General features: G+C 49.3%; 3 protein-coding genes, 1 long non-coding RNA gene and 1 pseudogene across 6 annotated transcripts; 4 read left to right on the plus strand and 1 right to left on the minus strand.

The window, feature by feature from the left end:
* Positions 1-1,240: 1,240 nt before the first annotated feature.
* LOC115645384 (gastrula zinc finger protein XlCGF26.1-like) lies at positions 1,241-8,012 on the plus strand. Its single transcript, XM_030549974.1, has 2 exons — positions 1,241-1,567; positions 4,601-8,012. The coding sequence occupies exon 2, from the start codon at positions 5,017-5,019 to the stop codon at positions 6,973-6,975; it is 1,959 nt and encodes a 652-aa protein (XP_030405834.1). The 5' UTR covers positions 1,241-1,567; positions 4,601-5,016; the 3' UTR covers positions 6,976-8,012.
* A 31-nt stretch (positions 8,013-8,043) lies between these two features.
* LOC115645385 lies at positions 8,044-20,130 on the plus strand. Of its 2 annotated transcripts, none has more exons than XR_003998728.1 (3): positions 8,044-9,776; positions 12,775-12,967; positions 18,043-20,130. It is a non-coding gene; the product is annotated as an uncharacterized LOC115645385 (long non-coding RNA). The 2 variants fall into 2 exon arrangements; XR_003998729.1 differs by lacking the exon at positions 8,044-9,776 and adding an exon at positions 10,372-10,486.
* A 5,810-nt stretch (positions 20,131-25,940) lies between these two features.
* On the plus strand, positions 25,941-32,366 carry LOC115645387 (zinc finger protein 501-like). 2 transcript variants are annotated; one of them, XM_030549976.1, is made up of 2 exons: positions 25,941-26,112; positions 29,442-32,366. In XM_030549976.1, exon 2 carries the CDS (start codon positions 29,706-29,708, stop codon positions 30,921-30,923), a length of 1,218 nt encoding a protein of 405 aa, XP_030405836.1. In that variant the 5' UTR covers positions 25,941-26,112; positions 29,442-29,705; the 3' UTR covers positions 30,924-32,366. The 2 variants fall into 2 exon arrangements, with proteins under 2 accessions (XP_030405836.1, XP_030405837.1); XM_030549977.1 differs by having other exon boundaries at positions 29,445-32,366.
* Positions 32,367-37,881: 5,515 nt separating this feature from the next.
* LOC115645386 lies at positions 37,882-51,080 on the plus strand (annotated as a pseudogene).
* Positions 51,081-74,783: 23,703 nt separating this feature from the next.
* GARS1 (glycyl-tRNA synthetase 1) lies at positions 74,784-116,673 on the minus strand. The gene is given in 21 exon segments (XM_030549978.1): positions 74,784-75,112; positions 77,904-78,094; positions 79,336-79,429; positions 80,603-80,712; positions 83,213-83,298; positions 86,166-86,211; positions 86,214-86,282; positions 86,285-86,309; positions 87,260-87,367; positions 90,640-90,801; positions 92,688-92,749; positions 92,752-92,805; positions 92,808-92,854; positions 95,637-95,786; positions 96,931-97,076; positions 99,124-99,200; positions 100,714-100,802; positions 102,042-102,183; positions 104,902-105,004; positions 112,081-112,182; positions 116,606-116,673. Coding segments are annotated over 21 exon segments (2,064 nt in total). The 5' UTR covers positions 116,666-116,673; the 3' UTR covers positions 74,784-74,971.
* Positions 116,674-143,629: the final 26,956 nt, after the last annotated feature.

Here is a 143,629-nt window from a genome sequence, read left to right on the forward strand (position 1 = left end):
GCCCCTCCCCTGTAGAGCTCACAATTTAAAGAGGGGAGACAGACAAAAGACAGGAGGAGAAACAGAGGCACAAAGGGGAGGAAGAGACCCCAGGTTTCCTGACTCGCAGGCTAATGATCTACCCAGTAGACCACACTGCCTCCTTTGTCCTGTGGATACAGTTGTACTGCTATAAAGGTGCTTATCAAGAAAGAGAATAAGCTATACAGGTATAAGGCACCTTTATACTAGTACAACTGCGTCCACACTAGGGATTGTACTGTTCTAATTGTAACAATCGCATCCCTAATCAAAACACTTCATAGATACAGAGTCTAAGGCCAGAAGGGACCACTGTGATCATCTAGTCTGACCTCCTGGATTGCACGGGCCCTAGGACTTCCCTGAATTAATTCCTCTTCAAATTAGAGTAGATCTTTCAGGGGGAAAAAAAAAAGCAATCTTCATTTAAACATTGCCAGTGATGGAGAATCCACCAGGGCCCTTGGTAAATTGTTCCAACAGTTAATTGACTGTTAATTACCCTCACTGGTAAGGGTTAGTCTGTATCCACAAAAACATTAAAGACAGATTTATTTGGGCATAAGCTTTCATGGGTAAAAAAACCTCACTTCTTCAGAAGTGCTACTGGACTCGTTGTTGTTTTTGAGGTCCTAAGTGTTATTCTGACCAAAAGTGACGAGTGTTTATCTCCACATGTGTGTCCATATCCAGAATGTACTTACATATCGGGTGTCAATAATACATACTTCTTTTTGTTTGTTTGTTTACTTGGTTATCTGCCTTCCCAAATGATTGTTAATCCAAGTGGAAAAGCCATGTTTAAAAGATTCAATTGTTAAAGGCCAGTGAGATTTTAGCAAGCTCCAATTACCTCCACCGATTTTCTTCCAATTAGGGATGCAGTGAGCTGCTGTTGGGGTGCAAAGCTCGCATGCTATGGATCAGAAGCTATTGAATCTATTAGGACATGGCCCCTTCAGGTGGGGGGGCGGGGGGGAAACACTGAGCACTAGATGACAGCAGCATTTTTGCAGCCTGGTGCTAGAGTCTGCAGGTTTGGAACCCCCCGATTTAGAGGCAAACACGCTGGGACAGACGAGCTCCAGGGGCCTGCTCCTCCTCTCCCATTGCAATCCAGGGGCTTTTGCCAGGGCCAGCAGGATTTCTGGGAGAAACTACAATTCCCAGAAGGCTCTGCGAGCTGGGGACCATCCCAAGCGAGCCCGACTCCCCGCAAAGCTAACGGTGCAGAAGAAAGGACGCGGGGTGGGATTTTCCCCCCCTGCCTCGCGCCGCCAGCGCACGGGATCGCAGCCGCGCTGAACTCCGGCCCGGCACTGTCCGATTGCAGCCTCCAGCCTCTCCCCGCGCGCTCTGCGCCCACCCTTTGCTGCTGGTCTTTGTTTCGCTTCACCCTTCCTCCGGTAGCTCTCACTGCACTGGGCACAGACTTCCTCTAGGTCAGCAGCTGCTGCGATTGCAACACAAGTTGCAGCCAAGTCACAAACCATGTTGCCACTCTGGTTCCAGGGGAGGAAAATGCCTGCAGGGATGGACTGCTCAGGTAAGACCTTTTCAGCAAACAGCTCGTGCGTGTATTTCACATCCTAGCCCAAACGAGGACGCCCCCCCACCCGGGAAAGGGATCATATTCTGCCTTCAATTCAACCCCAAATCAATGGGGTGGCAGAGTTGTAACTGAGGGCAGAATCTGGCCCTCTGTGATCTGGATACTAGAACATCAGTGGGGGTTTGTTATTTTGATCTAGTTCAAATTTAGTAAGAAGCCAGCTGTCTGGCATTTGCCAAAACTAAAAGGAAGCTAAAATGTTTTCCTAGAAAGGGACCATCATGATCCTCTTGTCTGGCCTCCTGCATAACACAGGCCAGAGAATTTCACCTACTGATTCCTGTATCCAGTCCAATAATGGGTTGGGTGATTGTGCATATCTCTTAACAAGACATCCAGTCTTCATTTAAAGATTCCAGAGATGGAGAGATTACTGCTGCTAATCCCTTCCAATGTTAATTACCCTCACTGGTAAAAATATGCTGGTGAACTTTACTGACACATTTTCCAGCCACGGGATCTTGTTATGCCTTTGTCTGCTAGACTGAAATACCCTGTGAAGGGAATTCTGGGCTATGATCAATCAGCTCCATTGCTGGCCAAGACAGAAACGGCTCTTTATATACACGCACCAGAATCAAGCCAGGGTTCTGCTTGGAAGAGGATATTTTTTATTTGTTTTTTCAATTAAAGCACTCCAGGTCATTTTCTCTATTACTGTTTTATGTAACCTCATATTCAATTCAGTTCATACAGCAGTGCTACTAATGCAGGGGACAAATGATGTTCTGTTCAATATCTTCGTCAATGAGTTAGCCATAGACAGAACACTTATAAAGTTTACGGAGGATACCAAGCTGGGTGGGGTTGCAAGTGCTTTGGAGGGTAGGATTAAAATTCAAAATGATCTGGACAAACTAGAGAAATGGTGTGAAGTAAACAGGATGAAATTCAATAAGGACAAATGCAAAGTACTCCGTTTAGGAAAGAACAATATCAGTTGCACACATACAGAATGGGAAATGACTGCCTAGGAAGGAGTACTGCGGAAAAGGATCTGGGGCTCATAGCGGATCACAAGCTAAATATGAGTCAACAGTGTAACACTGTTGCAAAAAAAAAAAAGCAAACATCCTTCTGGGATGTATTATCAGGAATATTGTAAACAAAACATGAGAAGTAATTCTTCTACTCTTACTCCGCGCTGATCAGGCCTCAACTGGAGCATTGTGTCCAGTTCTGGGCACCACATTTCAGGAAGGATGTGGAGAAATTGGAGGGAGTCCAGAGAAGAGCAACAAAAATGATTAATGATCTAGAAAACATGACCCATGAGGGAAGATTGAAAAAATGGGGTTTGTTTTGTCTGGAACAGAGAAGACTGAGAGTGGACATAATAACAGTTTTCAAATATGTAAAAGGTTGTTATACGGAGGAGGAAGAAAAATTGTTTTTCTTAACCTTTGAGGCTGGGACAAGAAGCAATGGGCTTAAATTGCAGCAAGGGAGACTTAGAGGTTGGACATTCGGAAAAACAGGGTGGTTAAGCAGTGGAATAAATTGCCTAGGGTGGTTGTGGAATCTCTATCACTGGAGATTTTTAAGAGCAGGTTAGACCAACATCTGTCAGGGATGGTCTAGATAATACTTAGTCCTGCCACGAGTGCAGGGGACTGGACTAGATGACCTCTCAAGGTCCCTTCCAGTTCTATGGTTCTATGAATTTCATTAATTTTCAGCAGGAGCTGAGCTGGTTTATCCAAAGGCAGAATTGCAGTCCACGCAACTGAATGAAAAATCAGCAAAGAGTCCTGTGGCACCTTATAGACTAACAGACGTTTTGGAGCATGAGCTTTTGTGGGTGCATGCATCTGACGAAGTGGGTATTCACCTACGAAAGCTCATGCTCCAAAACGTCTGTTAGTCTATAAGGTGCCACAGGACTCATTGCTGCTTTTACAGATCCAGACTAACACAGCTACCCCTCTGATACTTGAATGAAAAATAGTTCTCATCTGCAGTTTTCTGTCTGTTTATCTGGCCAGTTACCCATATGACCCATAGTATCTGAGCACTGTACAGTGGTGACAGCTCCACCCAATCAGTAGCATAATATGTGTACCTCATCTGCACTTTCACTGCTGTATCCAGATGTTTAGAAATCTCCCATTTCCACGCTTCCCTGCCTTTAAAGCAGTAGTTACTTTCCTACTTCCTGCTCTCTTAGCCTCCTCCACAAGGCATCCCCCCAACATCCCGTTCCCTCAGCGACAGCGTCCCCAATGTCCTATCCCTGCGGCAACAGCATCCTCCAGTAACCCATACCTTCTTCACTTCTGCCTTCAGGCCTCCTTCCCTGTTGGAATTCTAGGAAATGATTTCCTATGTATATGTGGCCCTGTGGTTCAACGATCCGAACTTGTCCAATGGACAGGGCAGAGCACCTAGATTCCACCACTGCCAAGGTCACACAGTCTAACCTTTCTGTGCCTCAGTTTCCCCATCTGTAATGTGGAGGTAATGATACTGCCCTGCCTTTACAAAGTGTTTTGAGATCTGCCAGTGAAAAGTGCCAAGTGTTAATATTGCAAATGCTGCCAACTTTGATTTTATCCTAACTTTTGAAAAAGTTAAGTCTCTCTGTGCCTCTATTTTCCTAGCTGAATAATGAGGCAAGTCATAATTGTTATTGTGAGGCTTATTTAATTAACATTTGTAAATTGTCTTGCGCTCCTCAGATTAAAAAAAGACATAATTAAAGGGATTATTCTTACTGTAACCCACTGGTGAGTGTGTGTTACACATCCCTCTTGGTGCCTGATCCACAGAGGTGAGGAATCTGTTTCAGCCGCACCTCCAGAGCCTTTGCTCTTTAATGTAAGCAGTAGTAGCTCAGGCTTTTAGCTCTGGAGGTTCCTGGTTCAATCCCTGGTGTGTCAGCCAAGATGGCAGCCATCACATTAGCACAAGCAGTGTTATCAGTAACACATGGAATAATATCTGGACTTTCTTTTTGCTTTAATCCAGCATGTTAAACCTCCAGGACTGACTGAGGTGTACAACGAGAACAGGAGTCCCACCGCAATGACCAGGGAAAGGAAGTTCTGAATGTTAAGAGAATAGCCCTGCTGTTGGGTTGAACGAAAAACTCCATGAGAAAAATGCAACCCAAGGAAGAACCAGAGCCATCCAGTTAGCTGCACGACCCTTGGCACCTCAGTATCTGTGCTGCATGTTGTCAACCTCTCCTCCTGGTCAGCAGAGCGACCAGGGCCCATCAGCTGCACTTCGACTATTGCATCATTGACTTTTTTATAACCGCCCCTTGCCAACCTTCCAACCATCCCTTCCCATCCCCTCCACTGGCTCCCTAGCAGCTGCCTGGCCTACCAGAGAGAAGCCAGACACAGAAAAATCACATTCACGTGCTGTCTGGCGCCACCATGAAAGACCCTGCAAAGCGCGCGGCCCAGAAGACGCATATGTGCCTGGAGTGTGGGAAATCCTTCAGCAAGAAGGGAAATCTGAAGAGACACCAGAGGATCCACACAGCAGAGGAGCTCTACCCGTGCGGTGAGTGCGGGAGGCGCTTCACCACGAGGGGACACCTTACCACCCACCAGAGCATCCACACCGGAGAGAGGCCTTTCCAGTGTGACGAGTGCGGACGGTGCTTCCGGCTGGAGATATGCCTGGCTGCCCATCAGAAGACACACACCAAAGGCGGGCCGTATATCTGTGTCCACTGTGGGAAGAGCCTGAGCACACGCATCTACTTCAGCATCCACATGAGAACCCACAAGGAAAAGCGGCCATATGCCTGCACCGAGTGCGGGAAGAGCTTTGTGAAGAAGGGGACACTAACGGCACACAAGGAGATACACAAACGGGATAAGCCTTTCAAGTGCTCTGACTGCAGCCGGTGCTTTGGCCAGAGCGCAACACTGGTGGCTCACCAGAAAATCCACCTCCGCGGGGGGCCATTCATTTGCACCGAGTGCGGGAAAAGCTTGAGCACCAAGAGGTATTTTAACGTCCACCAGAGGAACCACGCAAAGCAGAGGCTACAGGAAGCCACTGGACAAGTAAATGGCATGCCTCTCCGGGTCATCCAGATTAAAGAGGAACCGGACGTGGCCTTCAAACAGGAGGATAGTTTTAGCCTGGGGAAGAATGTTACAATACTAGGAGCTCACTCAGAGGACGGACCCCAGGAAGGTACTGATTGTGGAACCCAGTCCAACCCAAAGATCCTTGTTAGCACTCCGTGGGGAATCCAGACTAAGGATGAACCAGACACATACCCCGAACATGAGAGAAACATTACAGTAGCCCACCAGAACTTTTACATCAAGGAAGAACCACAGGCCAGCCCCGACTATGACAACCAATTCAATCCAAAGATGCCTCTGTTTCCTCCATGGGGAATCCAGGCTACAAAAGAAGCTGGGGTGGACAACGAACACCAGAGGGGTGTCACTATGATCAGCGATCTTGCAGCATGCCAGAAACCCCACATCAAGGAAGAACCACAGGAGAGCACCGACCATGGAAGCAACTTCAGTCAAAAGACATCTCTTGGCACCATCCAGAGGATCCAAATTAAAGAGGGAGCCGGGGCAGAGGGTGAACATGGGGAAAGCTGCAGCCCAAAGAAAAAACATAGAAAATGCCAGAGAACCAGCGAAGAGGAGACTCCTGGTGCTTGTACCGAGAGCCGAGCAAACACAAAATGCAAGAAAAATCCCTTGATGAAGGACAGTCCCAAAGCAGAGAGGATATTTCCATGTCCCGAGTGTGGGAAAAGCTTCAACCAGAAGTCGAATCTTACTAGGCACCGGAAGATCCACACCAGTGAGGGGCCTTATAAGTGCAACGAGTGTGGGGAGAGTTTCCGGATGAACAGGAAGCTCATCAGGCATCAGAGGATCCACATGAGCGAGCCCTTTAAATGCACCGAGTGTGGGAAAAGTTTCACCCAGAGGTCAAACCTTGTGAGGCACCAGCGGATCCACACCAGGGAGGAACCGTACAAATGTCCCGAATGTGAGAAGACCTTCAATCAGAAGGCCAACCTCTTCAGGCACCAGACGATCCACATCAGGATGGGACCGTGCAAATGCACCAAGTGTGGGAAATGCTTCACTCAGAAGAAAAACCTTATTAGACACCAGACGCTGCACTCCAGGGGCGGGGCTTATAAATGCATGGTGTGTGGGAAACGGTACAGGCTGAAGAAATATCTGAGGAGGCACCAGAAAATCCATATGAGGGAGGGACCCACCGGGCGTGCAAAACGGGGGGAAAAGCTGGGGGCACCAATGAACATTAGCAACCACCCCCAGACCCACCCAGAACAAAGAGCGCTCCCAGCTGTGAAAAGTGAGGAGAGCAACCTCTAGCCACCAAGCAAAGCCCACAAAGGAAAGTGATAAGCATGGACCAAATTCTGCAGTCTTTAGTGGAGCAAACTCCTACTGTAAACAGAAGGAGGCTGTGTGGCTGGGATTCAGGAGACCTGCGTTCAGTTCCTGGGTCTGTCACTTGGGCAAGTCAGTTTCCCTCCCCATGCCTCAGTTTCCTCATCTGTAAAATGGAGTTAAGGATACTGACCTTGGTAAAGAGCAAGGTAGTATTATTATTAACCAGAGATTTGCTCCATTGAAGAATGCAGAGTTTGGCCCAATCAGCCTCAACTCTTAAATAGGCTGAATGTATTCAGGTGCAAAGTATTGATTTTGATTGTACCATTTTGCTTCTGGAAGAGAAGTGGGGAATGTATCTGCTGAGCCTGGCTCTGAGAAATGTGCATCGCCCACATAGTTCTAACACGGACATCGCTCCCATCGATATCAGAGGTCAGCTCTGGGACTGAAACTCGGGATGAAATGCAACAGACGTAAAGGCCAGCATTTTCAAACTGGGGCAGGGGTGGGGGTGAGATTAGGCTGCAGAAAGAAAGATGTCTCAGGCTGGGCACCTAACGTGGAGATACTCAAACTCTGTGGCCACTTTTGAAAATTTGGCTGGCAGTGAGCAAATGCTTCTCTCCCAGTACATCTACACTGAAGTTAGATGTGTACTTTCCAGCTTGGGTAGACGTACACACACTAGCTTTGAGAGAATAGGAGTCCCCTGCCATCTAGGAGACCAGCCAGAGACTCCATGAAACACACAGTTCTCTTAATCCCAGAATAAACACTACTGGACAATCCCTGCACTTGTTCAGTACCAACCAGGCCCTTCCTAGTTCAAAGACAAGGCCTGGCTGAAAGTTCATACATGAGCAGGGACAGGTGGTCACAATGAGGTGGGGAAGAGTCACAGGAGTTAGTGACACACTAGCCACATAATGCAATGAGACTAAAAGGCTTGTCTACACTTGAAACGCTACAGTTCTCCCATCGGCATAAGTGATCCATCTCCCCGAGAGGTGCTAGCTAGGTCAACGGAAAGTAGTGCTGTCTACACCAGGGGTTAGGGCAGCATAACTATGTTGCTCAGGAAGGGGGGGGTTTCACACCCCTGAATGATGTAGCTGGGTCGACCTTATTTTTTGGGGTAGATCAGGGCTGAGCTAGCATGCTAACCACAGCAGTGTAGCCACAACAACATGGATCTCAGAGAGGGCTGTGCTCTGGCGGTTAGCTCGTGCTGCCGGCCACTTCCTAAAAATATTGCTCTAGCTCAATCAGAGCTAGCACATGTACACACCTCCCCGAGCTGGAGCTGACACCTTCGCTGCAGGGTAGACATCCCCTCGGCCATATCCATGAGAAGCTGGTACCTGGGTGTAAGCGAGAGCGGCCATCTCGGTCTAGCATCTTACTATATCTGTGACTAGAGGAAATAAAAGATGCTCCAGAAGCATCAATAGCTTCAGCAGCCCAGGATAGGTGCTCTTTCGTACTGTTTATTTTTTTTTCCCCAGAAAGTGACTGTGAAGGTCACTACAGGATTTTGAATTTATTGGGCATTATTTAGGGATTAAAGAAAGAAGCAATCAAAATCCCTGGGACAGGCTGCACCCCTTGTGACTGGGGCTTCCATGGACTAGAAGAACAGAAGCCCTTTATCCTTTAGATAGGTCCGGTTTCATTGTGTTGTGTGGTGAGAGCTGCGAAGTGGCTTGGGGGCAAGTAACAGAGTTCACTACTCTTTCTTGCTCTCTGCTACTTCGTTGTAATGGCATGTATTCCTCAGACTATGGGATCTTTAATGTGGCTGGCAGGGATCACCGCTGGATCTTGAAGAACATTGGCAGACCAGAGATCTGGAGGGAGCCCGAGACCACCACAGCCAGACACTCTGCCCAACCAACCCAGAGTGCTCTCAGCAATGTTGCTTATGTGACTGAAGTGAACACAGCAGCTGAGGGACGTGCACTAAGGATCACTGCATAGCTGGAATTCTTCTAGGAGTAGAGTCAAGTCAAGTATTGGTCAGTTATTAGGCATTAGTTCTACAGCTTGATTTTGTATATGAAAAGGAAGCTTCTCCTTCATCTCATCACCCCAAGAGAGGTTGCACACAATGGGCTTTGATTTACCCCCATGGCATAGATGTTGCAGTGATCATTGAACCCAAGGGGTGGGGGACTCATGTCTGGGCAGGAAGGAGGGTGGCTGCGGAGGGAAGGACAATTTTAATCTCTGTCTGGGGTCTCCATAGGAACCACACTGGAGGAGGTGGCCTAGGAAAAAAGCTGAATCTGTCCATCTCCTGGATGGTAGTGTCCAGTCCCTTGAGACTCGATCCACTCCAGGTAGACTGTCAACCTCCGGGGGCATGGAGATTGCGTTGCACTAGAAGAACACGGTGGAACATAGGCAATGAATCTAGGACAATATACTAGGCCTCTCACCGTGAGGAATATACCAGAGCTCCTCACTTGAGGGCCCAAGTGTGTAACCAAGAGAAGAATTATTTATCCCCCCATTCTTTGGATGTAATCGTTTTCTTCTCCTTAGACTAGTTTTGTGGCCTAGAGATTTACCCCGGAGGAAACAGCTATGTTTGAGGATTTTGTTTTGTGTGTCGATACTTCTTTTATCAAGATACATAGAACAATAAGCTGCCCTCAATCCATCTACTCCGCTTTCCCAGGCATCACTGGGCATTGCACCATGGACCGAGGGCAGCAGCTGGACCTCAGCTCGTGTGGGAAACCAGTACTGACAGATTATACAGTCTCCTCAATAAAGTAAGTATTTTAAAAAACCAAACAAAAATCAAGCCTCCATTCTGCTTTGTACCACTGGTCCCTAATTGCAGAATTGGACTGCCCCATAGCCCAGCACATGAATATTTGAGTTAAATGAATTTCTGATGTCAATGATACGTTGCCCTGTATTGTTCTTGCATACTGCAATGCTTTGTGATAGCCTATGTTATATAAGACTTGTCCATTGCAGAGCTAAAGATCTGGGGGAATTCTATGCTATAAAAAAGTATTACACAGCTTGGAAAATGCCATCATTTGGTTGTGCTGACATTTCCATAGCCTGACTCAGCAGCCAGTGGACAGGACAAAATTTGACAGAGAACATGGTGGACTTATGGAAGTGCTGCTACTGTGGCCTGGCTAAAGCATTGGGCTGGGACTCAGCTGACATAGGTTCTGTTCCTAGCTCTGCTATTGCTCTGCTTGGAGAACTTGGGCAAGTCACATCGCTGCTCTGTGCCTCAGTTTTCCTCCTCTGTAAAATGGGGATAAATGTATAAAGCACTTAGAGATCTAGTAGTGAAAAGTGCTATATAAGAGCAGAGCTAAGTATTAGTATTGGTACTTCCCCAGGACTTCATGGCAGCCTCTCTGTGGATATATCATGGAGACTGAGCTTCCCCCAGGAGGGAGTAGAATCACGGACCAGTGCTCATTGTGGCATTGCACTCATCTGGCACCCCGGAGAGGTAGGCCAAGGGGACATCCCATGAGTAGCAGGCACTCTGCCAGTGGGAGTATGGGTCTGGGGGAGTCAGGTCAGGAGCCAGCACTGTACTACCTGGCAGTTCCATTCCCTGGGCATCTCCAGGATCTGCAGAAATGAGCGATCCCACTCTCTAGTCACTCTGTGCCATCTCCAAGGATTTCTTCCTGGGTCCTGCAGCCAGTCAGCCTCAGAGCCCCTCTCACAGCAGAGACACACATGGCAGCTGCTGCTGGCACTGGGTGCTTGCCCCATTGTATTCTGACCTCCTGCCCTTGAGCTTAATGGGTTGCAGGCCCTCAGTGAGGCCTGGCTGGTTTGTCAGTGGAAAAGTCACAACACTGCAGGGAACACAAGTGCAAAAAGTCACACCGCTTCTTAATAAAATTGCCTTCATTCCGCAACAAAACCACTTTACTAAAATCCCGCCCACACTCCCCTCCCCACCAGCACTGAAGACAGACAAAGGCAAATGCACAGCGCAGCGAGTGAGAAGAGGCTGTGGGTGTGACTGTGCTCTCCAGGGTCAAAGGTGGGGCTGACGCTGCTGGAGTTCGCGGTGTTACAGCAGAGTAAAACGAGGGGTAAGGAGGAGGAGAAGAATCAAGCCAGCTGACTTCTAAAAAGAAACCTCTGAGTAGGGTGACCAGAGGTCCCGATTTTATAGGGACAGTCCTGATTTTGGGGTATTTTTCTTATATATAGGCTCCTATTACCCCCTATCCCCTTTTTCACATTTGCTGCTTGGTCACCCTACTCTGGGAGTCCCATGTTTGGCCATGTTACCTCATGGCTGCACTGCCTTATCGTCAGCCATGCGGCACATTCATAGCTCCCCTCGGTTTCAGTTGGCTGCTCGGCCCTTGAATCGGACCCATTGGTACCAATGGGCCTAAGGGATAGGATACAAGCATCTGGGAAGGAAGCAGACCATGGCAGCAGCATTTGGGGGGGGGTCTGTATGGAGGAGAGAGGTCTGGTACCTTTCATCTCCGGCTAGGGTGACCAGACAGCAAGTGTGAAAAATCAGGACGGGGTGTGTGTGGGGGGGGTAATAGGTTCCTACATAAGACAAAGCCCCAAATATCGGGACTGTCCCTATAAAATCAGGACATCTGGTCACGAGGGCCTGCTCTAGGTATTTTACCGCCCCAAGCAAAGAAGAAGAAAAAAAACCTCCAGGAGAGCAAGTGCTGAAGCAAAAAAAAAAAAAAAAAAAGTGGAATGCCGCCCCTGAAATCGCGCCACCCCAAGCACATGCTTGGTTTACTGGTGCCTAGAGCTGGCCCTGCTGGTCATCCTATCTCTGGGGGAACCCTACGTGTTTCACATGCTCTGAACACCAAGCAGCACTATCATAGGCTCAGCTCACTGCCAGAAGTTCTGGCAACTGGCTGGCACACAGGATGTGACATAAGGAAGGAGGGAAAATTTAGGCCAAGGACACCAGGGCAAACATCTGCTCTTACAAAAAGTCCCCTAGGATGCTTACCACCCACATGGAACACTGGTGGTTCCATAAGGTCTGATCCAAAAGAGCCAAGCCCAGTAGACTGCATGGAACTCAACTCCTGAAGGATGGAATTGGTCCTACCACGACTAGTGGCTCAGGAGTCATTCCAGTGAAGTCAGTGGTCTGGACCAGTGCTTAATTTGTGCTAGGACTGAGCCCCGGCCCCTCTGGCCTTGGCAGTTCAGAGCCCTGGCTCCCTCGGGGCTTGCTGTGTCAGTTATGAAAGTAAAAAATTTGCTTGATCCCCGGTACCTAATTGCTTGAGTCCTGGCACCTCTTCCATTACGAATTAAACACTGGTCTGCAGCACCAGCACAAAAGCTGAGTCAGCCGAGAATCAGGCACTACAGTTGCAGCATCAGCTGGTTCGGCTACTAAAATGTCTCCTCCAGTTTACTGCAGGTGAAGGGAATGTGCCACCGGTTTACTAGTCCACATAGGGTCATGTTAATCCCATTGAATATTTTACTGAACAGGATCGCAAGAAAAAAAATCCTCCTTTCCCAATTGTAGGAGCCATTCAATGAACAAAGGACAAGGCTAAGGGCACACTGATCTCCCCTCGTGCAGCAGGCTAGGTGGCATTCATTGCTTTGTTTCTGAACAGCAGTTATCGCAGGCCATGCAATCCTTTGGAGGAAGGACTACATCTCCCAGCAGGACATTGCACAAAGCAGTTTCTTACTTCCCATCCCCTCCTCCCTCTTCCCAGCCAGCTTTTGTCTCTCCGATTTCTATTTTGCTCCCTCCTTCTCTAGCTTCGACTACAGCAGTGAAGCAGCCTTTCCCTGAGTCCACAGAGCAGGCCATAGGAGACGACCAGACGGAAGAAGAATAGTAAGACCCAGAGATCTGGATTTCATTATCTGTCAAGTGACAGCTGAGTAGCCACGCTTTCCTCTGGTTAATGCTAAAGGGAAGAGAAATATGCTTGCAGCGGTGTTTGCTCGAGTAAGACATTTTCCATTCAGCTTCCTGTGTGTTCGCTGCCTCTGGCTAAGAGACCCTGGCGGGTGAACACAGAAAGCATCTTCTGTCAGGAAAATAACTGCTGTGTTTTAAGTTAAGGAATGATCTCGTTCCACGTCTACTGGGATTTTCTTTCACGTTGACATCTCCATAAGAAAGGTACCAGTGCAGGTGGTTAGGCTAGGAAGAGCATCTCTAGAAATTCCTTCATGATCTGTGCTCAGCTTGGGGAGAATTTGGCAACTAAAAATTGTGCTGACCCTGACCTGACCGGATCTGACCTGACGCGGCACGTTCATTTTGCTGCTTTGCAAACAGCGGAGGACACAAACAACACCAAAGACTGTTTATTCCAAATGAACCCTTACAGAGCTGACTTGTGCTCATGCAAGCTGCTTCTGTACCTTAAAACTACAGCTGTGTTGCACAGCTAGATACTCCTGACAGTGTGTCATTGGACATGTATGCACAGTCCAGGCTCTTAATCCCGGTTGTGGCAAATGATTCAATAGTTTCTGTTACCTCAGTGGATATTATGCAGTTGAATCTTTCTGATTTGAGCATGCTCCTGCATGTTGGGTTCCCAGAAGAACATGGGATGTGTGTAAGCATAGATCCAAGCATATCTAACTCTAGAGTTGTACTTTGGATGTGCTGTGCCACTAGTTTCCAGCTCATGTCTCCTTTATTGATTCATAAATTACAAAGCCATGATGATCCCCTGGTCTGCCTTCCTGCATAACCTGCGTGTGACAGGGGAGTGCTCTTCTACCATTCTGGCACCTCCTAATGGCCCATCTGAGGATTAGCTACTACAGGGTCTGATGTCCTGTCCTGGTGATCCTCAGCCCATCATCCCACTCACTCACTCCAGGCTTCTCTCATGCTCACGGAGCTGCAGCATTTTCCTCTTCATGGCTTATCCCTTCTGCCAAGTCACATTGAAGTTCCCCCACTTCTGGGGTGTTATCAAAGTCTCCTTCCAAACTGTCCCCAGCAGTCCCCAAACAGGCTGCCCCTAGTGTGCTGTTCCCACAATGGGTGGTAGGGGAACCCAGGCCTGCCCTTTGCACTGGGTTCCAAACCGGGAACCCTCGACCCAGCAGCTCAGGGCTTTATTCCCTCAGCCCTCACTGCTCCTTCCCTGGACTGCTTCCTGTACTGCCTATTCTCGGCTCCTACTCTCCCTCCTCATAACAGGAAGTGCAGCTACAGGCCTGCTCTCTGTTGCCAACTCCCTGGCTTTCTTGATAGAGCCCTGCATGGATGTAAAAATGTGTATCCGCATCTGACCTGCGAGCCGCAAAAATTGTCTGCGGACAGCTGCAGATTTGCAGGGCTGTACTTACCATGGCTGGGCTGAGGCACCCCCACCAGAACCCAGTCAGGGAGAGCTGCGGGGGTAGCTGTGGGGAGTCCGCACAGAGTCATGGACCCTCCACTTGCCCTCGGCCAGGCAGGGAGTCTTGGGGGGAGAGGGACATGACCAGGGGCTGCGTTCAGTCCTCTGCACCACCGGCAGATGGAGGGTCCACTGCGGCTCCCCACGCCTCCCCGACTGGGCTCCACACTAGCCTAGCCAGGGTGTGGGGGTGGACCCGTGGAGCTTCCTGGGGGGCTGCTCGGGCCCCCAACGCAGGGCAGGTGGAGGGGCCCAGGCTCCCCACAGCTGCCAGCGGGGCTCTCCAGCTCCGGCCAGGCATGTGGGGGGGTGGAGGATGTCAGCTCGGAGCCACAGCCCGGCCACAGTAAGGGCCGGGTGGGCAACTCTGGGGAGCCACAGCTGACCCTCCACCTGCCCTGGGTGGGGGTTCCGAGCACCTCCTGGCCCATGTCCCTGCCCCCCAGACCTCCCACCCAGGACAGGTGGAAGGTCCGCGCCGCAGTTCCTCACAGCTGCCTGCCTGGCTCTTACCCACAAAGATGGTCCCTGGATATAAAACAGATACCCTTGGATTTGCAGGGCTCTGTTTTTAGATGCCCTTCCTGATTCTGCCCAGGTGAGCTTCATCCCCAATTAAGCCTCATTGTGTCTTAGCTCCTCACGGGCACAGCCTCTGGCTAATTAGCCTCTTTTGCCTATAGTAACCCCCACCCCAGGGCCAGTGTGGGGCACGTGCCCCATCACAGCACGCCATAGAATTTCACCCGGTGGTCCCTTCATCTAGCCCAACTCTCTGTGATTGAACTAGAGTATATCTTTTAGAAAGACCTCCCTCCATCCAATCTTGATTGATAAGACTCCAAGTGAGGGTGAAATTACTGCAGCCCTTGGGCCAATGGTTAATTACCCGCCCTGAGAAAAATGTTCATCTTATTTCCAGTTGGTTAAAGCACTGGAGTAAAACGTATTACAAATTGTTGATGGAATGGAGTCCATGTGCAATCAGACTTTAGAATTTTGGAGGCTATAAAAAAGGAAGGAGATTGGAGAGGCGATCCTACCCATAGCACCCAGGAGCCCCAGTCATGGGTCAGGACCCCACTGTGCTAAGTGTTGAACAAACACAGACCCAAAAGATAGTTCCTGCCCCACAGAGCTCGCAAGCTACATGCAACAACACTTTGCACTTTCTCACCCCCTTTCTGAGAGGGCCTTTAACAGTAATGCATTAAACTCGCCAACACACAGGGAATTATTATGCCCGTTTCCCATATGGATAATAAATTGAGCCACAGAGAGAGGGGACGAAACATGTCCATACTCAGACAACTAGTCAGCATGGTAGAATTGGAACTGCAGCCTTGGTTCACCTCTCTTAGGCCTTGGCTACACTGGCACTTTACAGTGCTGCAACTTTCTCACTCAGGGGTGTGAAAAAACACACCCCTGAGCGCTGCAAGATACAGTGCTGTAAAGCGCCAGTGTAAACAGTGCCCCAGCGCTGGGAGCGCGGCTCCCAGCGCTGCAAGCTAATCCCCATGGGGAGGTGGAGTACGTGCAGCGCTGGGAGAGCTCTCCCCCAGCGCTGGCGCTGCGACAACACTCACACTTCAAAGCGCTGCCACGGTAGCGATTTGAAGTTTCGAGTGTAGCCAAGCCCTTAGTTCCTTTCTCTAGCCATCAGCCAAACAAACGTGCTCTGCCTTGAGCAGTATTTATACACAGCATCTGAAGACGTGATGGCTGCATAATTCACCTCCCAGGGATTTATCTGCACTCAGCTTTTGTCCTTTCCTTTACTTTTTTGATATTTATTTTTTGGAGAAGGTATTTAGATGCCTGCATTTTTCTAAGAGGACAATACCTGATTTCCTTGGAAAATCCCAAACTAAATATAAAACCCCAGCTCTCCAGGGGAGGAATAGATTAATGGCATGGCCCACCACCACTGCTTCCAGAGCGTAATATTCCCCATGCTGATATTCACACACCATCAATATGAACACTCCAATGTCATTCTAGTTGGTGCAATGGCACCAGCACTACCGTTGCCTGAATGGTGTATTACGTACCTGGCCAGACATTACATTTAGAAAGGGTCTCACTCTCCCCCATGCAGACTTTCATTTGTAAATATTTCAAAAGTATTTTTCCCCTCTTACATTTGTAATGTGTTTTGCATGGGGTGGGAAAGTAGCTGCTCGATAGCCCTGATGGGGGATGGGAGAGAAGGTGGATTCCTGTCCACTGAGAACTTGATTCAGATCACCCAGGCCCTGATCAGGCCTCAGAATAGACATTAGGTGGTGACTGTTCTTAATCCTTGTCAACCGAGACTGACACAGACACAGAGGCCCACTGGTGCCAACTGCCACAGGTTCCACTGTTCTTTATATGCGACTCCTGTCCCAGACCTGACAAACTCACTATACCCAATACTCCATTTTCACGGTATTTACCCATAAAGGGTAGCATGTGAGGTCTCTACAAAAAGCTTGTAATTTATCGATGCTCGTAATTACCACGAGATATGCGGCTGGGTAATATTTAAGGACCAACGTAACTACATTGAAAATGATGCCCTTATGGTCTTGGGGTGAAAGTGAGTCACAAGAGAATTGTAGGCTTTGGTGATGGCCCATACAAGCTAGAGGGAGTTTTCACCTTTCCCTGGCTAGCCAGTTATGTCAGGTATTGCTCCATTGTCCACCACTGCACCAACCCAAAAGAGCCAGCAAATAAACATCAAAGACAAACTATAAACATGGAAACCACTTGGCAGTGAAATGGAAGGACAGGGCACTGAGGGGATCTCTGGTCAATAAAGACAAGAGGCAGATTCAATATATCGGCAGGGTGGAGGAAGACCCTCTGGACCCATTCACTGAGGAGGTACCTTGATGTGTGGTGGTGCATGGTCATGCAAGACTGGTCTCTAGCTCCTTGGGGGCAGCTAACGCTGCAAGAGGCTTTGTGGTGGGAAGCTACTTTATTAGACAGAAAAGGTGACAAGTCATAAACGCAGGCCCTAATTCGTGTTTGATGCTTTTGTTTCATATGTAACCATTTGTTTCCATTGTTTCTGTTTGAATCTCTGTTCTTTCTTCAGTAAATTCCCTCATGTTTTACTATCACTTGAGTGCTGTGTGTGATGCACACATGGTAGTCTAGGGTAAAACTGATTAAGTGAGGTACACTCTGGGAATGGAGGATCTGGGATTTCTGTGGGTGTCCAGTGGCTGGACACCATGAGGGGACAGTTTGAAGGGATTCAGGGACAGGGGTACATCTCCAGGAGTCCAAAGCAGTGCTAGAGATGAGTGCCTGAGTGGTTGACAGGCCGGTTGTTTTAGGAAGCTAACGGCCAGCTAACATAGGCAAGACTCCCTCACGCTGCAGGCCGATGGCAACAAGGTGACTCACAAACCCTTGGCGGCCCAAAAAGCATCAGAACCTCCCCTACTAAAATCTGACGGGCGAGGATTTAGGGTGGGATTTTCAACAGCCTTCAGCGCTGGCCTCACTCTGCTCCCAGGGGAGTCAGCGGGAGTTCTCCCATCAACTGCAAGGGGCACAGAGTAAGGCCAATGCTCAGTGCTTTTGAAAATCCCTGTGTATCAGTCATGCCAGGCACCAGCCTTTGAACTAACACAGGATTTCCTTTTCTGTGCAGCATGTGACTGTGGCATGAACAAAGAGGAACAAAACAGGAACCGCCCAAGAAAAGACCAGGCCATAAATTAAAAAGAGAGCAAAGACAATGCTTCCAAGGGTTTTAACAAACCAACAGCAACTTCCCCTTGGCTCAGGGAAAACCACGAAGGAAGGAAACACACCAGACTGGGGAAGGAGTGATGCCAAACTCAGCAGCAAGGATTGGAATAAACCTGGGCCTGATGTGAGAAGAGTCGTTACCATGGAGAGCTCTCTAGCACCCACCTCGCAGAGACAGTACAAATGTCCTGAGTGCAGGAAAAGGTTCAGGAAGACTCCCCTGGAAAGCCACGAGGGAGAGAGGCCGTTGGTGTGTAGTGACTGCAGGAAAGGATTCATCGAGAAGATGCCCATCTGGGGCCTTGGCTGGACAGTGAAGGTTAAGAGACCTTACACCTCCTTGCAGTGAGGGAGGTGCTTCAGCCAGAAGATCATTCTGGTCACCTACCAGAAGATCCACTCCTGGGCAGGGCCCTATATCTGCACTGACTGTGGGAAGAGCGTCATCACCAACAGGAGCGTGCCACACACAGGAGGAGGTACACGGGCAAGCAGCTGTTAGTCCGCGCCCAGTATGGGAAGAGCTTCACCTGGAATGAGAACTTCACGATACACCAGAGGAGCCACACAGGCCAGAGGCCCTACGGCTGCAGGAAGCACTTTGTGCACAAAAAGACCCTTCAGACACATCAGCTGATCCAGCTTCAGGATACTCCTCCATAGATGCAGCAGCCAGTGTGGGAAGTGGTTTGTTAAGGTCTCCCTAGCCATGCCCCAGAGGATAGATCAGGACGAACAGCCCTACATGTGCCCCAGATAAAGCGAAAGCTTCCTGCGTAAAAAAAACCCTCAAGGTGCACCAGGGACTGCCATGGGAGACAAGCCACACCAGCACCCCAGCCGGCTCTTACGCCACTGCCGAGAATCCACATAAAAGAGCTGGATGCACATGACGGACAGGAAGTAAGCCTCGGTGTGGTGAGGGGTACAGTGCTCGAGAGCGCTCAGCTTAGTGAGGGTGAGTCCCACAGCACTGAGAACAACTTCAGTCCCATCATAGCGAGAATCCACCCAGCAGGAGGCTCCTACATATGCACTGAGCATGGGGAACGGTTCCAGACTGCTGAAAACCTCGCAGCCCACCAGACAGCTCACCCAGCCAGGAGGCCACATGAGAACAGGGACTGTGGAGCCACTCGGGTCAACGGGTAGCTCAGCCAATAAGTGGTGCACTGGGGAAAATCACTGGCCGAGAACGGGGAAGGGCTGGCTCTCAGAGGAAGTCGTTAGACCTGGAAGAAAGCCCAGATGGGGAAGAGGGTGTACATATGCACCAGCATGGGGAGAAGTTCACCTCACCAGACATGCACTGACCCACAGGCAGGACAGGCCCCACGAAGGCAGCGCCTGCAGCGAAGGCTTCGTTGAGAGGTCGCGGCTCGTGATACACCAGCAGAGCCACACTGCCGAGACACCCAATTGGTGCAACGTGTGAGAGAAGAGCTTCAACCAGAAAATGAACATCACCCCAGCGCAGCGGTGCCCAGGAGAGGCCTTTTGCCTGTCTTCAGTGTGGGAGGGGCTCACAGAAGGGCTGCATGGGCGAACTGCCACCCCCGGCTGCCGAGTAAAGGAAGAGCTTCAGTTAGGAGATGACTGGAGGCTCCATACTAGGGCAGAGGCTGTTCATACGCACAGACCCCTTGGGGAGTCTAAAGACACCCAGCAGCCCAACAGAGGGGCAAGGCCTCACATAGGTCTGGCGTGTGGGAGAAGAGTCACTCAGAAATCGAGCTTCAACAGGCACCTAGAGTGCAATATCAAGTGGTGATGACAAAGATCATTGCCGTTCTTTCTGATGTCCTGCAGAGCCTGGTTGCTCTGGTGAGATCCCTCCCAGGGGGTTAGGATGCGTTGTAGCAGAGATCTCTGCAACGGACATCCCCCCTTTGGGCTCTCATCAAAGCAGCAAGTTACTCAGTGTAAAATTGCACTGTGTCGTGATTTCCATTGCATATGAACCAGATAACCCAGACCCAGCACAGAACTAGGGACCTCCACAGGGCATTGGTATTTTGTATCTGTGAGGTTTTCCTGAACTTCTATAATAAAATGTAACATGTTTCTCTCAGCATCTGCTGCTTAAATATGGTGTAAATACAATGTAAAATTAACATGGCACACATTCAGCGGATTAAAGACTGGCTAACTGATAGGTCTCAAAATAAAATTGTAAATGGGGAATCATCATCAAGTGGGCCTGTTTCCAGTGGGGTCCCGCAGTGATCGGTTTTTGGCCCTACGCTACTTAACATTTTTATCAATGAGCTGGAATTAAACAAATTCATCACTGGTGAAGTTTGCAGAGGATATAAAAATTGGGGGAGTGGTAAATAATGAAAAGCAATCTTGATTGCTTGGTAAACTGGGCACAAGCAAATAGTATGTATTTTAATATGACTAAATAGAAATGTCTCTAGCTAGGAACAACAAATGTAGGCCATCCTTACAGGATGGAGCAACTCTCTCCTGGGAAGCAGTGACGATGAAAAAAATTTGAGGGTCATGGTGGATAATTATAGAATCATAGAAGATTAGGGTTGGAAGAGACCTCAGGAGGTCATCTCGTCCAATCCCCTGCTCAAAGCAGGACCAACACCAACTAAATCATCCCAGCCAAGGCTTTGTCAAGCTTGACCTTAAAAACCTCTAAGGATGGAGATTCCACCACCTCTCTAGGTAACCCATTCCAGTGCTTCACCACCCTCCTAATGAAATAGTTTTTTCGTAATATCCAACCTAGACTTCTCGCACTGCAACTTGAGACCATTACTCCTTTTTCTGTCATCTGCCACCACTGAGAACAGCTGAGCTCCATCCTCTTTTGAACCCCCCTCCAGGTAGTTGATGGCTGCTATCAAATCCCCCCTCACTCTTCTCTTTTGCAGACTAAATAACCCCAGTTCCCTTAGCCTCTCCTCGCAAGTCATGTGCCCCAGCCCCTAATCATTTTCCTTGCCCTCCGCTGGACTCTCTCCAATTTGTTCACATCCCTTCTGTAGTGGGGGGCGGGCAGAACTGGACACAATACTCCAGATGTGGCCTCACTAGTGCTGAATAGAGGGGAATGATCATGTCCCTTGATCTGCTGGCAATGCTCCTACTAATACAGCCCAATATGCTATTAGCCTTCTTGGCAACAAGAGCACACTGCTGACTCATATCCAGCTTCTGGTCCACTGTAATCCCCAGGTCCTTTTCAGCTGAACATGAGCTCCCAATGCAACATGATGACCAAAGAAGCTAATATGATCCCGGGATGCATAAACAGGGGAAACTCGAGTAGGAGTCAAGAGGTTAATTCACTTCTGTATTTGGCTCAGGTGCTGGAATAGTGTCCAGTTCTGGTGCCCACAATTCAAGAAGGAAGTTGACAAATTTGAGAGGGTTCAGAGAAGAGCCACAAACACGTTTAAAGGATTAGAAAACATGCCCTATTGTGATTGAGTTAATTGAGTCTATCCAAGAGAAGGTTAAGAGATGAATTGATCACAGTCTATAAGTATCTATATGGCAACAAATATTTAATAATGGACTCTTCAGTATAGCAGAAAATGATCTAACACAATCCAATGGTTGGTAGTTGACACTAGACAAATTCAGACTAGAGATAAGACATACATTTTTTACAGTGAGAGTAATTAACCTTTGGAACAATTTATCAAAGGTTGCGATGGAGTCTCCATCACCGACCACTTTTAAGTCAAGATTGGGTGTTTTCCTAAAAGATCTGCCGTAGGAATTATTTGGGGGATGTTCTCTGGCCTCTGTTATACAGGAGATCAGACTAGATGATCACAATGGTCCCTTCTGGCCTTGGAATATATAACTCCAGGGATGCAGGTACAACACATAGGCCTCAACCCAGTGAAATCAGAGGGACTATCCAGGAGCATAATGTTAGAGCTGTTCAAAAAATTAAATTTCTATCCCATGGAAAATGCTGCTCTTTCAACATTTATTTTCATCCTGAATTGGGATGAAGAGCCAAAACATCATGTTTTCACAGAATGAAAAGTTCCAAAAAAAATTCAGCTTGGAAGCCTCAAAATGCAACATTTCAGCATTGTCAACTGAAACAAAGTATCAACTCAGAATATTTCGTTGTAAATGGGCATTTTGAAAGGAAACACTACCATTCATTTTGAAATGCCATCTCAGAAACATCAAAAAGTTTCATTGAAAAACATTCATATTTTCCTACAGAAGAGTTTGATTTCAACTAAGTCACATTTTGCAAAATATACACATGTTCACACAAACCAAAACCTTTGAAAATGTTTGACCAGCTCCATTTCCAGTGTAACCCGTGCCTAAGTGTTTTTCTGGATTGGGTCTGCATAGGCAAAGAACTACAAGGAGGAGAAATAGACCAGACTGAAACAGAAGGAGCCACATGGACAAGCAGCCGTTCTATGCACTAAGGGCTTCTTGAATTCCACCACCTCTACCTTGGCCATTTCTTCTGCCTCTCTCTTTACCTGTCCCTTTCTGCATATAACAGTCCTAAGTAGTACCAATCCTTCAGGGATCCATCCAAAACAATTGACATTTTAGCTTCTGAGCCATCCATTTAACATGGTGATGGGCCTTCCACATTTTGTCCTGTGGGATTTTGTCTAATCACACTCCTCAGTAGACTCCGACTGTCCTGGAATCACTTTGGGACAGGAGAATATCCCTGAGTCCCTTTAAAAGAATTGTTTTTTAATTGATTCCCCCATTCTCACCCCCACCCTCACTCCCTTCACATCAGGTTCTCCATCTGAGCACCAACAAGAAGAGAGTGGAATTGGGTCAGGGAATATTTACATGGATAAGATGGGTGACTTGGCAAGAGTTTGAGGGCAGGACTTAGGAAAAAAGTGTTCAGTGGCAAGCTAGTCAGTGGTCAAACTCCCCTTGGCTGCAGAGCTTAGCCAGCACCGAGTGCTTTTGAAAATCCAACTGTAAGTATTAAGTAGAAGATCAGTTTGAAGGTTACATTAGTTCTGTGCTAGGAATCAGACTAGAATGAAACAAACCAGAGAGAGGCTGAAGACTAAAATACCAGAATGAGATAAGTGCATACACTGAATGAACATGAATTAATGTGTGGAGAGCCCCCAAGCCCCCAGCATGCCTGGTTAAGTCAATGACAGCTGTTGTGCAGGTAGGTGTCAGTATCTGAAAGCTCTCAGTAAGGACACAGCTGTCAATGGCACTGAGTAGGAGAAGATTTTGTGGGTACAGATTGAAAATGAGTGCAGGAGATATTAGGGCCGATCAACATTCTTACCACTGAACTTTCCTGTGGTTTTCGTGTTTTAGTTTTTTCAATGAAAAGTCAAAATTATACTGAAGGGGGGAGAAAGAGAGAAGCCATTTTCTAACCAGCTCAATATACATATACACACACAGAGGCAATTTTCATTCCATCTCTCCAAAAAGATACGTAATATGCCTTATGTGTTGTGACAAAGTTCCTCCTCTACCTTGGTGGGTCCTGCTCTTATTGGCGGATTTGCTCGCCTCAGAGATCTTCCCCTCTGGTGGAACTCAGTGTGGGTCAGCTCCTCCTGCATCTGATCAGGAGTTGGGAGGTTTGGGGGGAACCCAGGCCCGTCCTCTACTCCGGGTTCCAGCCCAGGGCCCTATGGATTGCAGCTGTCTATAGTGCCTCCTGTAACAGCTGCATGACAGCTACAACTCCCTGGGCTACTTCCCCAAGGCCTCCTCCAAACACCTTCTTTATCCTCACGACAGGACCTTCCTCCTGGTGTCTGATAACGCTTGTCCTCCTTAGTCCTCCAGCAGCACACCCTCACTCTCAGCTCCTTGTGCCTCTTGCTCCCAGCTCCTCACATACGCACCACAAACTGAAGTGAGCTTCTTTTTAAACCCATGTACCCTGATTAGCCTGCCTTAATTGATTCTAGCAGCTTCTTCGTTGGCTGCAGGTGTTCTAATCAGCCTGTCTGCCTTAATTGTTTCCAGAAAACTCCCGATTGTTCTGGAACCTTCCGTTACCTTAACCAGGGAAAGGGGACCTACTTAACCTAGGGCTAATATATCTGCCTTCTATCACTCTCCTGTAGGGGAGGTCCTTTAGAAGTGGGTGGGCTTCGCCCGCCCACCTCCTGGATACCAATAGGATCACTTTCCTGTAGCCATTTGGCCTGACCCTGTCACAGTGTAAAATACATGCACTAAACCCACTAAATTTATTATTAATATAATGAATAGTTCCTCCCATACAGGATTACCTGGTGTGAGAGTTAGGGAAGTTGGTGGAATATTTTCCAGTGTTTTAATTGTTGCCCATAAGGGGGTTCCCTCTCTCATCTCCTCCGCTTCCTGACCCCTGTCTCTCAAACACACTCTCTCACTCTTTCAAACCCGGCATTTAAATATTATCATGAACTGTGCAGCAATTTATTATGTGCAGCCCAGTACTTCCATTCTATTTCCATTGTGTACCTGTACTATGTACTGCTGAGATTTGCAGAGGGGCAGTTGTTTTCCTGTTTCGCTGGGACTCCCTGCCTGGCTACACCGCTGTGCCTCAGTTTCCCTTCTTTGAGGAAAGCAGCTCCATCAAGTGGCTGCATGTCAAATGAGCAACTCCCCTCCCAGAGTCATGCCCCCATACAAGCATTCACCCTCACATCCGGGCTCTCCCTGAGATTTCGCAGCCTCCAGAATTCACCAGCTTGTCCCACCAGAGCCTCTAACTGATCTCGCTTCTGTAGCTCATCACAACTCCCTTGGCTTTCCCTGTCCTCACACCAAAGCCTTGTCTACTATGGCTTTCCCTGCCAGTTCAGCTTTCTGCTGCCCTGCAGTGTCACACCTCCCTCCCTTGCTTTAGCTAGTCCCCCCAGGCAGGCCCCTGGCCCCTCCTAAATGCCCTTGCACTGATTGCAGCCAGCTGCCGCTCTTCCAAGGCCAAAAATATTAACTCCTTCCTGTCAGGCTAGGGATGGCGTCTGCACACTCCGGCAGGCACAAAGGGCCTGTAAATTGTGGCCCTGCGTTTGCAGATCACACTAACTTGCAAGCTGGCTGACCAGCTCTGCCCTCCAAGCTGACAAGAAGAAGAACAAAGATTCTGTCCCAAGCTAAAGTGTTAGTCCCAATCAGGAGCTACATTTTGTTTCTGATGAACCTCCCAGCAGGTAGCCCTAACCGCAGCAGCATAAGAACTAAGGAGAAGATGGAAAACAAAGTTTGTTGGCTTGATTAAGTAGCTGGACCAGGACTTTGTTTATTACACAGCATGGTGCATCTTCAATATATAGGTCAATCACATGCAGCCTGACCAACTCCTCCACCTTGCTGCCTTGCCAAATGCCCCCAGAATAAAGGAAAAATGTTCCTGGAAAAAATTCTCCCTAAGGTTGTGCAGCAGCTGCTCTTTATTCTCCTTAATTACAGCCCCAGGGACACTGCTTCCCTTGAGGTCATGCTAAATGTTCCGCCCAAGGGAGTAAATAGCTGTATTCAAAGCAGGCGACTCGTTTTATAAAGAAACATTAGTCATTGTTTGCTGCTCACTCAGGAGGACTACAACTCCCAGCAAGGCACTGGAAATCCCCTAGAATAGGAGCTGTGCAGCTAATGCCCAGGGTGATCTAATGTTGATTGCATCCTCAGGAGAACTGATGGGGCTGGCCATGCCAGGGTGCGTAGGCTCTGCCCGTATGCCAGCTGTCTTCCAAATCCACCAGCATTTCCTGGCCTCTTTCTCTCCCCCTTCTCTGCTGGCTTTGTTTCTCTGCCTTGTGTTTTACCCTTTCCCCGGTAGCTTTTAGAGCCCTGACACAGACTTCCTGTGAGTCAGCACAGCAGACATTTGGAGGAGAATAACTGATGGGCAGAGCCACAGTGTGTTTGGGTGACAAAAAGCGAGAGGTCTGAACTCTGCCTTAGTTGCCAAGTTACCTCTGACTGAAAAATTCTCATCTGGCTAATTCTTAGAGAACAAAAGGTAAATGCCGGAAGTGAATGCTTTCCCACAGCTAAGATAGCATCAGTGAACATCTTTTGTGTCTGTATATGGGCCAAGTTTCATCACTGGAGACTGACTAAACTAGGAAGATACATGGAAATATTTCTTGAAAATTTCTGATCAACTTAATATTATATTTCTCGCAGTTATTGATGTTAAATCTCCCTTTGATCAGAATCAAATATGTATTCTTTTGGGTGCCACCTGCTTGTTTCTTTAAACCCAAGCACCAAGGACAATATGATCACAGCTGATGAATTTACAAGGTATACAGGGATATTTGCTGATGAGCAGAATGGGACCAAAATCTTTTATGTTTGAAGGTTCTTTTATTTAACAGCTGACACGTCAAAGTTGCTCCATGTCAAAGAAACTAATCGTCTGTGTTTAATTTTAAAAACTGTACGAAAATAATGGGCCCAAACTGACTTGATGAGGCCATGTGTTGCGGCTCATATCCTGGTTGTGTGTGCGCGAGTAGGTGTGTAAATGTATTTATCTTAGAGCATCGACTACTTATCTGATGCTGGGGCACAGAGCAGTTTCTCTCTGATGGCAGCACTCAGCCCGGTTACATTCTTTTACACTATTTATTTAACTTGCCATCTTAAGTTTATTGCCACTGCACTAGATCATCAGTGCATTGAATATGCAAAGTCTTATTGTTAATGATGGGTATTTGTTGGATAATTCATAAGGTTCCTGATCGAGAAAAGCACTTAAGCATATGCTTAACATTAAGCACAGGAGTCCCATTGACTTCAATAGAGCTGCTCACATGCTTAGGGTGTATCTACATGGGAAACTGACCAGAAGAACTACAGCTGTATAATTATGTCTATTATACCAGCATAATGTCACTTTTATTCCGGAATAGGAGTGTCCACAAAAGGAGTTATGCTGACCTAGCTATAAGGGTATAAATATACTGCTACCATTCTGCTAATTTCCCCAAGTAAACAAGTCTTTAAAGTTTAGCATGTGCTTTGCTGAATCAGAGCCACATAGACTATGAACAATGGTTATGTCTGTGAAAATGTCAGTGAGGCAAAGTGTTCGTAGGTGTTTGGATTTTAAAGCAAGACTAATTTTTTATGCCGGCATCACAATACATTGTTGTGCTTTAAGTCATCTTCATTCTTCATTAATTATTACCGATTGTCATTATCATCAGCTCTCTTCCACAGCTGTCACCGAGTTGTCCCTTCAGGCCTGGATCCTGAAATCACTGGGGCTACTCATGGGAATAAAGTTAAGACCGGCCATGTGTGTTTGCAGGACTGGGTCCTAACTCTTCACCCAGAAACCTCACTATGGCCCAGGAGTGCTGCAGCATGTAAAAGCAGGGGAGCATCCTTTTAAGCTGCATGTGAACCTTCCAGTGGCGCTGACTGTGTTCTCGGTGTTAGAAGGTGCCTGAAACCAGCCAGAGCAGCAATGCCTATGTAGCCATGCCTGGCATATTTAGTAAAAATAGTTATTTGGGTCCCACCTGTGCCCTTATGGTGTCTTCATATTATTGTTGTGCAAAGAGCAAAGGACAGAGCAAGTATTCAGTTAAGTGCAAATCTATGTTATACCAGCTGCCACTGGTTCCTAAGGGCCAGATGCAGCCAGGAATCAGCAAGGAACAGGGCACCCAGACCGCTCCCTTTTTCCTCTGGCCATGCCTCCATACTCATCCTCCCTTGTCTGGCTACACTGGTTTGAAGGCCAGAATGCATCAGAGGTGCAGTGCAAAGTGGCCTCACCACAGCTTGGGGCAGGGGTCGGCAATCTTTCAGAAGTGGTGTGCCGAGTCTTCATTTATTCACTCTGATTTAAGGTTTCGTGTGCCAGTAATACTTTTTAATGTTTTTAGAAAGTCTCTTTTTAAGTCTATAATATATAACTAAACTATTGTTGTCTGTAAAGTAAATAAGGTTTTTAAAATGTTTAAGAAGCTTCATTTAAAATTAAATTAAAATGCAGAGCCCCTCGGACCGGTGACCAGGACCCAGGCAGTGTGAGTGCCACTGAAAATCAGCTTGCGTACCGCCTTCGGCACGAGTGCCATAGGTTGCCTACCCCTGCCGTAGGGGCTGGCCATGCTCCGTCCCGTTTAAGTGCCCATCTGCACTGCACTGCATTCTAGCATGTGCATTTCTTGGTTCTCCAGCAGTGTTAGGGAACAGTATTTTAGTCCATAGGCAGATCAAGCCTAGTTTAAAGCACTTTTCCTTCAAATGGTTAGTCAACCCTATTTCCACCCCATTGAAAACAGATGGCCTAGTGGCCATTTCTTTTTGTAGTGCAACGAGACCCTCAAAGTCAATGGGCCGAATTCATCCTTGACGTGAGTTTGGCTTTAACCGTTTCCAAAGGATGCGATTTAAAATAGGTGAACAAAGAAGACTGCACAGTTGCTTTTTGGCGCAAGTAACTGGTTGCACACTTCCACGTGTATCAGGGTTTGTGCTAGAGAGAGGGAAGAAACTGGCTGTGGCAGAGTCTATTACAGTCTCTCATCTTGCTCTCATCAGATCAGCAGGTCAGAGCAGGAACAGCAAGGGATGGAAACAGGCTATGAAAACAAGCAGCCCCAACTGAAAATGAAATAAACGACAAAACTTTATTGTAATAATGATGGGCAATATGCTTGTTTGAATGGGAATTAGGGAAAGGGGAAGGCTGATAGGTAGGACAAAAGCAACAGAAGCTGTTCTCTCTGCAGCTGATTCTGGACTCACATCAGTTTCACATCAGTGTAACTCCAGGACCTCCTCTGGAGTTACTCTTGATGTTTCTTCACTAGTAAACACTGATGTCGTGGCAGAGGAATATGGACCTGTGGTTACAATAATAGGCTGGGGTTCCAGCCTCAGCTCCCAGTTCTGCCACACACCAGCTGTGTGACTCGTGACTCCATTGAAGCCAACCCCCATTAACTTCAATAGGGCCGGATTTTCATCCTTCCATCTTTCTGTGCCTCTATTGTCTATCTGCCACATAGGGATAGTGATATTGCCTTTCTCCTACCCTCGGTCTGGGTTGTCTAGCTCACAGATAGGGAAGCAGAGGTACCTGGAGCACGAATTAACTGCCACGGTCACAAGCAAGCCAGTGGCCAAGATGGCCCCCTCAGGACCACACGTCCTGAGACTTAGTCCACTGCTCTAAGCTTTACATAACAATGCCCACAGTCCCTGGGCTTCAACTTAGCTGTGATCATTCCAAGATTTTCTCCAAAATTAACAGCCCTGACTGTGGCCTTTCTTCTGTCATCAGCCTCTGAACTAATGCCTGATTGTATTTGATTGTTCATCCAGCAGATGAAAGCCCAACAGTTTCAAATAAGGAGAAGCATCCAGAGGAGAGGACTAAAAACAGGAGCCCCCTCAGGAAACAAAATGAGGAAGGAGAAGTGGGAGTACGCTGAGGCGAGGTAGAAATCTTCATGAGTCAGGATAAAGCCAAGAAAGTAAAACCTAGCTGGAAACAGATGCGACACACCCATTCCCTGCGAATGAAGCTTCCATAACATCCCAGCAGCCTGGTCCGCCAGGGCAGCCTGGGAGCAGAGCAGCGGTACAATGGAAATCCTTAAACTAGACACACCAGACAGACTGGGGCCATGCACCGAATATGGGGAAAGCACTGATCAGATGGTAGATCTGGCAGCCCAACGGAGAGCCCAGCTTGGCAAGCATGATGGAGATGAGAAAAGTACCACACAGCCAGGAGAGAGAGCACGTGAGTCTGCCAAATGTGGGAAATGCTTTGTTAAAAAGGGGAATCTCACAGCCCATCAGAGACCTCACAGGAGATGGGGCCCTGAGGAAGCCAGTGAGTGTGAGGGAAATCCAGCAGCAACAGGAGATCTTACAGCCCATCAGAGACCTCTCAGGAGACAAGGCCCACAGGAACCCAATGAGTGTGAGGGAAATCTGACAGGAGATCTCGTAAGACACAAGTCAAGCACCACAAAAGCAGAACCATCCCCTGGCCTGGAAGTTGAGGAAAGCCACCAGGGAGCGCTCTGCGCCCCAAGGGGAGGCCTGAGGAGAAAGCGGACTCACACATGCTCTGAATGTGGGAAGAAGTTCAGCAAGAAAGGTAACCTCACCAAGCATCAGCGCAGCCACCAGGATGAGCGGCCGTTCAAGTGCAGCCAGTGCCAGAAGAGCTTCTTTGTGAGGTCCCAGCTCTCCCAGCATGAGAGGATCCACACGGGGGAGCGGCCGTACAAGTGCACCGAGTGTGGCAAGCGCTTCACCCAGAAGTCCAACATCATCATCCACCAGAGGATCCACACGGGGGAGCGGCCCTTTAAATGCGCTGACTGCGGGAAGAGCTTCATCGACAAGTCGCAGCTCATCACGCACCGTCGGACCCACACGGGGGAGCGGCCCTTCGCATGCAGCGAGTGCGGGAAGGGGTTCCGGCAGAAGATCACCCTGATCACGCACCAGAGAATCCACACCAGGGAGGAGCCCTACACCTGTCCTCAGTGCAGCAAGAGCTTCAGCCAGAAGGCCAACCTCATGAGGCACCAGCTGATCCACACACGGGAGGGGCCGTACATATGCACCGAGTGCGGGGAGAGCTACAGTGCCATCAGGCACCTGAAGAGGCACCAGTTGAGCCACGCCGGGGAAAGGCCCCACGTGTGCACCAAATGCGGGAAGAACTTCACCCGCAAATCAAGCCTCAACAGGCACCAAGAGATCCATGCCAATGACAGGCCATATGCGGTGGTGGCAGCAGAAAACCTCACCGTGGTCTATGAGATAATGCAGGTCCCACTCTAACACTAGGGGTGGGGTGGGGTGGGGTGGGGGATGTTGAGTTGCAGTAAAAATTTCCTCTGTGTCACCCGTAGGAGGTGCTCAGAAGCTCCCTTGGGGCTGCTCTCTCTCTTCAGCTGCCATTGAGTCTAAAATACCTGAAAATCCAGCAGAGGACAAAGAGCATGGGCTGGGTCCTTGCTGCTATTTTAATTTGTGTTTATCTTGCATGGTAATAATCAGTCTGTGCATTGCTTTTGGAGGGAGAGTTAAAGGAGGAGAAGGAGGTGAGAGCAGCACTGTCCCTCCCTCTGAAGGAATCAAGGTGACACTCTGCAGTCTGTAGAAAACACGTTGGTCCCTAGACACCATGGCTGCCTGAGACACAAGGATGGGGGTCAGGCCTGGGGTGACTAAATATTCAGCCTCATGCCATGGCTCCTACCCAGAGTTACAGTCTGAGCACACAGCCTCTTCTCTGCATTGGCAGAGAGGTTCTTGAGCACTTTCCCACCAAGGCTTCCTTGGGGGAGGAAGGAGGATGTCTTTGTTTAATATATGGTGTTAGCTTCTGGGCCCATGTAGTTGGTTTTCTCTTGCTGTCCTTGTTCTTGGTCTCATTTCCCACATCGCCCACACCTGCCCCAAACCCTATTGTTCAGGCCACTCTCCAGATGTGTCTGAAAATAGCCCTCCTTCATACCGCTCCCCAGTGGATGTCCAGGCCTCATTAGCATGTGCTGTCTGCTGATTGACATATGCTAATATGCACCTAGTGGATGTTTCTGCTTAGCCCTGAGCACCCAAGGAATTTGCATGGGCCCTTCTGAAAACCCCACAGAGCACTGGGTACAAGGCGGGTCCAAAACCCACCTTTAAAAATCCTTTAGTCAACCCAAATCCTACCCAAGTCCCTTGGATGGGGCCCCAAATGGCTATTGGCACCTGCCCTGGCTTTTGAAAATTGTCCAAAGCTCCTTAGCAAGAGAGCTAGGATTGGAACTCTGCAACTGGTAGCATGATTTAGATGGGGACTGGTCCTGCTTTGAGCAGGGGGTTGGACTAGATGACCTCCTGAGGTCCCTTCCAACCCTGAGATTCTAGGATTCTAGGATCTACCTTCCTACTCATTTCACTAGTCCTCACTGTAGTGCCAGTTAGAACCAGTTATCACTAAAGCTGTCCTCTCTTTGCATTAAAATGCCTAGCAAGCAGGTAGCACAAGATCAGCGATTTGGCTTCCATGCACTGATTTAGGAACCAAAATGTTGTTAGGGTAGCTGAGAAAGACTGATCGTCACACAGCGATTTTCCAGTGGATCCTTCCATCAGGTTACACTGTATGCTTCCATCCCTTTTGGCAACCCTTAAGCCTCTCCCACAGCCAGCTTTGTGCAAACCTCAGCTCGTGCAACTCCACTTGCAAAAGAAAGGGGCTTTTCTAATAAACATTCCCAGGTTACTGTCTTAGGCCTTGTCCAAGCTGTGTTGTGTGAACAATACTGATATAACAATAGCAGCCATGTTAGTCTGTATCCGCAAAAAGAACAGGAGTGCTTGCAGCACCTTAGAGACTAACAAATTTATTTGGGCATAAGCTTTTGTGGGTTACAGCCTACTTCATTGGATGCATAGAATGGAACATATAGTAAGGAGACATATATACATACAGAGGACATGAAAAGGTGGGAATCCCCCTACCCACTCTAAGAGGCTAATTAATTAAGATAAGCAATTATCAGCAGGAGAAAAAAAACTTTTGTAGTGATAATCAAGATAGCCCATTTCAGACAGCTTGACAAGATGTGAGGATACTTACCATGGGGGAATAGATTCAGTGTGTGTAATTGTCCAGCCATTTCCAGTTTCTGTCTTAATTAATTAGCCTCTTAGAGTGGTAGGGCAACTCCCACCTTTTCATGTTCTCTGTATGTGAATCTATATCTCCTTACTATATGTTCCAGTCCATGCATCCGATGAAGTGGGCTGTAGCCCACGAAAGCTTATGCTCAAATAAATTTGCTAGTCTCTAAGGTGCCATGAGTACTCCTGTTCTTTTTGCAAATACTGGTATAGTTATTGCAGTATGACCTAGTGAGGAGGATGCAGTCCAATTGGTATGATCGTGCTTTATACCAGTATATGGAAAGGGGAATAAACTATACCAGTACAAGGTACTTTTATGCCCGTTTAACTGCGTCCACACCAGGGGTGCTGTACTGGTGTGACTGTGTTCGTACAAAATCACACCTTGTCCAACACAGTGAAACTGGTATAACCTTCCAGTGTAGACCAGGCCTAATGCAGCTCTTGCTGGTACAGCCTGTGCTATGTGTGATTGTGACTCAGGGGGATAAAAAATATCCTCAAAATGTGCTGGCCAGCTTGAAACAAAAATGGAAGAACTGAAACTGCATTCACCTGGCCCCGCCCTTCCAGGCACTCCATGCTGATCTGTGCCGCTGCTGCCCGGCTGAGATGCCAGCAGTGGGAAAGATGACAGGCCTAGTTCTTCACTGGCTAAGCATTTACACCTGTCCAAAGCAGGTGTAAAAATGCCACTTAATCAGCCTGCTCCACTCACACTGCTGGGAGCATTATACAAGGGCCTTTTCTATACTGGAGATTTGCCCTTGTACAACCGTTGGTGACCTGGTACCAGCGTCGCTGCACCAATGCAAACTCCTAGCACAGACGGGAAAAGCTACTATTTGCACCCAGGCCACTTTCTCTGGCGTGGAGTCAGACTGAGCACCGTGGCACAGGAAGGCTATTCGTCCATTAGAGCAGGGATAGGCAACCTAGATGATCATAATGGTCCCTTCTGACCTTAAAGTCTATGAGTCTATGGCACGTGTGCTGAAGGCAGCATGTAAGCTGATTTTCAATGGCACCCACACTGCCCGGGTCCTAGCCACCGGTCCTGGGGGCTCTGCATTTTAATTTAATTTTAAATGAAGCTTCTTAAACATTTTAAAAACCTTATGTATTTTACTTTACAACAATAGTTTAGTTATATATTATAGACTTATAGAAAGACACCTTCTAAAAACGTTAAAATGTATTACTGGCACGTGAAACCTTAAATTAGAAGGAATAAATGACGACTCGGCAAACCACTTCTGAAGGTTGCTGACCCCTGCATTAGAGGGTAGCATTATACAGCAAAAGAGATGACAGCAGATTTCAAGAATCTAAGGCACGAGGGAAGAGGAAAGGCTGGTGAGTACGTCAAAGGAACAATAAGCCGTTTTCTCTGGTCATGGTTCTGCACTCACATGGGTTTTGCAGCAGTGTAACTCCAGCGATTTCATCTTTGCTTAAAGAACAGGGTCACCAGCTCTAGGTTCAATTCTTCCCTGCCCCCAACTTCCTTTGTGACTTTAGGGAAGTCATTTTTACTCTCTTGGCCTTAGTTCCCCTATAGGTGGGGAAACAAGCACAGACCACATACAACTTGCCCAAGGTTACACAGCAGTTTTACAGATGGGGGAAACTGAAGCTTGGAATTGGCTCTGCTCAAGATCACACAGGATTTGTGTGTCAGAGCGAGGCATGGAAGCCACTTCTTCGGATTAAGTATTATTAATTATTTGTATGATCATGGCACCTAGGAACCCTACTCATGGACCAGGACTCCACTGTGCTAGGAGCTCTCCATACACAGAATGAAAAGATGAGGCAGCACATAGGGGAGGCATGGGGGGGTCAAATGCACTCCCAAATTGGCCTGCCAGGGAGAGAGAAGGGCTCTGTCCTTCTCTCCCTGCATCTGCCCCCCAGCATGTTCGACGGGTCTCCCTGGCAGCCAGGCGGGGAGCAGGATGGAGTCACTTTTGCCTGAGAGGACCTGGCTGGGAGGCAGTGGTAGCCCACTTTCTGCCTGGGGTCAATGCTGGGGACAGAGGCTAAGTATGCCAGAGGATTAGGGGAGCAGAACTCAGCCCACTGCCACCCCAGCTGCCAGGGACAGAGGCCGAGCGAGTTGGAGGCCACCCCTCACAGGTAACATGGGGTGGGGAGAGCACTGCAGTCCCAGGCTGGGTGCAGGGTGGGCAGTCACTGGGCAGAGGAGACACACGGGGCAGTCATGTGTGTGTTCTCTTTAGATTGTGCCCCGCCAGTATGGGGAGGTACAAGTCATCTATCCCAAGGGGCTTAGGAGAGTTTGGAGGAGCAAGTTGAAGGAAGATAATGAGGTAACTTTGTGGGGTGGTTATGGGGAGCACCTCCCAAGCATGTGCACCAGGAAGGAAGAAAACACAATGGTGTTTAAAAATTTAAGAAGTGGGCAGTGGCAGCTGGCATCACGAGCCCTGTGCTCTCAAACCAAAACATCCTTACCCTGAGATCATGGAAACGTTTGATAGAAATGACTCAATCCTAGCCAAGAGGTTGGATGGGGGGTTGTTTGTATGTTTGTTTGTTTGAAATGACTCCAGAATGCATGGTCCAAAGTTAGGGAATGAAAAGGAAACAGAGAACTTTGGCAAAAGTATTTCTTACATGTGGAGTCGTTAACAGGAGAAGAAAGCAAATGATTGGAGCCTTTCCTACCAGCTGACCCCCATTTTCGTTAAAGGCACATCACCAACTTAAAAATCATAATTCTGTCTCAAAATGTGTCCCTGCCACACATCCCTCCTGATCACTAGCACTGGAAGAAATTAGCAAAAAAAAAAACCCAACCCATACCAATATTGGCTTGGAATACAAGACAACCACACAGACTGGAATCAGTAACACCAGGCATTTTTCCAGCTGTCGATATGAACATGCCTTAGAGCAGTGGTTCTCAAAGTTGGGCCACCACTTGTTCAGAGAAAGCCCCTGGTGGGCTGGGTCGATTTGTTTACCTCCCGTGTTTGCAGGTTCAGCTGATCGTGACTCCCACTGGCCGCGGTTCGCTGCTCCAGGGGCTGCGGGAAGCGGCGCGGGTCGAGGGATGTGCTGGCTGCCCTTTCCACAGCCCCCATTGGCCTGGAGTGGTGAACCACGGCAAGAGGGAGCTGCGATCAGCCGAACGTGCAGACGTGGCAGGTAAACAAACCATCCTGTCCCGCCAGGGGCTTTCGCTGAACAAACAGCAGACCGGCTTTGAGAACCACTGCCTTAGAGGCAGGGCCAGCTTTAGATAGTGCGGGGCCCAATTCAAACAGTTTCGACAGGGCCCCAGCAGGGAAGACTTGAAAAAAAAAATCACGTGAAAAAACACATGGGGCTTATATTCACCAGGCGGTGCTCTGAGTCTTTGGCGGCACTTCGGCAGTGGGTTCTTCATTCACTCTGAGTCTTCAGCGGCACTGACGGACCCACTACCGAAGTGCTGAAGACCCAGAGTAAGCAAAGGACTCGCCGCTGAAGTGCCGCTGAAGACCCAGAGTAAGCGAAGAACTCGCTGAGACCCGAAGCACCGCCAGGTGAGTAAAAATTAAAAAATCCCCTCTAGCCAGGGAAGGGATTCTCACTGGGCACAGGGCCCGATTCAGAGGAATTGGTGGACTAGGCCTAAAGCCAGCCCTGCTTAGAGGAGGTCAGAACCACTATCCCTGTTTTATAGATGCGGACCCTTGAATTGAAATGGCTTGGTCCAAGACCATTTAGCAGGCTAGGAATAGAACCCAGGATTTCTGAGTCCTAAGTCAGTGGCTGGGCCATTAGGCCACAGACACTATTAGTCACCCAATTACATATATTAAAAGCAACACACTGGGTCTTTCTGGCCATCCAGCCACGTTTGTAGCTGTAATTACACAAACCAGACTCACAAGGATGGCAACTTACACACAAGTGGCCCCACTAGCTTCAGTGGCAGTTAGCATTACGAGTGCCAAGCATACAAAAATCATGCATCGGGCCTCAGGAAATCACGAGATCGGTTTAAGAATCATGAGATTTTTTTTTTAAAGAACAAATGAGGGGGTCTTTTTATGTGCCTTCCAGTCACGCTTGCTCCAGGCTTTCCTCAACCACCACGAGGATGAGAAACTTGCTTATTTAATGGAAGCTCAGATCCTTCTGGAAAGCCCCTGCGACGGCCCTTGCAGGACTGTGGCCTAGTGCTCACCAGTGTGAGGAAAGGGGGCACAATCAGGCCTGCGCTGTTTTGTCTTTCCACACAGGGTCTGCTCCAAAGCCCATTGAGATTAATCGGGGGGTCTTTCCATGCACTGGGCTTCGGAGCAGGAACTTAGGGAGCAGTTTTGGAAACCACAGAAGCAGTGTGGGCTAGTGGAATGAGCACTGTACTAGGACTTCTAGGATTAGCCCCTGCTAAGACATGATGTTCTAGGTATACATGGCACTGTGATGCAATGCCCCGGCCTTGTCCAGAGGATAAGGCTCAGGACCTGGGCTCTGGGCAACTTGCTCATCTCACTTAACCTCAGTTTCTCCATCTATCAAATGGGGACAATGATACTGATGACCAACCTTTGTAAAGTGCTTTGAGTTCTCTGGATGAAAAATGCTACCTGGGAGCAAGGAAGGAGCCATGTGACTTTGTTGGGATTACTCACAGGAGTAAGGCTTGGTAGGATCACACCCTTCAATTGAAAGAACTGAATTCCCTTTGGCAGGGACAGTGCTGGCCTCTGTCTTTTGCCCAGCGCGGGGCACACTTCCGGGGTTTAACAAATCCGAACAACTTGCTACAAAGTGAGGTTTTTCACGCTCCTCTGTGTCACTCAAAGCCACAAACAGCTCATTCAACACACACATTCCCAGCCCTTTAGGGTGACCAGATGGCCTAATTTTATAGGGACAGTCCCAATTTGGGGGTCTTTTTCTTATATAGGCTCCTATTACCCCCCACCCCTTGTCCCGGTTTTTCACATTTGCTGTCTGGCCACCCTACAGCCCCTGACACCTGCACAGCACCAAGCCAAGACTCCAAATCGAAACTGCCAGCAGCCCCAGCCCTGCCTCCCAAAGACTACAACTCCCAGCAGGACCTTGCCCAGCCGCAGGGAGCATGCAAGCCTCTGCGGAACAGGAGCCCTGCGTGCAAGGCAGCTGCAGTACCCAGGGGTGGCTAAGGCTGGCCAGAGAATCAGGGGCCTGGACCCCGGGGGTTTCAGAGCCCAGCAGCATTTCCTAAGCCCCTCTCCTCCCTGAACCAGCTTCTGTTTCTCTGCCTTCTCTCCCCCGGTAGTTTTTATATCCCCGACTCAGACTTCCTGTGAGTCATCACAGCAGACATTAGAGCAGTAACTGAAAGAAGAGAGCAAGTGTGGTGATGGGGTATCCGGCAAGTGACAGCTGATGAATTAAAACCTCCTCCCTGTCCAGCTCTGAGGGCAATGAGAGAAAGGTAAGTCACTGGCTGACTTGGGATCTTAGGGGCCAGGCTCTCAGGGAACAACTCTGTGCCCCCACTAGTCACCAGAGCCAACCAGGAAATGGCTGGAAGTTTTGATTGTTGTGAAACTGAAGTGTTTGAAAATGGTTGGTTTTAAGATCAGAAACATTTCGCAGGTTTAAAGAAATCTTGGGACTCCAGGGATGGGGGGGTGGGTTCTCAGCCTGCGACTGACACTGTGCAAAGATGAGATGCAAGTGCACCTACAAAGCACGTTCAGTCCCGGCTTCGGTCACAGCAAAAAGTGCAAATAAAAAACACAGGAAAGGAAGGTGATTTTTTTAAAAGCCTGCCTAAAATGATGCCTCTGAGAAATCCCCTCCTGCCTTTACGGCAGCATCACAGAATGACCTTCTTTGCGCCAGCCTCCGTTGTCATGACCCGACCCTGGGAGGTGTGTGTGTGTAAATGGATCAGGGCCCTTTTCCAGGAAACGGGAGTTGAGCAAGGATTCAGCAGCTGATAATGCAGCTTGGATCTTATTTTCCACTGAACAGATTCACATACTAAACACATTCGGTGCCACAGAAATGCAGCCACGTCTGGGGTGGAGGGGAGCAGCCAGCATGCTGCACAAAAAGTCCTGAGAGGAAAGTTTGGCCACAGTCACCTCTGTGCTTCTGAAGAGTGCTGGGGAGCTCTTAGGGCCATGCAGAGCGGAGGGACCCTAGTTTTTAAGGTCTTATCTGAAAAGTCTGCAACAGAACAAACTGCATGCAGTGGCACTGGTACACTTTTTATAATGGGGGTATTGTGTCCCTGTCTGTAGCCTCTGCCATCCCCTAGAGCTAGGGCTGGGAGCAGGGCCATGGCTCCAGGACGGGGGACATGGCCAGGGGGCCACACTGAGGCCACAGTTGGGGGCAGGCGCGGGGCCAAAGAGTGCAGCCCCAGGTGCGGGGCCAGCAGCCAGGACCCCAGGCGTGGGGCCCACAGCCGGGACCCCGGGCGCAGGGCAAGGACCATGAGCAGAGTGCTGCAGCACCCCCTACACCCCTAGTTCCCGCACCTACAGCTGCATGGTACTGGGTTTATCTACTCACGCTGATTAAACAGGCAGCAGGACAGTTCCGTGCTTAGGGAAGAAGGGTTCTAGAGCAGAGACAGAGTAAGCACTGGCAGCGGGAAGGGAGGGCTGGATCAGGGCTCTTTTTGCTTGGCAGGAGTTTTCAATAAATCAGGAGAGGGGTCACTCTGAGGAGTGGCCACGTAGCGGCTTTGTCTCTCTCTAGGACTGGAGTGGCTCCCGCAAGGTCTCACTGGGTTTTTGCCTCTGGAAACCCTACTGGGGGCAGGAACTCATTCCAGGATGTGGTCCCTGTTTGCCCCCCTGGTTCAGCATGTGCAGATCCCCCTGTAGTACCAGCTGGTCCACCTATGAGGATAAAAGCCTACTACTACCAGTGAATAGGGTTACTCCTTCAGCTCAAGTAATGGAGGCCCATGCTTATAGCACCAAAGCAGATGATGACCCATGAGGGCTCCATCTTTTACATTAAGCCTTTAGCTAGGGATGTCAGATCAGTCTGAGCCAGACATATATCCCACCCACCTGCCGGGAGGGAGTAGGACCCCCCAGACCTCCGAGGGAGCAAGTTCTCAGCTTCCCCCAGGTTCCTCCGCTCCCTTGAGTAACTCGGGTGGCAGGCCACAGAGCAGCAGAGATGTAGCTGTCAGTTTCACTTCTGCCGCAGAAGGGTGGGAATGGTAGCAGGGCCCAACCGTGCTTTGGTGCTGGAGACTTTCAGACTTTAGCCGCTTTCTGATACATTTACTAAAAACTAATCAGGCAGCCCAGGATGTTGGTGGGGCTGTGAAACAAACAGGGTGAGGGCTCTGAGCTGATACTCCAGGTTAATCCTGGGATAAGGCCATATGGGATTCCACTGGGATCTTGAGATAGGCAGGGTTCCTGCAGTTTGCCACTGCCAGGCGCAGCTGCTGAGAGCTGGCAGCATCTGACGTATTCTGCAAACTTTCTCCTCAAATACCAGGCTGAAGGGCACCTTAGCAGAACACGTAATAAACTGTAACAATAGTGAGTGAGTGGCAGGATCCTGTAATCGTTCCCATGAATCGGTGCTGCTGCCCTGTCCCGCTGAGCAAGCACAGGGTACGGCTACGCTGCCTCAGAGGTGTGATTGCTGCACATGGACTTAGGCCTTGTCTACGCTGCACAGTTTGTCGACAAAAGTTCACTTCTGCTGACAAAATGCTGGAGGTGTTCAGGCTGCCGTGCTCCTCCTGCTAATGTAACTCCCCTGCTGTGATGACACAATTACACCACCTCGACAAGAGGCGTAAGGCTTATGTCAGTGTAGTTAGTGTAGACATTACGTTCCTCACATTGGCTCTTGGATCCCTTAGAGCCGTGAAATTGACATGAAAGCGGCTCCCGGCTCCCCAGGCAGACTGCTGCAGCATCTCTGCTCCAAGCTGGGCTGCCACCCAGGCTCCTGGCTTGGACTACTACCCGCAGGTTCCCTGCTCCCCGCTGGGAGTCCTGCAGCTTCCTGGGGTCCTGGTTCCCTGCTGGGAGCACAGCAGCCAGAGAGACTCCGGGTACACATCTCCCCGCCAGAGGCAAGAAGCCTGGGAGAATGGAGGTGAGAAGCCCCGGGCTGCAGCTGGGCTCCCTGTGAAGAGCTGCATGGAGCTGAGAGGACACGCACCACGGACAGGAGGGTAGTGTGGACATCAGCCATCGCAGTAATTACTGTAGTGTAGAGGTAGCCGTACCCAAACAAGCTTTGCTCTAGCTAGCGGAAGCACCAATAGCAGGGAAGCTGCACCCGCACAGGTTTCAACATGTCTGTACAAGCCTGCCTGGAACCCTGGGTAATTCCTCAGGCGGCTGGCCTAGGCCGAAGCCAGGGCTGCCGCGGATCTGGGACCAGAGCTGGCCAGGTTAACGCTAGCCTGGACGTGTCAGCCTGTGCTGCAGTCACACCTCTCATTTCAGTGCCCGAGACCCACAGAGGCGCGTGGAGGACCAGGTAGCAGGGCTGAGCGCGGCAGGGAGAAGGGTCACCTCCAGCTCAGAGAGCAGCTGCAGAGCTGTTCCCTGGAGGCTCCGTCAGTGCAAGAACCAGAGCGACTGGCAGGGAGGGCCCAGCCGCACATCCTCTGGCCACACCAGCCCCCCTTGCATACTGCTTAGGAGCCTGGATAGCTGGGCTGCCAGCAATGTGAGCGTGGACAGCTCTTCCCCCAGTCACCCAAACAGCATAATGGAGCAAGTTCCGCGGCCGGCCGTAAGGCTGACTACACTGTCCCCGGTGCAGGCGTGCTGTTCCTGTAGCAAGGCCATGGGCCGCACAGGCCCGGGTTAATGAACTGGGTACAAATAGGCCCTCTGCTCCAGGCCTGCAGAGTGCAGCATGCTGAGCTCCTGCACTGGGGGGAGAGGGGGCATTCAGCAAAGTGCCCCTTATGCATAACAAACCCCCACATGGACCCCCGAAGGCCCCTCACACTGCAACCTATATACAGGCCCATACACACCCCATGTGTACCCAACATTCTACCACCAGCCCCCCATCCCAGCAGCCCTGACATTCATCCTGCCCCCCAAAACCCTACATTCTGGCCCCCAACCCCACCTGCTCCCAACATCCCCCCCCAACCCTATATCCCACATAGCCCCACCTGCTCCCAATGTCCCCCAAAACCCTACATCCCCCTAGCCCCATCTGCTCCCAATGTCCCCCCAAAACCCAATATCCCAGCCCCACTTGCTCCCAGTGTTTCCCCCAAAACCATAAATTCCAGCCCCACCTGCTCCCACTGTCCCCCCAAAACCCTACATTCCAGCCCCACCTGCTCAAATGTCCCTCCAAAACCCTACACCTCGCCAATGCCACCTGCTCCCAACATCCCCCCCCCCAAAACCTACATCCCGGCCCCCCAGCCCCACCTGCTCCCAACACGCCCCCTAAAATCCTTCATGCCCCCCAGCCCACCTGCTCCCATCTCCCCAAAACCCTACACCCCAATCCCCCTGACCCACCTGCCTCCAACATCCCGCCAAAAAATACTACATCCCGACCCCCCAGAACCACCTGCTCCCAACATCCCCACCTCCCAGCCCCACCTGCTTCCAACATCCCCCCTATATCTACATCCCAACCCCCCAGCACTACCTGCTCCCAATGGCCCCCCCAAAACCCTGCATCACAACCCCCCAGCCCCACCTGCTCCCAACATCCCCCCTAAACCTACATCCTGACCCCCCATCCTCACCTGCTCCCATCCCCCCTAAACCTACATTCTGACCCTCCCAGCCCCACCTGCTCCCAACACACCCCCTAAAATCCTTCATCCCCCCCAGTCCACCTTCTCCCATCTCCCCAAAACCCTACACTCCAATCCCCCAGACCCACCTGCCCCCAACATCCCCCCCAAAACCTACATCCTGACCCCCCCAGCTCCACCTGCTCCCAACATCCCCCACAAAACCCTGCATCCCAGCCCCCCGGTACAACATAGGCCATAGGACTTCCCGGAATTCCTGTGTGAACTAGACCAGGGTTTTTAGAAAAACATCCAGTCTTGATTGAACAATGACCTGTGATGGAGAATCCACTGTGACCCTCGGTAAGTTATTCCAGTAGTTCATTCCCCTCACTGTTAAATATGTATCTCATTTCCAATCTGAATTTGACCTAGCTTCCACCTCCAGCCATTGGCTCTTGCTATAAATAGGAGTTTTCCTTCCTCATTGGCCTTTGAAATAAAGCCTGACTGTCTTTTTATTTTTGAACCCAGCAGATGAAGGGAAATGAGAATTACTGCCCAAAAGGGAGTCATGAAAATTGGCATCAGCGCCTTTGTAGGCTCAGAAGCTCCCCTGAGCCTGGGCAGGCCAAGAAAATTGGAGGACATGGCAAGAAAGACCCCAGATGATCGGTCTTCTTGTGCGTGAGCTTCCTGCCAGCTCAGTCCCGGGAAACCGGACGATGGAGAAGCTGACAGTTATTAAGGTGGAAGTGGAAGATCTCCTCAAGCAACCCCGGGAGAAGATGTACGCTTGCACGATCTGCGGGGACAGTTTTAATCACAAGGGCATCCTAGCCATGCACCAGAAGACCCACAAGGAGGAGATGCTGGTGGAGCACCATGAGGAGGAAGGAAGTGCCATCACAGCAGGAAAGCCAATGAGCCAGCAAGCCAGCAGAAGGGCAGAGGATGCCAGACAGGAAGGCGTGAACCAGCAGGGAGATCTCTCAGCGCAGAAGGAATCCCTGCAGAAAGCAAAGCCCTACTCTTGCACCAACTGTGAGAAGAGCTTCAAAATGAAGGTGGACCTCACCAAGCACCTGAGGACCCACACAGGGGAGAGGCCTTTCCCGTGCATGGAGTGTGGGAAGAGGTTCATCACCAAGTCGCAGCTGAAGGAGCACCAGAGGATCCACACCGGGGAGCGACCTTACCAGTGCTCCGAGTGCGGGAAGTGCTTCACGCAGAAGTCACAGCTCATTGTTCACCGGAGGATCCACACTGGCGAGAAGCCCTACAAGTGCAGCAGCTGCCAGAAGAGCTTTGTGGACAAGTCGCAGCTGGTCGCCCACCACCGTATCCACACAGGTGACCGTCCCTTCAAGTGCGGGTTGTGTGCCAGGGGCTTCCGCCAGAAGATCACCCTCATTAAACACCAGAGGGTCCACACTGGGGACAGGGGGCAGCGGCATGGCGGGCCCCATACTGGCAATGCCTCACAGCTCATCGTTCCCGAGTCGACGCCGGATGGGAAGAAGATATTCCGATGCGGCACGTGTGGAAAGGAGTTCAAGAAGAAGTCGATCCTGGTGACCCACCAGAGGATCCACACCGGGGAGGAACCCTACCATTGTGCCGAGTGCGGGAAGCGCTTCCGGCAGAAGATCCACCTGATCCGTCATCAGAGGACCCACACCAGGGGAGAGGCCCACGTGTGTGTTGAGTGCGGGGATGGCTTCAGCAGCAAGGGGCAGCTGCTGAGGCACCAGCGGTGCCAGCACCAGAGCGAGGGATCCCACACGTGTCCCGAGTGTGGGAGGTGCTTTAGCCAGAAAGTAGGCCTCATGGCGCACCAGAGAGTCCATGAGAAGGAGAAGGGAGATGAGAGCTTGGCCGCCACTGAGGGGAGCGCTGGTGAGGCAGCAGACGGGAGGCTGCCTGCCAAAAACGGCAAAGGCAGCAGCCATCCGAGGGACCTGATTGTGCCTCGTAAGAGCCAGGTCTATACCTGCACCCAGTGTGGCAAGACATTCACCAAGAAAGGGAACTTTGCCAACCACCAGCGAGCCCACACGGAGGAACGGGCGCACCGGTGTGGCGTCTGCGGCAAGAAGTTCACCAAGAGGGGGGAGCTGACCAAGCACGAGCGGATCCACACGGGCGAGAGGCCGTATGTCTGCGACAACTGCGGCAAGCGCTTCACCCAGCGCACCCAGCTGGTCACCCACCAGCGCATCCACACCGGCGAGAAGCCCTACCCCTGCGCTGACTGCGGCAAGCGCTTCATTGACAAGTCCCGACTGACTGTGCACCGGCGTATCCACACCGGCGACCGGCCCTTCCAGTGCACTGCCTGCAGCAAGGGCTTCCGCCAGAAGATTGCCCTCATCAAGCACCACCGAGTGCACGAGAGGGGCCGTCTGGATGGGGAGGTCTCAGGGCGGAAGGAGCACGAATGCCCCCAGTGCGGGAAAGGCTTTGGCACCAAGGAGAACCTAGCCAGCCACCAGCGGCTCCACGCCACCGAGAGGCCCTTCAAGTGCGGCGAGTGCGGGAAGAGCTTCACACAGAAAGCCCAGCTGGTGGTGCATCAGCGCATCCACACCGGCGAGCGCCCCTTCCGCTGCCCCGACTGCCACAAGGGCTTCATCGACAAGTCCCGGCTCATCGTGCACCGCCGGATCCACACTGGCGAGCGGCCCTTCAAGTGCATGGCCTGCGGCAGGGCCTTCACCCAGAAAATCGCCCTGACCACCCACCAGCGAGTCCACATGAGGGAGCACGAGGCCACCCGGGAGCCCAACAAATACTCCAAGCGCGGGGAGAATGACTCGGGCAAGGCCCAGCCAGGCGAGGAGTGGCCCTTCCTCTGCAATGTGTGCGGCCGGGGCTTTCGCAAGGAGATAGCCCTCATCACCCACCAGCGGGTCCACACCAAGTACGAACCCAACAGGTGCAGCAAGTGCGGCCAGGTCTTCCCTGACAAGGCCCAGCTGCTCCTGCATCAGCCGTCCCACGCGGAGGACCGGCCCTTTAAATGCAACACCTGCGGAAAAGATTTCAAGCGGAAAGAGATCCTGATCACCCACCAGAGAATCCACACGGGAGAGGTGCCTTTCAAATGCACCGAGTGTGGGAAAAGCTTCTCCCAGAAGGCCAACCTCATGAAACACCAGCTCACCCACACGCGGAGGGGTCCCTTCATCTGCTCCGAGTGTGGGCAGAGCTACACCACCTTGGGGCATTTTAAAAGGCACCAGAGGAACCATCTGAGAAAGCGAGCCCCTTCTGGGGAGGAGAAAGACTTGGCAGAGGAGCAGGACGCAGACGGGCTGCCGGAGACGGGTGTGCACAACGGGCCCATTATCGTGGTAAAGACGGAAGTCAATACAGATGACTATGAGGTCCTGCAGGTCCCATGAAACCTCCCTCATCAGGGAGTGGTGCATGTGTAAAGGGATCCTCCAGAGGCAATGCAGGAGTAAGGGCCCTGGTGCTGCCAACCCCTAGCGTTCAAAGTCATGAGATTGGCTAAAAATGTCATGAGATTTGAGAAAAAAATAATACATGTGGGGTTCTTTTTATGAGCCTTTGGGGGTCACGTTTTCAAGGTTCTCTCTGCAACCACATGGGCTAGAAACTTACTTTTTCAATGAAATCTGTGATTTTGGATGTCTTCACGTGACTCCTGGAGCTGGGGCTTTAAGGAAAAAACACCAAATATCCCAAGAGTTAGCAACACTGACTCTTCCGTAGATCGGTATCCAGCACTCAGCGGCACCAAATATCAATATTAACCTGACCTGGGTTGCAGGTGGTCTGGGAGAGCATCAGCGATTCACTGCAGTGTAAAACATCACCAGTCATCATTCCATACGACAGTAAGAGAGGCAGTTATCATCACAGGGCTCCACACGGATGGACTGTTGGGCCCATGCAGAGCCCTGTTGAAGTCAATAGGCTCCCCGTGGGATGCAGACATCCACTTGCGTGGAAGGGTTACCTGGATCAGGGCCAATGTACCTAGAAAGAGCGCACCTACTTGAAGAGGAGATAGGTCCAGATCCTCAAAGGTATTTAGGTGCCTAATTCCCATTGGCATCCACAGGGAGTTAGATGCCTAAATACCTTTGAGAATCTGGGCCATAGTGTTTACTTCAAAGTCTGATCTTTTTTGATGATCACTCTTTAAAATACGCTCACAGACGGTCTTATTTCGCTATGCGATCACCAGTTTTATTGTTTCAATACAGGACATTCACTGCAAAAGCACTGTTCTGGTTGAGGATTGAAACACACAGGTTGCCTGATTCACAGCTACATTATTCCAGTTTAAATCTGCTGATTCCAGTGGTGTAAAACTGGAGAAATGGTGCGAGAAATCAGGCCCAAGCTAGTTCCGGTTTTGCTATAAGCTCCTCAGCTGCCGCACATCGGCAGAACTCAGCTGAAGTCACTGGACATACCCCAACTTGCATCAGCTGAGAAGCAGGTTCGTGATTCCCACAAGACGCATTTCTCCCACACGCTTGTATCTATATAGTCCAGCAGTTCGGTGTCCAGGAGCCCAGAGTATGACATGTATACAAGGGGATGACATTAGGAAGAAACTGTAACTTTGACTATCCTCTCTGTTTTGCATTTAAATTCTTAACCATAGCATTGTCCTGGCCTAAGGCCCTTCCCCCTCTGTAGAAAATCCATATGAGAGGGAAACATGGGCCATGATCCTGAGAACCTGTAACTCCCATGACTTCCCAACAGTATGATCCAGGAGGACTTGTGTCCCAAGCCTGCCAGTCCCAGGACATTTGCAGGACAGGGTTGTCTACCTCTTCCCCTTCACTTCTTGCTCGCTGGCTGTAAATCTCGCTAAGGCCTTATATGGCTATGGGTTCCCAGCTCCCCTGGGTTAAAGCTGCTGGGATTGCTATGTAAAGTGGCTCTCTCCTGACTCCGCTCTGCGCAACCCCATGAAAAGCCACTGAGCCCCAGTCACATGGAGGCTCGGGGATGAAGAGAGCAATGGCAGCTGTAGGGGCAGCCAAGCACTGCAGCTCCATCCATCCCATCTGGCCCTGGGCGGCCGGGAGGATGGCAGGGCTCAGCCATGGTTTGGAATAAACATTGGAACCATTTCATCAATACCTGCTGCCTTCTGCTCTCTCTCTCCTTCCCCAGCAGTCAGGATCTTGGTTCCTCCAGGGTACATCTCCACTGCGGCAGGGAGCGAGCCGCCCAGCCCAGGGAGACAGCCTTGTGTTAGCAGGGCTCACGCTAGCATGCTGCAAAATAGTTGTGTGGACATCATGGCGTCGGCAGATGTTCAGGCGAGCCACACGGTCTGAGACCCACCCTACCTAGCCTGAGTCTCCACCCGGGGCCGCAACATCCACTCTGCTATGTTTGAGCATGCCAGCCCAAGTCCTGCTAGCAGGAGTCCGGCTCCCCAGACTCCTTGCTGCTGCGGAGACATGCCCAAAGAGTTCACAGATCCCTCCTGGGACCTGCTTTCTGAAGCCAGCACACTCCATTTGTGACTACAGAGATGCATGGCAGTTAGAGGTGGAAAAGCCTCATTCGGTCATTTCCCTTCCAATGCAGGATTCCCTACCTTGTCCCAACTTTTGTCTAGGGTGACCAGATGTCCCAATTTTATAGGGACAGTCCCAATTTTGGGGTCTTCTTCTTATATAGGCTCCTATTACGCCCCACCTCCTGTCCCGATTTTTCACATTTGCTGTCTGATCACCCTACTTTTGTCCAGTCCAGTTATTAAATGTCCCAAAGGAAAATGGCTGCCCCGATTTCCCTGGGGAGACCGTTCCACAGCCTAATAGTTATTGAGAAAGTTCCCCTTATATTCATCTTAAATGCTCCCTTTCTTAGATTCCTTCCATTGCCCTGCATATCACACCAAGAATGAGGCCCAGTGTTTTACTGCACATGGTCTGCTGAAATCCAGGTCTGGATCATGCAATATGGAAGTGCATCACTGCTTGCAGGGAGTGCCAAGAGGAGCAGCGTTAACTAAACAATGATGGGGGTTTTAATAAGTCTATGACTGTCTGAATGCTGTGGACACCAAAGAGGGAGAGGAATGATTTAGGCCCTGATACTGCAAACGCTTTTACACGTGCATAACTTTTAGCACATATATACGCCCATCGACTTCAACAGGACTATTTGTATGCTTCAAGGTCAGCACGTTTAAGGGCCTTAATAATTTCCTCTCCCTCTTCGGTGTGCACAGCATTCAGACAGTCATAGACTTCTTGTGCCCTCCGTCATTATTTAGCTCATGCTGCTCTTCTCTGAGTGTCCCCCGCTCAGCAATCCATTCCCATATTGCAGAATCCAAACTAGGATTTAGGCAGACCCCGTGGGGTAAAGCAGCAGTACAAACTGGAGTCCAGAGCTGACCAAAAAAAAATTTGCAAAACTTTAACTCTTTCATTTTGCTTTTTTTTCAAAACTGACTAAATTTTCTCAGTTTTGGAAATTTCCTCCAATCTTTTTTTTTTAAATTGACCTTTTTCTCCCCCCCCCCCAAAAAAAAATTTTTTTTAGAATGTGGAAGTAGAAAATGTTTGGTTTATGAAAAACTTCACCTGTAATTAACCTAAGCAGTCAAAATTGGTGCCAGAACATGTAAAAGGTAAACAAAAACAAATACATGGAAAAAAATCAGTAAAAAAAAAAAAAGGGAACAATGTTGAATAATCAAGCTGTTTACCAATATTTCGGGGTGGGGGGGGAGTTCCCTAAAAGGGTCATTTTTTTTCGGTCCAGCATATTCTTTGTTCCATATTTTTTGGCCAGCTCTACTGGGTTTCTCAGTCTGCGAGCTAGCGCGCAACACCGACCTCAGTAAACAATCCCACGGTAACTACGCCTGAGTCCTCGCTCCTGAGCTACACGGCACTTCGAATAAGTTATCCATCAAATGCAACTCTTTATTCGGTGTCTCGTTTTCAAACTGATCCTGTTTTCTGACACTCAGTCAGCAACTTCCAAGTATGCCCCAATTTATATGAACAAATGTAAGTCATGGTGAGTTTGGGAACTGTCCATTTGGTGATGTGTGACTGGTCACCTGAATCACACGGCTTTATTTCTATCACCGACTGGATGACTAGCTTCTCAAACAGGAGAACAACAAATGAAATAGCCTATGTTGTTTGCAGGCAAATACAACTATGCAAATAAGGCCTAGAAATTCCTCAAACATCCATGCCAACAAAAACCCTTGCAAAACTTCAAGAATAACCAATAATAAGAAGCATGACCATGACCCAGCCCCAAACTCTTTGGAAGCTGACTGGACATTCATTAACTCTGTTTTGGCAATTGGCAAGTCAGCTCTCCAGAAAAGTGTGACTTCAGAGGGGGATCCGGTAATGTGAGCAGATGAGTTTTTGAGAGAACAAAAGATCCTGTTTTCTTGCAAATACTCCTAGGAATAAACATAAAATGGAACAGAAATTTTAAAACTGATGCCTGCAGTAGTCAAATGCTCACAGTTTTCTATGTGACGTGGGCTCTGTCAAGCCACATTGGCCCGTGCATCCTGGAAATGAGAGAACAGTAGGAAAGCATTTGAGAGTGAGAGGGAAAACAATAGAAATGGGTTGGGAAAGTATCCAGAGAAGGAGTTTTCATAAACAAGCCAGCAAAACAAAAAATGTACCACTCCTGCTGAATAGCATCAGAACAGAGCAACCTTTCAGCTTCAACTGGACTCCCCAGACACTGAAGAGAGATAAACTGTAACGGTTCAAAACAAACATCACTTGTATCAGTTGCTTTTCTTGATCTGTTTGAAAGGACAGCAGTACCTTAAGGTGCCTTGACTCATAACAGCGGCCCACTTGTATCTCACAGGTTCGCCTTTCCAATCATCGTTTGTAGTAAGGACCATCCGACAGTTTTGCACAAGGAGTATAGGTTTCTATTTATACATAACCAGTCCAAAGTGAAGCCAGAGCTTGAGGAAGAAGTGGAATGGGGAGTCAGCACTGCAAGAGGCAAGGATCTGTGCTTTGCAGTGTGCCGTAACCTACTCTGTATCTACCATCCCATTTTGATCCTTAGATGTCACTAGAGGTAGCTAGACCTCTTGAAAAAGAAGAGAAGACCATTGAGATTGGGAGATGTTTTGCAGAGAAGGGAGGTTTGTGAAAAGGCCAGTACAGTCCACACAGATGGGGATTTCAATTTCCCAGATATATTTTTACACTTTCTTTTTATTTATTATAATACAGAATGTATTACTGCAGAATATTAATGAACTCGCAAGACCGAGGGACCTCACCTGTTATTCACGTTGGGAACGTGTGTTCTCTCAGCAATCTAACATACAATGCATTGATCTTCTTTGCCAGTTTTCTTCGCTGGGCTTCTTTTATTTTGAAATTAATTTAATTCTCTCCGTTTATTATTTTTTTTAATTCAATCCTTTTGGCATATGCTGTATTGTATGCAATATGATCCTTATGCTTATCCACCTCCTTAGCTGAAATTTTTACTGTAATCCTCTCATTTTTGAGGTGATTTGTTTTTATTTTTCTGAATAAAAAGCTTTATTAAACAAATAGATGCAATGTCCCTGTTGTACCTAAATCATCCTTCCCTGAACAGAAGGGGGCAGTGGCGTTCCAAGGGTAAGAGCATAGAACTGGGGACCAGGACTCTAGTGCCCATCCCCTGGTATACCTCTGAGCGGCATATCTCATTGAAGTCAGGGTGGAGTTCACTGTAAGACTAGGGCCTTCCTGCCACGACCCTGGGCAAACCGCTCAGCCTCGCTGTGCCTCAGTTTACACATTTGTAAAATAGATCTAACATGTACCTCAGACACTATGGCAATAATGCTGCTGTGGAGAGGCATCATGTAATCACCAAACATGATTATTTTAGCAGGAGCATGGGGTAGCTTCATCAGTGACTACTTGTCATGTGCGTTAAGATCCTTTGATGGAAGGCACTATAGAAGTGCACTAGTCCAGACTCCAGTTTCCAACAAGGCTGCAGACGCTGCTTCAGAGGATGGTGCAAGAAATGCTGCCATGGACAAGTAGGAAATAACTGATCATAGGACAAGATTCCTTTTAGCTCCAGCCGGTTAGGCCCTGATCTGCAACCTCCAGGCAGGCAGAGCCCTCTGCCCTGTCAGCTCACACACCCAAGGCTTTAGTAACTAAGCTCTGGCCTTAAAGAGGAGCTGTAAACCTGTAGGGCTGCTGGCCTGTCTCCTCAGCCCTGGAGGAATAGCTCCACACCCACAGCCTGCTCAGGCCCCTCTTCAGGGCAATTTCATGCTTTAGACATAAAACTCACTGTAACACCAAATCACAGCCAATTCCTCTGAACAACGCAGGCTGCAGGTTCCAGAGCCTTTCCCCATGAGAACCTGGGGCCTGCCACAGGAACCAGCTTCTTCCACGCAGCTCTTCAGGAGCACTCTCTCAGCCCTTTATAGGAACCACCTGACCCCTTCCCAGCTGGGCCTGGTCATCCCATCTGCCAGGCCCAACTACCTGATCTTAGCAGGACTCCAGCTCTGAACTGTCTAGTACCAGATCCTATTACCCTGTTACAAGACCTCAGATCCTTTTAATCCTACTTAGCTGCGACTTTCACTTTATTGTACCCTGTGTGACGGGGCTCAGATTCAGTGACAAGCAAAAGTTTAGGTTCTCCAGAAAGAAATGTCTTGCTTTCCTAGGTTGTTTCAATCACCTCTCTCGGGCCCCCCACACCAGGTCTGCTTCATTAACTAGTGTATCTGTTTTGATCTGATCTGACCCACCTGGGGCCTCCCAAGCCAGCAGATCTCAACCAGGAGTCCGGGGCCTCGGGGGGGCCATGAGCAGGTTTCAAGGGTCTACCAAGCAGGACCAGTGTTAGACTCACTGGGGTACAGGTCAGAAAACCTAAGCCCTGTTGTGCAGGGCTGAAGCCCAGGGCCCTGAGCCCATCACCTGGGGCTGAAGCAGAAGCCTGAGCAACTTAGCATCGTGGGATGCCCTGTGGCGTGGGGCCCTGGGCAGTTGCCCTGCTTGCTATTCCTTACCGTCAGCCCTGGCTTTTATATGTAGAAAACAATTGTTGTGGCACAGGTGAGCCATGGAGTTTTGATAGCTTGGGGGGCAGGGGCTCAGAAGAGAAAAGGTTGAGAACTCCTGTCCTAGCCCTTTGGGATAAGGAGAGGCTCATCCTTTCATATTGATTCTAGACATCTTCTCAAGCAGCTACTGATGCAAACCTGCCACCTCCTGCTCAAGGGAAAACCCATCATGGGCATTCAGAACACTCACTGGCTGGGAGAGAGGCAGAGCCCATTGCAGTCGATGGACAAGTGATGGAGGTCGAGGACCTATGCCAACAGATTGGAGGAGGGGCTAGCTCGGCGGTTTGCGCATTGGCCTGCTAAACCCAGGGTTGTGAGTTCAGCCCTTGAGGGGGCCATTTAGGGAACTGAGGTAAAAATCTGTCTGGGGATTGGCCCTGCTTTGAGCAGGGGGTTGGACTAGATGACCTGCTGAGGTCTCTTCCAACCCTAATCTTTTATGAGGTAAAGAACAGCACTGGCTAGGCATGCACGGCCCAGTTCAAACAGCCAAAAAGACAAAGGTAGCCTGTTCCAAGCAGCAGGTCCTATGCAGGAAAAGGCTGTCTCACCCCCAATGGTAAGGCTGTGTGAGCAGAGAGAAGAGTCCAGTGGAGGAGCTGGGGTGGGTACTAGTGGAAGAGGAAAGCTCCGTGAGGCAGGGTGGCTCATGCCCATCAACAGCTCTGAAAACAAGGCTGTAGATTTGAACTAGATCCTGAAAGGAGTGAGGGAGTTTTCTGGGGTTGAGGACCACCATCGTTCTTTGTGCACAAGGTGGTGGGCAGCAGCTGGGTCTTGGGAGAGCCCTGGGTGAGGCAGCAGCAATGGAAAGTGCAGGCAAGGGTAAGGATCTCTCCAGAAGTGAAATCTAGGCACTGGGGTGAGGTTAGGAGCTGGTGACAGGCAGATTGGCAGATCTGAGGTATGTGGGAATGGAGGGATGAAGCCAAGCTTACAGAAAGTGGATGGAAATGGGAGAGCCACGCCAAGGGTGGCAATACAAGAGACAGAGGCATATCGAGCAAAGCTGCTCCTATACAAGCACTTCTGGTTTAGAGACATGGAGCTGAGAGAAGCAGCGACGAAGAGGCAAATTAAGTTGGCCAAGGTAGGCAGGGAGAGTGGACTTTGTCTAACAGTAATGAGCTCTACAGCTGTGTCATCCATGGAAAATACAACTGCCAGGCTCCATAACTGGTGTCAATACAAACATTTAATCCACCCATTTTAACAAGCATCCTTAGGGTTTCTGGGTTCCACACACAGCAAAGGACTTCCTCTTTGTCTCCAAATTAGCAATCTGTCCACCGGGATCGCTTGTGTTCCCACTGTGACACTTCCTAGATCCCGTGTGCTCTCTTGAACGGCACGGCCTCTGACCCAGCAATGCAGGGAGGGAAAAGGATGAGAACATGCAGGAAGTGAGGAGCTCTTCCAAATTAAATGCAACAACTCTAGAAGTGACATTCCAGAAGGCATCACAATGTCCCCTCTGTTTGTGACCTTGAGGGTGCCAGCAAAAGGAATCAAACTGAAAAAGATGAGAGGTTCATGGAAAGGAAACTGGTCATGAAATGCTGGGAGATCAACTGTCTACAGCGTGAAAGAGCAGCTGGCACCAGCTGGAAAGCTTTGGAACATCTGTTTATCAATTGCAGTTCTTTGTGCCACTTGTCCGTGTTTTCTTTCCTTTTCCAGTAAGCAGGCTTGGATTTATATGGAAATAAGATCCCCTCCTTTGGGGAGGGGGTTATTGTTTTACCAGCCCAGCTTTCTCCTCAGCTGGGCCCGCAGGGAATCCCTCTCTGCTCGCAGGCTCTCCAGTGGAAGGAGCAGCTGGCTCCCTTCCTCCAGAGTTTGGGTTCCCATGGTAGCCTTTTCAGCTCTCCCATAGGATCCCCGGTTTGTCTGGGGCATCTCTGGCCCTGACAATACCCTCTTTTTGGCATTGGTCATCACCACCCCCTCCTTTGGGGCAGTCTCGGATTTGGCCTGGTCCTCCGGCCTCCCCCTCTATCTCTGGGGGCTAGACCGTTTTCCCTGGTGCCCCTTGTGGCAGAGGCAGCACAGCCAGTGCCCACCCCTGACCACCTCAGGGCTAGCCTGGGCCCTGCGAGTTCCATGAGGACACTCCCTCTTCTTGTTCCCCAGCTCCCCACAGGCCCAACAATTTAGAAGCCCCTGTTAACTTCACAGGGGGCACTCTCGTCTGTCCACGGTCTGTCTCTGGCGTAGCCCTTCCTTTAGTCCTGTGAGTCCTGTATCGGCACTCCTTTCCTTCTGGTGCCCCGTCCACCCAGAGGCCCAACAAGTCTGGGTCCCCCCGTTACCCTCACAAGGGGCACCTTTTCTGGGCAGGGCCTCCTTGCTCTCTCCCGATAGGGGCACTCCCTTTTCAAGCGCCCTTGTCACACACAGGCAAAACAGTCTTTAAGTCCAGGCCCTGGCCTCTTGCACCCAGCGCCTGGTTTCTTATAGAGTCCGGGTGGACCGCTCATGCCCGCATTCTCCACCACGTGTAGAGGAGTAGACTCACCCATCCAGCGCCTCCTGCTGGTGACTTCCAGGAATTAACTTATTCCAGCTCTGGAGCGTCCTCTGCAGGCTGGTGATCTGCCTGTCCTCTCGCCCCCGTGTCCCTCCCTGGACCCCGATGCCCCCTGTTATCTGGGGCGCTGCCCCCTGGCAGAAACCCCTGTCTTAGGGTCTCCCCTGCCCAGGGACCCCCATCTACTATCCTCACCTCGCCTCAGTATAAGGCTACTGCCAGTCATTGTCTAACCCCCACGCCCTGGGGCAGACTGCAGTATCAGCCTACTCGTCACTGGCAAGGTTGGGTTTGGACCAGCTGCCTTGTCCTACCCCTAGCCTGCCCTCTGCAACACCCAGTACCCATTAGCCCAATGCTAGGCCACAGCCTGGGGCTTTCCCAGGGGGGACAGGGGGTTGGGATGTGGGAGGGGGTGCGGGGTGCAGGCTCTGGAAGGGAGTTTGGGTGCTGAGTGCAGGCTGTGGGCTGGGGCAGAGGGTTGGGGTGTGGGAGGGGGGTGGCACTTATCTCAGACGGCATGGATCCCAAAGAGATTGGCACACACACACCCCTCCAGCAGCGGCTCCTAGGCAAGGGGCTACAGGGGGTCTCCGTGCTCTGCTACCTGCAGCGCCATCTCCACAGCTCCCATTGGCCTCAGTTCCCAGCCAATGGGAGCTGCAGAGTCGGCACTCAGGGTGGGGGCAGTGTGCGGAGACACACACACATGCACACACAGGGGCTGCAGGGACATGCCAGGAGTGAAGCAGTGTGGAAGGAGGGAGGCAGAGTGGGCAGGGAGCCACCTTAGCCCTGCTGCTGGCACATCTTTGCACGTCCCTTGGGTGAGAGGGGCAGCGGGTCTCTGTGCGCTGCCCAGAGTGGAGGCAGCGCGTGGAGCCACCTGCTCCCGCCCCCCCGCCTCGGGATGCGCAGAGACATGCCAGCAGCCAGCCTCTTCTGGGAGCGGCGTGGGGCCACCACCAGCCATGGCATGCAGGCAGCCTGCCTGCCTGAGCCCTGCTGTGCTGCTGGCTGGGACTTGGGGACAGGTTGTCAGGTATTTGTCATTCATTTTGGTGGCCCCCTGTCATTGGGGTCCCTTGTCACCACACAGTTTGTTTCATGGTAAATCCACTCCTGAACAGCAGCATATCCCCTCTCTGGCTCCTTCGCAGAGGCACAGCCAGGCGGCTCTGCACACTGCCCTGTCCACAGGCACTGCCGCTGCAGCTCCCATTGGCCACCCTCTTTTTGCCTGAAATTGGTATCCGGCACAGCAGGAGGACAGAGTGCCTCCTCACCAGATAACACGGGATGGGGAGAGTGCAGGGGCCCAGGCTGGAGGCAGGGAGGAGTCACGTGGGGAGGTCATGTGCCCCCCCCTTTAGCTGGTCTCCCCCCTTGTGTCCCTCCCATGAGTCACCCATGGGCAAGTGTGAAAAATCCACACACCCAAGCGACAGTTAAATTGACTGAACCGCTGATGCAGACAGCACTAGGTCGATGGGAGAATTCTCAGGGAGGCGAATTACCTCGAGGAGCGATCAGCAAACCCCTCCCACCAGTGTAGGCAGCGTCTTCACTGAAGCACTGCAGCATTTTAAGTGTAGACCTGCCCTTATGTTGCTGTCACCCCCATGATAGCAATTGAAAGTTGGTTTATAGAGGCTTAGCTGGGATGAGTAAATCTGCACGTTGGGTGCTGGGCAGGGGCTCTGGAACGGGGGCAGGGGGTGGGCCATGGTCCCATCACTTTTAAAAGAACAAGGGTGGGGGAAGGGGTGGTGTGAGGGTGGGGGCTCAGGCCAGAGGAAGGGGAAGCACGAGGGCTTGGGGAGAAAGGGCGGCAGAGGAGGGACAGGGCCACCGTTTGGGCACCGGTGCCCCCCCAACACTTTTAGGGGGCTTCCACCACTCCTGGTGCTAGGCTCTTTTGAGACTCTGGCTCTGAGAGTCACACTGGGAGGCACCGAATGCTAAACACAGAGGATCCATTTACACTGCAATAAGAGACCCACAACTGGCCCAGGGCAGCTGACTCAGGCCATGTCTACACAGGCACGCTGGATTGGACTGTCCTGTGGGGCATTGTGGGACGGCTCGTGAAAGCCAGTAAGAGTTGATGGAAACAACGCTGGGTCTCCACTGACACTGCGTCAACTTCACTCCACCTCGACAGGCACCGTAGAGTCAATGAAGTCGGCGTAGCAGGGCAGTTACGTCAGCGGGAGTGACATTTTAGCGTAGACCTTCCTAGTGAGGTCGACGTATCTGCCTTGCATCAACCTAACTATGTAGTGTAGACCAGGCCTCAGGCTTACGGACTCTAAAACTGCAGAGTAGCTGTTCAGACCTGGGCTGAAGCCTAGACTCTGACACACTGCGAGGAGGGAAGGTCCCAGAGGCCAGACATCTACACTGCAATTTTATAGCCCCACAGCCAAGTTAAATGACCTGGTCCAGGTGCGCTCTTTTACTGCATCGTAGACATACCCTTCGGCAAACCTGGCCCCTATTTAGGTGCCCAATGGGGAGCTGAGCTCTTCTGAACATTCAGCCTCCTTGGTGGGAGTTGGACACTTGCAAATCTGGTCTGGAATCAGAACGCCTAGTAGCAGTCCTAGGCAGCCTCCTTTTTCAGAAGGTGGGAACAGACTAACAACAGCCCAACTCATTTAGGAGTCCATCTCCAGCAGTGGCTAATGCCGGGTGCCTCAGGAGAAGCTGTACACTCCCCAGAGGCACACTTAGCTTTGCCAGACTGACCCATGGCTGCAGCTCTGAGATCGTTGTACAACCACAATCCTTTTGAGCAGGTGATTGATTATGGCTCCGCCTCCTCAACCTCTCAGACACTCTCTACACGTATCTGAAAAATGGGGATTACATTCAATGGCAAATAACTCACTCCCTTAGCACCAGAGACCATGGGGATAAGCATGGCCTAAACATATAGTTAGAAAGCAGGTCCTGGGTTTCCCAGCTGACTTGATTTCCCTTTTCATAGCTTTAGCCAGATTAAAATGGAGCAAATGAACAATATTTCCCCATGTACTCAAAGGGGAGAGAGCAGCAGATTAAAGCAGAAACAGAGCGTTACATGATCAGCTAGGACATGAACATGGAAATGCGTGTGGCAGAAGGATGAATTAGAAGCATATTCTGTAGCCTTTGCCTATAAATATTTAAGCATCGTTATCTCCTTTGAAAGGTGAATTGCAGGTCACAGCAAAGATACAAGTCCGAAGGGATTAAGCTGAATTTCCAAAGTACATCTGTCCGTTTTAGCTCTGTTCTTAACGATCCCTTAAGCAGCGCAACCTGTTTTTCAGCATCGAGCGTTGCTCCGTTCCGCAGGAAAACAAATCCTGGCATTACACAGACCAGGTCAAGGGTTTGCTAAATTCTTTCCCTTCACTCTGGTACTCTCCGAAGGTAGGGGGCATTTTACAACCTTCCTGCCATTTTCATTTCACTAGGCCCCTCCTGATCCAACGCCTACCGAAGCCATCACAAACACTCCCATTGATTTCTATAGCAGATGGTTTGGACCGTTAGCACATGACACGTGGGGCCAGGTGTAGCTAGGCAATGGACACTTCCTGGGAGGTACAGAACGCCCTCGATTCCCACTAAAGTCAATGGTATTGAAGGGAGCTCAGCTCAGCTCAGGATCCGGCCTTTTAAGGAAAAAAATCCACATTGGTACCTTTTTTATGCTCTCTCTGTCTTCACTACTAGATGTTGCCTGTCACCTGCTGCAGTGATGGGTCTTGGCCCCCAGGGGCCCATGTACCACTGCTTGGGGAGGGGATCCCATTCTAGACACAGTTCTCTCTGATTCCAGACATGGGGCTTGTGCTTGGCCTCCAACAGTCGTAGACTGGAGCCAGTTCTCAGTGACACCAATGCACATCTGGAGCCTTTCCACTGACCCCATGGAGTTATTCCAGATTTACACCAGCACCACAAAGAGCAGACTCGGCCCTGCCATGTTTCTCTGTCAGCCCCGCACATGGTCAACCTCGTCCTTCCTCCAGTGCTCAACAAGAGGCTCGGCTGGTGTTAAAACTTTATTAATTAAAGAACCCCCATACAAAAAACCAAATTGCCTGCTCGAGATTCAGATCTGACTCTGTGCTATCAGGGAATCAGGGCTGAACTTCATGGTGGGGGGATGGAGGGATGGGAAGAAGGGAAAACAACCATCAGATAGGGCATCTCAATGAAAATTAACATTTCTACCGCAAGCCTTGCGTACTGGTCGGAGACAAGTTGGCAGTCAGGTCTAGTGGTCAAAGCCAGCATCAAGAGCCAGGGCTGAGGTGTAGAAGCAGGAATCTGGAAAAAATGCAGGAGGGCAGAAACCAGGACCCAAACAGGAGTCAGACAGGGACCAATGCAGCTGCTAACCAGGGAATCCCCCAGGTTTCTCAGGTAACTTCCTGTACCTCCTTCTGGCTTTAATAGTGAAGCTGAGCCAATTGGGAGCTTTGTGGGGGGATGCCTGTGGTGAGCTAGGGTGCACCCGCCCCCGCCTTGCTGATATTAGCACACTGCTGGCTGAAGCCTGACTGAAGACCTGGGTTCAAGCCCCCTGCCCCTTCCCAGTACTCCATGGAAACTGAACTGGATTCCTGTGTTAAGGGCCCTTGATTTGGGGCTACTCTGGAAATACTACAGCAGCTTAGCTGAAAGTCATTAATGAATTCAATGCTGTTCTTGAACTAATAGGTAGGAGATGCTGGGAGCAGGGAGCCAGCCACATCGGGAAAAGAAAGGGATTTAAAATGATGGTTTGTTTATCAAAGGATTTCTAGCCTTACCAATAATGCAACCTCAGCTGGCTTGCTATTTTCTTATTCGCCGCGCCCTCTTGTGGTGAGATGGTGAAGCACAGTGTATACGCCCCCTAGTTCAAAATTCAAGGCTTGGAGCCAGATTAATTGGTACTTTATGGCTGCTTTGGGCTTTTCCGGTGACTCAAAACAGTTGTGAATCCAGTTCAGCTAGCTGTTTAAACCTGGCTCTTGGCTGCTTTGCATTCCTAGAGCTGCACAAAGCAGCTGGAGTATTCTAATGAACATGGCCCTTACAGTCAGACTAAATAGCCTCCTAGGTCATGATCCAGCTTTTTTCTTTAACTCTCTTAACAAATAGTTGAGGCCCTGACTTTGTGTGAATCACTTTGATTTCACAGGCATAGATGTAAATCAAGGGAAGAATATGCACAATTAGCTACTTTTCTCTTAATATGTCTAAAATAATGAAGTCTACAGAGACGATCGTTTTTCATTGCCTAGATTCTTAAGGTACATCCAACGAAGTGGGTATTCACCCACGAAAGCTCATGTTCCAAAACGTCTGCTAGTCTGTAAGGTGCCACAGGATTCTTTGCTGCTTTTAAGGTACTGGGATGTCTTGCAGGACACAGGGAGGGGCTATGCAACCTTTACATTTGCACAGAGCAACTATTCTGTTATCTTCAATGCTGTACATTCCAGCCTATTGCCCTGCAGCTCTGGCAATAATGTTGCTTAGCTATGAAAAGTATTACTAATGCTCTGGACTGGGATAGCTTTGCCAGGGTCCCACCCAAACTAGCACAGTAGTGTAGCTGAATCCACTGTTTGAAGCAACACCTGATAAACCAATTCAAATGTAACCCTTATTTAGAGCCCATGTCATTTGCCTTTCAAACAAATTTGGAGAAATTGAGAAACAGACAGTAGCCTAATTAGTTCTGCAGGCAAGGATTCCCATTGGTGGCTCCAAATTTGTAGCAGTGCTTACCTTTAAGGAATTTGAAATGACATGTTTACTTGCAGTGTATTATTCCACCACTAGATATCACAATATAGCATATAGCATTGGTGGTTGCTGGCAAACAAGAAAAACCAAGCTGGAACTTGAGCTGTGTGGAAAGATGTTTGTGTTGATCTATGTAGTTGTAGCTGTTTTCTATGAGAAATGCTTCTTGTGTAAGAAAGACTGTGGTTCCCTGCATCGTGCTGGTATTATGGACTATGGGTTAAAGTTTGGATATTGCCTTAACTGGGAGCAGGATTTGACCCACAGTATCCCTCTATCTGGAGAATCTAATCAGCTCTGGACATGCATTAGATACACCAGCTCTAACCAGGACAACCAGCAGTGTCTTGGACCTCACAGCTCACTCAGGTGTTGCACATTTAGAGACAAGACAAAGTGAGTAGAAAAACCAGGCATCCCTGGGCTAGACGCAAGAAGATGCCAGGGGAAGGGAGCGGAAGAGGGCAGAACATAAGAACCTACAAAGTCCTTTTAAATTAAAATAAAACCCACTTGCAAAGCCCCTGTTCTTGTAAATGTCAAGCTGTGTTGCATTAGCAAGGCTGTTATTATTGTTAGTGTATTGAAATGAGAGCTGAGAACTGACAGTGACTGAGCGGAGCCTCTCCTCTTTCTGGCTTCAGATGAGCTGAAGTGGCAGCTGAGGAGGGAACAATAAACATCTTTTCATTGCAGACTCTTTTTTTTTCCCCAGCCAAGCAGCAGGGATGAAAAGAAGCCTCCTAATGGAAGCACAAGCACCTGGAGAAGGCAGACGGGTCAGGGGAGGCAGAACTACACAAAGAGCAGGCACTAAATTCCAAGCTTCTGCCAGCTTCCAGAAGGGAAAAGTTTGGGGTCAAGAGCTTCCAGAAGTGACTAGCGATTTTGGGTGTCCAACTTGAGGTGCTTTAAAAAGGCCTGGTCTGCAGAAAGCGGGTGCTTAGCACTTTCTATAACTCAGATCCCCCCAAAAACCTGATGCATCCCAAATCACTAGTCATGTTTGAACACCATGCCCTTTGTTACTCCTTCTTCACTGTCAGTGCATCTTCTACCCTGGTTGTACAGCACTGTGGGGTCTGGGGACTCAGGACTGGGGCTGCTACGCACTCCTGCCATATGCATAATAAATAATAATACTTAGAGCCTCAGCACTTGTCCTCCATAGAGCTCGACGCTATTTGTAAAGGGCGGCAAATATCATTATCGCCAGGTGGGGAAACTGAGGCATGAAGTGGTGCAATGACTCACACAAAGTGAATCACCACTGTAATTATTTATATTGCAGTAGCAGCTAACAGTGCTAGGCACTGGGCAAGCGGGTAACACAGACAGTCCCTGCCCTGGAGCTCACAGTCTAGGGTCATGACAGGATGCAACAGGTTTATAATCAAACAGACCTGGAAAGGCCACAGGAAGGATGGGTCCATTCTTGTGGAGTAAGGAATCACAGAGGTCAAAGCAGCCGGAGGATCCATCTGTATGAGCAAGTGGCACCAGTTTAAGTATGCCAGGTAGTTATCCAGCCCCCATCAGCCTGGGCACCTCACCATCTGTGATGTATTTTTCCTCCCAGCAACCCTGTGCATGAGGGAAGTGCAATTTTCCCCCTTTCGTGGGTGAGGAATTGAGGCCCAGATCCTACAGATTGCAGCAGAAGTTAGGAGCCTAAATACCATTGAGGATCTAGACCAGAGGGACTAAGGCAGAGGTCCCCAAATTGTGGGGTGTGCCCCCCTAGCGGGCAGGGAGGGAATCGGAGAGATCAGGGTTGGAAGGGACCTCAGCAGGTCATCCAGTCCAATCTCCTGCTCAAAGCAGGATCAATCCCCAACTAAATCATCCCAGCCAGGGCTTTGTCAAGCCTGACCTTAAAAACTTCTAAGGAAGGAGATTCCACCACCTCCCTAGGTAACCCATTTCGATGCTTCACCACCATCCTAGTGAAATCTTTTTCCTAATATCCAACCGAGACCTTCCCCACTGCAACTTGAGACCATTACTCCTTGTTCTGTCATCTGCCACCACTGAGAACAGCCTAGATCCATCCTCTTTGGAACCCCCCCTTTCAGGTAGTTGAAAGCAGTCCAGCTCCTCTCCCAGCATTGTGCCCAGCCTCAGCCCCCAACCACAGCCTGGCCATGGCTCCGCATGCAGCCTCAGCCCCCTTACCCCTGTACGACCCCCATCCAGGGGGAGGGTATGGCTAGCGGTAAGGGGGGCATGATCCTGAGAAGTTTGGGGACCGGTGGACTCAGGGGCATCCTTACCTCTAGTTAGCTGACTGAGCAGTGAAGACAGAGCAACTTGGCTTTTAAGTTGGGTTAACAGCTCCAGTTAACAGCTACAGGGGAGCTGGAATTTGGCAGCTGATGAGTCATCCCTGAGCTAGGGCCTGATTAGCCAGAAGTGGGGATGAGTCACTCCTGTGCCAGGCTCAGCCAATCCACATGCCGGGGGCTGGGCTGGTGACGCTCAGGTAGGTATATAAGCCTTGTAGCAGACACAGCCACTCAGTCTCCTTGGTATCCCTTCATGGCCTGGCACTGAACCTTGCCTGCTAGGGGTGACAGATGCCACAGGCCTTAGCTTGCTCCAGCCCAGCTCCCAGCCCTGTGCTTGCCTTGTTCTGACCCTGCTCTAGCTCTGTTTCTGACAGGGTTTTTTCTTCTTCGTTTTGGTGAGGACACACCCTGCGACCCAGATCCTCAAAGGTATTGAGGTGCCAAGTTCCTGAGGAATTAGGTGCCTAAGTCCCATTGAGGATCTGGGCCAAAGTGACTTGCCCAAGGAAGTCTGTGGCTGAGTAGAAAATTGTACCCAGCTCTCCACAGCACCAGGTTCACTCCCTCCCCGGTGGGCCATCCTTCCTGCAAGTGGGGTTTCAAGCTGATTTAGTTAAACCAGTGTAAAAAGGTGTGTGGATGCACTTCTTAAGCCAAAATATCGGCCCCACCACAGTCTTGTTTTATGTAGATTCCTAGCCAAGGGAACAATTTGGAAGCTTCTGAGTTTTGTCCCTTTCACTAAGATAATAGACACAGGACAGTCAGGAGACGCCACCTGCACTAGCCATTCTCAGAAGCGGGTTTAAATGGACAGGGAGGTAGAAGTGGCTCTTGAGAAGGGATTGGGAGGAGGAGAGGGTAGCGGCTGTGTGCCCTGATTTGGAGAGGTGGCTCCATGAGCTCAGGGAAGTGCAGAAGATGGTTGAAAAGATCTTGTGGGGGGAAGCAGCTAGAAGCTGAAGACAAACTCAAACTGCCAATGTAGAACAGTGAGGGTCATTAACCCTCACTGGGACAATTTACCAAGATCGTGGTGGATTCTCCATTGCTGTGTTAGTCTGTATCCACAAAAACTACAAGAAGTCCGGTGGCACCTTAAAGACTAACAGATTTATTTGGGCACAAGCCATGTTAGTCTGTATAGACTCTTTGTTGTCTCCATTGCTGGCAATTTTTAAATCAAGACTCAAGGTTTTTCAGAAAGGAATGAATTCAGGATGGGTCTCTGGCCCGTGTCCCACAGAAGGTCTGACTAGATGATCAGAATGATCCGTTCTGGCCTTAGAATCTAGGAACAACTCTATGGAAAAACAGCAAAGAATCCTGTGGCACCTTGTAGACTAACAGACGTTTTGGAGCATGAGCTTTCGTGGGTGAATACCCACTTCCTCAGATGCATGTCATGCATCCACGAAAGCTCATGCTCCAAAACGTCTGTTAGTCTACAAGGTGCCACAGGATTCTTTGCTGCTGTTACAGATCCAGACTAACACGGCTACCCTCTGATCTATGGAAAAAGCAGAAAGGTGAGCTAAAGAGACTGCTGTCTGTGGCAAAGCAAAGAGAAATGCATAATATAAGTCTCCACCTATCAAGAGAGGAATAGCCTGGTCTTGTTTAGTCCAGTGCAGGCTCTCCTATGGCCAAGGTTGACCAGACATCCTGATTTTATTGGGGCTGTCCCAATATTTACTTGTTTGTCCCGATATATTGCACTCCAGCGCACAGGCGGAGGGGGCTCATGCCCCCAACTCAGCCCCCACCCAGCCCTGACTCTGCCCCCTCCCGGCCCCATTGGATCCCTCCCCAAATCCCCGCCCTGGCCCCACCTATTCCCCAAGAGCGCCGCATTCCTCCTCCTCCCCATCCCTCCCAGGCTTGTGCAAATCAGCTGTAGGGGGGTGCAAGTGCTGGGAGGAGAGGGGAGAAGCAGGATGTGGCAGCCCGCTCAGGGAAGGGGGGAGGTGAGCTGGTGCGGTGGTGGGGCGGGGCAGGGAGCTGCCGGTGGGTGCTCAGCCCCACCAATTTTTCCTATGCTCCGGCAACTCTTTTATTTTCGCTCCATGGCGGCAGACCCCCCACAATGTCCTGATATTTCATTTCTCTCATCTGGTCACCCTACTATGGCCCGATCCAAAGTCCAGCCCAAAGTTAAAGGACAGCTGCCCATTGCCTTCAATGGATTTTGGCTCAGCCCTTAAATGCCAGATTAGTATGTTATAATAGAACTGATGTGAAGAGCTGGTTGTTTTCACCTGCACAGAATGGCTAGAGAGGAAGAGATAATTTTGTACTTAGGAACTGCCAGCTCGCCACTAAAGGCTTTGGCAAACACAGACCCAGATGCTCTGAATAAATGAGCGAGCAGCAGCACATTCTGTGACCGAAAGCCATTTCCTGCAATAGCCTGGGTAAACCTCATTGAATCAAGTTAATACCTACGGGATCCACTGTATTCAAATGCAACTGTGTATTTGTTCTTGGAGCACTGTACAGTCTTATGTAACTGGTCTGAGAGACAGACGAACGTAAACTGAGGGGTGATATTAGGATCTCCGAAGAACTGTTTGGGATGACATGTGCAATCTGGGTTTCTGAGGTGATACTTGGGGGGAATTTTGTAGCTCAGCCCTGGGGAGAACAACCCATCGTTTACCGATCCCCTGGTCCTGGGAACTCCAGGTCAAAGACCCCTGAAGTGTATAAAGGAGGGGTTAAAATGTTCCATGCACGGGAGCTGAGGCTGTCTTGTGGCCATAGAAGAGACCCCTTCCTGAGGTGTGACCAGGCCAGAGCCCCTGTTGGAGTTGGGGTGATCTCTGGTAAGATATTAGCATGCATGCAGCTTTTTTAGTCGGTTTTCTCGAAACAAATGTGCTTACTTAGAAAGAGCCGTGTGGTAGCTTAATTGTGACCAGTTCCACTGTTGCTAGGCAGACTGTTTCCTGGGCATAACACAGCAAAGGCCGGGAACCGGGTTCATGATCAGACTGGACAAAGAGAGAGAGACATGTCTCTGCCCAGAAAGGTGACAGCCAGGGAGGCAGAAACCTGGTGAGTGGATGGCATTTGCTGGAGCCCTGAGGGGAGATACAGGGCTGTTACCCGGAACTGAGACATGGTGCGTCTCTGCAGGCATTTCTTGGGCAATCGTTGCTCTAGGACTCCAGTGGCAAAGATACAACGATGTGGTGAAGCTGACTAAGGCAGCACAGCCATGACAGTAAACACCCCGCTAATAACTGAGCAGAAGGAGCTGTTTACCTCCTTGTTTGGACGCACAGACAAGGGTGCCGTGCGAAGCAATTGCAATTGGTTTTGGCGAGGAGGGATGCGATTAAAGCTGAGCTAATTCAACCCAGGCATCCACCAGACCTCTAGCCAAACACAGCTGACTGCATTTTGTCAGCACTCATGTGACTTCATGAAAATTATTCCCTGAAAACAAAACTAAATAACCAGGGGGGATTATTTGAGTGGCTCCACTAAACAAACTTCCATTTGCTAGCAGGCGCACTCTGACTCATGCTGTGCTCATCAAAACCTTTGTCAAGCTGGTGCTTTTCTGCCCTCCCCCACACCCACTTCCCCATTTACTTGTGCACAGGTTTAATTAAATACAAAGAAAATTATTCAGAAGCCTTTGTTAGTCATTATTTAGCTGCCAAGCCACAGAACCCAGCATCAGCTATTGCAGGGGAGCTGGCTTCTGGTCTGGCATTGAAACAGAATTTCCAGACACTTTCCTTTGCGTTTCTTATAAAAGCGTTCCTCGTTGAACAGTGGTGCCTATTCGGGCGAGGGACTAGGCTCTGTCACACTGCTCAGAGCAAGTGTACCCAACATCTTGTTCAAAACAGCAGTGGCTGCAGGAGTCTTGGCTACACTAGGGCCTAGGCTCCACCAGGGAGTAGCTCCAATTTTGGCCAGCAGAGGGTAGTTGCCAGGGCAGGCAGGATAAATTGCATTCTGCACCTAGGCAGCTCAGTGTCAAGCAGGGGAAAACTCCTCCAGTGCAAGTCGCAGCTTTGCCTCTTTTCCCTAGCAGGTTGTGCTGCTGCAGCTATGTCAGTGGCTGTAATTCAGACAGATCCCCAGTGGAGGTAAGACATAGGGCTCCCACCCTTGCTAGCACGGACAGGATTGTCTCTCAGAAAGCCCACATGGCGCTGTCAGATTTCTCTGCTTTCCTCCAGGGTGACATTTACGAGGACGCAGCCATGGCAAAGGAGATTCTATCAAATGGAACAGCTCAGCACGATGGAACAGCTCAGCACTTCATCTGTCCATTCAGTGAGGGATCCGTGACAACGCCCAGGTTTAATTCAAGTTTCAGCAATGCAGAAAGCGACCCAGAGCCATGGAAAAGAGGGGAAGCAGCAAGTACTGCCATGTTGTAGTCTGTGATCCTTAAGGATTTTCCTGGATCCTACATAAGGAAAAGAAAGCAGGGCAGGAAAGCCTGGTGGGACACCCGTGCTTAGTAATGTTGGGTCAAATTGATCCCGGGCATAACTCCGCTGAGCAGATACATTAGACTGTCTCTCTATGGGGTGGGGACTGCCTCTCACCAGGAGTCTGTACAGCACCTAGCACAATGGGTTGCTGATCTTGACTGGGGCCTCTATATGCTACAATACATATTATAAACAATGCCAGTACTGCTAGCCCCAGCCATCTGAAAACCAAGAGCCAAAACATGAGACTGATTTAAAAATCATATTGGGTTCTTTTTATTTACGCATGGGTTTTTAAGCAGTTGCTGTTCACGTTTTCAAGCTTTTCTCTAAATGAATGAGGGCTAGAAAGGTATTTTTTACTTTAATTGAAAGCTGAGAGTCTCCTGTAATCACCTGACTCCAGGAGCTGGGGCTTTTTAAAAAGCACCAAATATTGCAAGATTTAGTGGGACTTCACAATCTCTATTACTAGGAGACAAGATCCTTGGCAGCTTGGTTCTGACTGTATTCCCAAATGACCGACAGCATTTTCAGGGTGAGTTATAGAGCAACAGCTCCATCAGGTGGTGAGAACAAGCCATGCACCTCGTGTAGCCAATCAGCCACACAGGTTCTGAATGATCTGATTTCAACCAACCAACCAACCCTGTTTTGAATGATCACCAAAAGGCCTGCAAAAATGGGATCCCTAGCAGGCATGATCCTTAGGGCATGCTGCAGAACAGTGCCTCAAGGCTAGGACTGGCCTAGCACAGGCACTTCTTGTAAGACATTTCATTGTATTTGATTATTTACCCACAACTGGAAAGTCACTGAACAATGTATTGCTGCACTGCACTGTAGCTGGCTAAAGACATCAGGGTGGTTGATATATACATATTACAGTACTGCTGTATTGAATTAAGTCAGTAAGATGTGGTATGCTCACTTCAAAGCATTTCGTGTGAGCCTACACGACTGTAATCACCTGACTTCAGGAGCTGGGGCTTTTTAAAAAGCACCAAATATTGCATGATTTAGCGGGACTTCACAATCTCTGTTATCTGGTTTGAATGCATGGGGAGCAGATCCTTGCACAGCTCCCTCCATTGGCTCAATTGACTGCGGTATCCCCCAAAGCACCTTTCTGCTAGGAATCCCATTGACTTCAACAGAAGTGGCTCTGATTCACATCAGCTGGCCACAATTTGCCACCTGAAATGCCGACAGGATTTTATGTTTCTTATAAAGCCACTGTGATACCTTAATGATAATTAACTGCTGTCAGATTCACTCACTTGAGCCTCAGAAGCAGCATCTGATGGGGAGGTGGGGGTAAATCAGATGTGATTCGTTTGGGTGGTTGGAGTGTTTCTGCAGTTTCCAGCTTCATTCTAGCTCTGCTACCCTGTATCTCGCTACAAATCTGTCTAATCTCCTAATGCGGGTGCGGGGGGAGAAACCCCAGTGAATTCATGTTATGCATTTCACTAAAGATCCTGAGCAATTTTGCCTGCATATTCCATGACTTCAGGTGTTGGTGGAAATGGGGCTGGAGTATTTCTCCTGAGCCAATAGGAAGTTGCTCTCCCTGCCATGGTCCACTGAACAGCATAATGAAAACCCATCAATACAACAGCTGGAATAAAGAGCAGCAATTCCAGGTTTCTTTGCTTTTTGCATTTGGGCCTGCACCCAGTCTTACAACTCTGCCATTGGCTGACAGAGCGGCTGGAGCTTCAAGCATAGCCCTGGGACTGCTGCCCTACGAAGCGGAAGAGGTGAGTGTTTCAGTAGCTGGTGCTCTTCTTTCCCCATCAGCAGTAAACTGAGGCCCTGGCATAGTGTTCAAGGGGCCCTGAGGCCACTGGCCCAAATCTTCCAAAGTGACTTGTGATATTGAGTGCCTGATTTGAGACATTTTTAAGGGCTCTGATTCTCAGAAAGTGCTGAGCACTTGTGCTGCAGAAACCAGGCTCCTTTTAGGTGCATCGAGCTGGGCACCCAAAACAAGAAGCCATCCAGAGTCGCTTGTCACTTTGGAAAATGTTGGCCTAATCCGTTGGAGTCATGAAATAAATCAGATTTTGGAGTCTTGTCCTAACCTGCTGTGCATTGTTAAACAGCCTCAAGCTGCCCTACTGTCTGTGCCATTTCCCCATGTCCCCCAAGAATTGCAGCAAAGGGATTCAGACACATGCTCCTGGTGGCTTTTCTCCTTCCCTCGCGCTTCATGAAAGGCACACACAGCAGGGACACTTTCATTCTTGGGGCCCTCTCCTCAGATGACATGGCAGTCCCTGGATCGTTCATGTTCGGGCATTTCACTTAGGATCACAAGTCCTATTTAAAATCAGTGGGACTTGTGCAGCTATGTCCTACAGGCTTTTTTCCCCTAAATCCCACCCTAATGGTTTTGATACTATAATCAATTCTCCGCTGTGTGGGCACCTTAGGAAATTTAACTCAGCTGCATGAGAGGTCTGGTTATTTGAACTGTTGCTTTCGTCATGTTGACAAACCCAGCTTTGGCCGCTCTTCTTCTATGTTCGATAAAGTTCTCTTCTACGCCCGGTTTTACACGTGATCCAGTGAACAACGTCTTGCCTGAATCTGAGCTGTTTGTGAGATGTGGGGAATCAGGCCAAAGGGGGAAAAATAATATTCATCTTGATTTGAAAATTCTTCCAGGGTGTAGTGGGGGGTGGTTTTGTTCACTCAAATGTGGCTTTTCCTAGAAAGTTCAAATTAGATTTTGTTAAAAAGCTCTGGGCAAGCTCAGGGGCCCAGGAGCCACTGTAAGATGGGGGAGTGGAGTTAGACACAGCTGGAAAGTTATTTGATGGGGAATCTGGAATTGCAAGATGGGTGTCAGGTCTCTGCAGACTTTTAAGGTGCAACAGTAAAAGCCTGAAGGTTATTGATTAGCCTCTTTTCCACAGCTCAGACTTCCTGGCACTAACAGCCCCTATAATCTGCTGCCATCATCTTCTCCACAGCTACTATGGCTGGACAAGTGCTTCCTGCAGACTATTTCTGAAGTCCTTACAAAGTCCACACTAGGAACCATGGTTCCTATTGACGTACAGAGATCAGTAAAAGGTCCACAGGTGGAGGAGTCAAGGTATGAAGCTCAGAGGAGCAATCCTGGGAAAACAGCCAGGGAGTCTGTGAAGGTCTCAGGCTCTGCAGAATTCCAGCTTCCTGCCTTCAGGTGCCCTCCTATGGAAACCCTGCTTTGTTCACCCAACCATCCTTAACTCTGCTCCCCCTGGGATGCCCATCTCCCATCCTTTGTAAGATGCGCTGGTTTCAGATCAAAGACTTTCTTTGGGCTTAAAGAAAATTCCACCCTCCCACTGGGAACAACTTGGATTTGGAAAGTCAGCGTATTGGTAAAGTAACTTCCTGTCTCACACACCAGTTTGTCACTGCACTAACCTTTGCTCTTTCCAGGGTAAATGACTCACTGTCACAGTGCATAATACCAGCTGCAGCTTATGCTATTTGCGCAGTCAATGGCCCCCAATCGTTGTGAACGGGGTGAATTGCCTTCAATAGGCTGCATCTACTTAGAAACTGGTAGAGTGCATCTTTGTACTGTATATTGCTGTAAATAAAGGGGCCTCCGCTCAGCCAGTATCATCAGAAGGGTGGAATTCTAATGTCAATCTCTGCTAAAGTGAACCTGTTGTAGATGGATAATGGGCGATTTAGAGCTGTGGTTCTCTGCCTCTTTCCTGCTAAGGCCTCTCATGTGTTTAGCAGTATGAGAAAGGCAGGGTAGTTGCAACCATCTGAAGCCTGTTTGTGACCCATAGGCTGAGCAACTGTAGCTTGAAGTGCTGACTTGTCTCAGGGTGTTGGTATTAAAGAGTTAAAGGTTATCTGGGAGGGTTTGCAGAGCAGAGCTGCACATAGTTACAATGGCATTGTGGGGTTCTATGCGCACTGCCCTATGACAGTTGCCATGTCACGTGTGCTTTACAGAGCTGTTCGGGAACTTTCCCCACAAATCCTTTCCTCAGATATGGATTTGTCAAACCTGGGTTTGTTCAGTAACAGGGTCTGTTTTGACAAATTTCCAAAACAAAAAATGTTGAAAAAAATCCATTGTCAAAGTGTGTGTTTTGACATTTTTTAAATGAAAACTTCTGGTCTAATGACTTCTTGTTTCAAAATGTAACCTAACTAGACTGAAAATACCAGTGGAAGAAAAAAAAAAAGGGTGAAATCAAACTGATGTTTTGATTGACCCAAAACAAAAAATTCTGTTTCAGTTTGTGAACATTTTTTAAGGCTCATTTTTTGGCCCTACTTAAGGATGACAAAATTTCACTCTTAAAAGTAAATGAGGGATGGGAAGTTTCTGGCCTGGCTCAGTTTACTCGTGAAAAGATGTTTACTAACTGCCAGGGCTGCACTCCGCTTGTTCTCCGTCAGCCAAGCGGCTTTATTTCCCTTTTGTGCTTCGTCCACAAAGGTTATGGTTCTGCAGGCTTCTGTGACATCTGTGCAGCCTTATTACTGTCAACAGGGCTGGACAGGTGCACCTGACATTTGTAAACTACACTGTGAGCACCCAACCCTGTGCCAATGAAGTCAACAGGAGTATTGCCATTCACATCAATCAGGGAAAGTCAAGCCCTCTCTTGTACAAGGACCAATCCAACTCTCTTGCTTAGCAGTGTCGGCTGTGCAAGGCTAGCAGGAGTAATGACATTTAACCTGAGACACAAAGCACGTCAAACTCTCCAGCAGGAAAGTGCAAAGCACCACTATTAGAGGTTAGGCTTTGTGGCTTGAGGCTAGTCGGCCCTCCATGAAGTTTCAGAAATACCCAATCCTGCTAACAAACCAATGATTGTCGTATTTCTCTCTCCAGAAAGGGTGAAGGAGTTCCTTCTGGCACAAGGCCAAATTCAGCCCACAACTGTCTATCTGAAGTACTTACATAATATCTGAGTGCTTCATACTTCAATGTATTTATCCTCCCACCCCATTTTACAGAGGGGGAAGTGAGGTACAGAGTAACTTGTCCAAAATCACACTGGAATCTATGGTAGAGCATGGGGCTTGAACCCATGTCTAACAACTGGGCCAGCCTTCTTTTATACCAGGAGTCGGCAACCTTTCAGAAGTGGTGTGCCGAGTCTTCATTTAGTCACTCTAGTTTAAGGTTGTGTGTGCCAGTAATACATTTTAACGTTTTTTAGAAGGTCTAAGTCTATATATTATATAACTAAACTCGTGTTGTATTGTAAAATAAACAAGGTTTTCAAAATATTTAAGATTTAAAATTAAATTAAAATGTTGATCTTACACCGCCGGCCCGCTCAGCCCACTGTTGGTCTGGGGTTCTGTTCACCTAGGCCGGCAGTGGGCTGAGTGGAGCCTGCGGCTGGGACCCCAGCTGGGATGGGTCTGGCAGCCAGAACCCCAGATCATCAGTGGGCTGTGCGGGGCCAGCAGCCGGGACCCCAGACCGGCAGTGGGCTGAGCAGTTCAGCCCACTGCCTCTCAGGGGTTCCATCCGCCGGCTCCTGCCATCCGGGATCCTGGCTGCCGAACCCGCTCAGCTCGCTGCCGGTCTGGGGACCCGGCGCTGCCCACATACAGTGGGTACCTACCTTCTCCCTGGTTCTGGCCCATTCTCCTCCTCTCTCTGCCCTGAGCTGAGGGTGGGAGTGCACGGAGCACAGGGCTGGGGGTGAAGGGTCTGACCAGGAGCTAGAATAAGGGAGGGGGCTCAGGGTTGGGGCAGGACATTTGGATGTGGGGCACTTACCTGGGCAGCTCCCATTGGTGTGAGGGGTGCAGGTGGGAATGGAGGGGGTGCAGGAGCTCCCATCTGGTGCTCAGGGTGGGGATGTGGGGGCTGCAAGAGTCAGGGCAGAGGGCATGTGAGGGGGGTGCAGGTGTCAGGGCAGGGGGGCTGGGTATATGTGGGGGTGCCAATCAGGACTCAGGTCGTGGGGAGTGTGTGAAGGAGTCAGAGGGCTGGGTGTGTATGAGGGAGGTACAGGGCTCAGGGCAGGGGCCTGGGGTGTGTGTGGGGGGGGGCAGGGCTCAGGGCAGGGGGCTGGATAACCGCCCCCCTCAGAACCCCCAACCCCCTCTGCTCCTGGTCCCGACTACCCCCTCCTGGGACCCCTGCCCCTAACTGCCCCCCAGGACCCTATCCAAGTCTCCCTGCTCCTTGTCCCCTGACTGCCCCCCAAGGACCCTACCCCCTACCTGTCCCCTGACTCTTGTCCACACCCTCACCCCCCAGACAGACCCCCGGGACTCCCATGCCTATCCAACCGCTTCCCGCCCCGACAGGACCCCCAGAACTCCAGACCCATACAACCCCCACCGCACTCCCTGCCTGCCCCAACCCCTCTCCACACCCCTGCCTCCTGACAGCCCCCCTCTCAGAATTCCTGACTCATCCAACCTCCCCAGCTCCTTGGCCCTTGACCACCCCCTTCCGAGACCCCCCCACCCTAACTGCCCCCCAGGACCCTCCTTGCTCCCTGTCCCCTGACTGCCCTGATCCTATCCACCCCACACCCCCTAACAGACCCCAGGACTCCCATGCCCCATCCACCCCCCCTGCTCACTGACTTCCCCCACCAGAGACCCCCACCCCTAGCCACCACCCCCCTCAGGATCCCACCCCCTATCCAACCCACCATGCTCTCTGTCCTGACTCCCCCCCCCCCCCAACCTCTTACCTTGAGGCTCCAAGCAGAGCCAGATACACTACCCCACGGGAGCGCGCAGCTCCGGCTCCCAGAGCACTGCGCGCATGGTGGCAGGGCTCCAGGGGAAGGGGGGGGGAAGGCAGGGGAGGGGCTGGCGGCTTGCTGCACTTGGCCAGATGCTCCGGCCCTGGAGCGTGGACCCTGCGGCTTGCCGCACCGGCAGGATTTTTAATGGCACACTGGAGTCCTGGCAGGGAACAGCGTGCCATTAAAAAAATTGGCTCGCATGCCATCTTTGGCAAGCGTGCCATAGGTTGCCGACCCGTTTTATACACTCACAATTCCCATTTGGACCCACAAGAACTAACAAAACAAGTGGGTGATAAAGTCAAAGGTCTCAAAGTACAAGGCTGCACGAACACGGAAAAGCAAGCAAATGCAATGGCTTTTTTATTTATAACACCTTTAATTGCCATTATTTCAGTTTAAAGTTAAAATCAGGCAGCAATTGAGGAAAAAACATAATCCCTGGGTGCACAAACAATGCAGCTTTGAATAATACACGATAGTTTATTTCATATTAACATGAACAGTAAAAAGTGGACATCATCCGGGGCTTATTTCAGGTAATTGTCTTCCTCTATTGTCTCCTTTTTGCCAGTCTCTTGTCCCTCAAAGAGTGGATACTTTACTTCTACGTCAGCCCAAGTTAGGCAGCCATTTGCCAGGTCACGGATAATGGTAGGAAGTTCAGAGACCTACGAGGAGAGTGCACAGAAAGAGGCAAGACATGAGACCACACCACCAAGTTGATTTCTTTCATCCTACGTGTACATCAGAGGTTCTCAAACTGGGGATCAGGACCCCTCAGAGGGTTGTGAGGTTATGTGGGAGGGGGAGAGTTGCAAGCTGTCGGCCTCCATGCTAAACCCCACTTTGCCTCAAGCATTTATAATAGTGTTAAACAGATGTAAAAGTGTTTTTAATTTATGGGGGGAGGTCCACACTTGAAGACTTGCTATGTGAAAGGGGTCACCAGTAAAAGAAAGTTTGAGAGCCACTGGCGTACATGGATAATGTTTAGCACTGTATTACAAATACTGCCACATGATCAACTGTTACCATCTGATGAGAGCAGATCTGTCCAACATTTTCATGTAAAATTTTTACAGCCATAAACTCTTCCTCAAACTCTGGGATATCAAGTGGTCGTGTCTCCAAGCAACAGGGCATTTTAATTCTAGATCCCTTTTCACCATAACGAATACTGATCAGCTACTCATAGCATGGAGATTCACTAGTGAAATGCAGCCATCGCTTGGGCAGAGCACTGTCACACAACACTTTGGGACAGGCAGAGAAGAATGGACTGGTCCAAATGAACCTGCAAGCAGGGGATTTTGACAGGCCCTGGGGCAATGTAACATGAGTACAAACAGTGGCTGCCTCGAGACCTGCTGAGTTTTCTCTCTGCTATTGTGAGTGTGCTCTCATAGGGGCAGAGTTTGAGAATCACAGAGACGATGTATGAATTGATTGAAGGGTCAATGGGAAAAAACAGACATACCAGTCACACTAGGGCCAGCGTGCATTGACATCAATGGGGCAATGGGAAAAAACAGACATACCAGTCACACTAGGGCCAGCGTGCATTGACATCAATGGGGCAATGGGAAAAAACAGATATACCAGTCACACTAGGGCCAGCGTGCATTGACATCAATGGGGGTCATTCCACTGTCTTCAGTGGAGTTTGGATCAGGCCCAGGACAGCTACTGTGCTGCCTGTCTGAGGGGCCCATCAAGCGATTGCTCCTCACAATGCATGCAGGGCCGTCCCCCTTTAGGCCTGTGACCAACAGGAGACTCCTCCAATGCAGGTCCCACACATCATCTGTGACCATCATTTTGGCATCCTTCATTCTGGAGAATCCCAAGGATGTCACGGTGACGTTGGCCTGGGTGGTCTTGAATGATTAGCAGTATTGGCTGCAGCTGTCTCAGGTGTGTCTGTGCCATATCGTGGTGTGTCTGAATATTTCATCACAGGGACAGTCTGGGGAGCCAAGCCTACCGACCTCAGGAAAGGGGGAGGAGACCCTTTCTAATAGCCACCTAACAGCTTGCACTAAGGGTTATTAAGAGCAAATAGCTTGAATGGCTCTCGCCCACTCTCCTTTGAACAGGTGATGGGTCAGACAGACAGACCCCCAGGCCTGGTCTACACCTAAATCCTAGATCGACCTAGAGAGATGTAGTTAAGCCAAGCTAAGCCCCGGTATAGTCAAGTTATGTTGATGGAAGAATTCTTCTGTCAGCCTAGCTACTGCCTCTCTAGGGGCTGGAATCACTACAGTGATGGAAACCCCACTTCTGTCGCTGCAGAAAGTGTTTACACCATGGTGCTACAGCGGCACAGCCGCGCCGCTGTAGCATCTGCAGGGTAGACCAACCCCGAGAGACCCAGACAGACTCCCAGAGACACAGAAAATCTGGGCTTGCTGGGAGCATGTACATTGGTTCTGTTCTGCTCCTGTACTTTGAGAAGTCGTCCTATGTAATCAAGGGCTTGTCTACACAGGGAAATTTACCAGCAGAACTATACTGATATAGTTTCACTGCTATAGTTATACTGGTATAGGTCTGCTGGTAAATCTCCCCATGTAGATAAACCCTTAGTTTGTAGTGAAGGCTAAAATCAGACTAGCTATGTGTGTTGGCTGTTTGAAAATCTTTTTTCTCTAATGCTTTCTTCCAACTGCTGAATAAAAATCCTGCATTTCGAAAATCCTGCTGGTCAGTATCACTAAATGCAGGTGCCTGAAGCCCAGTTGGACTGGCAGGACGGTAAGTGGCTGATGTACCACAGGGTGGCGTACCCAGGTCCTGGTCTGAGTGCAAGGACTGTGAGATTCCTCCCTGAGAGACACCCAAGAACTCAGAGTTTGCACTCAGACTAGAGAGGGGCCAGCTGGCAGTAGGATCAGCTGTCACTTGAAAAGGTCTATTTGAGCAAATGAAAACTGGGCTTTTAAAGCACCTCAAGAGGCCACAGGGGTTAGTTCACCAGAAGGAGGGGGTCCAAGGTGGTCACTTCTATGTCACAGCTCACTGAACAGCCTGCAAAAATGGCCTGCGGAGACACCATGCTGAGGCCTCAGGGAGGCCTACTTCCCCCCCAGTAACAGTGACAAGTCACCACAGGACTGTCTGGAGGACAGCTCAGCGCTACATACACAAGTCAGCAACTACACCCACAATGGCCCACACTCACAGTGAGCAGGTCGGCCTTCTAGCTGTGGCCTAAACGGTTCAAGGCTCTTTTCGGGGTAACCTCTCCCTCTGGCTATTGAAAGCAACTCCTCTGTTCGTTTCACTGGCAGGCTGGTGGGTAACACCCCCTCACCTTCAGAACACATGGCTCGCACTTGAGTCCTGCACGGGTCACAGCAAGGCCAGTATGCCCACAGGCTCAGAGGCAGCAGGCCCAGTCCCTGCTCTAGTTAAATACATTTAACTCCTTCCCTCACACACATGCAGGCATTTTACCTCGGCTCGTATCTGACGCATGGAGTCACGGTCCCTTAGAGTGGCTGTGTGAGGCACCTTGTTCACCGTGTCAAAGTCTATCGTGATGCCGAAAGCCACGCCGATCTCGTCGGTCCTGGCGTAGCGCCGGCCAATGGACCCGGAGGAGTCGTCCACTTTGTGGGAGATGCCGTTCCTGGTGAGCGCCTCAGCTGGAAAAAGTGGAGAGTCCTAGGGTTAGCAACAGCCCCACTGGGCTGGAGGATTGGAAGGACACAGAACCACAGGGTGACAAACAGAAAAGGGGGAGAGGAGTACGAAGGGACAGGCATTACTATCCCGGCAAGGTGGACCCACAACCACTCCCGAAGCCGGTTATTTGCTGCTCGGCCCAACTCTTAACAGCAAGTTGTTCACACACAGTGCAGTGTCGCCACCTGGCTGCAGTCAGTGGGGCTGCCCGCAAAGCGAGGGTGGGAGATTCTGGCCCTTACGTTTTAAGCTCCTCAGGATAAGGATTGGTCCCTATTCTATGTCTATAAAGCACCTAGTGCAATTCGGGTACAGCATTAATAACTGGGGGAGAGGCTGTGTGTGTTTGGGGGCTAGAAAGTAAAAAGTGACTATTTTGACAGAAGGTTTTGGGTTCGAGGCCCACACAAGAGTTCAGGCTCTAACCCAGGCACCAGGCAGACACTGCAGTGCAGGGTTAGCACTCTATGATGCACTGCTAAGTCTCTTCTGAAAGATAGCACTGAATCACGGGTCTCTCAAGCCTGACATTAAAGGTCAGCAGCGAAACAGTAACTGAAGAAGCAGTTCATCTCTGTGTCTGGGCCCAGACATGTTATCTCAAAGAGCTGAAAACAAAAAGCTGCAAGCCAGCCCCGATTCTAACATTGCGGCCGTCCCCCTGACTTACACGGCAACTGCTACTGTGCTCTCCTGTACCATTTTTGCAAAGCACTTTGACATACCCAGAGGGGCAGGACTGGGCACAAGGAGGTCTGGGTTTTATTCAGAGGCTACGTGGCAAGCGAGTGGCCGAGCTGGGAACAGGACGCCGCAGTCTGGACTCCTGCCCTGGCCTAAGCAATAAACACACTACTCACCACAGCCATTCCATGGGCAAGGTGAGTCACTTTTTTGACATGCAAGTAAATAATAGTTTTTTTCCATCAGAACACACGGTATAGAGCACAGGAGCAGATTTTGTGCCTACACGGATAAGCTGAATATGACAGATTTTCAAGGCTGGCTCATATCAATGCAGCGGTCTCAAATGACAGAAGCTGCTGAAAGCTTTGGAGTTCCCTCTACCTCAGGTGTGTGCAACTAAAAAAGCAACGTGAAAAGACCCCACAGTCTTGGGTCTTTCCTATCTTCCTGAAAAAGAAAAGTCATCTTTCCAATCCGTGGTCACGTGGGTATCTGTGGCGTTGCATTTACTCACATAGCTCCTTGACGAACGGCATGAATTCCTGATTCTGGCTCAGAGGAAGGACAGAGCATTTGAAGGGCGCTACAACAGCAGGGAAGCTGAAGAACTACACAAATAGAGTCAAAACAAACACACACCAATGTAACTATTAAGCAGCTACAATTTGGGCCAGGTTCTTAGCTGGGGTAAGTCAGCACAGCTCCAGTGAAATCAGGAGAGCTAGGCCAATTTCTTCCAGCTGAGGAGCTGGCCCTCTGTAAATCATTAAAGCGACAGAGATAACAGCATGCTTCACCCGAAACACCTGAAAACAAAGGAGTGTGTGGGGGGGAGGGGGCTAAAATATTTAGTCCCAATGCATCTCCCTCAATGGTGGTGCTTAGGATCTAGGACACCCCCTCGCCAATTCAAACAGAGATTTGATTAAGATAGTGGAACTGATACAGCGATGCTCCCTGAGATTTAGTTCATTATTAACAACGTTAACCAAAAACACTGTTCCAAAGGGAGGGGAATTGAGGGGAAGATTCTTTCCCCAGTCTTCATGCTCTCATCTTACTCCACCTCATCCCATCCCTTCCTACTGCACACAGCACAGGGTCCCAAATATTTGTACAGGTGGATCACATCTTAACAGAGAGACTAGATAGTAGACAATTTCTTCCTTCCCCCGCCCACTTGTAATCCCATCACAGTAGCAACCTCGGCTGGAAAAGGAATATAGCTGCTTTAAAAGCAATCTAGCACTGGGAAACAAGGAAAGGGAGCTGGCACCAGGTCCTAGATAGCTCTCCATGGACCATCAGAATGTGCAATGTGGATTGCAGTGTGGGCATCAATGACACCACCACAGTCTGACATATAACATGCACTCTTTCCCTCTGACCTCAGGTTGCAGGGAGATCTCACAAGCCAGGATTCTGAGTCTGCGTGCATGGTACTGAGACTGTGGAAGAGCACAGCCAAATCATTTAAAAGGACTTCACTCCCCTACAGGGAGACCTGCCAAGTTTCAGCCCACAGCGAAAAGTTCTCCCCTTCAAAGGAGTACCGTAGGAGCTTAGAGTGCAAACCGTCCCAGATCATTGTAAGTGCCTGGGAACAACTCACACCTGCCCTGGTAGGGAGAGGAACTAGGTGACCTGAAAGGGTTTTCCCATATCTGTTGTGTATTTCACTGTATAATTTAAATTCCACAGCTGTATCTGGTGGTGAAAGTCCACGAAATCAAACGCCCACACCTGCTTCTCAACCAACCCAAAGGCACACGAAGGCTCACCGTTCGTTGTTCATCTCCCTCCCGGACATGGAATGTGTGTTCAAACACTGTATACATGATCCTTCCAATTCCGAATGAGGGCTCAATCACATTCGGGACTATTTCTTCCACTAGAGCACAAAACACATTGCATTCAGAAAGGCAGTTTACAAAAGCACCGTTATTTGATTGAACCTGCACTCCTCCACACAAGTCTGGATTTACTGCAGCTGAATGTATAAAGAGACAGGTTTAAATAGCTCTGCATCCAATGGGACTACTTGGATATCAAGATTTGGACTACATGTGGTTATATGGGTGCTGTCATTATACTATGAATCTATTAGTCTGAGCAAAGGAGAGGGGGAGAGAAACTCTTAGATTCCAAGCTGAGCTCCATCAATGACTCCCTTTGAGTTCTCCATTTATCTGCCTCAATGTCCCCATATGTAAAATGCCAGCAGAGGTGGCACGTGGATTAGTTTGTATTTGTAAAGCCCTTTGAAGATGAAACGTCCCATGTAAGCAATACTACACTCTACAGAACGCATTTCAACACAGTACAGCTCTCACCAAAGTACTATTTAAAAAGATTCTCCCCCCACCCGCTGTCCTCCTGGTTTGTATAGGAGCTTTCACAGCCTAGCCCAGCTAATGCCTGCCTTGGCTAGAGACAGCATGTTTAAAAAAGCCTTGGCAGCCAAATTGAGAAGCTACAGTTTGTTAGAAGCATAAGCTGGTTCTAGAAACTAAGCACCAATTATTCTGTTTAAATGCTGAAAAGCCATTTCTGATGTACTAGCCTCATGTTCCCATCTCCACTGGCTAGAAAGATAACTGTTCTCTGAAACAGGCCAGTTCTGCTCTGCCAGCCACTTTGCCACAACAACACCTTCTCCCTCCGGAATTCTACTTACAGGACATCTTATGCCATTTTAAATTTGTTTCTCAGAGCTATAGCCCTATGGAATGTGAATACAGAACATCAGATTCCTTCACTCTGGCTACGCCTCCCCTTCCAGCCCTGGATAAGCTGAACTCTGAGTCTGTACTAATACAAATTAAGTGACCAGCAACCAAAACTCCAACTGACTGCTCTGAGACAGTAAAACGGAGATGGACTACAAGTGTAATTACTTTCTACCACTGACTGACAGGCACTTAGAGACTTTGCTAATGCCAGCAGACTCCGAGGCGGAGTAAGAGTTAAGGATGCTCTGCAACTAGCAGAAGCACTTAGAATCTTGCAGGACTGGCTCTTAAATGATTTTTAAAAAATGGTCAGGAAGGATAATGGTCCAGTGGTTAGGATGCTTACCTGGACCTCTGGGTTAGAAAAGGGTTAAATTTCTAACTCGACCACGGACTTCCCATGTGACCTCAGTCAAGTCATGAATAGAGCTGGCTGGAAAAACAAAGTTCACTTCCACAAAAGTTGTCAAGATTTTGGAAAAATTGGGACAAAGCCAAATCCTCAAAAAATGTTGCAGAACTGAAATCCTGCAATATTTCCTTTCGGACACATGGTATTTCCAAAGTGACATTTGCCCCCTGGGATCCCCAGCCACCTGCTTGGCAGGCTGCAGTGAGACCAGGCACCCCGGAAGCTTCTGACCAAAACTGACACGACTGTCAGTGTTCACTACTGTCCATCACTGAATGGCAGCAATGAAAGTGACCAAACTCTTGTCTTCAACCTGTGGGGAATCAGGAGCCTGGAAGCCCTGGGAGCACAGGCCCTGCCGCAGCCCATCTCATGGTAGCCTGCTGAGGAGCTGGGAGCTGCAACACTCACAGCTCCACAACTCCTAGAGCAGACTGAGGAGCCAGCTGGCCCAAGAGTTTGGAAGCCCAGGGGTCCCTGACTCTGAGGCCATCCTCATGGCGAGCCATCCTGGAGCTGTGGGCCCTGGAAGCCCAGGTGGGAGAGCTGGCAGGAGACCAAACCTGGGTTGTGTCAGAAGTCTGTCAAAACTGAATAGTTCGTGAAACATTTTGAAGACTCAAACAACAAAAAATGTTTTTGGGAAATTTTTCCAACCGGTTCTAGTCACTTAAGACTCTGGGCCTCAGTCTCCATCTGTAAAATGGGGAGAGTAGCACTGCTGTACCTCACAGAGATGTTATGAGGCTAAATACATTGCATTTTGTGAGTGCCTCACCTATAGTGGTAATGGGGGCCACGTAAGTACCATAGATAGAAGACTGACTGTCTACCGTTAAGTACAGAAATGATTCTTTTGTAAGACGGAATCCTATAAATAATTGTCTGATCAACTTTGATCCTGTGCTGGAACTTATCCTGAAAGGAAATAATTCATCTGAAGACAGAGGGAACATTTCTTAAAAAAACATTAGCCACAAAGCTTAGTACCTAAACTTAGGCATTGTAATAAAAATGGCTTGATTGACCAAGGTGCTTCTATTGAAGTCAATGAAAGCAGCAGATTCTCAGCACCTCTGGGATTGAGCCAGTTACTTAGGAACCTATATACTGGTTTAGGTGCTTAATTTATGCACCTAAGTCTCAACATTTTGGCCACAACTTTCAGATTTGCTTAACTCTCCTGCATTCAAAATGTATTGTGATCAGCTTCCCATCTCTAAGATTAAAAAGTAAATAAAAGTTACCATGCAGTGTTTTCTGGAATCTCTTCACACTGACCATGTCCTTTGTTAATTGAAAAGTTTTCCCTTCAGTTTCAACAGTGAATTCCCTGTAAAGAAAATACCAGTGCTTTAGTATTAGTCAACAAAACCAGATATGTCACTTTCCCTTAGGTGGTTTCACTGGTTTAATTCTTTCTTTGGGAAAAAAAAAAAGAAAGAAAAAAAAAAAGTAAAACTGGTTTGGGGGCTATACAGAAAAGTCCTCTCAAACTCCAGGGATTGAAGGAAGAAACATGTAGCATGTCTTCTTTTTTTTTTTAAATACTCAAAAGTTTTATCTAGCATTTTTATTATTGTTGTAAAATAATTTTTTCCATAACCATTGATGAACATAAAAGCAATGTGGTTAATAGCCAGGAGCAAATTCAATTACAATATGGAAGGGTTCCAGGGTGAAATACATAAAGAAAAATTAACCACAAGACAATTAGACATTCATTTGCTCACTACAAACTTTTCATGTATTGTAACACACACATACTTTTTGTGTCAATTTAGTTCTGATGGCGAGTACCTGACCTCTGCATGGGAACTGGAAAAATCAAAGATATTTTTGATCTGTTAAAGCTTCCCAAACAAGTGGATGGGCCCAGATCCATTTTTGACTGATTCCTCCAGCTTTTGGTGTTGCTCTCTCTTAACACAGACAAAAAAGTTAACCCACAGCTGCTACAAGGCCGAATCAGTAACAGAGTCAGAGTATGAGGCCAGAAGGGATGACCAGATCAACTGATCTGACGTCCTGTATAGCACAGGCCACCACCACACTACCACCCAACACTCACACATTAAACTCAACAACCTAACTTACGCCAAGTTATTTCAGCCCACAGGAGACTAGACACATGCCACAGGCAGAGAATAGGAGGGACCAGTCTGAGGCCCCCGCTATGGCAGGGAAAGGAGTGAGATACAGCCAGCTAATCCTGGCAAGTGACCTACACTCACATGCTGCAGAGGAAGGCAACAACAAAAAAATCCCTCAGGTCACTGCCAAACTGACCTGTGCTGTGAAAATTCCCTCCCGATCCGACATATGCGGCTCAGTTATACCCTTAATATCTGAGCAAGAACCAGGCAGCCAAGCACCTGAGGGACTGCATGGTGCCACCTCAGAGCCCTGGCCTTCCCCACCCAATGTCCCATCTCCAGCCATGGCCATCCCTGATGCTTCAGAAGAAGGAGATTTAAAACCCCCCCACAAACCCCCAAAATACATTGGGGGAGGGGGAGTAAATCCCTTCCTGACCCCCCGAGCTGTCCTCAGTCAGGCAGAATTCCCACTGATGTCAACCTGGCCCTAAATATCCCATTCACAAAGAGCAAAGATTTATTTTATTAAACTCCAGCTGGCAATTTGCTGCTGAAATATAAACTCTGCCTCATTTTGTATGGCAGCCACCTGCAGAATAGTCATCTAAACTTAACCATCCGTAAAACAGGTCTAGCCACAGGCACTTCAGCACACAGCCGGCTGAGTGCACCTATGCTGGTCAATCCGTAGTGGTGTTTCAGGTATACTAAACTGATGGCTTCCAGGAGTGTGCGTAATACAGGAATGGGTGCATTTATGAAAGGCTACGTGCCAAGCTGCCTGCACTGAGACCTATTTCCCAGAGGAGATTACGTTTATGGAGGCACATCCTGAACGTGGATATATCAGGGAGTCGAGTTTGGACTACTGCCATCATTTGCACAAAAGCTACGTACACTGAAAAATGCTGCTATTGCTTTGCTTAAGGAATTGGGTTAACTGTCTTCTGGTTTGGACTTCTGTAGGACCAATGCACCCAGTGAAAATTTCTCTGTCTCGTAGGCCTGGTTTGGATGTATTATAAGTACTGTTTTTCTTGCACTTTGGTTACTTTGACACTCATAAAACACTTACACTGGCTCTAATACGGGGGGGGGGGGGAGAGGGGAATTGCACAGTGTATCAGTTACACCATTGGACTTGTTCTGCACAAGCTATTTCAAATAACATAGAAGCAACAGTTTTATTTATTTTTTAAGCTAACACTGCTCGGAAGTGTAACAAAGCTTTTTTTGACGTCAGGCAGAGACTCCAAACTCACCAACTGGAAAACCTACTTAAAACGTGGCTGTGCTCGGCTCCTCCATATTCACAGTTCTCTAGCACCGCAATAATCCAAACGGCACCTAAAGTCAGACTGACTGCTGCCGCCTGTGCTACTCCCACCGGTGTTTTAACCAAACAATAGTTTCGACAAGCCTCTGTTTGCCAGATGCTGGAACTGGACAGGGGGAAGATCCGTTGATAATTGCTCTGTTCTGTTCTTTCCCTTTGAAGCATCTGGCAGGATACTGGCCTAGGTGGACCACTGGTCTCACCCAGACTGGCCAGTCTCATGTTCTTATTCTTATATTGATGAACCAAGCCATACTGGGCATGAATCATGCCCATGTGAATGTCTATTTTGCAATAGATCTGACTGCCTTTGTCAGCACTGGCCAGCTCATGAGCCCCAGCCCACAGCTCGTTCAACAGCCTCATCTCCCAGCAAACTCAGTGGGAGCTGAGGGCTCTCATCCCCTTACAGGTGACATTCGGTACCTTGCAGGACTGGCTCCTACGTGACACAAAGGGCAGCTTGCCAGGAGCCAGCAGGCTGCACCTAGTTTGCATGTAAACGCACATACCTTTTAAAACCAAAGCATAAACACACAAAACCCTAATAGTTACATGTCACTGTACTGTGTCCATCAGTGAAGAACTGCCTCTTGGCTGAGCCACCAGCAGTAAAAACTGCAGATGATCCATTTTATCATGGCCTTCAGTTACTGGCAAGGCTGGTGCAGGATGCACTGAGATTACTCAAGCGGTTTTGTGGGTATCCCTGGCACAGGTAATTGCTAAGAGAATCTTATTCAGCCCCACCCAGCGTCTTCTCACCCTTTCTCATTCAGCAGCTTCTCCATCTCGCTGATGTAACACTCGCGCAGATGGAAAGGTATTCCAGCACCAGCTTCGCATCCTTCTTGTAGGCCTTGCCAATGGCTCCCTTATTGCCTCAAACTGAACAACGCTGGCTGTTTTGTACAGAGCAGTTAAGGAAACCGAGCTCACAGGCCACTGTGACCTTATACTTTCATTAGTTCATACTGGGTAACAAATGTAATTACTGCAGCACCTACAGAATCTGGGTCCGTGTTTTGTCATTGTATCTTATTCAGTGCTGAAACCGGTTTGAGTAACTTACCTCAGAGCAGAAAGTAAATAGTCCCTATCAGTACTTTAGATCAGCATATACATGCAGCTTATATGGTCGCTGTTAGAGCAAGAATAAGACTTTTACACACTGGCTGATTTCTGATCTCAGTTACACCCAAGTAATCTGGAGTGACACCAATTGCTTCAGTGTAGTTACTCCAGATTTACACTGGTGCACCCAAGAACAGAATCTAATCCAATATCTTTAAGAAAAGGCCCCCCAGGCCTTCCCCACCGACCCAGAGCCAGTTGCCGCTTATCACCTCAGTGGAAATGCGCTGGACGGGTACCAGGGCAATCTGGGAAGCAGTCCCTCTCAATCCCCTGTAGGGGACAAAGGGGGAGGAGAGGGGCAGGAAATCAGTGGTCCTGAGCCAGCAGAGAATCTGGCAGGTTGAATCCTCTAAGCAGACCACATCCGTTTACCTTTAATGGGTTCACACCCTTCTTAAATGCTCCAAAGTTCTTTTGCAAGTAACTCACGTAATGTTTAAACTGTGTTTATGAAAATAAACAAATTGAAAACAAGGAGCCAGGAAACAAACTTTGGCCTGTATTTCCTTTACTCACATGAGTAAAGTTACTCATATGCTGAAGTCTTTGCTGGGTCAGCCACAAAGATATTCTTTACACTGCTATGAGCATCAAGGTCGCCTGATTTAACCTAGATACTCACTCTAAAGTCTAACTTTGAACAGACCTGCACAGACCTTAGGACATTTCAGTTTCAGATGCTACCTAGCTTTAGGGAGAACTGTTTTATTCACAAAGGATATGGGTTCTTTCAGAGGCTTCTCAGCTACAAGAGGAACTTTGGTGGCTCTGGCGTGGCAGGAGAGGTCGTAACAGGCACGATCAGCACAACCAACAATCTCAATCCAACCCTAGAAAAGCAAAAAAGTGGAAGCTTTTAACAGTCTGTCTTTTTGTTCGCTTAACCATCAAACATGTTTGTTTGCCCCTAAGCCCGCCATGCTCCCAGGGCTGGTTTTTCTACCTAATTAGCTCTGTTATGATAAGCATTAGTTCCACCAGCTCCTCTCTAATCTAAATGTGCCTCCGTTTGCTTCGAGAAGTAACCAGTTATGTAAAATACAAGGTGCATGTACACCGCTACCTCGATATAACGCCACCCGATAGAACACGAATTTGGATGTAAAGTGGTAAAGCAGTGCTCCGGGGGGTGGGGGGCTGCGCACGTCCGGTGGATCAAAGCAAGTTCAATATAACACAGTTTCACCTATAAGGCGGTAAGATTTTTTGGCTCCCCAGGACAGCGTTATATCGAGGAAGAGGTGGACATGCACGACCAGGTTCTCTAGTGAGGCTGGTGGAACTACACAGACTTTCACCAGCGGAGGACCTGGGTGACAGCATACGTTTTTTACATTCACATCAGCGTGCATGAGATGGGCTGAGTAACTTGGTATCATTGGGGATTTTATCACTTCATGAGCTTGGGGAAGAGTAACCAACTCGCCTCTTTACAACTGTCAAAGACGCATGCTTAAGAGCTAAGTAGCACATGATTCACAACTGACTGAAGCATTTCCTTGCATACGTTCATATCTGTGGAAAGGAAGAGTCTGTAAACGAATTAATTCGCATAAAGCACTGCCCATGAATTCCAAATCTTTTTAGCAAAACCAGTGAGCTGTTTGGTTTACAACGTGGCAATACATGAGACAAGCAGCGTTGGTCTTCTCCATTCATTCTGTTGTGCTAGTGCGTGTGTATGCACATGTACATGCAGTCAAAACCTGCTTGCATGAAATTCCAATTGGCAAGAGAAGGACTCAAAGGGCATGTCTACATTGCAATCAGAGGTGTGAATACAGCATGTGCAGACATACCCAAGCAGGCTCGGAAGATAGCCCAGATACCACCCTCAGCACAGGCTAGTCATTCAAGTACATATTAGGGTAGGCTTGTGCAGCTTCACTGCTATTGTTATTTGAGCTAGCTAGCTCAAAGGTTGCTTGGGTACGTCTACATGTGCTGCATGCAGTGTTGCTGTATCTGTGTTGGCACCAGAATATTCGAGACACAAGGTGGGTGAGGTAATGCATTTTATTGGACCAACTTCAGTTGGTGAGAGAGATGCTTTTGTGCTTACACAAAGCTCTTCCGCAGTGTAGGAATACCCAAAGAGGATGTGTGTACAGGAAACATCTCTGTGCTCCAACACATTCCATGCAGCAAAGTCCTACAGAATTTCACAGGGAGGAAACCAATAGAGTATGACAGAAAAACCTGTTAGACCTACCAGACAATGATAACCTTTCTACAGAATTTTTAATCATCCCTGTAGGATTATACTACTGCTATACAATTCTGTAAGTTGGTTTAAACATTCTGTAGGAACAGAGAAATCCTTCTCTCTTCAGTTCTACAGGATTTTTCTATGAAGGGATGATTCAGTTTCAGGTAAGCTCCAGTGATTCTTGAGTTTAAAAGTTTGGTACAACCTTACACATAGTAACAACATCCATTAGTGGGCTGTGATGACACACTATTGATGGTCAACCCCACAGCTATTTCAATAAGGAGTTGAGAAGATTAATGTTCAGCCAGAACACTTGTATTTTTACCTATACAGAGCCAAACCTGGAGATCCTTACTCATACCTTAAACTAAAGCAAACTCCTAATTAACGGAACCATCTATCCAACCCTAGTATCAGAGGGGTAGCCGTGTTAGTCTGGATCTGTAAAAGCAGCAAAGAGTCCTGTGGCACCTTACAGACTAACAGACGTATTGGAGATGAGCTTTCATGGGTGAACACCCACTTCGTCAGATGCATCCAACGAAGTGGGTATTCACCCACGAAAACTCATGCTCCAATACGTCTGCTAGTCTATAAGATGCCACAGGACTCTTTGCTGCTCATCCAACCCTAGAAGAGCAGAGGACTGGATTCCATGACCGAGGAGGTCCCTTCTGGTACTATGTTCCTAAAGTCCTCATCCTGTAACGAGCTCTACATGGGCCTTCCTTTGGGCATGCAGAAACCACAGAGTTTGGCCCTCTTGATTTCAACGGAGCCTCTCGCAGGGATCTGCCATGAGAAGCTCACTGCGATGGTAGGGCCTACGTTCACAGTGGCTGCAGAATCCATCGGCCTTCTGACCCCGTCTTGTGATTCAATTCCATGGCATTCTCAAAGCAGTTTCAGCAGTCTGAGACTTAGTGGACCCCGTCCCACTTGAAAAGACTAGTTAGGTGCAAAGAGGGCTTTCTTCTAATGGGAAAACTGCTCATTCTCCCTACCCAATTCCAGCCAAAGGATTTGATCTGATTCTCTTACACGTGAGGCTTCTTGTCTTTCCAGTTGCCATAACTGATCAATAGGAGAACCCCCTAAGAAGCTTCCATTCAAAAATATCACTGCTGACTAATATAAAGACCGCCATCGAGATTTTTAGAAGTAGCAATAAGCTCTCTAAAAACATGCAATAAGGAGGGTTTAAACATCTGCTACACCCTTAACAAACCTTCCTGGTCACTTAAAAAAAACATATACACACAAGATCTTAAAAGCCCAAACAAACAATCAGAGGAAAGCACAGTGTACAGTAAGTCCCGACATCACAAAATCCTTCAAGCAGCAAAGGAGGAGCGGGGCTGGAGTAGGAAAAGAGGTGCTGGGAAAACAGCTCCTGTAGCACTAGCTGGCCCAGCAGCAGGGATTCCTTTTTTTCAGCCCTCATAGTCAAAGTGGGGCTGGGGATGGAGCAGGAAGGAAGCTGCCTTGGGTAAACTGTTCCAGCAGTACTGTCTCCTCCACCACTGATTTTATTGGGGTAACAAGCTGGAAGCCACAGGGGCCTAATTCTCTTCTCACTTGGGTGCAGTTCATCCACATGCCACTTACGTCCTCTGACTAGGGTTTACATCACACGCTCCTTCTGCACGGCGGTGAACGTTCCCTTTACAGCAGTCGTAAATCAGGAGTGACTCCACTGTAGTCAATGGGCTGTGCGAGCACGCAGCTGAACAGACAGGAGAGCCAGCCTTACTACCTGTTTAATTTCTTCACTTTAATAAACAGAGTTGGGTGGCCATCTTACTAGTGGTGTGCCAGGCTAGGAACGTAACAGTGCACGGGGAAAGCGCAACTCAAGACCCTGCTGGTAGGTTTAATCCTGCAACTTACATAGGATGTTTTGGACTCTGCATCCCAGCAGTCACAGGCATAATGAGCCATCTCATTCTCCATGTGCTGTCGGAAGCGCAGCTTATCGGGGATACACCACCTTATAAGGTAGAGGTAGATTCTGCCAATGAAGTAACCTAATACAGAGTTATTGATCACACCCTAGAGAGAGAAAAAAAACACTTTGTTAATTTCCACATCATCATTCTGTTGCCTCAGAAAGACTGGAGACAGCTGATATTACTTCCCTTTAAAGGGACAACTTCCTGCATGTGGTAAACTGAGATACAACATGTTTCCTGAAACCCACGGCCTCAAGATCTCACTACAGCAAAATCTCTGTACTGCGCAGTAACATCTCCCAATGGAAGTGCTGCGAGCACATCATTGTGACTGAAACTAATGAACTTGCCATGTAGCAGAATACCATACAACGTCTTTGCACTGTACCCAGAGAAACAAATATTTGACAATGGGCTCTTTGGTCTAGCAGAGAGAGATATAACACAAGCGAACGGCTGAAAGTTGAAACAAGGTAAATTCAGACTGGAAACAAGGTGTAAATTTTTAACAGGGCAAGTAATTAACCATTGGAACAATTTACCAAGGGTTATGATGGAGTCTCCATCACGAGCACTTTTCAAATCAAGAGTGGATGTTTTGCTGAAAGAGGCACTCTAGAAATTACTTCAGGAAAGTTCTGGTTCTGACTTCCTGTATAATACACACCATAGATGATCACAATGGATCCTTTCTGGTCTTGGAATCTATGAAAAGGCCACTTTCAAATACTGGAGTTCAGAAGTGTAGCTCTGTAGATTATGGAGGGAAGATTTAATGAGGGAGTCGGGACTCCTGGGTTCTGTTCCCGGTACTGCCTTTGCTTTGCTGTGGGACCTTGGGCGAGTCATTCGGCCTCTCTGCACTTGATTTTCCACCTCTAAAATGGGGTTTCTACAAAGCTACCTCAGGGGGTGTTTTGGAATGCTTGTAAGGCAGTTGAGAATCCATGCCTACCAGGCTTAATGCTCAGGCCCCATAATGGGGACAGTTCAAAGAAAAACCATTAACAGGATTAGAGGGTCTGGAGGAGAAAGGGTTTTTTTTAATCTGGCCCTAGAACCTGAGTCCAAAGGGTTTAGATCAGATCCTACAGAACAAATATGTAGAGGCTAAGATGAAAAGGAGGGGATAGGGAAAGAGTTTTCTTACTCCATCCCATCGCTTCTGGCCCCACCCCTCCAAAGAGACATCACTTTGGGCTGCTGGAAATTTGAGCAGAGTTATTGATGAATCATCTTTAATTATCGTATTGACAGTTTGTGCGAGTTGTTTTGTTCTTTTTGCATTAATTTGCAAGACAAACCCCTCCCCATGTGCTACCAGTCATTTCATACCATCAATACAACACAGTCACCAACGTTCTGTTACGAACATCTAGTATCAACAAGAATTGTACCAAAAGTCCTCCAACATGTACAGACATAACAGTATATTTTTATACAACAGTGCATGTTATTTACACTGTGGTAATGCCTATCAACCTCAGTTATGGACCGGACCCCACTGAGGCTAATCTCTGCACAGACAGAACAAAAAGATGGCCCCCAACCTAAAGGATTTCAGTTAAAATGCGTTTCTGTATTAGAGCATTCAGTGTCTATTTTTAGGTGACCAGCCGTGTTCTTTCTTTAACTCACTCGGATGAAGAATCAGGGTTTGGGGATTCAAACCCAACACACAGCGTATTGGGTGCCAGGTGATGCAAAAGGTGTGTGGATTCTCAGGCTGCCCCCAGCTTTTAGCAGGTCTTGTACCCCTAACGTGCTCCCTCTCCAAAAACTAACCTGGAAGCCTAACCTATGCAACAGTGCTACCTGACTGTGTCCTTTCAGTACTGATGAAGGCCAGATTTTGATCTCACAGGTGCCCACGTGGAGTAACTCCACTGGACTCCATGAAGGTACTCCTGATGTACAAGTTTGGAATTTAATTTACCCCTGCAAGCACGCTACAGAATAAGTTATGAAATGGTCATGCGAGGTAACATTACCTGCTCCAACAGCATCTCCCAGACGCATCATGTGGGCGGACTGCCCACTGACCTGGCTTTGGAGGAGTACAGGAGGATGTGGAGATCTGCCACACTCTGGAACTTGGGGTGATACTCTCACTGGGATCCACAAAGTGCTCAATTTCTGCCATGGTGAATTCTCTAAGCAGAACAGAGAGCACATGCTAGCATTAATGCACACTGTCCCAGGAAGAACCTTCCCCACCAGCCTTTACATGTGCTCTAGCCTGTTAAAAACGCAAATCAGGAGTTAAACCCACCAAGTGCTAGTGCCAAGGGAACAGACAGATTAGATAGCACGCCACTTTTCTTCAGATGTTGGAGGGTTTCCCCATCCCCTTTAGCTTCTATTAAAAGGTACCTACAAATTCTCTTCGAAGCCTTTAGGCCAGGGGTTCTCAACTGGGGGTTGGGGACCCACTTAGGGGGTCGCAAGCTGTCAGCCTCCACTCCAAACCACGCTTCACTCTAGCATTTATAATAGTGTTAAAATATATTTAAAAGAGTTTTTAATTCATAAGGGATGGGGAATCGCACTCACAGTCTTGCTGTGTGAAAGGGGGTTCACCAGTACAAAGTTTGAGAACCACTGCTTTAGACCTTGCGTTATCACATCACTGACTCAGAGGAAGAATGTCACCTGCTGAAATACCAAATCCTTTCCTAAATCATGTGTATCCTCTGGAAGTCTCCACCCAAGTTATGACCTGGCCTCACCCTGATAACCTTGTGATATCTAGTTAGAAAGCTTTATTTGCGGGGGCGCGGGGAGGGAGAGAACCACTCATGGTACATCTTTAAATGTGCGATACTGGAACCTCCAGCACTGTTCTGTTTAACAGCATAGATGAGATTTAAAACTGCAGGTTTTCCAATATTCAAAGCAGGGCCGTCTAACAGGAAACATTTGTTACTTACTTTGCTTTACTGCAAACGAGCAAACAGATGGCAAAAGTATTCTGCACGGCATCATAAACACAGAAATTAAGAAATAGTCCATGATCCCCCATCCAACAAGCCAAATTTTAACTGCATGACATTGAGATGGCTGTGCCAGGGGAACGATCAGGACACAGGACAACATTTTGAGAACTGGGAGACTAAAGTTGGGCACCTAAATCCATATTTACATCCCTATATAGCCTGACTTCTGGTGGTAATGGGAGATGTGGGGGTGCTCAGTGACTTCAGCAGACCTGCAGCTGGCTCCCCACTCTGAAAACCAGGCCTTCTGTTACAATGAAGGCTCTTGTCATGCAAGATACTTTTGGCAATTGGTTTGCCTGCAGTAAAACACGAGTAAATACATTAAGAGGCACTCATGGTGGAAAATGCTGGCCATATTTCCCCAGAGGTGGATCTCATCGTTTTCCTCTCAGAGATTGTGTTACATGAAAGAGCCTCAGACAAAGAGAAGCGCTAAGATACCAACATGTAGCAACCCACCTGCTCAAGGGGATAGGGATAGCTCAGTGGTTTGCGCATTAGCCTGCTAAAACCAGGGTTGTGAGTTCAATCCTTGAGGGGGCCATTTAGGGATCAGTGGGCAAAAATCTTCAGGGACATACTTGCCCTGCTGTGAAGGCAGGGGACTGGACTCAATGACCTTTTAAGGTCCCTTCCAGCTCCATGAGATAGGTGTATCTCCATATTAAACAATGGTGCATGTTCTCTTTTACATTATTGCTATCACTATGTATATATTTATACATTAGGTCGTTTCTTAACTTCAGTACCTCAAATTGCTTAGCAGTGAGTTACTTTGTGATCAGGAACCTTAAGAAAGAGAGTTTTGTATAATCACTAAAGATTTTAAGTTTATTTTGCAAGCACCGGATGTTATTCGTATGCAGAAAATATACAGCACAATTTCCTATGAAAGTATCACAAGTCATAATTTATATTGTATTGGATAAGGGTTTCGGTGACATGAACCACCAGTTTACAGATGTAATTAGGAGAACAGGAGGGCTGAAAAAACCTCAGTGCCAGTAATGCCACTGCACCCTGCTAATGCCATAAAACGTCATTATGTTAATCAGTTATCAATTTTACAACATGCACTGTGGGTAACTGCAGAGTAACTCCACTGACATCAATTAGAAGCTAAAGACGTTTCAATCTTCTGGTTAGACCTTGAGACAAAAAAATCAGAATCTGGGTCTGCGAACCAGAGCTGCAATGCCAAACATACCAGGGGACCAGATATCTACATAGAAAAGACACAGTTTCAATCCTAAGGCCATCATTAAAAAGTGAAAATCGGTCCATTTTTGGTTTCTGGACCAAGCTTTTATGAGCTCTGTCAGGTGGGCAGGTTTCTTTTTTTTCCAACTAGCCACACACAAAGCAATCAGCTTACGTGTAAATTCCTCAAAGTTTTAGTTGCACAATCTCTCACCCACTGAAGTCTGTGGAAACTCCATGAACATTTTAGGAGGTACTCCTAGTGCATTCTAGGTAGGGAAACTGAATATTGTACCCACTTCAGATGCCATGTATCGTAAGCTGAAGGCTTTGAAGATCTGATGGCCTCTTGCTTGACTAATGTCCCGTAGCACCTGATCTAAGAAAAAGTCCCTGTTTGTTCTTTGTCACATGACCTAAGGTTGGAGTCGTTTTTTTTGTCTCAAGGTCTAACCAGGTTTTAATGCCAAGTTTTCATGCCCAATACAAATTCTTATCAATGTTTCTGAAGCAACAGTCTCATAATCAAGATACTTTTTGCCAGTGAACTCTGATTACTTTAAGGCGTTTATTATGCAGGTACTCGAAGCCTTTTACAACGCACAAGACATTCTCCCAAAGAGCAGGGTGGACGGGAAATCAGTGAAAAGGACACTCAGGCCAGATGGAACTTTGATTTCCCGAGAGGCAGCTATCTCCTGCCAGATGTTCTGGTGGGGGAGAAGGTTTGCAGTACCTGACTCGGATGAGGCCAGAACGGGGTGAGATCTCGTTCCTGAAGGAATTTCCAATCTGGGCAGCAGCGAAAGGCAGTTTGCCTTGATTAAATTCCAAAAGGCGTTTGAAGTTGAGGAAAATTCCCTGTGCAGTTTCTGGCCTCAGATAGCTGAAAGAAAAACAAGACATTAGGTGGGTGAATGGAGGGGAAGCAAGACAAACTTTGGTTCGATGCAAAAAATGAGGTGGCCTTGTTTTATCTCAGGTCTCTAATTCCAGGCACAAAACATCAAGGCAACATGCTCTGTAGTTCTCAGCAGCAGCAACCATGCGGAGTTCAACAGGAAACCACAGATTATCAACAAGCACCAAGACTTGCTTTCTTTAGAGCAGCAAAGGCGGATTCAAGTGCTGCCCCTAGGGTTCAAGGAGAGCAAGGGATGGTCCACTCATCTTTCAGATTGCAGCTCTTCTTATAAATTCAGGGGCCATGCTTATCCTCTTTGTACCCCCCCAATAGTGGCACATATGGAGGTGAAGCAAATCCAGCAATGCTGCCCTTATGAACCCCAGCAATTATAGAACCCTCCCAGGGTAATTAAATACACAGATTAGCCATGGACTCATCTTTTTCTAAGTTCATTTAAGGCTTCCAGTGCTAATGCTTACATAGCCCACTGGTGAGTGGGTGTTCCATGTCCTGCTCTGGGTCAGTCCACAGAGGAGGAGTCTGTTACAGCCTCAGCCAGAGAGCCTGGATCTTTACCTCAAACCGTAGCAGCCCATGCTTTTAGCTCCAGAGGTCCCCAGGTCAACTTTGAAGCATCAACCAAGATGGTGGCCACGGACCACACATGATGGCTGCCTTTGCTATGTAACTAACATTACGACAGACTAGCTTCACGCCCCTTCCTGCTTAGCCACAGAGGTCACCTGTGGAACCAATAATGTTCTGTTGCATGGGGAACAGGAGTCTAGGGCCTTGCTGCCCTATGCCACACAATCTAGCCTACAATGACATACATCCGCCAGCCACTACAGCCTTTCAAGTAGAGCAGGCGCCAAAGAACTGCATGGACAACTACAGCCATGATGGTCCTTCTCATCTTGAGAGTCCATGAATCTACTTTGCAATAGCAGCTCTAGAGCAGCCTGGGGAAAAGACTGGGCAGGAGAGAATTGCAGAGGGAAGGCTGCATGAGTTTTGTTTTCAGTTTCGTATAGATCTCATTTCCAATCCTGGGCAGTGGAAAATTACAGTCACTCATAGCCACATGCCAAAAGAAAATGGGCAGCACGAGGCTGCTACCTACCCCGGCATGTTTCCTCCAGGCCCAATGGAGGTCTTGAACATCAGATTGAAGGACACAGGAGGGGACAGGTCGTTCCCTGTGACAGGAGACTTCACGTTGTAATTCACAAAGAGATCGGCGAGCTCTTGCTGACTGTAGTTGTCCAACTAGCAACAAAACACAAGGATGGTTATTTTAAAATTACAAGACAAGGTTAAAGCGGTGATGGTTCGCCCCCTTCCCATCTATTATTAAGCACGAGGTCAGGAACACACTGGAAGAGATTGTTATAGGACTGGAACCCTGTGTTTTATTTGGGGTGAGGGCTAAGGTTTGTAGCAGGGATGGAAGAACATGTTTTGAAAAACTATGGGCCCAAGTTAACCTTGGAGGTCCATGGCTCAGCTGCAGGCCAGAGCCTTTCACGGCCTGCAATCCTTTTAGAAGTACAAGCTCTGAGGTTGGGTATGAAGTGGCAACAGAGTCACTAGGATGGTATCACCACCTACAGAGAACGTCCTTCTGAACAGTTCCAATCAAACCAGCCAGGGCAGGAGGGAGGCAGGAAAAAGGGAATTGCTGGGAGGGAAAAGAAGAAAGTCAACTACAATTTCTGCAATGTTTTGCCTCCTTTCATGTCTTCTTCCTTCCACAACCCTGTAATTACCTGCTGCACCAGACACAACCCATGCCAAGCATCACACCTTGCATGACAGCGCTGCCGAGCAGATCTGCAGCAGAGGAGCTGACTGCAGCAGTAAAGAGGTTCCACAAGCATACTGCGTACTAGCTCTAACAGCAATTTGTTAACTGGAGGTTTCCATGAGCGAGATGTTGCCACCCTTACAGGGCCCTGCCTCCTCCCGTCTCCCGTATAAATCAGAGCAGGAGATCCCAGACAGCTGTGTGAGAAAGACTGATTTAAAAGAACTGCTGAACTACTACAGTTTAACCTGTAGTGTTCAATATTAGATAGGTCCTCTGTCAAGGTAACCACACCTCACAGTAGCAGAGATCATTGAGAATTGGACTTGGTGATCAAACAGGCCTTGTCCAACCCTAACTTCTATGATTCCTGGCATATCAGAGGGAGCTCCCCAACGAGGAGCAGACAGGAAGATTCCCATATTAATAGTGTCTAACACAGAGAGCAGTGCCAGCTTTACATCAAGTTTCCAGCTACAGCAGGGGACAGCACAAAGGGAAAAATGTAACAGGGTCAAAGTTCAGTACTGTACTGTGGAAGAGTTACTGACCAGGACTCTGTAATGCAATATACTGAGATACACAGTACTATATCTGGAGAGAGCCATCTGCACTATATGCGGCTGTGAAAGCACTTATTCTAAAAGCCATGGGAACGATCATCAAAAACAAACTAAATGAAAACAAATCTCTACACACTGCAGCCCAGGAATGTTAGCCTGCAGCACCAACCATGCTAATGGTAAACAGGAGCAACTGCACACTGAGAATCTTATAGACAGAAACAATTCACGTGTCGAGAGACATCACCACAGGTTTTGATCCAGTACAAAAATTATTTAAAAAGCTATAACCAAACCTTACAGATATAATTCTTGTTCCTTGCATACAGCCCAAATGGCTGACCCTTGTGTATGACTGGGCACTGGGAGGCTCAACAGGGATGCAATCCTCCTCACGGGGCTGGCCACAGAGATGCTCTCTGGACAGATCTGCAACAGTCTGGCTGCAGAAGCATGCATGAAACCAGTTTCTCTCTGAAGAGCAATAGGTGGTGGATCTGCTTAACCAAAAAACTTCCTGTACACAGAGGCTCAGTGAGCCCGGTGAGGTAATGGGCACATGGGGTGCAGACATCTGAGCAAGGTCCACAAATTCTGCCCCCGGTCACAAAGTGATGTTATAGCAGCTTTGATGCCGACAGGGCCCTCTAAGTTGTTTTTCCAAAGGAACATTTCCTTTAAGGAAAGCAGCATCTTAAGTATATTTAGGAGACTGATGGGCATATAGAGGGATGTGTTTGTTTTGGACATTTACGTTTAATGCTAAAGCCTTCATGTCTGCTTGAAAAACGGTGCCCAGTGGAAAGTTAACAACAGACGTGGGAAGTGGCATGTGCTTCTTCTCTTAGGGAGACGGGACAGGATGCCACTCTTGGATGTTTGTACAGCACCTTACCTCTGCCACGTCATCTATCAAGTTTTCATCATCCTCTGTTCAAGCACTGACCTGTGTTAAAACGTTTTCCATTTCTGTCTTTTTCTCAGCTGTACATTTCTTGTCAGACATCAGCTTCTGCAAGTGAGCTGTAAGCATTGGAAGTAGGGAATCAGTTCACATTTGAGCAATATCACTGAACCACTCTAACCCTAAAACTATATAATCCTCTTGATTCATAAAGCATGAGATTACATACACATTCCCACCAGACAAAATGCAATGGGCCAGATTCCCAGCTCATGTGAATCACTGTAGCTCCATTGAAGGCAGTGGGGTTATGCTGATTTACACCAGCTGAGGATGTGGCCCAGCGTTTCCAATTTGTCATTTCTGACATTCTCTAGTTTCCTGTTGAAAGAGGACAATGGGGTATGTTGTGTATATTTAGCAAACAGGACCTGTGTCACTCTTTCCTCTCCTGCCTCTTATTTTAAACCCACTCTGGGTAAGGCACTGGAAGTGTGAGAGTAAAATCTATTCCCATTTCAGAAAGGCTTTTCCTTCTATCGTGTGTTCATACACATACATACAAATTCATTGCTATTGGCTTGCACAGGCTTTTTTTTTTCTTATTAAGTGTAGCGACCCTCCACAGGACAAGTGATCAGTGCAGAGTTGAACCCAGGACCTCTAGATCTAAAGTACAGATCTCTAATACTTGAACAAAACAATTTGGTCCACTAGCAGATAGTAACATAAGTGGCTTTCCTCTGTGGATCAGCCAGAGAGGGGACATACACATTCTTGGTTAGTACGTTACATAAAGGCAAAGAAAATATTAAGTTGAATATTCTGAGACCACTTCTTAATGCTAATATCTATTAGATGCATAACAGTATCACCAGGGAAATGATGGAAGCCCCTTTGGCATGGGCCATTTAAAGCTAGACTGCACCCATCCTACGTCTTGTCCATCCCCTAGCCAAGTGAAGATCTGTTCCATCTCTAATGTCTAGGATTCCATGGTTTGTTTAATACAAATCAATGTAAAGAATCACACTGATTTTGCAACCTGAGAAGACGCCCAGGGTACATGTTTAAAACCTCCAATGTAGGCTAGATTCTGAGCATATAAAGCTCAACAGTACCCTTGAAATGCCTCTTCCACGAAACAAGACCAGTCCAGCAGCTTTGTCTTGCAACCATCTCTCTAGTAAATTTAACCTGAGATTCGATCAAAAAGCAAGTTTCCGCCAACACCAGACCAATAAGAAAAATAAGACCAAAGCATGGCCTTCGTGTGCTTTGTTTAGATTTGTTAGATGGAAGGTCAGGCTTGTTATGCAGGAAGCCAGACTAGATGATCCAATGATCCCTTGTGGCTTAATCTATGAATTTCTAGAAAATAAAAATGGTGAAAGTCATTCCATTGCAGGGGTCCCATGCATCACTTCAGACCTTAACACAATGTTTAAATGGGGTGGAGGGCTTGCAAGGGTCACCTACGCTGAGGTGAATGTCTCCCTTACTGAACCATAGACATTAATATGCAAGAGATTTACTAGGTCATCTCGTCTATCCTCATAAGCAGGGCATTCCCCTACGGAGCAAAAAACACTCACAAGGAATGTCTCAGCCAGTCCTGCCCTCAGAATGTACCTTTTAAGAGATGATCAGCACGAAAACACTCCCCATTTTTCACATCTTTCACCATGAAGTCAGCAAATTTTTCTACATGGCCAGAGGTCCTGGAACGGAAGACACTACTTCAGAAACATATATGGTCACTTGACAGCTCCAGAGTAGCATGTGAGCCCACAATGAAGACCGACATTAAAGAGATCTCCTCTAAACCAAGCAACCGAAGTGCAGGCTCATTCTTGCTTCAGTTTACAGACCTGTATTTAGTAGTTTCCTCATTTAGAAATCGTCTGTGGCCATAAGGATCCTTGAGAAAGCCTGGATATCCCCCTCATCCCAAATCCATTTTAGATTCATACACTGGGCGAGTAAAATAGCACCATGGTCTCTTTTGTTTACTGCATAATTACTGGAGCAAGATAAGGATGCATTTGTGGGGGGAACTCGATGGGTTAGGTGACTAGCGGTGGCATTTGGACACTCATTCTTCCGTCACTGGTTTGAGTGTGACCCAAGCTGTTACCAGGTGAAAGTCTTTACTATCCAGTGCTGGCTCACTGACCCATCTCTGTGATCTCAGTCCAATTCCCAGAAAGCACCCACACCACACCATACAGCCAGAGCACACTAAGCACCCTGGCTGCCAGCTGAGCAGAGGTGCTAGGGACGGGAGAGGGATGGAGACTGAATTACACTCTCACCCTTCGAGGTGTTGCCTCCAGGTCAGGGCTGAGGCACACTTCAGGAGCTGTATGAGGCCTATTGCTTTGCTGCTTTCTCTGCTCTACCTGTGCTGTGAATAAACAAAGGACTTCAGTTTCCACAGCTGGTACCATTCACTAGTACTATAGCTGGACTGTTAATGGACGGTGGTGGTTTCTGCCAGGCTTCCACATGGAAAGGAAGCAATGTGCAGTGGTTAGGGCACTAGTCTAAAACTTGGGAGATCCGAGTTCAAGTCCCTGCTCTGCCACACTTCCTGTGAGCCCTGAGGTAAGTCACAATCTCGGTGACTCAGTTTGTCCATCTGTAAAATGGGGATATGAGCACTACTTTAACTCACAGGGGGATTATGAGGATAAATCCATTACAGACTGTGGGGCTCTGAGCTATTACGATAATGGGGCCCATATACAAACCTTTGGTAGATAATCTACTTGAACAGCAGCTTCCACTACCTACCTAGCTAAGTGCAGCCACCTAGATATTCTGCATTGCTACAAGGTAACAGGGTAGCAAACTGGATGACCTAGTTTCATATTCTTGTGGTTATTTTTACGAGGGTTTGCAAAGAAACCTATCACTACCAGAAATGAACACACACTGCAAGAAGGGCCCATATTTACTTCAGAACTGGCTCTGGGGTGAGCATGGTGCAGTCTATCTCTAGAATCTGATCCTCCTGTATAAAGTGCAGCCTCCAAGCTTGGATAATGTTGTTCTTCAAAGCACATCCAACAGGCCCAAAGTCATACAGGCCACTAACACCTACGAGAGAAGTAAAATATGGGTCACATCATCTTACACAGCAGTTTTGTTTTGATTAAAAAAAACCAAAGCCCGCAAACTACAATGTTTCAAATTTTAGGTGCCAGTCCAAGGTTATTTATTGGCACCCTCTGAGTACAAGTTGCTTTGCACGAACCAGAGTGAAACAGGCTCTGTCTTCAAAAGCTTACAATGGGAAGGATCGATCCTGCCAAGTGTTGGAAGTGGTCAGTACCTACAAGAATTGGGCCCTAGGTGAGAAAGTTAATACAGTTCAGTTCCACAATGCACTGGGTGATCAGCTTGTGGCCAAAACTCAACCAGATTCAGATACATGGTCTATAAATATACAAACCACACTTCCTCCTCCAGTGGGGAGTGCATGGAAGAAAATGTATTTGGAGGAGGGAGCTGCATACAGAGAGAAGATGGACATTTGTATACTCTGCTGGGAAGCTATACTGTAACAGAATGCATCCTACGTACACCCACCAGTTTATACTTAATGAAAGTATACGCAAATACGTTACGTTACAATGAAAGAAAAGAGCAGGAAGGCCCAGACTGTCAGCCTGTAAAAGCGACACTGAAAATTTACTCCGGAATTTGAGGTCACACCACAGGAAAGACACGCAGCCTGACAGACAGCGCTACTCTAATGCAGTGGCTCTCAACTGTTCCAGACTATTGTACCCCTTGCAGGAGTCTGATTTGTCTCGAGTATATCAAGTTTCACTTCACTTAAAAACTACTTGCTTACAAAATCACACATAAAAATACAAAAGTGTCACAGCACACTAGTACTGGAAAATTGCTGACTTTCTCATTCTTACCATATACCGTATATACTTGTTCATAAGCCGAATATTTTTGGTAAAAGTGATGCATCAAAGAGTGGGGTCGGCTTATAAAACGGGTCTACACCAAAATTTGATGATTTAAAACTCGATGGAATCATTGAATTGAATATCTAATACAGGGATCGGAAACCTTTGACACGCAGCCTGCCCGGGGCCGGTCTGTTTACCTGCCACATCCGCAGGTTTGGCTGATCGCCGCTTCAGGCCAATGGAGGCAAAGGAAAGCGGCGCAGGCCGAGGGATGTGCTGGCCGCCGCTTCCCGCCAGCCCCATTGGCCTGGAGCGGGGAATCGCAGTCAGCGGGAGCGGCGATCAGCCAAACCTGCGGACACAGCAGGTAAACAAACCGGCCCAGACTGCCAGGGTGCTTACCCTGGCGGGCCGCGGGCCAAAGGTTGCCAATCTCTGATCTAATACATTGTTGTTTTGTTTACCTGGAGTGTCTGCAGGCATGAAGCCCTAACTGGGCTGGGAACGGCAAACTGTGGCCACTGGGAGCTGAGGGGCTCCATGCCTGCAGACGCTCCGAATAAACAAAACGTCCTGACCTGCCAGCGTCTTACCCTGACTGGCCAGGAGCCAAAATCTTCCAACCCTGAAATACAGGGTCGGCTAATGAAAGGGTCATTCAGTTTTTACTATTTTTACCCAGCCAGGGGGGTTGGCTTATAAACATACAGCCTAATGAACGAGTATATATGGTAATTAAAAATATATCAATTGGAATATAAATATTGTACTTATATTGCAGTGTATAGTATAGAGAGCAGCATAAACAAGTCATTGTCTGCATGAAATTTTAGTTTGTACTGACTTGGCTAGTGCTTTTTATACAGCCTGCTGTAAAACTAGGCAAATCTCTACTAGATGAGTTGATCTACCCCTTCTGCATGCCCTACACATAACCAGATGTGGTTCTCAATCAGGGGTATCTGAAACGGTTTGGCTGCCATATTTAATCACTTGCTCAGTGCAACTCCTTGACAAGAGTTTCACAGCAGTAACAGGATCGAGAGCAGCAGCAGAATCTGGTATTTGAGTGATGTTAACATTAACTTGGTCAGGAAAGTTCAGAGAAACACGTGCGGATATTAGGAAAGAAGGTAAACACTTGGCTTTTAAAAAATTCCCCACCCACCCCATTTCCATTAGTTCCCTGGACAGCATACATCCTCTCTGATCTTCCTATTTGCATTCCGAAAGCACAAGATGGAACTCGCACCCGCACATATTTGAAAGAAGTTTCGAGACAGGGTAAAGCCAACTTTCCAAAAACCCACTGACGTTTCATGGTATTATTATTAAGGCTACGATTTAGTCACGGGTATTTTTACTAAAAGTCATGGACAGGTCACGGGCAATAAACAAAAATTTACGCCCATGACCTATTCATAACTTTTACTATAAATACCCAACTAAATCTTGGGAGGGCTGCTGCAGAGGGGGACGCCCCGGGGGGGGGGGGAGTGCCCCGGGGGCTGCTGCTGGGGCCAGACGCAGCACCAGCAGCCGGGGACTGCCAGAGCAGTGGCTGCTCCGGCTGCCTGAGGGACTGCTGCACGGCCTGGCCCCAGGGCCACTCCAGCAGCAGCCAGTGTGGCTGGCGGTGGGGCCGCCCAAACGGCTAGCTGCAGAGCTAATCCAGCTGCTTGGTGGCCCTGGGGTCCCCACTGGCCTCTGCAGAAGTCAAGGAAGTTGCGGAAAGTTATGGAATGACTTCAGCGACCTCCGTGACAGACACAGAGCCCTAATTATCATCATCAACAACATAACATGTCAGGTGAACACGGCACTTCATAATCGTGTACAGACACTCTACCCTAAAGTGATTAGAATTTAAATTTGTGTAAGCTTCTACCTCCATAAATAGCAAAAGCTTGATCATAGAAGAATCTCCGCTTCAGAGTGTCCTCCATTTTCATTCTGTCCACAATGTCATCTTTGGGCTGTAAAGCCAGCTCCTGTAAAACAGGCAGGGAGAAAACAAACAATGGTTCCAGTTACTGGCAGTAAAATGAGTCCTTCCTCAATCACCATTATGGGACAAAATGACCTCCGTTCGAAAGTAGCCTTCACAGGCACCTCCCAGATCGGGATGTTCAAATTGGAGGGTACGTGCCTAACTGCTAAGGTGAATGTCCAAATGCCAGATTTAGCCACCAAGTTTGAAAAGTGAGCTCTGCGAACTTAAACACTTGCACAACTATTGAGAGGTTCTGGATGCTACTGGGATTTTGATAATGAGGATTATGAAGTGCATCCATGTTGTAATATGTTGAGGAGAAATTTCCTAGCCATCCGTACAATGAGCAAAGACTATTTCTAAAGCACACTTCCTCTGAGACACTTGGGTTTCTGTATAACATAATATAAGCTACAGGTATCAGATGTCTAATGGTAGCATTTGACTGAAGACTAGGAATGTGTTTTATACCATCCTCATGAGATCTGAATCCAAATATGAGACAAAGCAAATACAAAAAGACGGTTACTCACCTTTGTAACTGTTGTTCTTCGAGATGTGTTGCTCACATCCATTCCAGTTAGGTGTGCGCGCCGCGCGTGCACGTTCGTCGGAAACTTTTTTACCCTAGCAACTCCAGTGGGCCGGCAGGTCGCCCCCTAGAGTGGCGCCGCCATGGCGCTCTATATATACCCCTGCCGGCCCGCCCGCTCCTCAGTTCCTTCTTGCCGGCTACTCCAACAGTGGGGAAGGAGGGCGGGTGTGGAATGGATGTGAGCAACACATCTCGAAGAACAACATGAGGGCAGGGGACTGGACTCGATGACCTCTCGAGGTCCCTTCCAGTCCTAGAGTCTATGAGTCTATGAGTCTATGAGTTACAAAGGTGAGTAACCGTCTTTTCTTCTTCGAGTGATTGCTCACATCCATTCCAGTTAGGTGACTCCCAAGCCATACCTAGGCGGTGGGGTCGGAGTGAGAAGTCGCGGCCCGGAGCACCGCAGTTCCGAAGGCCGCATCCTCCCTCGACTGCTGGACCAGGGCGTAGTGGGAAGCAAAAGTGTGGACCGATGACCAGGTCGCTGCCCGACAGATTTCCTGGATGGGCACACGGGCTAGGAAAGCCAGCGATGACGCCTGCGCCCTGGTAGAATGCGCAGTCACACGGCCCGCAGGGACATGGGCCAAGTCATAACAAGTCCTGATACAGGACGCAACCCAAGAGGATATCCTCTGGGAGGAGATAGGAAGACCTTTCATACGATCTGCTACCGCCACGAAAAGCTGGGGGGATTTTCGGAAGGGCTTAGTCCTGTCTATGTAGAACGCGAGAGCCCTACGGACATCCAGCGAGTGGAGCTGCTGCTCCCTGCCTGAGGAGTGAGGTTTTGGGAAAAAAACCGGAAGGAAAATCTCTTGGTTGACATGGAAGGCTGAGACCACCTTGGGCAGAAAAGCAGGGTGTGGTCTCAGCTGCACCTTGTCCTTGTGGAAGACCGTATATGGGGGGTCTACCACAAGAGCTCGGAGCTCCGACACCCGTCTAGCTGAGGTGACAGCCACTAGAAAGGCAGTTTTCCAAGAGAGGTAGAGCAGGGAGCAAGTAGCTAACGGCTCAAAGGGGGGCCCCATGAGTCGGGACAACACCAGGTTAAGATCCCAGGTGGGAGCAGGGGGACGGACGTTAGGGAATAAACGTTCCAGCCCTTTAAGGAATCTCGACACCGTCGGGTGAGAAAAAACGGAGCGACAGTCCGCACCCGGGTGAAAGGTGGAGATAGCAGCTAGGTGGACTCGCAACGACGATAAGGCCAGACCTTGCCCTTTGAGGGACAAAACGTAGTCTAATATTTCGGAAACCGAAACTTCCATAGGGCGGAGATTTCTCTCTACGCACCAACAGGAGAAGCGCTTCCATTTCGCTGAATACGTGGCTCTTGGACGGTTTCCTGCTGCTCAAGAGCACCTCTCTCACAGGCGTGGAGCATCGCAGCTCTGGGCCAGTCAGCCACGCAGGAGCCACGCCGCTAGGTGCAGCGACTGCAGGGGGTGACAAAGGGTCCCGTGGTCCTGGGTAATCAGGTCCGGATGAAGGGGCAGGGGAACTGGGTCGGCTATGGCCAAGTCCAGCAGCATGGTGTACCAGTGCTGCCTGGGCCACGCCGGGGCTACCATGATCACGAGCGCCTTGTCCCTGCGCACCTTCAGGAGGACCTTGTGGACTAGAGGGAACGGGGGAAATGCATAGTACAGGTGGGTCGACCACCGGATGAGGAAGGCGTCCCCTATCGACCCCGGTTCCCTGCCCTGAAAGGAGCAGAATGCTGGGCACTTCCTGTTCCCCCTGGACGCAAAGAGGTCCACCGGGGATAACCCACCTCCGGAAAATGGAGAGAGCGACATCCGGGCGAAGGGACCACTCGTGCGACAGGAAGGATCTGCTCAGTCGATCTGCCAGAGTGTTCCGTACTCCAGGGAGGAAGGAAGCCCTGAGGTGAACGGAGTGGGCTACGCAAAAGTCCCAGAGACGTATCGCCTCGTGGCACAGGGAGGAGGACCTGGTGCCGCCCTGCTTGTTGATATAGTACATCGTCGTCGTGTTGTCCGTAAACACGGCGACACAACGACCCTGAAGCTGATGACAAAACGCTTGACAAGCAAGGCGGACCGCTCTCAACTCCCGTATGTTGATGTGGAGCCCCACCTCCTCCTGGGACCACAGGCCCTGTGTCCGCAGGGTCCCCAGGTGGGCCCCCCAGCCCAGATCTGAGGCATCCGTTGTCAGGGATACCGATGGCTGAGAGGGGTGAAAGGGAAGACCCGCACATAACACGGACTGGTCCAACCACCAGCCGAGAGAGTCCAAGACCTTCTGGGGGATTGTGACTAACATGTCTAAAGGTTGCCTTTGCGGCCTGTAACGGCTGATAAGCCACAGCTGGAGAGGCCTCATGTGGAGCCGAGCGTAGCCGGTCACAAAAGTGCACGCTGCCATGTGGCCTAACAGGGTTAGACATGTCCTTACTGACGTCAACGGGGCTGACCGCAAACGCTGAACGATCGCCGCCATGGTCTGGAACCGTTGCAGAGGCAGCGAGGCCCTGCCCATCGTGGCGTCCAAGACCGCCCCGATAAATTCCACCTTTTGCGTGGGCCTCAGAGTGGATTTGTCTTCCAACGACCGACACGGCGGTAAGAAGGAACTGAGGAGCGGGCGGGCCGGCAGGGGTATATATAGAGCGCCATGGCGGCGCCACTCTAGGGGGCGACCTGCCGGCCCACTGGAGTTGCTAGGGTAAAAAAGTTTCCGACGAACGTGCACGCGCGGCGCGCACACCTAACTGGAATGGATGTGAGCAATCACTCGAAGAAGAATCTATGTATTCCACGTGATTACTGTAAAACGATGCTGGTAATAAAAACCAATAGTTTAGACTCAGAACATATGCGTTAGATGTCACCTTCCCCATTAAGTTTTAATACCTATTATCAACACATATTATGACAAAAGATATGCAGAGACAACACCTACTTTTCATTAAACAAGTATATAGGAATTTCAGTCTACTCACCAAATACAGATTCTTATACAAAGCACATTGCTGTGATATCTGATCACCGACCCCATTCATTATTGACAGTGTTTTTTCCCCTCATTAAGACATTTGAGCAACTCAATCTATTCTGACAAATGACATACAGAATTTTTATATAAAGTGGACTAAGGTACTCTGGCAAGGTTAAACTAAAACCTTTTACTTTGAATCTGCTTTGGTTTATATCACTAACTTAAAGAGCTATGGCCAACGTTTTAAAATTTGGGTGCTTGCAGTTAGGTACCTAAACCCACATTTAAGCATATAAACAAAAGAGGCCTGATTTTCAGGAATGCTAAAGCATCTGCAGCTCCCATTACCTTCAGGCCAATAAGTAGGGCCCTATCAAATTCACATCCGTGAAAAGTGCATCACGGACCATGGCATCTGGTCTTTTGTGCACCTTTACCCTATACTATACAGATTTCACAGAGGACACTAGCGTTTCTCAACTAGGGGTCCAGACCCAAAAGGAGGTTATAGGGGGAGGGTAGGGAGGTTGCAGGTTATTGTAGTGGGTTGTGATATTACCACCCTTACTTCTGCGCTGCCTTCAGAGCTGGGCGGCTGGAGAACGGCAAGCGCTGGCCAGGCGCCTAGACCTGAAGGCACTGCCGCTGCCAGCAGCAGTGCAAAAGTAAGGGGGGCAATACCATACCATGCTACCCTAACTTCTGCACTGCTGCCTTCAGAGCTGGGCTTCTGGTTAACAGCCGCTGCTTTCTGGCTGCCCAGTTCTGAAGGCAGTGCTGCCACCAGATGCAGAGCAGAAGGGTGGCAATACTGCGACCCTCCTACAATAACCTTGCGACCCACTTCCCTTTGGGCCAGGACCCCTACAGTTACAGTGAAATTTCAGATTTTAATATCTGAAACCAAGAAGTTTATTATTTTTTAAATCCTATGACCATGAAATTGACCAAAATGGACCATAAATTTGGTATGGCCCTACCAATAAGTAAATCTGCCTGAATAAATTGATTTTCTTTTTTTTTTAAAAAAAGAAAGATAGTTGACAGTGCCAAAACAATAGCTTTAAAGTACAGACTGAGGAAGGAGAGAAGTACACTCTGTAAGGACTAGAGGCATCTCAAAACTGCCAGGACTTCTCAGCGGGAGGAATGAGTTTCTGGACAAGGAGATGGGGGAAGAGGGAAATGATAGAGGCACGGCCTGACAATGAATGGCAAAAAATGGTTAGTGCTTCAGGAGAGATCTCAAACAATAAGAGAATACAGAGATTCCAGGCCCTACCACCAATACGCGTTGGGTCACTATTAGAGATTCAGTGCTTAGTTGGCTATGTTGCAGTTACTCCAAGGAAGGAGTGGAGACTAACTATTTGGCTTCACTCTTTTTAAGAAGTGGAGAGGGGAGCATGTGATAGCTGCAAGGGGGATGTCTACATCTTTGGGCCCTGCATAAGGGCTCGGTCATCTACTGACTTGAGAAAATGGAAACAAGTTGGTATCTGAGACCAGCCTATATCCTCTCAGAGGAGCTCTCAAACACAGATGTGCCCTGCACCGTTAAGGGTTTGGAAGCTGGTTGTGCTCACTTAGAGCAACATCTCCCCTTTACATGCAGCCAACATGGAAGTCACAGGGCCAGCGTGATACTGTCTAGAGGCTCCAACCAGCAGGCATCCACGCTGCTGCGTTCCACTCAAGTTGCCACTGATGAACATTCACAGCTGGAAGCCTTGCCAAACAGGAATGACAATAATCAACACTTGTGCTGACAAGGACACGTGACGGTATTGCAAGGTCATCCTGGAATAAATATGAACACAGCCCACACACGTGTAACTGACAAACAAGCCTCTGCACTAGATCCTACACACGCCTTTCCCATGGAAAAGGAGTGGCTGAAAGGGGTGCCAAGACTCCTAACCTGACTCATGGCCTCTCTAAATGAAGTTTGCCAAGATTACAAGACATAACCAGAGAACAGATTTTAAAAAATTAGTCACTGTAACCGAGACTAGCCATGAGCAAATCGTGGGTTTTAAAGCATGATTCCACTCTGAAAAGTGACTCAGTCTTACTCAGACTGCCTCCTTGTGCATCTCCAGTCATAGCTGCTGACTTAAGAGACAAATAACTTCTCACTCTGGCCTGCTTTGAAGAACTAATTGAATTATTTAGATTTGATTCTGGTGCTCTAATTATTAGCTGAGTTCCAAGCACAGGAGCAGCCTCCGTCCTCTGAAGTGCACCACCACTGAAGACAATAAGGTTACCCAAATGTATCTAACAACAGAATTTCCCTCCCCACCCTTTTTTTTTTTTTTTTAAAAGCTGGTTATACAAGCCAGAAAGTACCCAGAACCTGCTCTTAGATCTCAAGGTGAGTTTGCAGAGCTGGCTGGGGGGTGTGGGGAAGATACATTTTTACTCATATATTGAGCAAATCTGATCTGGAAATCAAGAAAATAAACCTGGAACCCCACAATGTCATTTTTAGAGCCTCTTTTCAGAACAGTACTGTATTTTAAAAATGGACAACTTAAATTTGGCCTTCAATTTGAAAAAAAAAAATGGTCACTGGAAATATTTTTTAAAAAATTTGTTAAGTTACAGTGAACAGAATTGTTTTTAAACAAAAATCTCCCCTGCCAGGTTTGTAACTCAAACATTGTGTAAAGAATCTGAAAGTGAAACATATAAAGTGACTTTACAGGGGTTTCATTCTGCTAGCTGACAGAAATGCAAAAAGTGAACAAAGAATAGTGACATGCACATTGGATTTTAAAAATTCTTTCCCTTTTGATAATTTAAGCTCTTATCAGCAATGTAGGGAAGAAATATATTTGTTTACAACATGTGATTTTTAAAGTTGACTGCAAGTTATAAAACAACTACTGGCTGGGAAGGAGTCATGGGCATCCAAACTGAAAACAGTGACTGGCTCTTGAATCCCCATGGCACAAACAACAAGGAAGAAAAGAAAAAGTGAGGGGGGCCAAGGAAGAACTGTCCGAAGACAGCGACAGAGAATACTAAATGTGCTGGCATCACCTGGAAAGAAGCAGCACAACTAGCCAGCGACCATAATCAATGGAGGAACTGAACTGCTTCATACATCAGCCAAACAGGAGGAACTAAGGCAAGGGAAGTAATCAAGTGTTCTCAATCACCACCTTTGCCATCTGTGCCACTGAACTGACCATTTTATAATTAAAGGTAAGAGAGTACATAGTCCCATGCTGATATAATAACATTAATCCTAGGTTAAAAAAGTAGATTGGAACATAGCATCTACTGGTCAAGACAGTCTAGCATAAACATAGAGAGACAAAGTGGGTGAGGAAATATTTTTTATTGACAAACTTCTGTTGGTGAGATAAACAAGCTTTCCCCGAGCTCCAATTCCTCTTTTAAATATATGCATTTAAAAAACATCACCACTTGACTGCAGGAATTCAAGTATGCTCATGCAAAACCCTCTAGACCACAGATCTAATTCTCAGACTCACCTTGGCTTCTAGGATCCTCTTCCGAGCTTTGAGCTCTGCTACAGCTCTGTCTACATCCACCTGGGGAGCCTTCTCTTCTTTCAGCTTTCTTACCAGCTCCCCCTGAGGAAGAACACAGGACAATCGAAGATATGGATTCCATTCTGAAAGGCAGGAGTGAGGGACATTCTGCTGTAGAGGCTGCCTGAGCGTTTCTACAACCCCGTGGAAACTGGCCAAGGTACTGGAGGTGGGGGAACACTTTGAAATTGGAAAGTGAGCATCAGCTGAGTTTGATAGCATTAAAGAACCTCAGAAGTAACTGTTTCCCACCCACTTGCAATTATTTTTATCTCAATATGTGAGTACACCCCCTTTAAAAAAAAGTCTGTTTGAATAGGCACAAGCGCTGTTATGGTTATTAGAGTTTCTCTGATGTTCATGCTTTTTTCAGGACAGCATATCAAAGCAGTGTAGGAAATGAACACAACTTCATGAGAAAGCAAGACACGGTAGGGCATTGGAACCAGACTAGTTACCGTCATCTTGCAAGAGTTATAGAAGGGTTTCCCTATCCCACATGGTAAGGATTCCCGTCCCTCATGACCCAGGAAATGTGACAGGCAAACAATCATGTGGAATTATTAACCCCTACATCGCTATAATATGGCTTTATAATACTTTTGGGGACTACGTCAACACTTCAGAGCCTATTTAGCATAGCCCCCTAGCACGATTCTGCTGACACTAACAAAAGGAGTTTTACTACCAGTGTAGGAACACCACCTCCCTGAACAACATTAGCTACCTTGACAGAAACACTCTTCTGTTGTCAATAGCTGCATCTAGGCAAAGAGGTTTGTTGGCATAGCTATGTCGATCAGGGATATGTTTTTTTCACACCCTTGACCAACACAGCCATCAGTATAAACTGTAAGCAGTGGCTGTAGATAACTTAGTTCTGCTTCTTGCCTGCGTTGGCTTTAAGTGAATGAACAGTCTTTCCCTTCATCCCCAAAAAGGAATTATCTAGCCAAAAAAACCTGTTTATCTTGAATTACTGAGGGAGAAATGTTGAGAGGCAAGGAACAAGAGAATAGAGACAGCTACAGATGTGAAGTACATGCAGAAAATCAATAACTTCCCTAGTTTAATGTTCCCAGTTTAGCATCTTTCCTGTACCTACTCTTCTTTCATTTAAAAATGATGTGAACCTGATTTTTACTTTTTCTACACTGCCAGCTTTGTTTACAATCTACTTCTACTGCATGGTGCTCAGCCCTAGTGAAATCACTGCACACAGGCAATGAGACAGGAAACGGGCTACAGCTAGGATTTCATGTTTCAGGTTGGGGAAGGAGGGGGGCTGACTTTATAATAGGAGAGAACTGACAGTAAGCGAATTAAATAAAAAGAGAACGAAAAATGTGACCGGCTGGGCTAATAAACTTCACATGTCAGCTACTATAACACAGGGGATAAAGAAAGTTGGCAACTGCACTTGACTGCTTCCTTCCTGTTAACCAGTGTAATCAAAATGTGAAAATTTCACTCCAGGGCTGCTGGGTTGAACTGCAATTCCAGGCTAACGTGGCAGAGGGAGGGATCTGAAGGAGGAAAAAAAAAAGTAGTAAACCAAACCCCTCTTTGTTGAGTTAGGGGATCTGGAAGGAAAGAAAGTCAAGACAAAGGGTCCAGGGAACTACTATAGACTCAGAAGAATTCATCACACTGCTTTGCATTCAGCACCAAAAAAGTGGTATGCAGTGGCTCTTTGTTCCATACGAGATGGAAAAGGACTCGGGGACACAGGGCAGAAAAAAAAAAATGAAGCAAACAATTATGCTTGCTGACTGGACACAATTTAATTAAAGACATGAGCCCAGCCCAGAGGAGGAGCAGCACACAGCACTATTTGATGTGGCAGATTTTGCTGCAGCTTTGACCCAAACAACAGTGAAGCAGAGTGGGATCCACCCCTGGAACACAGCAGTTTATTGCATCAGGCACTGCTGCAGGAAGAAACACCAGCTTGGTCGCATGGGGACACACTCTCTCTCTCTAGGTCAAGGCTCTCTCAGGTTTAATTAAATTGCATCTGTCCTCCGTTTGGATTGGACAAGAGCATCTATCTTCCTTATTCTATTTCTATTAAGACACTTTAAACACCCTCCTTTTATTATTACCATAGCATGTCACGCCATGGAAGGCTGCACCTGCATCATTCATTCCCCTCTCCCCAAACCTCTCTCTTACACCCCACATTTCTGTCCCACTCCCAAGAGCACAAGGAAAGGGACATTCATGTATTTCTGTTTTAAAGGCAGGTGGCAACTCCCAAATTACTGGCATGGGGAGAAAGTGAGTCAGCTGGGTTTAGCTATTATAATTGCAATTACTCGGAGATTCCCCACCAAGGCACTCAGTTTGCTGTACAATGAGTCATAACAAAAACTCACTGAAGTAGTGGTGTAAGTTAAAAAAAATAGATCCATTTACATAACGGAAAGGGGCAAATACACACACAGATCCAGCATTATATAGGGAATATACACGTGTGGGCTAAACAGGGAGACTATATAGAACTAGCTATGCTAAGAAGGCATGAAGGGCAACCCAGGCACATAGAGATCTAGGTCTAGCTATGAAAAGGTGTGGAGAATCCACAAGCCGTAAGAGGTATATGCAGACATAGATGGAGATGAGAAGGGTGCACAGAGAGAGATCAAGCTGTGTAAAGAGAAGGGGAATACACAGATCCCTCAAGATGAGGAAGAAAACACAGACACAGATCAGCTATAACAGGGATAGAAGGGCACAGTCATATAATTCCAGCTTTATTACAAGAGATATATGCCCCTATATGCCCAGCTAAAAAAGGGAGGAGAGCTAGAGCAAGGCATTCTTATTTAAAAGGGAACCATGAAGCCCCATCGTTAGATTGGGGACACACAGATATACAGATCTAGCTCTCTAAATTGGGGTGAGGGACGCCACAGAGACCCAGCTCTATGGAATGGAAGAGGAGATAACCCACAGACCCACCTCCGAACAGGGGGAAGTGAGCCTATACAGACCAACTCTATACAGGGAGAGACACCATGCTGCTCTATGGGGGAAAAGACACCCTATATACCTAACTCATATGGACACAGTTCTGTAGGGCAGAGAGAACTATAGAGACCAACTCTAACGGGGAGTCGCCACCTCATACACACACAGTTTCATCGGTAAAGGAGAAGCTATGGAGCCCAAGGAGACACCCCCCATAAGGGCCTCATTGCAGGGGGGATGCTATAGAGCCCAAGGACATACACAGCCCATACAGACCCAGTCCTATAGGGCACAGAAGCTATAGAGCCCTGATCTATAGGGGAGACACACACCCCATGCAGACCCAGTTCCATCGGAGATGCTACAGAGCCTAGCTCTATAAGGGAGACACCCCCTCATACAGATCCAGTTCCATAGGGGATGCTACAGAGCCCAGCTCTATAAGGGAGACACACACACCCCCGCAGACCCAGTTCCATAGGAGATGCTACAGAGTCCCACTCTGTAGGGGAGACGCCCCCATACGGACCCAGTTCCAATTTTAGTATATGTGCTGCCAAAGCGATGCTAGAGAGCCCAGCTCTATAGGGGAGACAAGCCCATACAGACCCAGTTCCATAGTGGATGCTAGAGAGCCCAGCTCTATAAGGGAGACACCCCCATACAGACCCAGTTCCACAGGGGATGCTACAGAGCCCGCTCTGTAGGGGAGACAAGCCCATACAGACCCAGTTCCATAGGGGATTGTACAGAGCCCAGCTCTATAAGAGAGACACCCTCCCACGCAGACACAGTTCCATAGAGAATGCTACAGAATCCCACTCTGCAGGGGAGACACCCCCATACAGACCCAGTTCCATAGGGGATGCTAGAAAACCCAGCTCTATAGGGGAGACACCCCCCCATACAGACCCAGTTCCACAGGGGATGCTAGAGAGAACAGCTTTATAGGGGAGACACCCCCATACAGACCCAGTTCCACAGGAGATCTATAGAGCCCAGCTCTACAGGGGAGACACCTCCATGCAGACCCAGTCCCACAGGGGATGCCAGAGAGCCCAGCTCGATAGGGGAGACACCCCCACGCAGACCCAGTCCCACAGGGGATTCTATAGAGCCCAGCTCTATAGGGGAGACACCCCCCCATACAGACCCAGTTCCGCAGGGGATTCTATGGAGCCCAGCTCTATAGGGGAGACACCCCCACGCAGACCCAGTCCCACAGGGGATTCTATAGAGCCCAGCTCTATAGGGGAGACACCCCCATGCAGACCCAGTCCCACAGGGGATTCTATAGAGCCCAGCTCTATAGGGGAGACACCCCCACGCAGACCCAGTCCCACAGGGGATTCTATAGAGCCCAGCTCTATAGGGGAGACACCCCCACGCAGACCCAGTCCCACAGGGGATGCCAGAGAGCCAGCCCGGCAGGGGACCCAGCGGCAGGGGGTAACGCGGCGGCCCGTCCCCGCGAGCGAGGGCAGCCCGGTACCTGCAGCCGCACCGCCTGGCGGAGCGGGTGGAGCAGCGCCTCGGCGGCGGGTCGGTCCATGCCGGCGCTGGCCGGGGCGCGGGGCGCTGCCGGCGGCCGGGCGGAGCGGAGCGGGGCGGCCGGCAGGCGCAGCAGCAGCAGCGCGGGCAGGCGGCGGCAGAGCAGCGGCGGCAGCAGGGCGCTAAGGGGCGGCATGGAGCAGCGCGCGCCGCGGCCCGCCCCGCCGCATGATGAAATCCCGGCGCCAGGCGCACGCAGCCCCCGCCGCCGCGCGGCACTTTCCGCACGGCCCGCAGCGCCGCGCCGCAGATTCGGCACCGGCCGCCGCCGCGCAGCGCCGCTAGGGGCGCTGCGGGGCACCCGCCGGCCGACGTGGAATGAGCCCAGGAGAGACCCGAGCCTGGGGGTGTCTGTGTCCCACCGGGATCCGAGCCTGGGGGTGTGTGTGCCCCCCCTCGGGATCCGAGCCTGGGGGTGTCTGTGTCCCACCGGGATCCGAGCCTGGGGTGTCTGTGTCCACCCCGGAATTGAGCCTTGGGGGGTCTGTGCCCCCCCGGGATCCGAGCCTGGGGTGTCTGTGTCCCACCGGGATCCGAGCCTGGGGGTGTCTGTGCCCCCCCCCCGGGATCCGAGCCTGGGGTGTCTGTGCCCCCCCCCGGGATCCGAGCCTGGGGTGTCTGTGCCCCCCCGGGATCCGAGCCTGGGGTGTCTGTGTCCCCCCTCGGGATCCGAGCCTGGGGTGTCTGTGCCCCCCCGGGATCCGAGCCTGGGGTGTCTGTGCCCCCCCGGGATCCGAGCCTGGGGTGTCTGTGTCCCACCGGGATCCGAGCCTGGGGGTGTCTGTGTCCCCCCCCGGGATCCGAGCCTGGGGGTGTCTGTGACCCCCCGGAATCGGAGCCTGGAGTGTCTGTGCCCCCCCCGGGATCCGAGCCTGGGGGTGTGTGTGCCCTCCCTGGGATCCGAGCCTTGGGGTGTCTGTGCTCCCCCGGAATCCGAGCCTGGTATGTCTGTGCCCCCCCGGAACTGAGCCTTGGGGTGTCTGTGCCCCCCCGGGATCCGAGCCTTGGGGTGTCTGTGCCCCCCCGGAATCGGAGCCTGGAGTGTCTGTGCCCCCCCCGGGATCCGAGCCTGGAATGTCTCTGCCCCCCCCCCCGGAACTGAGCCTTGGGGGGTCTGTGCCCCCCCGGGATCCGAGCCTGGGTGTGTCTGTGCCCCTCCGGAATCCGAGCCTGGAATGTCTCTGCCCCCCCGGAACTGAGCCTTGGGGGGTCTGTGCCCCCCCGGGATCCGAGCCTGGAGTGTCTGTGCCCCCCCGGGATCCGAGCCTGGAATGTCTCTGCACCCCCCCGGAACTGAGCCTTGGGGGGTCTGTGCCCCCCCGGGATCCGAGCCTGGGGGTGTCTGTGCCCCTCCCGGAACCGAGCCTGGGGGTGTCTGTGCCACCCCAGGATGCGAGCCTGCAGGTGTCTGTGCCTCCCCCCGGGAGCCAAGCCTTAGGGTGTCTATGCCCCCCAGAACCGAGCCTGGGGGTGTCTGTGCCCCCTCTCTGGGGTAAGAGCCAGGGGGTGTCTGTACCCTCCCCCAGGCAGGGGCGGCTCTAGGGATTTTGCCGCCCCAAGCACGGAGGCAGCTGGTTTGCCTGCGAGAGGTCCTCCGAAGCCGCGCAGGACCAGCGGACCCTCCGCAGGCAAGCCACCGGAGGCAGCCTGCCTGCCGCCCTCGCGGTGCTGGCAGTGCGCCCCCCGCAGCTTGCTGCCCCAAGCACGCACTTGGCATGCTGGGGCCTGGAGCAACCCCCACACCCCCGGGCTCTGAACCCTGAGCCTGGTGTGTCTGTACCAGACATACAACAGGTCTGAGCTCCACATTTGGGGGATGTCTGTCATGGGTGCTGGAACTAGGGGTGCTGGGGATGCTACTACACCCTCTGGCTTGAAGTGATTTCCATCATATCTAGGGTTTACCATTTGGTTCACTGGGCTTTCAGCACCCCCACTATACAAATTGTTCCAGTGCCCCGATGTCTGTGCCCCCCCACACACACTGTGGGCATACACACACTCTAGGGTCTGATCACCACAGTTGAGCATGTCTGTGCCCCCCTCACATACACACACCAAGGTTTCAGCCACATGACCTTGTCCCTCCCCATAGACCACACACTGCAGGGTCCTGAGTCTCACATTCTGGGGTGCCTGTGCCAGGCTCCCAACACAACATGCACACTGCGAGAGCCCTGAGTCCTCTATGCTGGGCAGGTGCGGCTCTAGGCATTTTGCCATCCCAAGCACTGCACAGGCAGGCTGCGTTCGGCGGCTTGGCTGCGGGAGGTCCACTGAAGCCGTGAGACCAGCGACTCTCCCGCAGTCAAGCCGCTGAAGGTACCCTGCCTGCTGCCCCCGCAGCACCAGCAGAGTGCCCCCCGCAGCTTGCCAACCCCAAGCACGGCGCTTGGCGTGCTGGGGCCTGGAGCCGCCCCTGATTCTGTGAGCGTGTGCCCTTCACACACATTCCCTGAGCCCCATATATTATGCATATCTGATCCCCCCCACCCGAAGCACACATACACTAAGGGTTGAGGCCCCACATTTGGGGGTTCTGGCCCTCCATTTACACCCAAGGGGGTCTGAGCCCCACATTCGGAAGACGACTGCACTGTCAACACACAGAGAGACTTCAATTGCTGGATCAAGCCTTTGAGAAAGAAGCATGGTTTTGTGCGCAAGGTAGTGGACTGGGATTCAGAAGAAGTGTGGTCATTTCCCACACCTTGCTACCTCTGTGACCTTGGACAAGCTGCTTAATCTCTCTAGCCCTGTCCGTTTAAAGCACTCATCCCTAAATCATTCCTGTTCAGGACAGCACTTAAGCATGTGCTTAAAGTTAAGCCCCAGATTGATGCCACTATGCCTCAGCTTCCCTATCTGTACATGGGAGATAATCTCATTTCTTTTGTCATGTCTATTTGACTGCATGCCCTTTGGGGCAGAGACTCTCTTTTATTATCTGCACGCACAGTGCTCTGATCTCATTTGGGCCCTCTCAGGGGGTACTGTAATAATTATAATACTAAATCTAAGAATCTGATTTGCAGGTATAGAGCAAACATACATGCATACACACATACATGTCTAGCTGTCCTCAGTGTGAGCACAAAAAGAGAGGCTTTGGTTGCCTTGCATGTTTATATGACATACCATTAACATTTTACGAAGAAACCTTTTCAAAAATTAGAGTGACTGGTTCTTAAAATTGAGCATAGAACCTGCTTGCGAGGCAGCACTAGGACCCTGTTGATTCATAATGCCCTTCCCTGCTTCTGACATCACCCTTCCCCTTAAGGATGGCTATTGGAGAAGATCAGTGAAGTGTTAAAGACTAAAGGGGGAACCTGTTATTTTTTTCAATCTGCTGTAGTAGTTGAGCTAAGGTAGCTTTTAGAATTTACGGTGTTTTGCTTTTGATTGATCCTTGGCCCTTCCTCTCTTTCAGCCGGCTATTTGACCCCAACGTGGAGTGCATTCCCATGGGAAAATCACTGCATTGTGGGCTCTGACAAAATCATCTTTTAGAAATCATCTCCACACCCCATCATGTATAAATACATACAGATGGAGGGCCCGATCCTGCTCCACCAATGTCCTGGGCCAGTAGGGTGACCAGACAGCAAGTGTGGAAAATCAGGCCAGGGGGTGAAGGTAATAGAAGCCTAGTATAAGAAAAAGACCCCAAAATCGGGACTGTTTCCTATAAAATTGGGACATCTGTCACCCTAGGGGTCAGGTCTCCCCCACTGCCCCACCTTCTGCCCCCAGGTGCCTCCCCCAAGCGTCCCTGCCTGCACCCTGGCTGCCTCCTGCAGCTTCGTGCCGAACTGTGCTCAGATCTGCCAGCTCCCTGCACCAACTATCGCCTCAGGGTCCCAGCCTCCCCTCCTCCACTAGTGCCAGGGCAGGCTGACCCTGCCCCCTGCCCTTCTGCCTTGGATGGACGGACCCTCCCTTTTCCAGCATGACCCTCCACCAGCACAGCCCCCCCCCCCCAGTCACCACTCCTGCCTCAAGCTGGGCAAGGGGCAGCCCCATCCTCCACCCCCAGGGAGGATACAGTGAGGGGCAGCAGCAGGGGAGAGGGCACACACGGATGGCAGCCAGTGATGAGCTCCCCAAAATCCTAAGAACCGGTTCCCTACCAGGTCCTTGGCGGCACATCAGTGGTGGTGACAGGGTCTACACTCACTCCAGGTTTTCGGCGGCATTTCGGAGGCGGATCCTTTACCCAGAGCGAGTGCAGGACCTGTTGCTGAAGTGCCGCCAAAGACCCAGTAGGGAACTGCACGGTGAATACAAGCCCCACGAGCCTGTCTGCCCCCCTGCCACACCCGACCCCAACGCATGTCCTGCCCCTGAGTGCCCAACCCATCAACCCTCCCACTTCTTGTCCCCTGACCACCCCATCCCAAGACCCCCCCACACCCTATCTGCCCCCCAGGATCCCAACCCCTACCCAACTCGCCCTGCTTCCTGTCCCCTGACTGCCCTGACCCCTGACTGCCCATCCACCACACCCCGACAGACCCCTGGAATGCCCACGCCTACACACACACACCCTATTCTCCGTCCCCTGACTGCCTCCCCAGAACCTCTGCCTCATCCACCCTTCCCCCGCCAGCTCCCTGTCCATGGGACCTCCCTGCCCCTTATCCAACTCCCCTGGCCCAGCCCCAGCCCCTTACCATGCCGCTTACCCCCAGGGCCGGTGCTTCCATTTAGGAGACCTAGGCGGTCGCCTAGGGCGCTAGGATTTGGGGGGGGCAGCATTTTGCCGCCCTTGGCGGCAATTCAGCAGTGGGGGGTCCTTCCGCGCTCCGGGGTCTTCGGCAGCAATTCTGCGGCGGGTCCTTCACTCGCTTCGGGACCCGCCAGCGAAGTGCCCCGAAGACCGGGAGCGTGGAAGAAACCCCCCCACACCCTCCCGGCTGCAGAATTGCCACCAATGACTTGGGAGTGCGGAAGGACCCCTGCCTAGGACCCAAAAACCCCTGGCACCGCTCTGCTTACCCCCACCTCACCCCTCTCCCAGAGCCTCAGCACGCCACAATCCAGAGCGGCCCTGGACAGCACTGCAGCAGTGTGGCTCCAGCGGGACCTGAGCTCCACCGTCGGCCCAGAGCTCGCAGGCCCGCCCCCTTACCATGCGGCTCTGAGTGGGAAGAGCTCAGGTCCCGCTGGAGCCAACTGCTGCAGCGCTGACAAGCCCTCTCCTGGACGCGGCACACTGAGGCTCCCGGAGAAGGGAGAGACCGGGGTAAACGCATGGTAAGGGGCTCTGGCCGGAGGGGTTGGATAAGGGGCAGGGAGTCCCAGGAACAGGAAGCAGAGGGGGGGGTTGGATGGGCAGAGGTGTCTGGGGGGTAGTTAGGGGACAGGGAATGGGAGTGTTGGGTGGGGGGAAAGCGGAGGTGGGTCCGTTGGGGGGCCTCAGAGATTCTGCCAACCCCTCCTCCCAGTCCCGGCCCAGCCCCCTTACCATGCCACTCAAAGCGGCAGGAGATGCAGAGCTGCGCTGGCACCAGCAGGTCGGCACGCTGCAGCCCTAGTGTGTGTCTGGGGTGCATGGTGCCTCCCCAACTGGGAGCTCAGGCGGGCCGGACAGGACTGTCCCGCGGCCAGTCGGATGTGGCCCATGGACTGGAGTTTGTCCACCCACCCCTTTAGCACGGATTCTACACTGGTTCCTAAATTTAACAACTGGTTCTTGCGAACTGGTGCAAACTGGCTCCAGATTACCACTGATGACAGCCCTCTCTTCATCCACTGCAGAGGAGGCGAGGGGGCTTCTGGACCTGAAAGGGGCCCTAGGAGCACGTGCAGTAACAGTGGTGTGAGGTGAGTGTGCTGCCGGGGGGGAGGGTTCGGGGAGTCCTCCTCTCTGGCCCCAGCCAGAAGCATCCTTCCTGCACCCCAAACTACTCATTCCCGGCCCTCCCCCACCCCAGAGGCTGTACCCCCAGCCAGAGCCCTCACCCCAACTGTCTGCCCCAGCCCTGAGCCCCCTCCTGCACCATGAACCCCTCATCCCCAGCCTCACTCTGCAGCCCTCACCCCCACACTCCAACCCTCTGCCCGAGCCCCTCCCATACTCCAAACCCCTCATCCCCAGCCCTACCCCAGAGCCCTCACATTTTTACATTATTTTAAAAAATATATATCGGCTTACAAGGCAGGTTGGGGGGGACTTGGACCAATTCTGGGCACGGACAAAAAATTATACAAACCCGCCGATTTGATTACATACAAAAACCTGCAAATGTGGTTACATACAAAACAAAACTGTCACATGCTTTCCAGAGACTAACTAACAAGGCATTCCCCTATCTCCTACAAGTTAGTTTATCCCAAGTCCCTTTCCCAGCATCATCAACCAGTTTGGCTGAGATACACTTGTCATAAGATCAAGCTGCTGGTGGCTTGTCCTCACAGATGAGGGAACTAGGATGTACCTCTGAACCACTTCATTATACCCACAAAAGCTCAGTGTCCTTACTAGTAAACAGAGGTCTCCCCTGTTGGTTCACGCCTTCCTGCACATTTCCCTTCTTAGAAGATATCACAGTCCTTTAGCATCCAGCTCAGGCTGTAAATTGATGCCCATTGTGAACCATACAATACATAATTTACATATAACTAGACAGAGAAACATTTCTTGCCCGAAAGAAAACCTGCTTTTCACCTTTCTGGTGTCCAGTCAATAGTCACAGACCTTCAGAATATCTATCTATCTCTCTATCTATAAACATCTGTATATGTGTTTTGCAGTGGCTACAATGATCAGTGTGACAAGTTTTCGTTAGAGACCTAGTGACCCCTTTTGGTGAACCCAGGGGATCTCTGTATCCTACGTACCCAAGTGCCCTCTGCCAGTTGACATGCAGAGGTTCTTCGGGTCACAAGCTTCCTCCTGGAGAAAGCCTTTTCACCATAATGATGCTCACAATTTGAACACCCCTTTTATTTTAAAACTCTTTCCAATCCCTCCCCACCAAAAAGCCTACCCCAAGCAGAATCCTGACCCTGCAAAAGGAGAAATGCCCAAGACTCCATGAAGTCAATGAGGTCAGGAATGTCACTGTTGCTACTGATTTAACATGGCAGGGGCTCCGATATTAAAGTGGTGGACAGCAGTATATGATTGATAGATATTTGGGAAAAAGAAATAAAAATGGAAAATGTTGACTGCAAATCTAGATTCATTATAGACAGCCTGGCAGAAGTGCGTCTTTAAGAGGGAATTGCAGAGCACCTATCAGGCCCTGTGGACTTTATCTAGCCCCTATTGCTAGATCAAGCGATAAGGCCACTTTCTGTAAATAAATCCTTAACAACATTTTAACCTAGCCCTAGATGCCCCAGATTTTCATGTGATTTAACTGTACGTTGAGTTTGAAGTTTTACAGTTGAGTTGTCTTTAAATAATGAATTCAGAAAAAGCTGTGTGAAGTTAAGGTGAGTGATTTATAGAGAAATCCTGGTTGTAGCCTCTAGTGTGGAATTGCTGCTGAGTAGCGCTGTAGTTATGGTACATTTTAATGGTCTCTAACCCTAAAACAGATTGACTAATTGACTTTAGATTTTACAGGAAAAAAATAAAAGTTGGACACCATTCTGTGACAGATCAGTTGTCATAAACAAACCGCACACCATTAATAGTAAACCACACCTCTGCAAAGCTGGGATTAGAAACCCTGCTCCTTAGTTTCGGATAGACCAGGCGTCAATATCTGAGTTAAAGGCAAACCTTTGTGTCAGTGCTGAACTGTATAGAAGGACCTTTACTGTTTTCTCTCATCTGAAACCAGCCATCAGAGGGCAAGCTGGTTATAAGGATGAGAACAGTTCTTGGCCACAGGTTGTCTGATTCCTCCCACCCTTCCATGTTTCTGGGAGGTGGCTCGACTTGCAAATCAATCTGGATGCAAAAAGCCTAGGCATAGCCATATTAGTGGCGTTGGCAAGGGTTTCCAATTAGTCTGACACCATGGCTTGTTTCAGCAGGCTAGAAGGATTCCTTTCATTTTCGGCAGTTCGTGCTGACTTCAAACATAAGGCTGCAACTTCAGGGCGCGGTTCAGGAGGGGAGTGACATTAACCGACTGTAAGCTTCACGCACACGTCAGGGGCACGTTCTGCTGGAAGCGTCCATCACTAAGTGCAGCCTCAGCTCTCCCTGTCACACCCAGACCGGATGTATCTCACTGTTAATTGCTGCAAATCATTCCCCTGTGAAGTGGCATATAAAACTGTGGTGGATGATAAGAACCCAGTGAAGTGCGTTACCTCCATTAGTTCTGTCTGGGGATATGCAAGTTTCAGTAGCGGTTTCTTTTACTGCCTGATCTTTGGGTGACCTTCCTGTGTCCCACCTTGTTTTGCATCAGGAGGCCCCCCCACTGAGCTGTAGTGTCCCACTTCAGGGGCAGGGAGAGGAAGCATTGATGGCGGGCACTCCAGAGTGAAAGCTGCACCTGAGTTTCCACTGTATATCCAGTATTGGTCCCAACCTCCAGGGCCACAAAGAAAGTCAGGGCTCCAGAATAGGGAGACTGGAGTCCTGAGCCTAGTGAGAGGAGGAGTTTGGTGGCTTCCACAAGGGGAGAGGGCTTTAAAGGATAGGGTGGGCCAGATCCCTGCAAGATCTCCACTCCCCACAGGACTTCCAGGGGTGGGCTGGAGGTCTCGCGAGACTTGGCATGAGATTTGGCACCATAATAAAAGGAGCCCTGTGCTCAGGGACACCTACTGTTTGCCAATTTGTCCAGCAGCCTAGTTCAGCATGGATCATAGATACTGTCCAAATCCTGCTCACTTCTGCTGGAATGTAGCCAGCTGGCTGCAGGACTGGGACAGCACAACTACCAGGCTGGGCTACATGAGCTCGAAGGGCAGCCATACCCTGTGATACCTCAAGAACCCCAGGGCAGCAGGGCTGGCTAACCGACCCCTTCCAACCGCTTGATGCAGGGGCAGGTGGGCTGCAGATCTCAGACCAGGAGGCAGCTGAAGGGTCAGGAGAGCAGAGACAAAAGAGCAAGAAAGACAGGAGGGGAGCGGTGACAGGGATAGAGGCACTCAGGAAGATGACGCAGTCCGTTTGGGATTGGCTTGGAGCCCTGGAAGACAGCGGTCGAGCGCAACAGGAGCCCCCCAATCCCTGCAGCCGAATGATTTCACAAATAGTCAGGGCCCAAAAGGAGAGCAGGGGGCAGGCCCTGGTGGTCTGGTCCCCTCAGGCAGAGGTGGGGCTTAGCACATTTCTTGCAATGTGTCTTCAGGGTTTCAGGCAGGCAGTGCTGGTGGGAGCAATGGTGCAGCTCTGGGTGTCCTCAGAGTCAGGCCCGTGGGGGAGCACAGGGAACACATGAAGGATGGGGGGAATCACAGAACAAGCCGAGTATCTGCAGGTATGGAGTAGGGGAGCCCGGGCCCCCCAGGCATCGGCCCTCTGCCTCCTCAGCTGATGGCCTTCCAGCTTCTAGCGTGCCAGCTGTTGGCCCCACAGCCTTTACTGCAGCAATGTAGCTGGTGTACCAATTTTGGCCTTCATGTGGTTTCATATTCAGCTGCTTCTGATGAGTTGGGGGCTCATCTTCTCTGGTCAATGCATGAGAAGATATGGCGGGTGGAACACATGGACGTGTCTTCCCTGCTGTTCAGGAGGAGAGGGCTAAGGCCAAGAGAAGAGAAAAAGATAGGATGTCCTGAGAGAGAGGAACTGGGACACCTGTCTTGGAGCCTGCATCACCTACATGGGGTGAAGGCACAGTTAATTCTGGCAGCATATGGGCCCTTGCTCAGGAGCGGCGCCAGGGTTTTTGGTGCCCTAGGCGGAGGTCCTTCCACGCTCCCAGCAATTCTGCAGCTGGGGGGGAGGGGAGGGGCCTTCCGCACTCCCGGTCTTCCTGGCACTTCGGCGGCAGGTCCCAGAGTGAGTGAAGGACCCGCTGCCACCGAATTGCCGCCTAGGGCAGCAAAATGCCGCCCTCCCAAATCCTGGTGCCCTAGGCAACCGCCTAGGTCACCTAAATGGAAGCGCCAGCCCTGCCCCTGCTGAGGTACCTGGATATCATAGGTAGAGCATATAATTCAGTTCATGGCTCTCGTACAATGAGCACTTTAGAATGAGGGCGGCCTGAATCCCTCCCAGTCTTGGGATAAAACTGACCAGGAACTATGGCTGGAGTGCATGGCTTGGGGACATCCTCTGACGGGACCCCACTCTGATAGCGGCCTTACAGTGGTAAAGTCAGGGTGTGAAAGGAGGGGTGGGGGCTCGTGCCACCTGACCAGCCAAGGTTTTCGGGCTAGGAATACAATGGGATAGGGAAATGTTTGTGTGCATCCTTTGGGTTTTGGTGTGAGTCAGGGCCAGTTCCAGACACCAGCGAAGGAAGCAGGTGCCTGGGGTGGACAATACAAAGGGGCGGCACTCCGTCCTTGATTCGGGCGGCATGTCTGGGTCTTTGGCAGCAATTCGGCAGCGAGGACATACAGGTCTTCGGCGGCGGGTCCTTCAGTCCCTCTCTTCCTCTTCGGCGGCACTTTGGTGGCAGCTCAATCAAGTTTTTCTTTTTTTTTCTTTTTTTCCGCTTAGGGCAGCAAAAAAAGCTGGAGCCGACCCTGGTGTGAGTGTGGGCATGGTAGAGGTGGGCACGCATCTTCTGGTCACCCATGTGTTAAGCATACCTTCCCCTGGGAGGCACTGGCTCCTGCTCCATGTGGAGTAGGACTGGGGCTGACCCAGCTGACTAAGGCAACGTCTCCAATCAACTGGGGTGTCTTAGCCCCCCCCTTTTAGGGGAGTCTCCCAAGGAGGAGAATGTGATATACTTGTGGGATAGTTTTGTTCAGGGTTTTAGAATCCTGTATGAAGGGGAGAGGGCGAACGTCATGGAAAATAACTTCAGATGGGTTAAGGGCATGGAGGGTCTGGCCAGGGATGAGATCCAACTGGAGGTTCGTTTAAGCAGGGTTGTGGGTCCTTTCTGGCAAATGCCATTGCCTAATCTCCATATCTCCCCCTTGGGCCTTGTACCATGAGAAAATGCCTGATGAGTATTGCCCCATTCACCATCTCTTGTGCCCTACAGGGGGAATCGCTGAATGAGGCGATTAACCTCAAGCTGCACACCGTTGTCGAGGCTGATTCCCCACTCTGGCGCTTCGAGTACAGAAGGTGGGGCCCACAAGGATTCTAAAAATTAATACTGGCCATTCCAGGCTTGTATTAAACTCCCAAGGTTACAGCTTCTCTCTGACCTTGGATGAGTAGATGCTGCCACCACCCAAGTGCAAAAAACCGCACTGGGATCCAGGAATGCGCACTTGGGAATTCCTTCTTGCGGGGTACCCTCGAGCCCTTTCTCACACACACACACACCCTTTCCCCCAGGGAAGAGCTAAGAAAGAAAAGAAAGGAAATCAGCTGTTGCCACCAGCTAATTAAATGACCTATGCACACCTCTTAGGACACAAAAATTCAGTCCTGTTGTTAGAAAAAGATAAATTTCCAAAAGGAAAATACATTTGGAACATAGGCTTTTTGCTAGATTTAAAAAGAACCAGTCATAAGGATTACACATCAAAATAACTTTCTTGAGGTCCAGCTTAAAGGTTACAAGCAAAACAAAAGCATTTGGGGATTAGCACAAAGGAGTCCACAAGCTAATAAGAAATAAAAGAAATAACCCTAATCGTGTCTTCCTAGACATTCCCTGATTTACTTACATATCTGGGGTTTTAAACGAGTAGTTCTAGGTATGATATAATGATTTTCCATACCTGGTTTAAAGCTTCTTATAGCACTGCTGTTCTGTGTCTCCGTTCTCCAGAGGACAACAACAGATAGACAAAGGGAAAGTTTTTTCCCAATTTTAAAAAGTTCTAGCCCTCCCATTGGCTCTTTTGGTCAGGTGCCCACTCCCTTCCTTTTACCTGTGGACTTGTTAACCCTTTACAGGTAAAGCGTGTAGAGAACAGTTACTAACTGGGATTTTATAGCTAACTGGCTGGCTGGGTCCATAAAAGGGAGCTACTCTCCCCCCTTCATTTATCACAACTGTGCACGGTGCATCATTTGACACATGATTCACTCATGAGGCCCTGCTGCTTGGCATGCAAAAAGTGCCATAAAGTTGGCCTCTTGCTTCCTCCCAGTCCATGCAGCAGACTTTAACCTCTTGGGCTTTTCCTTTGATGGCCAGATTGATGTGGACAAAGCAATGCCCCTGGGCTTTGCAATTTTGTTTACAGCCTTTGAACAATTCAGTACAACATTGGACTGGGCAGCCAGGAGGTGCTCAGGATGCCAACAGATGATGTGCTATGTGGACCAATTCTTCGTTGTGGTCAGGACCTGGGAGTGGAAGTGTGAGCAACTCTTCGGGTTCTTCTGGAGCTGATTGGCTCATTGAGTGTTCCCCTCTCCAATTTATAAACTGAGGACACTGCCACCACTTTGACGTATCTAAGCATTGAGCCTGGCATGGTGCAGGGGCAATCCTGCCTTCCTCGAAACAAGCTTATGGTGCTAACCCATATGGGGTTGTCAGCATCAGCAGGACCCCAGAAAATTCATCTAAGGGATCTCCAATCCCTGCTGGGCCACTTGGACTTTCCTGCAAAGTCCTAGCCTCCAGTGCACCTTCTGTGCACAGTTCGCTACTGGGTACAGAAGGGTACAGGCCCTGAACCACTTTATAAGGGTCACTACAGAGATGAAGGAAGACCCCTGGCACTGTTTCCTCACTCAATATAATGGGATGTCCATATGGAGGAATGTTTACGTGCTCATGGTTGACCGGCAGGTCCACACAGATGCAGCAGGTGGGATAGATTTCTTCGTGTATTTCAGGAGGCGTTGGCATGTCAACAAGTGGTCTTGGGAGCGGGAGGAGGCTGGAATTGTAAAGGATCTAATATTCCTGGAGTTCTTCCCATTCTGGGGGTGGTCACACTCTGGGGTGGGGAGTGTAGGGAGAAGAGAGTCAGGTTTTGGTGCAACAATCAAACAATTGTCCTCGTGGTGAACTCTCAGTCCGCTAAATCTCCCAGGATAATGAGGCTGGTGAGGCCTTTCCTACTCTGTTGCCCTGAATGCACTGTTCATTTCACTGACAATCACAAGCCTAAGCTTAACAATGGCATAGCCCAGTTATTCTCAAACTTTAGCAACCTGAAGACCCCCATTTTGATTTACAATTTTTCACAGACCCCCAAACCACCTTCTCAGCCCCAGGCTCTGCCCCCTCTCCACTCCTTACCCCAAGGCCCCACCCCTTCCCCCAAGTGCGCCCCATCCCCGCTCCACCCTTTCCCTCCCAGTGCCTCCTGGATGTGGTGGAACAGCTCTTCAGCGGCATGCAGGAGGCACTGGGAGGGAGGGGGAGGAGTTGATCAGCGGGCCAGCGGCCCTGGGCATGACTCATGGACTCCCTGGAGTACCTTTGTGGCCCCCAGTTTGAGAAACCCTGGCATAGCCCATGCTCTCTCTCAATTGCTGGCCAACAGATTCTGAGCACTAGCACCAAAGATCAAGGAAGTGCCCGAACAGGTGCTGGCAGCCCTATAGAAACTTGGTTGCTGGAAGCCATATCTGCAGCCAAGGCGCAACTTGCACCATGCACCTTTTTAGGTTACACAACAGTATTTGAGGAGTTTCAGGCATTCGGGTGAAGGTGGGTCTACTCAGGGTCTGGCTTATACCAGAACCCCAAATGTGGTGGTCCATGGGCTCATCACACAGGTGGGGGGTGCTATGACTTACAATAGCTAACTGGTTCACTGAGGTGGCCTTTGACTGCAGGTATGTGGGTCATCTGGACCCCTGTTGGGGATTCATGGTCCGCAGAAGATGTTGGAGGGTTGGGCCCGGACAGCTGAGACATGGAGTGATGTCAGGAAGCTCGTTACCTTGCAGGTCCTTATGGAGTTAGTCAAGGTCCTTCCTCCAATCTGCCATTTGCGGTGAGGTCAGGCTGTATTCTTCACTGCAGCCTGTCGGTTGGCTTTCTTCGTAGCCTTCTGAGTCCCTTCGATCAGGCAGACACATGGGGCAGCTCTCAAATAACAGGACTTGCAGTGGGAGGGTGACTCTCTCCATCTCAGTCCGTGGGTCAAAAACAGATCAAACCGGGCTTGGTAAAGCTATTGCTCTGCACCGCTCTGGAGAAATGGACCTGTGTCCTGGATTGGCACTGTGGGCTTATATGGCTGGATGGCCACCGGGTGAGGGTTCCCTGTTTCTGCCTGGGGGACTGGTCCTGCCAAACCAATTTCCAATCTGTGGGAGTGTTTAGGAAGAGGCTGTCCTTCTTGGGCTTGCTACCAGGAAAGTCTGGCTCCTACAGATTCCACACAGTGGGGTCTGGGTGCACCTGAGGTCCAGGCCATAGGATGCTGGCGATTCAGGGTGCCTGATGGGGGCCAGTGCAGGTGGTGGGCTGTAGGCACCACAGGTTTTAACCTTCCCTGTGTCTATCACATAGAATTATCAGAGCATGCCCACCGCTGATGATATGGATTTGCAGGCACAGTGTGGTGCATTGGGCTTACAAGAGAGAGTGTAATTCAATGAAAAGCTCACAGCTTTGCCTCAGCCAGGATGCACTTTTGTCTTGAGGGATATTGGATTGCTGGTGAATGTTTCTTGGTGTGGGGATAGCTTGGTTGGAGATAGTAGTCTGCAGGATTTGGCAGACTGCAGTCCACCCACAAAAGATAGAGGGTGCCTGGAGGAAGGCCAGCAGGAAAGTATCAACATGGCTGAAGTCGCAAGGTGGCTCAGTTATTGGACATGGCTGCACAGCCCAAAGTGTGGTCAAGCTTATCGAAAGGATGGCACACACCTCTCTGATATGGGTGTCATTTGTTCCTGGATGAGCTCGGTATTGGGTTGCCAAACTCCTAGGTAGTCCATGTGGGGTGGGATGGAGGCAAACAAGTCGATGCTGGCACCTCTTTGTGGCATGTGCCCAGTGCAGGAACTTACTGATTTATGTTCCAGATTCCCAAAAGGTAACACAGTAGGTGTGACTCTAACAGCCCCTTTGCGCCGATTGGCAAAGGACACACCCAGCACATTGTTGTCAGAATACTTAGCCAAAGAGTGTCTTGTAAGGTATTGTATGGAAATTGGTGACATGCTGGTCATGAATATAATGACGTGGTTTATGTATAGGTTGTGTACTGGAAATATGTTCTTAAAATATGTTCTAGAGGCACTGGATACCCAAGCCTGCTCTAGACAAAGGATGGTTGTTTTGCTGTGTCTCCAAAGCAAAGTGAGCAAGTTCAGGAATGGAAATACATTTACATCTAAGGTAAACAAAGTGCTTAAGCTAACAAATTCAGCAGTCATGGGATAAGAGGGAAGATCCTCACATGGACTGGTAACTGGTTAAAAGATAGGAAACAAGGGGTAGGAATAAATAGTTTTCAGAATGAAGAGAGGTAAATAATGGTGTTCCCCAGGGGTCTGTACTGGGCCCAGTCCTATTCAACATATTCATAAATGATCTGAAAAAAGGGGTAAACAGCAAGGTGGCAAAATTTGCAGATGACACAAAACTACTCAAGATAGTTCAGTCCCAGGCAGACTGTGAAGAGCTACAAAAGGATCTCTCAAAACTTGGTGACTGTGCAACAAAATGGCAGACGAAATTGAATGTTGATAAATGCAAAGTAATGCACATTGGAAAACATAATCCCAACTATACATATAAAATGGTGGGGTCTAAATTAGCTGTTACCACTCAAGAGAGAGATCTTGGAGTCAGTGTGTATAGTTCTCTGAAAACATCCACTCAATATGCAGCATCAGAGGGGTAGCTGTGTTAGTCTGGATCTGTAAAAGCAGCAAAGAATCCTGTGGCACCTTATAGACTAACAGACGTTTTGGAGCATGAGTTTTCGTGGGTGAATACCCACTTTGTCAGTTGCATCCAAAACATCTGTTAGTCTATAAGGGACCACAGGATTCTTTGCTGCTCAATGTGCAGCAGCAGTCAAAAAATGAACAAAATGTTGGGAATAATAGAGAAAGGGATAGATAATAAGGCAGAAAATATCATATTGCCTCTATCTAAATCCATGGTATGCCCACATCTTGAATACTGCATGCAGATCTGGTCGCCACATTTCAAAAAGGACATATTGGAACAGGAAAAGGTTCAGAAAAGGGCAACAAAAATGATTAGGGGTATGGAACGGCTGCCATAGGAGGAGAGATTAATAAGACTGGGAATTTTCAGCTTGGAAAAAAGACGACTGAGGGGGGATATGATAGAGGTCTATAAAATCATGACTGATGTGGAGAAAGTAAATAAGGAACTGTTATTTACTCTTTCTTATAACACAAGAACTAGAGGTCATCAAATGAAATTAATAGGCAGCAGCTTTAAAACAAACAAAAAAGTATTTTTTTCACACAACGCAGTCAGCCTGTGGAACTCTTTGCCAGAGGATGTTGTGCAGGCCAAGACTATAACAGGGTTCAAAAAAGAATTAGATAAATTCATGGAGGATAGGTTCATCAGTGGCTATTAGCCAGGATTGTCAGGGATGGTGTCCCTTGCCTCTGTTTGCCAGAAGCTGGGAATGGGGGACAAGGAATGGATCACTTAAGGAGTACCTGTTCTGTTCATTCCATCTGGGGCACCTGGCATTGGCCACTGTTGAAAGACAGGATACTGGGCTGGATGGACCTTTGGTCTGACCCAGTATGGCTGTTCTTGTGTTCTTATGTTCTAGAGGAGCAACTTGACCAGAGGAGGATGGAGACAGCATGGCATCTGCACAAGCAGCAGGAGAGAAAACCTTTATTTGGGGTTAAGAGTAATGGGATAAGAGGGAATTCAAAGGAATACATTTCAAAAGTTAACTGGACTATACAAAGAAGGGGAGAGAACCCCAGGGAACAGCACCCTCTGATCCTGTGAATGGTGGATCTTCTTGGTGTGAGGGTAGAAGCTGTTGATAACTTGCTGTGAGTGAGAAACAGTTTTAGGCAAAGCTTTAGCTTGCAAAGGGAAGTCTGTTATTTTTTGATTCTTTGTAACTCTTTTCTGCCTCTTTGATTCTTGCCTGGTAGCACGTAAATCTGTGTTCTTTGTTAATAAACCTATTCTTGTTGTATTACAAAACCATCTCAGAGCTGTTAGATTGAATTGCTGTGTGAATCTTCAGCCAAACTAAGAGGCTGGCATATGCTGTGGCTCTTTGGAGAGAGTGAACATAACTTTCGTGAGTGTCCAGCGAGAGGGACTGGACACTGCAGGGAGACGTCTCTTGGAGCTAAGGAACAGGCCTTCACTGACTGGTACCTGCAAGTGCAAGGCAAGGTTTGGACTGGCAGAGCTACAAGGAGTTTGCTGGCAAGCAGGGCCGGCTCCAGGCACCAGCTGAGCAAGCTCGTGCTTGGGGCGGCAGATTCTACGGGGTGGCATTCTGCCCAAACCTAGGGCAGCACGGCTGCTTTTTTTGTTCGTTTGTTTGCTGCTCCGGCTGCCCTATAGGGAGCGGCGACGCAGAGGAGGGGAGCGCCCCACAGTAAACTCGGCAGGGCAGCCCGCGTCCTTCTCTCCCTGCCGACCGGAGCGGAGCCCCCCCGGCAGGTGGCGCGGCGATTGGGGCCGTGGGCTGAGTGCCCCGCTGAAGTGCTGGCTGCCTCCCTTCTCTGTCTCTCTCCCGCTCCCTCCCCTTCCCCCCCATTAAACCGGGTGCACACTCTGCAGCACAGGGAGTCCCCTGGCTCCGGTTGCCCTGTAGGGCTTTTTGTTTTGTTTTCCCCCTGCTTTGACGGCCGCACTGTTGCTTCTCCCCCCACCCCGCTGCTCCAGCGGCGCCGTTTTTGTGTTGTCCCCCTCCCCACTTTGTCACTCCAGCTGCGCCATGTTCCCCCCGCACTTTGCCGCTCCATCCGCGCCGTGTTCTCCCCCTCCTGCTTTGCTGCTCCAGAAGTGCCGTTTTTTCCCCCGTTTTGCTGCCCCGGTGGCCCCGTCTCCCCTTTTTTTTTTGCTTGCGGCTGCGAAAAAGGCAGAGCCAGCCCAGCTGGCAAGGCAGACAGGCTGGCGTGGCAGGAGGCTGACACACAGCTTAGCAGCAGCAAAGTTCTCACATGGTGAGGCATTGACATAATGTAGTGGCTTACAGTTTTGAGACAAGCAGCACAGTGGGCATCCCGATGGCATCTCCTTGCAAGATGGGAGGCAGCGTGTTTAACCCCCTGGTGGCACATGCAAACCAGGAGCCAGGACACTACCCCCAGGCTGCAGACCGTCCCCACCAAAGGGCTGTTTGGTGGTGCTGGCTGGCTGTTGAGTTCGGCTCTCGTCTCAACCTCTGAAAGAGGGAGGGATGCTAGCGAGTGAGTGGAGATTCCCAGAGACTTTCCTAGTGTGATGATCGGCTCCCCCTGAAGTGGGAGCTCCCAAAGAATTGGCCAAAAAATTGGGGTGCAAATGACAGCGCTGGGCTGTCCCCGGATGGGAACCTTGGATGTAATTTGACTAATAAAGTTGTGGCCTGGCTAAAAATCTGCAGAGCGTGTCCTTGCCTTCTTCCATACAGTGAGCACACCAGTAGAGCTGGGGCCTAGAGAACATTTCTTTTTCCTACATTTGAAGTGAACTAGATGAGATTGAAGCTGTTTATTGCAGAGTCGTAGATCCCAAGACCCGAAGGGAACACTGTGATCATCTAGTCCAGGGACGGGCAAACTTTTTGGCCTGAGGGCCGCATCGGGTTTCCAAAATTATATGGAGGGCCGGTTAGAGGAGGCTGTGCCTCGCCAAACAGCCAGGTGTGGCCCGGCTCCACCCCCATCCGCCCCCACCGCTTCTTGCCCCCTGACGGCCCTCCCCCGGAACCCCTGCCTCTGACTGCCCCTGCTGCTCCATCCAACCCCCCTTATCATTCCTGACTGCCCCCCCAGGACCCTTGCCCCCATTCAACCCCCCTGTTCCTCGCCCTCTCACTGCCCCGCCCCCTATCCACAGCCCTGCCCCCTGACCACCACCCCAAACTCCCCTGCCCTCTATCCAACCCCTCCTGCTCCCTACCCCCTTACAGCACTGCCTGGAGCACCAGGCAGCACTACAGCTGCCCTGCCCGGCTGGAACCAGCCACACCACCACGCAGTACAGAGCACTGGGTCAGGCCGGGCTCTGCAGCTGCACTGCCCCAGGAGCTCACAGCCCCGTCACCCAGAGCATTGCACCAGCGGCAGAGCGAGCTGAGGCTGCAGGGGAAGGGAACCACAGGGGAGGGGCCGGGGGCTAGCCTCCTGGGGCAGGAGCTCAGGGGCCAGACAGGAGGGTCTCACGAGCCATAGTTTGCCCACCTCTGATCTAGTCGGACCTCCTGTATAACACAGGCTAGAGACCTTCCCTGAATTCATTCCTGTTTGAAGCAGAGCAGATCTTTTAGAAAAACATCCAGCCTTGACTGAAAAATTGCCAGTGATGGAGAATCCACCACAACCCTCCATAAATTATTCCAATTGTTAATTACCTTTGCTGATAAAAATTCACATCTTATTTCCAGTCTAGCTTCAACTTCCAGCCATTGGGTCTTGTTAGAGCCTTGTCTGATAGACTGAAGAGTCCATTATGAAATATTTGTTCCCTAGGTAGGTACTTATCAACTGTGATCAAGTCAAGTTTAGTTAAAGAGATTGGGCTTCTTGACTCTATCACTAAGAGAGGAAATTAATAGGATGGAACAAGATAAAGGTAGACAGGAAATTGAATGGTACAGAGAAAGTAACCTGGGCACTTGTCCTTTCCAGGAACAAAAAAAGTTTCAGTGAAGCTGAAAGGCAGCAAATTTGAGACAGGTAAAATACTTTCCAGTATAGCACACAATTAGCTAGTGGAACTCATTGCCATTGTATCATTGAAGCCAGCAGCTTAGCATGACTTTAAAAAATAAAGATTGTACATTTCTATGAATAGCAAGAACATACAGTGTTGTAATAATAAGGATTTAAAACAAAACAAAACAAAAAACAACCCAGTAGGTTTGGAAGGGATATAAACTCTTATGCTTCAGGATATAGGCCAACCTCCAACTAATGTGGGTCAGGAAGAAACATCTTGAAGGCAGGTTATTCCAGAACTCCCTCCTCAGAGTTTGTTGCATGTTCTTCAGAAACATCTTGCACTGACCAGAAACAAGATACTGAACTAGATGGACCTCAAGTCTGGCAATTCCTATGCAGGGTTCCTGTATCCTGGCACCCTAAAAATAGAGTTGTTCACCCCCTTTTTTTTTCTTCTCTTTTTACCAGTAGGTCTTTTCTCCTCCATGGGTGCTTTCCCCCTCCCCCCACCCCTTAGCAATGGGCAGAGGGAAGCCAGCTATGTCTCTTCCTTCCCAGGATGTTGCATTGTCTGATTGTAATAGACCGCGGTGTAAGGGGTCTGGCCTAGCAATCACAGCGGGGTTGGGATCCGTATGTCAAGGATGGCCACAAGACAGTATTCAGGAAGCAGGGAACAAAGGAATCACTACAGCCAGATTCAATAAGCAAGAGTCAGAATCAGGCCAGGGTTGGAGACCAGAGGTCAGAAGCAGTTACCAGGCTGGAGTCAGAAGGCAGGAGTCAGGCCAGGGCTGGAGACTGGCAATCAGAACACAAGGCAAGGTCTGGAATCACAGTAGTTGCCAAGACAACTTCCTGGGTCCCCCTCTAGACTTAAATAGTCCACCTGGCCAATCAGAGGGCCACAGGGTACTGTCACTCTGGATCTGCTGGGCGATACTTCCTTTGGTTCCTATTTCCCACAGTGCTCCCTAGCCTGTGGCATTGTGGGAAGGTCAGTAATTTCAGGCTCTGAAGACCCAGATTCTAGTCCATGGTTCCTTACATTACCAGCACCCTTCCTCCAGATTAGCACCTGGCCTGATGTGTCTGAGTGGTCTTGATGAAACCTTTTTACCAGGACACAGGCAGCAGATTCCCAGGAGCACTCTTCAGGACCATAGCTCTCCCAATCCATTAGGTAATACAGTCTCCCCCTCTACAATTTTAGAGTCGTGGACTATATATCCCTCAAGCCCTTGGACCTGGCGCAGCAAGGGAGGCTGTTGGGACTGAGTGGGAAAGGGGTCCTCTAAGTAAGGCATCAGGAGAGATACTGGGAAAACAGGATGTATGTTAAGGGATTGAGGGAGCTGCAATTTGAAGGTGATGGGGTTGACTTGCTGACAGATCTGGAAGGGTCCAAGGAAGTGGTGGTCTTGTAGATCAGCCAGTTGGTACAGAGCCAATCTTTTTGATCCGCTGTGAGAGATGGGCCCTCCTGGTGTCGGCAGTCTGCGTACCTCTTGTAGTCCCTTTTCATCTTTTCAAGATGGTCCTTAAGCTCCCCCTGGATATGGGGAATCCATTGGCTCCAGCTGGCAAATGCCAGTTGCAAGTCTATGGGGCAGTGATTATCCCAGTGCAGAGGTAGCATATCTGCATTCTTCTTTACAAAAACATCTGCACAATCCCAATACTTATCAGGGAGATGGGGATTCAGGCTTCGGAGTGGTTTCTTCTGACTAGTAGTCACCACCATCTAGGATTCCCCCGCAGATGCTGTTGCTTCTGATAGGCTGCACAAGCACCAGATCAAAAGGTTGGGGTCTGCTGCATGCAGGAAGACCCTTCAGCAGTATTAAGAGGGGAAGTTGATCCTCTTCTCTTGCCAGGAGATGCAAGGGTCATGCTGCTCCAGTTAGGTGATGCCGAGAATTAGGGGGAAGTGTGGAGAATGGATCACTGAATTGTAACGCTTCCTGATGACTCTGGCGTATGCCCTCCAGGGATGCTATTTCCTGTGTCACTGTCTCCAGGGAAAGGAGGGACCCATCTATCATCTCTCCAAAGTCTGATATAGACTTAAAACATCAGAGGGGGATTTGCAGTGCTTGAGTAGCTTTATCCTCTATGAAGTTATTGGTAGCCCCAGAATCAATTAGGGTCCCATCCATGGTACATAATTTTATTTGTCCTTGGAAGCATGGGGAGGGCCCACGTGTTATGGATTGGCTTTCCCTCAGGGGCTGGGAGGGTAGTTTAGGAGCATAGTGCCAGTGGTGATGCCCAAGCTGCCCTCCTCCCACATGGCCTGGGCTCGCTTGTTTCCTGATTCCTTGGTGGGAGATGTCTGCGACTGGCAAGGGACACGGGCATGTCCTGTGTTAGAATATAGATATTCAGGCCTGCCTGTAAAGGCCTATACTATAAGAACTTAGGTGTATTTTTATCACTTAGATAGTTACAGGGGTATAAAAACAAAGAATCAAAATCACAGTCCACCTGTGTATGGGCCTTCTCTCACTAGGATAGTCTGAGGCCTTGTTCTTAGGCTAAGGCCTTTGGCTAAGCAGCAGGGGCAGCTGTAAGCTGGGAAGCGAAGGGTCACATCCTCACATTCCAAACCAGTCACATTGAATAAGGTGCTATTGGGCTGTTAGGAATACAATCCTGTCCTGAGAGTGCCCATCACCACCAGATAAAGAAAAAGGTCTTAAGATGGTTAAAGAAAATTTAGTTTGACAGCATCCTGCCTGGCAAGAATTCACTTATCAATGGGTGTGGTTGTGAAACCCTTGTTTCTGTATTTTTACCTTTATGGCCCCCACTTTTCTATTGTTACTCTGTCTGGTTCTCTAATTGTTTCTGCCTGCTGTATAATTAATTTTGCTAGGTGTAAGTTAATTTGAGTAGTGGGATATAATTGGTTAGAGAATTATGCGAGGATTGGTTAGTTAAATTTCAGTAAAATCATTGGTTAAGGTATAGCTGAGAATATTAGTATATAAACTGGGATCAAACAGGAAGTGGGGGGGGAAGGGAAATTGGAATTGTGTTTGTTAAGGGGGGAACAGGAACAGGGATTTGGGAACGTGGAACAAGGACACAGGAAGGCTCTGCAGAGTCCGAGTTGGGAAGGGAGACACAGGGTAAACACTGCTGTGTCAGAGCTGGGAAGGGGGATGTGAGGTAAATGCTCTGCGGCATCAGAGCTGGGAAGGGAACACTGAGGAACAGACTCTTACCGGCATACAGAGATAAGCCCGACTGGTATGAAGGGCTTCGGAATATGCTTGCTAGGAAACGAATCCCAATAAACATTGCATTGTCTGCACTTTGGACTTCTGGTCTTTTGCTGCTTGCTGTCTGCGTGACAAGAACTGGGGAAGTGGGAGGGTGAAGGGAAAGCCCTCTAACATCCTGGTGCTCTGCTACAAAAGCATAAGTTATTGTTCTGTCGCTGTTTCTCTTTTTCCAGGGTCAAGTGTTGGTGGCCCAAATCAACTTGCATTGGTTCATGGTTGGACCCTGGGATGTGGGCAAAGCAGTGGCATGGTGCCTCTTCTGTCCTCCTTTCGCTCATGCAGCCAGTTGTCGATACAGAGAGAGAGGTCAATAAAGGCATCCAAGCTGGTCAAGGTCTCAACCTGGGCAAGGTTGTCCTTTGCATCCTTACTAAGTCCACACTGAAAATGATGCAGTCGGGGTGCCTTGTTCCACTCAATGTCAGGTGCAAACTGCCAGAACTGGGCAGAGTATGAGGAATCTGGCCCTTGCTGGAGTCTTCATGGTGTGGCTTCTGTTGAGTGAGCACAGTGAGAGTCATCAAAAATTGTGGAAAATGCTGGCAAGAAGACATTCCAGTCCATTAACATTGGCCTGTCCTGCTGCTGCAGTGGGGAGGCCTAATCCAGCGCTTCTCCGGCCATCAAACCCATGGCTAGTCCCTCCCTGGCCTGTCAGTGGGGCACATTCCAGGGAGAAGCAGGAAAAGGAGATGTCATTGGCTCAGGGATCCACTGAATTTCTGGTGGGTCCTATCAAAACATTCCGATAGCGATACTGTGGGACCCTGTTCAGAAGGCAGTGGCCCAACCCAAGCCTGGAGTCTAGACTTCTCTTCCTGGGACACCCTAGCTGTTCTTGGGAGTGTCTGATTTTCTCCTAGGAGCTGTGTCCCTTGGGACCGCACCAGATGGTTCTCAGTTGGAGTTTTATGACCCGCACCTGCAGACCTGGTATCCCATGGGGTCCAGTGGGTGGTGATGGACCCAGTCCTTCTATATCCCTGTTAAGGGGCTCCTATGGAGGGGGTCAAAAGTGGGTCTCAGCAAACTGCAAGGCATTCAGGCCTAGCATTCATGGCTGGACGGGGGTCCACATGTCACAGATGGCCATAGGAGGGCAGTCTGTGAGCAGGGGTGAGAGAAATCACTAGCGCCAGGTTCGATAAGCGAGAGTCAGAATCAGGCTACACTCAGAGACGAGAGATGGTACCAGGCTGGAATCAGGAGGCAAGAGTCAGTATCAGAGTCGGGCCAGGGTTGGAGACTGGAGATCAGAAGACAAGGTAAGGTCTGGAGTTGCAGCGAGTCAGAAGGTTGGATGGTTGCCCAGACAACTTCCCGGGCCACCCATCAGGTTTAAATAGTGTGCTTGGCCAATCAAAAGGCCATAGGGTAGTGTCACACTGGATCCTTTGGGCAGTACTTCCTGTGGCTCAGCACAGACTCCCAGTGGCATGTGGAAATGTCAGTCATCCCCGGCTCTGCAGACCTGGGTTCCACTCCATGGATCTTTACAACCCTGAGTATAAACTTGGACCTATATAAACTTCCTGATATATGGGAGTCCCTTCTTATAAAAAGGAGCTACTAGGCAACATGAGGGGTGGGAGGCAAATGAAGAGGGGATCCAGGCTTTTCTCATCAATAATTTTCAGGTTTTTCCCAAGACACCTCCCAAGGGGATGGGGGGCTGCCACAGGGCTCTCTGCATATCCTGAAGACTGTTGGGTTATTTTTAATGTGAAACTTAATGATCATGGCCTCAAACCAGACAGCCTCGTGTCAAACCCTCTTCCGTGCTGTAACAGGATCTGTGAGCTAGTGATGGGAGAACCTCCAAAGGGCTGGGTCCCAGAGGTTCAGATGTGTATCTGCAGCGATGGAGGCCACCATAAAACCCTGGCAATCCCCTCCTTCCACTCAACCCATCTGCCTATTAGGCTTCTCCCCACCTTGCAGTGAAGTCTCAGGGGTTTCTACTCCCCCTCCACCCCCCCCCCATGCTTAGGGGGAAGCCTGTATCCATCAACATATTTTGGCATCTACATGCTAGGGCCACCACTCCCCTCTGCCAATGGACTCTTGGTCCCACTTTTTCTCCTCCATCTGATTCACGGTGTGAGGTCCCACTCCACTGTAGTCAACGGTAGCTTTGCCTTTGATTTCAGTGGGTCCAGGATTTCACCCTTTGCCTCCTCCCATCTGATGCTGTCCCCCAGATGGATTATGCCCCTTTTACCTTCCCAAATGCATTCCCCCTTCCCCTCTAAAGGAGAACCAAGTGAGGGAAGAAGAGGCTCTAGGCTGTGGGGAGAAACCTCCAGAAGAGGGAAGAAGGAGACAGACTCAGGTTTGGGGAAGGGAGGGAGCTGGCATATGGCTCAATAACACCCAGCTGGTACATTTTTATCAGTAGACCTCAAAGCACTTTACATTATTGACATTTTACGCGGGGGGAACTGAGGCAGAGCTTGATGAGGTGACTTGCTCAAGGTCACCCAGCAAGCCAGTGGCTAAGCCAGGAATAGAACCCAGGTTGTCTTTGTCTCAGTCAGTGCTCTGCCCACTAGGAGAAGGGAGCAGGGACATTCAAGGAAGTGCAGGTAAGAGCAAGGGGGACAGAGATGATGCTGCGACAAGCAGAGAGAAGAAGGGGAGGTGGGAGGCAAGCAACCTGGGAGACAGAAGAGGGCGGAGGTAACACAGTGTGGGGCAAATGAGAGACAGGACAGGAATGGTGAGGAAGAAGAAGCTGCTTTTCAAAGAAAGGAAAGGAGAAGGAATTGTTTAATAAAGGAATAAAGTCCAGCTAGCGAGGAATGGTCCAAAAAATGTCAGGGTGACATTATGGAAAAATTAACACACCAATTACATACCCAGCAAAACAGACCGAGAACAAATAGATACTTAGCTATTTGGTTACCTTTTATTCAATACTCCGACAAAGTACATTCACCTGCCAAAAACAAAAACACACTTGCCCATTTTTTGTGACAATTACCATTTGATAGACGTGCCTGGTCTGTTCAATGCGTGTAATCAACAATTTCGCTCAATCAAATCAAATCACTAGAAACCACATGTCATAGATGTTGTAAAGATGCTGGCTCTGTTCTATGGTAAACACCCTGTTAAAGAGAGAGATCTGATAACTACAGTCCCGGAAAACGTCTCTTTCAACAAAAGCTCACTGTTGTAATGATTCTTGTTTTGGTTCTGATGGTTGCATGGCAAGGATTTGTAACCCCTGTTAATGATTCCTAAATTTAAAAAATAGGGAAAAAATGTAATAAAAAGCAGGAAAAAGCCAGTGGGACTTTAGATGGGTAGAAAGAATCAGGTGGGAGGAGAGGGGAAGATAGGCTGGAAGGCACAAAGCAAAAGAACTCATAGCCGTTTGATTCAACTTTTTCAGATCAGTGTATTTCATTTAATGCATTTATGCTCCGATGTCGCATTGCATTTCTCTAGCAGATGTACCCAATAGCCCTGTTCCTCTTGGGAGAGAGGCCGTGCAGCCACTAATATTGCTGGGTTGTGCAGTTCATCGGGTAGAGAAAACGACATGGGGAAATAACATGAGATTCCCCAGCATGCAGGCACATTCCTTGGTGTTTCAATGCTCGGACTGGATTTGCATTAAAAACAGTTTGGGGTGTTTTTTGGTCCGCCCCCGCCTCCCATTTTCAGGTTATATAACTGCTGCCATGAAGCAGCCTGCAAATCCCACTAGATGGCAGGCTGTCTCCTTCCCTTTCCATGTATTTTTCTTCTTCGCAGACATTACAGTTCTTTCCTTCCCTCGACCCCTCCTCCCCAGGGACAGGGCCTCTTCAATTTTCAACATTCCTGTTTTTCTGGACTGCACAGCCTGCGC

This window comes from Gopherus evgoodei, chromosome 2 (assembly GCF_007399415.2).
Source record: "Gopherus evgoodei ecotype Sinaloan lineage chromosome 2, rGopEvg1_v1.p, whole genome shotgun sequence".
Classification (NCBI taxonomy): domain Eukaryota; kingdom Metazoa; phylum Chordata; order Testudines; family Testudinidae; genus Gopherus; species Gopherus evgoodei.

Excerpts from the sequence above, each read along its gene's own strand:
- LOC115645384 (XM_030549974.1), top strand. The coding sequence starts at position 5,017 with ATGAAAGACCCTGCAAAGCGCGCGGCCCAGAAGACGCATATGTGCCTG.
- LOC115645387 (XM_030549976.1), top strand. The coding sequence starts at position 29,706 with ATGGAAATCCTTAAACTAGACACACCAGACAGACTGGGGCCATGCACC.